The sequence below is a fragment of the Pristiophorus japonicus genome, chromosome 14 (assembly GCF_044704955.1).
Source record: "Pristiophorus japonicus isolate sPriJap1 chromosome 14, sPriJap1.hap1, whole genome shotgun sequence".
Taxonomy (NCBI): Eukaryota; Metazoa; Chordata; class Chondrichthyes; family Pristiophoridae; genus Pristiophorus; species Pristiophorus japonicus.
The window spans coordinates 778,638-922,816 of NC_091990.1; the positions used below are offsets into that span (position 1 = coordinate 778,638).

A 144,179-nucleotide genomic window follows, 5' to 3' on the forward strand; every position below is an offset into this window, starting at 1 on the left:
GATGTTGAGTTCCCAGCCCTGCTCATCCTGGAGCCACGTCTCCGTAATCCCAATCACATCATATTTGTTAACATCTATTTGCACAGTTAATTCATCCACCTTATTGCGGATACTCCTTGCATTAAGACACAAAGCCTTTAGGCTTGTTTTTTTAACACCCTCTGTCCTTTTAGAATTTTGCTGTACAATGGCCCTTTTTGTTCTTTGCCTTGGGTTTCTCTGCCCTCCACTTTTCCTCATCTCCTTTCTGTCTTTTGTTTTTGCCTCCTTTTTGTTTCCCTCTATCTCCCTGCATTGGTTCCCATCCCCCTGCCATATTAGTTTAACTCCTCCCCAACAGCACTAGCAAACACTCCCCCGAGGACATTGGTTCCGATTCTGCCCAGGTGCAGACCGTCCGGATTGTACTGGTCCCACCTCCCCCAGAACTGGTTCCAATGCCCCAGGAATTTGAATCCCTCCCTGCTGCACCATTGCTCAAGCCACGTATTCATCTGAGCTATCCTGCGATTCCTACTCTGACTAGCACGTGGCACTGGTAGCAATCCCGAGATTACTACTTTTGAGGTCCTACTTTTTAATTTAGAGGGTTGTAAATTTACCAAAGTCCAGAGAGTTTAGGTACAAATTGGCAGATCCAAGGTTTGCACAGAGGGTGCTGCTGGTGTTTAAGCAGCTAATCTGTGAAGCCTATCTGGCAAACAGCACAGATACGCTTGTTTATCCAGCCAGAATCACCCTATATGTTAAGGCGATAAGCTTGCACAGTTATCTGGAATCGACAGAGAAAATTCTCAACTGTCTAAAGTCAACCATCCAGGTTCCATTAGTGAGCCAGCTGGCTGATGGTCTACACTCTCCAGGAATACTGTGTACTTGACTGGATTAGCCACACAGTGCTGACTCATTTCCAAACTTCCATTGTTGGATTTTCATCTCAACAGAACCTTGACCCCAAAGAGACTCCATATAGCCCGAGAGAGTCACCTGCTTATAATTAGTGTGCATATTTTTCCAAATGAGTTCTTCACTGTTCTATTTTACCCTTCCCCCATGAAAAGCTTTTTGTAAAAGGCTGTGGAAAGATGGACTCATTTTCTTATCTATTCAGTGTTTGCTTATCCATATTCTGGTTCTCGGTTTGTAAATGTTTTTTAAACATTGTTAACTTCCTTCAGTGCAGGAACTTCAGACAAAGGCTTGACATCCACCACTACATAAAACAAATATTTTACTTACATATATATACCTATATATATTACACATTAGTATCTATAGAGTATAAAAGCAGGGAAATCCTGCTGCAACTGTACAGGGTATTGTTGAGGCCACACCTGGAGTACTGCATACAGTTTTGGTCTCCGTATTTAAGAAAGGATATACTTGCATTGGAGGCTGTTCAGAGAAGGTTCACTAGGTTAATTTGGGAGATGAGGAGATTGACTTATGAAGATAGGTTGAGTAGGTTGGGCCTATACTCACTGATGTTCAGAAGAATGAGAGGTGATCTTATTGAAACATATAAGATAATGAGGGGGCCCGACAAGGTGAATGCAGAGAGGATGTTTCCACTCATAGGGGAAACTAAAACTAGGGGACATAGTCTCAGAATAAGGGGCCGCCCATTTAAAACTGAGATGAGGAGGAATTTCTTCTCTCAGAGGGTTGTAAATCTGTGGAATTCTCTGCCCCAGAGAACTGTGGAGGCTGGGTCATTGAATATATTTAAGGCGGAGATAGACAAATTTTTGAGCGATAAGGGAATCAAGGGTTATGGGGAGCGGGCGGGGAAGTGGAGCTGAGTCCATGATCAGATCAGACATGATCTTATTAAATGGCGGAGCAGGCTCGAGGGGCCGAATGGCCTACTCCTGCTCCTATTTCTTATGTTCTTATGTTCACTCACTCACACACACACAACATTTACAGTAGTGATCACTAAATTTGCTACTTCAATGTGACAAATGGTTTTGGTTTTGTGATTCACTTGCATTCATTTAAATCCAATCAAGCTTAGAGCGGAAATGAAATGACCTTTATTTATTTTGTCTTTTAGTAACGTTTATACATAATTAAATAGATTTAGAAAGAAAGTATTGCATTTATATAGCGCCTTTCACGCCCACTGGTCGTCTCAAAGCACTTTGTAGCCAATGAAGTACTACATAATTATTTATCTGAATGAGACAATGTATGCAAAGAAAACAGAACTGTTTAGTAAACTCATTGACGCCGTCTTCCTGTTTAAGAGACTCCAAACCAAGTTATTGAGAAACCAACAGTGGTACAAATTCTGATTGTCCAATATGGAGTGTATACAGTTGTTTCGTAGGGACGCACGTCACTTACTAAAGTCTAGGACCTTAGGCACAAGTCGGCAGATCCAAGGGTTGGGGATGTTTATGTTTGCACAGGTGGTGCTGCTGGTCTTTAACCAGCCAAATATATGTCAGCTATCCAGCACTCCACACTAATACGCTTGACCAGCCAGAATCGCCCTACATGTTAAACCAATCAGCTTGCAGAGTTATGTGGAGTCGACTGGGAAGAAACTCAATTCTCTCAGCTCTGCAGGTTCCATCCACTCTGCACTGGAATATTGTGCATTGATGGGATCTTTTTAAAAAATTCATTCCTGGGATGTGGGCAATGCTGGCAAGGCCGACATTTATTGCCCATCACTATTTGTCTTCGAGAAGATGGTGGTGAACCGCCTTTTTGAACTGCTGTAATCCGTGTGGTAAAACATAGAAACATAGAAAATAGGTGCAGGAGTAGGCCATTCGGCCCTTCGAAACTGCACCACCATTCAATAAGATCATGGCTAATCATTCACCTTAATACCCCTTTCCTGCTTTCTCTCCATACCTCTTGATCCCTTTAGCCGCAAGGGCCACATCTAACTCCTTCTTGAATATATCCAATGAACTGGCATCAACAACTCTCTGCGGTAGAGAATTCCACAGGTTAACAACTCTCTGGGTGAAGAAGTTTCTTCTCATCTCAGTCCTAAATGGCTTACCCCTTATCCTTAGACTGTGTCCTTTGGTTCTGGACTTCCCCAACATCAGGAACATTCTTCCTGCATCTAACCTGTCCAGTCCCGTCAGAATTTTATATGTTTCTATGAGATCCCCTCTCATAGAAACATAGAAACATTGAAAATAGGTGCAGGAGTGGGCCATTCGGCCCTTCGAGCCTGCACCGCCATTCAATGAGTTCATGGCTGAACATGCAACTTCAGTACCCCACTCCTGCTTTCTCGCCATACCCCTTGATCCCCCTAGTAGTAAGGACTACTTCTAACTCCTTTTTGAATATATTTAGTGAATTGGCCTCAACAACTTTCTGTGGTAGAGAATTCCACAGGTTCACCACTCTCTGGGTGAAGAAGTTTCTCCTCATCTCGGTCCTAAATGGCTTACCCCTTATCCTCAGACTGTGACCCCTGGTTCTGGATTTCCCCAACATTGCGAACATTCTTCCTGCATCTAACCTGTCTAAACCCGTCAGAATTTTAAACGTTTCTATGAGATCCCCTCTCATTCTTCTGAACTCCAGTGAATACAAAGCCCAGTTGATCCAGTCTTTCTTGATATGTCAGTCCCGCCATCCCGGGAATCAGTCTCGTAAACGTTCGCTGCACTCCCTCAATAGCAAGAATGTCCTTCCTCAAGTTAGGTGACCAAAACTGTACACAATACTCCAGGTGTGGCCTCACCAAGACCCTGTACAACTGTAGTAACACCTCCCTGCCCCTGTACTCAAATCCCCTCGCTATGAAGGCCAACATGCCATTTGCTTTCTTAACCACCTGCTGTACCTGCATGCCAACCTTCAATGACTGATGTACCATGACACCCAGATCTCGTTGCACCTCCCCTTTTCCTAATCTGTCACCATTCAGATAATAGTCTGTCTCTCTGTTTTACAACCCAAGTGGATAACCTCACATTTATCCACATTATACTTCATCTGCCATGCATTTGCCCACTCACCTAACCTATCCAAGTCACTCTACAGCCTCATAGCATCCTCCTCGCAGCTCGCACTGCCACCCAACAAAGTGTCATCCGCAAATTTGGAGATACTACATTTAATCCCCTCGTCTAAATCATTAATGAACAATGTAAACAGCTGGGGCCCCAGCACAGAACCTTGCGGTACCCCACTAGTCACTGCCTGCCATTTTGAAAAGTACCCATTTACTCCTACTCTTTGCTTCCTGTCTGCCAACCAGTTCTCAATCCACGTCAGCACACTACCTCCAATCCCATGTGCTTTAACTTTGCACATTAATCTCTTGTGTGGGACCTTGTTGAAAGCCTTCTGAAAGTCCAAATACACCACATCAACTGGTTCTCCCTTGTCCACTCTACTGGAAACATCCTCAAAAAATTCCAGAAGATTTGTCAAGCATGATTTCCCTTTCACAAATCCATGCTGACTTGGACCTATCATGTCACCTCTTTCCAAATGCGCTGCTATGACATCCTTAATAATTGATTCCATCATTTTACCCACTACCGATGTCAGGCTGACTGGTCTATAATTCCCTGTTTTCTCTCTCCCTCCTTTTTTTAAAAAGTGGGGTTAAATTGGCTACCCTCCACTCCATAGGAACTGATCCAGAGTCAATGGAATGTTGGAAAATGACTGTCAATGCATCCGCTATTTCCAAGGCCACCTCAAGTACTCTGGGATGCAATCCATCAGGCCCTGGGGATTTATCGGCCTTCAATCCCATCAATTTCCCCAACACAATTTCCTGACTAATAAGGATTTCCCACAGTTCCTCCTTCTTACTAGACCCTCTGACCCCTTTTATATCCGGAAGGTTGTTTGTGTCCTCCTTAGTGAATACCGAACCAAAGTACTTGTTCAATTGGTCTGCCATTTCTTTGTTCCCAGTTATGACTTCCCCTGATTCTGACTGCAGAGGACCTACGTTTGTCTTTACTGACCTTTTTCTCTTTACATATCTATAGAAGCTTTTGCAGTCCATTTTAATGTTCCCTCCAAGCTTCCTCTTGTACTCTATTTTCCCTGCCCTAATCAAACCCTTTGTCCTCCTCTGCTGAGTTCTAAATTTCTCCCAGTCCCCGGGTTCACTGCTATTTCTGGCCAATTTGTATGCTACTTCCTTGGTTTTAATACTGTCTCTGATTTCCCTAGATAGCCACGGTTAAGCCACCTTCCCTTTTTTATTTTTACGCCAGACAGGGATGTACAATTGTTGTAGTTCATCCATGCGGTCTCTAAATGTCTGCCATTGCCCATCCACTGTCAAGCCCTTCAGTATCATTCGCCAATCTATCCTAGCCAATTCACGCCTCATACCTTCAAAGTTACTTTTCTTCAAGTTCTGGACCATGGTCTCTGAATTAACTGTTTCATTCTCCATCCTAATGTAGAATTCCACCATATTATTGTCACTCTTCCCCAAGGGTCCTCGCACAACGAGATTGCTAATTAATCCTCTCTCATTACACAACACCCAGTCCAAGATGGCCTCCCCGCTAGTTGGTTCCTCGACATATTGGTCTAGAAAACCATCCCTTGTGCACTCCAGGAAATCCTCCTCAACAGTATTGTTTCCAGTTTGGTTAGCCCAATCTATATGCATATTAAAGTCACCCATGATAACTGCTGCACCTTTATTGCATGCACCCCTAGTTTCCTGTTTGATGCCCACCCCAACATCACTACTACTGTTTGGAGGTCTGTACACAACTCCCACTAGCGTTTTCTGCCCTTTGGTATTCCGTAGCTCCACCCATTCCGATTCCACATCATCCAAGCCAATGTCTTTCCTTGCAATTGCATTAATTTCCTCTTTAACTAGCAACACCTTTTCCTTTCTGTCTATCCTTCCTAAAGGTTGAATACCCTTGGATGTTGAGTTCCCAGCCTTGGTCACCCTGGAGCCATGTCTCTGTGATGCCAACCACATCATATCTGTTAAGTGCTATCTGCACAGTTAATTCGTCCACCTTATTCCGAATACTCCTCGCATTGAGGCACAGAGCCTTCATGCTTGCCTTTTTAACACACTTTGACCCTTTAGAATTTTGCTGCAAAGTGGCCTCTCATCCTTCTAAACTCCAGTGAATAAAGGCCCAGTCAATCCAGTGTCTCCTCATATGTCAGTCCAGTTTGGTGAACCTACGCTGCACTCCCTCAATAGCAAGAACATCCTTCCTCAGATTAGGAGACCAAAACTGAACACAATATTCCAGGTGAGGCCTCACCAAGACCCTGTACAACTGCAGTAAGACCTCCCTGCTCCTATACTCAAATCCCCTAGCTATGAAGGCCAACATACCATTTGCCTTCTTCACTGCCTGATGTACCTGCATGCCAACTTTCAGTGACTGATGTACCATAACACCCAGGTCCCATTCGACAGGTGCTGTTGGGGACGGAGATCCAGGATTTTGACTTGGTGACGATGAAGGAACGGCCATCAAGACTGGTTCGATGAGAACAACCAGGAAATCCAGGAGCTGATGAGCCGCAAGCTCAAGGCATTCTTGAACTGGAAACAGCAACACGAGAGCAAGAAAGCAGCTCGATAGACGGTGGAAGGCCGAGGTGGAACATAAAACTCGCGACCTAAAGAACAGGTGCTGGGTGGAAAAACTCAGGAGATCCAGCAACTAGCCGATTAGCACGACGTGCGTGGATTCTTTTGTACAGTCCAAATCAACTGCGGTCCAAGCACCCAATGTCCTACCCCACTGAGGGTCAAGAACGGAGAGGTACTCATCAAGGACACTGTCATGTATTCAACTATCATTGTAACCCATGTATAAGCTGACCTAAGCTGTACACCTGGAGAACATTGACCACAAGGGGGTGAACTTGTGGGAGACACTCCTAACCTGGACTTTCAGCTATAAAAAAGGGGAAGCTCCACCCACCTTCATCACTTGAGGTCTTGGTATTAAAGGTAACTGGTCACAGAGTGACCTTCGCTTAAGTATGGGCCTCGTGTGCATTTATACTGTATAGTAAGGACATATCAGACACAGAGGCAGTCAGTACCCACTGGAAGTAACATTTCGAAGATCTCCTTAACCAAGACTCTGTCTTCGACGTGAGTGTCCTTGACTCATCCCGCAGCGTGCTACCCACACCACCTCAGCACGACACCAGCCCGGCCTGAGGTTGGAAAGGCCATCCGACAAGTGAAGAACAAGGCCTCAGGAGCAGATGGCACTAAAGCATGGCGGAGAAGCACTATTGGCGCGAATCTGTGAACTCATTTCTCTTATTTGGAAGGAGGTGAGCATGCCAGGTGATCTCAGAGACGCTGTAATCGTGACCATCTTCAAGAAAGGTGACAAGGCCGATTGCGGGTAAGTACAGAGAAGCTTCCCTGCTGTCTGCCACAGGGAAAGTCATCGTATGAATTCTCCTCAATCACCTTCTCCCAGTGGTTGAAGGGCTCCTTAAAGAGTCGCAATGCAGATTCCGCCCACTAAGGGGCACAATGGACATGATCTTCACCGCGAGTCAAATTCAAGAAAAATGCAGGGAGTAGCAACAGCCTCTGTACATGGCCTTTGACCTCGTTTCTACTTTTTAAGCCACAAATCCACCTTTCCGCTCGGCTTTGGATTTTACACACAGGTCAGAGAAATTCCTTCCAGTATATGTCCAGATGTCCATTTGAATCATGGAGGATGATTATTTGGATAAATTTTATCTGACACAAGCTGCACTTGCATTGTGACATTGCTGTCGGTGAATAAAGACCAAAGCCCTTCACTCCTTCTCAGCTGTGTCCTGGCTGTAGTCCATCTGGGCCCTCAGGTACAAATCTAGAGACGTACAACACAGAAAACTGCACTGTGGGTGTTATGTATGTATGCTTGGGTTTACTAGCCACCAGGTGGCGCCATTGTCGGAGGTCATTGGGATGTGCGCAGGTGTGTGTGGCCCAGGTATAAAAGACCAGCTATCTTGTAATGTAACCACTTTGGGCCTTCATAAAGTAGAGCCAGGTTTGTATCTGTTTGGAGTTTACAGTATTCAGTCCATTGAGTTATTGCATACACAACACTGGGGAACCCATCATTGTATCTCAGTGTTAGGTCATTGCTCAAGGGATGCATACATGCACCCTCTACACAATCATCTGAAAAACAAGCACCACAAACTTTTAAAGAAAGACTTGCATTTATATAGCACCTTTCACCACCTCAGCATGTCACAGACCGCTTTACAGCCAATGAAGTACTAGTCACTGTTGTAATGTGGGAAACGCGGCAACCAATTTGCACACAGCAAGCTCCCACAAATAGCAATGTGATAATGACCAGATAAATATTGGCCAGGACTCCAGGGATAACTCCCACGTTCTTCTTTGAAATAGAGTCATGGGATCTTCTACATGCTCCTCAGAGAGCAGACGGGGCCTCAGTTTAACATCTCATCAGAAAGACGGCGCCTCCGGTAGTGCAGCACTCCCTCAGTACTGCCCCTCCGGTAGTGCAGCATTCCCTCAGTACTGCCCCTCCGGTAGTGCAGCACTCCCTCAGTACTGCCCCTCCGGTAGTGCAGCATTCCCTCAGTACTGCCCCTCCGGTAGTGCAGCACTCCCTCAGTACTGCCCCTCCGGTAGTGCAGCACTCCCTCAGCACTGCAGTGGAGTATCAGCCGAGACTTTTGTGCTCGTCTCTGGAGTGGGCCTTGAACCCACAACTTTCTGACTCCGAGGCGAGAAACCAAGAGCTGCTGGAGCCACAAATGACACTTAGAAATACACTTCAAGGTCCTCCAGCACATACTTGATGAAGACAGTGAATATGATTGCATGCTAGTTGACAAGCTTACCTCACACCTCTTTGAAGATGGATGGGTTCAGTAAGCGATACACTATAGTAAAACAAGCTACAAGAATCTTTGTTACAGTGAAAATATGTTTCCAAAAAGTTGAATATAGTGGGCAAGTCTAAAACTTCCAGGGAGATTAAAAACTAAACACAGTGCTCATTATTGGGGACAAAGTTGTTGTGTATGGAGAAAGAGTCAGACTGAACACTGTGAGCTCAAAGTAAAGTGTGACCTTAGTCTTTAATTGCAGGTCTCCAGAGTGCCTCTCCAATCTGTGAAGCCTCCTTAAATACCAGTGCTCCCAAGGGATTATGGGATCCCTTGGAACTCCATGGAATGAGCCCTCTGGTGGCTGTACAGAGTAAATACAAGTTCACATATATAACAACATCCCCCCCCCCCCCAAAGTCAAGAGTGTAACTATTTACAGTGTGAGTCGATCTGGGGCCCTTCTTGCCCTGGTTGATCATCTCGGTGTGAAAGCTGGTGTTGTTGAATCATTTGTTGGGCCCTCGCTGGGCTGCTGTGCAGCTGGCCTTGCTGGGCTGCCTGGTGTGTTGGGCCCTGCTGGGCTGCTGTGGATGATGGGTTCTGCTTCGTGGTCAACTGTGGTGCCGGTTGCCACTGGTGTGTATGTTGGGGGATCAAAAAGGTAGGGTCCAAGGTGGGTTGCTCAGGATAGTCCGTGAATCTGAGTTTGATTTGGTCCAAGTGTTTTCGGTGAATGAGTCCATTTGAAAGTTTGACCCGAAACACCCTGCTCCCCTTTGGCCACGACAGTGCCGGGAAGCCACTTGGGACCTTGTCCATAATTTAATACAAATACAGGATCATTGATTTCAATCTCGCGTGACACATTTGCGCTATCATGGTCTGCACTTTGTTGAAACCGCCTGCTCTCTACCTGTTCGTGTAGATCAGGGTGAACTAACGAGAGCCTTGTCTTAAATGCTCTTTTCATGAGCAGTTCAGCAGGTGGGATCCCAGTGAGTGAGTGGGGTCTCGTGCAGTAGCTAAGCAGGACTCGGGATAGGCGAGTCTGCAGTAAGCCTTCAGTTACCCTCTTCAAGCCTTGCTTGATGGTTTGCACTGCTCTCGCTGCCTGACCATTGGACGCTGGTTTAAACGGGGCAGATGTGACATGTTTGATCCCATTACGGGTCATGAATTCTTTGAACTCAGCACCGGTGAAACATGACCCGTTGTCGCTCACCAGGACATTGGGTAGGCCATGTGTGGCAAACATGGCCCACAGGCTTTCAGTGGTGGCAGCGGATGTGCTAGCCGACATTATCTCACATTCAATCCACTTGGAGTACGTGTCTACAACCACAAGGAACATTTTACCCAACAATGGGCTTGCATAGTCGACGTGTACCCTAGACCACGGTTTGGAGGGCCAAGACCATAAACTTAACGGTGCCTCCCTGGGTACATTGCTTAACTGCGAGCATGTATTACATCTGTGAACGCAGGACTCTAAGTCCGCATCGATACCGGGCCACCACACGTGAGATCTGGCTATCGTTTTCATCATTACGATGCTTGGGTGGGTACTGTGGAGGTCACTGATGACTCTGTCTCTGCCTTTCTTGGGGACCACTACTCGATTGTCCCACAGAAGGCAGTCTGCCTGTATAGACATTTCATCTCTGCGCCACTGGAACAGCTTTATCCCTTCCTGCATTTCCACAGGGACACTGGACCAATTCTTGTGAAGCACATAGCTTTTGACTAGAGATAATAAGGGGCCCTGACTTGTCCAGGTTTTGATCTGCCGGGCAGTGACAGGTGATTGCTCACTCTTCACAGTGGAAGGCACAAAAACCATGCCAAAAAATGCTGGTCACGGGAATGTGGGAAGGGAGGACCTTGAGACAATCACTATCACTAGGGGGGTAGTGCTGGACAGGCTAATGGGACTCAAGGTAGACAAGTCCCCTGGTCCTGATGAAATGCATCCCAGGGTATTAAAAGAGATGGCGGAAGTTATAGCAGCTGCATTCGTTATAATCTACCAAAATTCTCTGGACTCTGGGAAGGTACCAGCAGATTGGAAAGCAGCTAATGTAACGCCTCTGTTTAAAAAAGAGGGCAGACAAAAGGCAGGTAACTATAGGCCGGTTAGTTTAACATCTGTAGTGGGGAAAATGCTTGAAACTATCATTAAGGAAGAACTAGCGGGACATCTAGATAGGAATAGTGCAATCAAGCAGACACAACATGGATTCATGAAGGGGAAATCATGTTTAACTAACTTACTGGAATTCTTTGAGGATATAACGAGCATGGTGGATAGAGGTGTACCGATGGATGTGGTGTATTTAGATTTCCAAAAGGCATTCGATAAGGTGCCACACAAAAGGTTACTGCAGAAGATAGAGGTACGTGGAGTCAGAGGAAATGTATTAGCATGGATAGAGAATTGGCTGGCGAACAGAAAGCAGAGAGTCGGGATAAATGGGTCCTTTTCGGGTTGGAAATCGGTGGTTAGTGGTGTGCCACAGGGATGGGTGCTGGGACCACAACTGTTTACAATATACATAGATGAGCTGGAAGAGGGGACGGAGTGTAGTGTAACAAAATTTGCAGATGACACAAAGATTAGTGGGAAAGCGGGTTGTGAAGAGGACACAGAGAGGCTGCAAAGAGATTTGGATAGGTTAAGCGAATGGGCTAAGGTTTGGCAGATGGAATACAATGTCGGAAAGTGTGAGGTCATCCACCTTGGGAAAAAAAACAGTAAAAGGGAATATTATTTGAATGGGGAGAAATTACAACATGCTGAGGTGCAGAGGGACCTGGGGGCCCTTGTGCATGAAACTCTTTTGAGTTCACCTGTAAAAACATAAAAACAATAAACGGTGCCACCCGACCTGGGTGACACTCCAGACATTTTCAAGGCCCTTTTTTTTCCCCCCTTTTTTTTTTGGGTTTTTTTTTTGTGTTTTTCTTTTTTTTTTTTGGTTTTTTTTTGGGCACTAAAATCACAATTTTCCCCAGTGCCCCCTATAAAAGGGAAGGGGGACCCTTGTGCATGAATCCCAAAAAGTTAGTTTGCAGGTGCAGCAGGTAATCAGGAAGGCGAATGGAATGTTGGCCTTCATTGCGAGAGGGATAGAGTACAAAAGCAGGGAGGTCCTGCTGCAACTGTACAGGGTATTGGTGAGGCCGCACCTGGAGTACTGCGTGCAGTTTTGGTCACCTTACTTAAGGAAGGATATACTAGCCTTGGAGGGGGTACAGAGACGATTCACTAGGCTGATTCCGGAGATGAGGGGGTTATCTTATGATGATAGATTGAATAGACTTGTTGGAGTTCAGAAGGATGAGGGGTGATCTTATAGAAACATTTAAAATCATGAAAGGGATAGACAGGATAGAGGCAGAGAGGTTGTTTCCACTGGTCGGGGAGACTAGAACTAGGGGGCACAGCCTCAAAATACGGGTGAGCCAATTTAAAACTGAGTCGAGAAGGAATTTCTTCTCCAGAGGGTTGTGAATCTGTGGAATTCTCTGCCCAAGGAAGCAGTTGAGGCTAGCTCATTGAATGTATTCAAGTCACAGATAGATAGATTTTTAACCAATAAGGGAATTAAGGGTTATGGGGAGCGGGCGGGTAAGTGGAGCTGAGTCCACGGCCAGATCAACCATGATCTTATTGAATGGCGGAGCAGGCTCGAGGGGCTAGATGGCCTACTCCTGTTCCTAATTCTTATGTTCTTATGTTCTCAAATGCTTCCATAACCATGGCTAGATCTGCAGGCTGCGCCATTTCCACCCCCGTGGTGGGAAATGGCAGCCTACCAAGAGCATCGGCGCAGTTTTCTGTGCCTGGCCTGTGGCGGATGGCGTAGTTGTATGCGGACAATGTGAGCGCCCATCTCTGGATGCGGGCCGATGCTTTGGTATTGATCCCTTTACTCTCCGAAAACAGGGATATAAGTGGCTTATGGTCAGTTTCCAATTCAAATTTTAGCCCAAACAGGTATTGATGCATTCTCTTTAGCCCATAGACACATGCTAACACTTTTTTTTCAATCATGCTGTAGACTCTCTCAGCCTTAGACAGACTCCTGGATGCATAAGCAACCGATTGCAGTTTCCCGAAATCATTAGCTTGTTGCAATACACACCTGACGCCATATGATGACGCATCACATGCTAGTACCAAACGCTTACATGGATCATACAACATAAGCAATTTGTTTGAGCATAACAATTTTCTTGCTTTTACAAAGGCATTTTCTTGGCTTTTGCCCCAAACCATGTGCCCCCTTTTCGTAGTAAGACATGTAGTGGTTCTAGCAGGGTGCTGAGACCCGGTAAGAAGTTACCAAAGTAGTTCAAGAGTCCCAGAAACGACCGCAGCTCCGTCACGTTCTGTGGCCTCGGTGCGTTCTCGATTGCCTCCGTCTTCGCATTGGTGGGCGTGATGATGTCTGCCGCAATCCTCCTTCCCAAGAACTCCACTTCAGGTGCCAGGAAAACGCACTTCGAGCTTTTTAACCCGAGTCCCATGCGGTTGAGTCGACTAAGAACCTCCTTCACGTTCTGCAGGTGCTCGACTGTGTTCCGACCTGTACCAAGATGTCATCCTGGAAGACCATGGTGTACGGGACCAACTTCAGTAAACTTTCCATGTTCCTTTGGAATATCGCCGCTGCTGATTGGATTACAAATGGGCATCTGTTATAAACAAAAAGACGTTTGTGCGTGTTGATGCAGGTGAGGGCCTTCGATAATTCCTCCAGTTCCTGCGTCACGTAGGCTGAAGTCAGATCCAGCTTCATGAACGTCTTTCCTTCTGCCAATGTTGCAAAGAGGTCATCGGCCTTTGGTAGTGGGTATTGGTTCTGCAGGGAGAAACGATTGATAGTTAGTTACTTTGTAATCGCCACAGATTCTGACGATGCCGTCTCCCGTAAGGAATGAGACAATAGGACTGGCCCACTCGCTGAATTCGATCGGTGAAATGATGCCCTCTCGTTGCAGCCGGTCTAGCTCAATCTCTACCCTTTCTCTCATCATGTACGGTACTGCTCTCGCCTTGTGATGGATGGGTTGTGCCCCCGGAATTAGGTGGATCTGCACTTTTGCTCCTTGGAATTTCCCTATGTCTGGTTCGAACAGCGAAGGGAACTTGTTTAAGACCTGGGCACACGAAGTGTCGTCAGCGGGCGATAGCACTCGGACGACGTCCCAGTTCCAGTGTATCTTTCCCAGCCAGCTCCTGCCGAGCAGCACGAGACCATCGCCCGGTACCACCCAGAGTGGTGGCTTGTACACCGCTCCATCGTAGGAGACCTTTACGGTAGCACTGCTGATTACAGGAATCAGTTCTTTCGTGTAAGTTCTTCGTTTCATGCGAACTGGAGTTAAGACTGGCCTTGAGGCCTTGTTGCACCACAACCTTTCGAAAGTCTTTTTGCCCATGATGGGCTGGCTCGCGCCTGTGTCCAGCTCCATTGACACCGGGAGTCCATTTAGTTCAACATTCAGCATTATCGGGGGACAATTCGTGGTGAATGTGTGCACCCCATATACCTCTCTCTGCCTCCTCGGTCTGAGGCTCCGGTTCATCGTGATCCTCCATGGATCTGTCCTCCTCTGCAACATGGTGGTTTGCAGGTTTAACAGGATTTGCAGCTCGCCTGCACATACATCGGAGGTGACCCTTTGTTCCCCGCCACTTGCAAATGTACCCTTTGAATCGGCATGAATGGAAACGATGATCACCCCCGCAGCGCCAACAAGGTGTTAATGGCCTTGCATTCATCACCCTTGATGGTGGACTCTGAGACATCTGCAGACGTGTAGCTGCAGGTATGTGTGACCTGCCCTGTACATTGCAATTCGAAAACAACATCACTTTGTAGCAGCACTTGTTTGCTGAGAGATTTGCTTTGTATTGTCATTGGTGGCAATGAATGCCTGGGCTATCGCTATGGTCTCTACAGTCAAAAGTTTACTAAGTATGGTTTCGTGACCAATGCCAAGTACGAAAAAGTCTCTGAGCATGTGCTCCAAATGTCCTTCAAATTCGCAATGCCCTGCAAGGCATCTTAGCTCGGCAACATAACTCACCACTTGCTGGCCTTCAGACCTTTTATAGGTGTAGAACCGGTACCTCGCTTTCCTTTGGGTTCAAATGCTCTCGGACCAGTGTGCACAAATCGTTGTATGATTTCTCCGTGGATTTTGCTGGATAGCAGATTCTTCATGAGGCCATACGTTGGTGCCCCACAAATGGTGAGGAGGATCGCCCTTCGTTTGGCAGCACTCTCTTCCCCATCTAGCTCGTTGGCCACGAAGTATTGGTCGAGTTGCTCCACAAAAGTTTCCCAATCATCTCCTTCCGAGAATTTTTCCAGGATGCCCACTGTTCTCTGCATCTTTGGGTTTGCTATCTGTATCTCGTCGCCAGTTGTTGTGTATGGAGAAAGAGTCAGACTGAACACTGTGAGCTCAAAGTAAAGTGTGACCTTAGTCTTTTATTGCAGGTCTCCAGAGTGCCTCTCCAACCTGTGAAGCCTCCTTAAATACATGTGCTCCCAAGGGATTATGGGATCCCTTGGAACTGCAGTGGATGAGCCCTCTGGTGGCTGTACAGAGTAAATACAAGTCCACATATATAACAAAAATTGCATTAAATATTGGTAATAGTACAGTGGATTTCGAACATTCTGTTACAGGCAAAGCAGGCAAGAACAAGGCCTGATTATTTTCAATCAATATAATTTTAAAAACAGATTATCGGGTCATTATCATGTTGTTGTTTGTGGGAGCTTGCTGTGCGCAAATTGGCTGCTGCGTTTCCCACATTACAACAGTGACTAGACTCCAAAAGAAAATGGGCTGTAAAGTGCTTTGGGACATCCGGTGGTCATGTAAGGCGCTATGTAAAAATGTAAGTCTTTCTTTAATTAAAATATCAACAGATCGATAATTAGGTTTGCCTTACGCTTTCTGATTACACATAATTGTTTTTATCCTGTGAAACGGCTTGGGACATTTCATTACATTAAAGGCACTATATAAATACAAGTTATTGTTATTTGAGAGCTGTGTAAACAGCATTACATTCACCAGCAATCTTCAATCATAAAATCCGACAGCACAGGAGCAGCCATTCGGGCCATCGAGTGTTAGACACGGACAGCATTAAGTTGGGCCAGTTGGGAGGTAACATAATTGTGACATGAATAAAGGACAATTGTGAGTTTGTGAGATTAATAGAGGACAATTGTGACATTACACACACCAACAGAGAAGCTTGAAGCAATGATTGCCATAGCTCCATGCAGAGAGCCAAGGTTAATCAGTCTGTTGTCAGTACCTGCACAGAAGCCGAGCCACGCAACAAACCACCTCCGCATCTCCCAGTTACTCCGCTCTCAGCTGACTGTCGGTTGTCACTCAAACCCGCGGTAGCCTTCCACCAATCAGCGCCCCAGCGGCGGGGGCCGCCCCTTTCAAAGAATGCCCAATCAGCGCCGAGCGGGGCGGGGCCACGCGTGTGAAAGGCACGTGACCTTGCAGGGGTGGTCCTAGTGAGCCCTTTGCAAAGGACTTGGTGGCAACACACACAACCCATTGCAACCCAAAGATTTGAGCACTCCAACTGCAGCTTTAGTTTAAATTGCAATAATAATTTACAGCAACAGCCATCTGTCAGTGGCTGAGTCAGAAGGTTGTGGGTTCAAGTCCCACTCCAGAGACTTAAGCACAAAAATCTAGGCTGACATTCCCAGTGCAGTGCTGAGGGAGTGCTGCACTGTCGGAGGTGCCGTCTTTCAGATGAGCCGTCAAACCGAGGCCCCGTTTGCCCTCTTGGGCGGACGTAAAAAATCCCAAGATACTTTTTCGAAGAAGAGCAGGGGAGTTATCCCCGGTGTCCTGGGCCAATATTTATCCCTCAATCAACATCACAGAAACAGATTATCTGGTCATTATCACATTGCTGTGTGTGGGAGCTTGCTGTGCACAAATTGGCTGCCGCGTTTCCCACATTACAATAGTGACCACACTTCAAAAGTACTTCATTGGCTGTAAAGCACTTTGGGATGTTGTGAAAGGTGCTATATAAATGCAAATCATTCTTACTTTAGGAGTGAGAGAGATTGCAGGATTTCCCCTTGAGGTTGGATGTGAGACCTCCGGGTTTTCCTCAGGGTGGGAGAAAGAGACGACTTTGTTCAATACGAAAGGGTGTTTTCTCGTTGGAGCGGTGCGCTAACATGCAGATGTATTGATTAGCAATCTGCCACATGTGAATGTCTGCACCGTCCCTCTGCTTGGTATCATCATGTGCAAGTTTGAGTTCTGTGGAAGGGCCTCACCTGTAATAACAACTTAGGTTTTCTCTACACCGATCCTGACTGATAGGCTGCACAGTTCCTCCATTTTCTGTTTCTGTCACCAGGTGGAGACAACACTCTCAGGTGCAGATTGTTGTGTCTGGGAAGTATTTTTTTGGCCACATTTAATTCTAGAACATGCTGCTTTCTAAGCTCCCCAGCACAACTGTTCCACTGACTAGCCCAAAACCTCGACCAGAAGAAAGAAGTTGATTTGAAACGCTTTGCACTACCTCAGGACATCCCAAGCACTTCACAGCCAATAAATACTTTGAGGTGAAGGTACTTCTGTGATGCAGGGAAACACAGCATCTAATTTGTGCACAGAAAGGTCCCACAAGCAGCAATGAGATAAATGACTGGATTTTTTTTCAGTGATGCTGGTTGAGGGATAAATGCCCTGGCAGTTATCAGCCATTTTGATGGGTGAGGCAGACTCTATAGCCGCTAGGATGATACTGGTGCTAAAAGGTTTAAATTATGAGGACAGGTTGTATAGACCAGACTTGTATTCCCACAAGTATAGACGATTAAGAGTGATATCATTGAGGTATTTAAGATGATTAAAGGATTTGATAGGGTAGAATTTCCACTGGTGAGGAAATCCTTAAAATTAAAATTTCCCACATTACAACCGTGACTACACTTCAAAAAGTATTTCATTGGCTGTAAAGCGCTATGAGATGCCCGGTGGTATATAAATGCAAGTCTTTCTTTCTTTCTAGCCATTCGGGGGTGATCTGTCAAGAAGCACCTCTTCACACAAAGGGCAGTGGAAATCTGAGAATCTCTTCCTTAAAAAGCTGTTGCGGCTTGGGGAGGGGGGCGGGGTCAATTGAAAATTTCAAAACTGAAACGGATACGATTTGTGTTGGGCAAGGGTATGAAGGGATATGGAACGAAGGTGGGTAACTGGAGTTAGGACACAGATCAGCCATGATCAAACTGAATGGCAGAACAGGCTCGGGGGGCTGAATGGCCTATTCTTGTGCCCGTGTATACATGCCGAACCTCACCAGCTTGTTACCATGGGAATGGGCCTTCACACATACAGTCAACTACATCTTCACATCTGCTGTAATCAAACCTTTTGGAATTATTCTCATTATTTGAACCATATTATTGGCTGCTGCGTTTCCTATATTACAACAGTGACTACACTCAAAAAAAAGTACTTCATTGGCTGTAACGCACTTTGAGCCGTCCGGTGGAAATGAAAGGCGCTATATAAATGCAAGTCTTTATTTTATTATGCCACATTGATAAAGCATTTCACAATCCTAAATAATTCACCCAAATCTACTACTTTAAAGGTGCTATATAAATACAAGTTGTTTGATTTTGATTCATGGGAACTTTGAAACTGAATCTCTTTGTTTTTAAACAGAAATGTATACACCAAAGGCGCTGGGTGAACTTTGGACCCAAACCCATGCACTCTGTTATGTATGTAAACTTTACTAGTGTGTAAGACTTGCCACCAGGGGGCGCACCTGTTGGAGACCCAAGGGTCACCTGCACACCCCGGGCCAGCAGGTATAAAAGGCAGTCTACCATGCTGCTTCCTCACTCTGGAGTTACATTAAAGAGACCAAGGTCACAACAGTTTGAGCTTACAGTGTACAGTCTTGTGGAGTTATTCTGAACAGAACACACTCTAACTCTGCTAATTCGATAGAGGAGCTGTGAGAAAAGGGTGAACCGAGTGTCACACGACTTGTCAGAATGTCTGACGGCAATGGGAGAGCATGGAAATGCACACACTTCCAGGTGCGACTCACTGCCTCTTGATAAATGTTGCCCAACAGAACTCACCTGCTCCTCAAATCGTGGCCTGGCATCCTTTGCATCTACCTAAGCTGGCAAATGGAGCCTGGGTTTAACACCTCATCCAAAAGATGCTGTCTCAGTACTGCACAGTACTGCCAGCTGAGATTTTATGAGTGCATAAATCTAGCCCGACACTCCCAGTGCAGTGTGAGGGAGCGCCGCACTGTCGGAGGTGCCGTCTTTTGGATGAGACGTTAAACTGAGGCCCCATCTGCTCGCTCAGGTGGATGTAAAAGATCCCATGGCACTATTTCAAAGAAGAGCAGGGGAGTTATCCCCGGTGTCCTGGATAATATTTATCCCTCAATCAACATCACAAAAACAGATTATCGGGTCATTACCACATTGCTGTTTGTGGGAGCTTGCTGTGCGCAAATTGGCTGCTGCGTTTCCCACATTACAACAGTGACTTAATTGGCTGTAAAGTGCTTTGAGACGTCCGGTGGTCGTGAAAAGCGCTACATAAATGCAAGTCTTCCCTCCCTCCCTTCCTTCCTTCATTCCTTCTCTCCCTCCTCCCCCCCCCCGGGGCGTGAATCTCTACATTCTGCCCGAGAGGCAAGAGTTCTTATCATGGAGTCAAAGCTGACACAGCAGCAGATTATATATTCCCTCAAACACAAAGTACTACAGTGTTGATTGTACGTGCCAATTCTATAAACAGACTTTTGAAAAGGTTTTTTAACACTTGCAGTAGCAGAAACGATGGGTGATGCAATGATTATTCACCTTAATGCACTGAAGTCCAAATAAGCAGAATACTAAAACTGTTCAAAGATACGAGTTTAGAGCGACACGTGTTCACTGTAAATGAGTCATTCCCAAATAATAACCCAGCTCACAGTAAAACGCTGATACCACAACACACTTCCATTTGCAAGCTTGGTAAAAATGGCCTTCAAGTCATTTGTTCAGTGTGCCGGTACCATAGAAACATAGAAATTTACAGCGCAGAAGTAGGCCATTTCGGCCCATCATGTCCGCACCGGCCGACAAAGAGCCACACGGCCCTCGGTCAGCAGCCCTGAAGGTTACATATAAACCTATGAACAATGAACAATGGTGGACAGGTAAAGAGTACCCAGCCCAACCAGTCCGCCCCACACAACTGCGATACCCCATGTATCGCAACATTTTACACTCCACCACACCCGGAGCCATGTGACCTCCTGGGAGAGGCAAAAAAAACTAGATAAAACCCAGGCCAATTGGGGGAAAAAAATCTGGGAAAATTCCTCTCCAACCCATCCAGATGATCGAAACTAGTCCAGCCAACAAGAGGTTATCCAGTCTAATCCCACTTTCCAGTTCTTGGGTCCGTAGCCCTGTAGGTGACAGCACGTCAGGTGCACATCCAAGCTCCTTTTAAATGTGGTGAGGGTTTCTACCTCTATCACCCTTCCAGGCAGCGAGTTCCAGACCCCCACAATCCTCTGCGTGAAGAAGCTTCCCCTCAAATCTTCCACCAACCACTTGAACCATATGCCCTCTTGCAATTGACCCCTTCACCAAGGGAAATAGGCCCTTACTATCCACTATATCCAGGCCTCTCAAAATTTTATACACCTCAATGAGTTCTCCCCTCAAACTCCTCTGTTCCAAGGAGCACAAACCCAGCCTACCTAATCTGTCCTCATAGCTAAGATTCTCCATTCCAGGCAGCACCCTCGTAAATCTCTCCACCCTCTCCAGTGCAATCACATTCTTCCTATAATACGGCGACCAGTACTGCACGTAGCTGTGGCCTATCCAGTGTTCAGTTTCCACACCTTAGGAACCCTTACAGGTGCTCCTTAAAACCTACCTCGCTTTTGGTCATCTGCCGTAATTTCTTCTTATGTGGCTCGGTGTCAAATTTATTTGTTTTGTCTTAAAATGCTCCTGTGAAGCGCCTTGGTATGTTTAACTACATTAAAGGTGCTATATAAATACAAGTTGTTGTAGTTGTTGAATTCCTTATTGGATTTATTAGTGACTATCTTATATTTCTGATGTAGGTAAATTAATGAATGGCATATTTTTGTTATGCTTTAAATCTGCATACGTGTTTTTTTTAATAACTGTTGTGTCAATTTTACAAAACCACATTTATAGATGAAAGAAAGGATCTGAACTCTGAGGAAAAATTCCACAATGATTTATTAGGGCAAAAATCTAACATCATAAAGCATAACAGAGATTATATCTGCTTAACCACACTGATTCTTTTAAGTGCCATTGTGTTTCTCCTTGATCACATATGAAAATATTTCCATAGAGGAACACCATCCACAGGCATGATGGTGTTTGTAATGTACGCCCCGGTGAGCATGCTCACAGGCTGGGAGAGTTGTGGCATTGTGAGTGGCTTAGCCAGTCATGTGATGTTCACAAGACTCAATAAAACCCCAGCCAATTGGGTTCGGGGGATCCACGATGGGGCAGATGGTTCTGAGCTTGGTGGATGAACTGGTAATGTGTCGTGTGATTGTTAAACCTTTGCTAATAAACCAACTAGTTCTTAATAGCAACGTGTTGCTATGAATTCTTAAGCAAAGAACCCATGAAGCAAATACATTACAGTGTTCAAGAGTCCATCAGTTAGGAAAAGCAAGAAAAGAAATTAAAGGTTAGACTTTATTAGTCCTAAGGCAATACCCTATTAGTTTTCATTCCATTATTAATTTTCATGTGGTGGTTTTCATGATGAGAAAAATTGTTGCAATAATCTGCACAAAAAAAATTGATTCTGACTAAACGTTTGAGTAAGCAACACAAATCAAACATTCGTATGTCTTAATATGCAGTTACTCCAGGGTGACATACGTTGCATCTGTAGCAACTCCACAGTTGTTGTCTTTCATGGACATCAGGACATATCCATTATTACCCCAGTATGTTGACCAGGAATTTTTAATGAGCCAGTACGACTGACCATCCAGGATTCCGTAACCAACAGCGAGCACAGCATGATCCAAATCGGTCAGCTTGTTTCCTAAAACAGAAACATAACATTAAAAGATTTCAAGCTGTGACTCTGTTCCCATCTATTTTACACAAGAATGGTTCCAGGGATGAGGGACTTCAGTGACGGGGAGAGACTGGAGAAGCTGGGGTTGTTCTCCTTGGAGCAGGGAAGGTTGAGAGGAGATTTGATTGAGGTGTTCAAAATCATGAGAGGTCTAGACAGAGTAGATCGGGAGAAACTGTTCCCATTGGTGGAAGGGTCGGGAACCAGAGGACACAGATTTAAGGCAATTGACAGAAGAACCAAAGGCGACATGAGGAAAAACGTTTTTACGCAGTGAGTGGTTAGGATCTGGAATGCGCTGCCTGAGAGGGTGGTGGAGGCAGACTCAATCATGGCTTTCAAAAGGGAGTTGGATAATTACCTGAAGGAAAATAATTGCAGGGCTCCGGGGAAAGGGCCGGGAAGGGGGACTGGCTGAGCTGCTCTTGCAGAGAGCCGGCACGGGCTCGACGGGCCGAATGGCCTCCTTCTGTGCTGTAACTGGTCTATGATTCTATGACATAAACCTGAGCTGAAGAATACAGACACAAAGTGTGTCTGTTTTTAGCAATGAATATAATTTCGTAGCACGAACAGAAAGCGCAACATTTTTCATACTCCGATTCCATGTCATTGGAGAAAACTGCCCTGGTTATGTTGATGGGAATACACAATATTAATAAGCTGGTGTTTTCCTTTGGTATAGGGGATGGAGGGGGATGGGGAAACAGCAGCTGGTCCATTGATAATGGAAAAAACTGCAGTTCGTGTCGGCACGTGAGTAAATAAAAGCCAGCACAAATGATCAAACCGTGCAAGTCTGAGAAATTGTATAGATTGAATCCAACTGCCACTGTTGCCTTTAATAACAATATAGTGCCTTTAATGTAGTAAAACCTCCCAAGGCACCCCACAGCAGTGTTATAGACAAAACAAATAAATTTGACACCGAGCCACATCAGAAGAAATTAGGGCAGGTGACCAAAAGCTTGGTCAAAGAGGTCGGTTTTAAGGAGCATCTTGAAGAAGGAAATAGAGGTAGAGAGACGGAGAGGTTTAGGGAGGGAGTTCCAGAGCTTGGGGCCCAGGCAACAGAAGGCACGGCCACCGATGGTGGAGCGATTATAATCAGGGATGCTCAAACCAGCAAAGGAGTGGTTTCTTAATCAATCCTTATTTCTTAGACTTTTATATCTTTTTCTGACTGAAATGACAGAGGGATGACCCAGTGCCCAGGAAGCTGCCAATGCCACTCGAATTCTTACTCCTGTTCCTACCCTGCTTGGACTCAAAAACTCAACAAGACTGCGAACAATTAATTTACATGTGTTCCCCGCCCTCGTACATCCAAGCTCAAAACCTCAAGTTCATGAAACCTATATTGGAATTATTTTGTGAAATTAGCACAAATTCAGCAGCAACAACAACAACTTGTATTTATATAGTGCCTTTAACATAGTAAAACATCCCAAGGCGCTTCACAGGAGTGTTACAGACAGAAAATCTGGTGCTGAGCCGCACAAGGCGAAATTAGGGCAGGTGACCAAAACAGTGATCAAAGAGATAGGTTTTAAGGAGCGTCTTTAGAAAGAAAAAAAGATTTGCATTTAAATTGCGCATTTCATGACCACCAGACATTTCAAAGTGCTTCCGGGATGGCGGGACTGACCTATCAAGAAAGACTGGATCAACTGGGCTTGTATTCACTGGAGTTCAGAAGAATGAGAGGGGACCTCATAGAAACATATAAAATTCTGACGGGGTTAGACAGGTTAGATGCAGGAAGAATGTTCCCAATGTTGGGGAAGTCCAGAACCAGGGGTCACAGTCTAAGGATAAGGGGTAAGCCATTTAGGACCGAGATGCGGAGGAACTTCTTCACCCAGAGAGTGGTGAACCTGTGGAATTCTCTACCACAGAAAGTTGTTGAGGCCAATTCACTAAATATATTCAAAAAGGAGTTAGATGAGGTCCTTACTGCTAGGGGGATCAAGGGGTATGGCGAGAAAGCAGGAATGGGGTACTGAAGTTGAATGTTCAGCCATGAACTCATTGAATGGCGGTGCAGGCTAGAAGGGCCGAATGGCCTACTCCTGCACCTATTTTCTATGTTTCTATGTTTCTATGTTTACTGCCAATGAATGTACAATGTAGTCACTGTGGTCATGTGGCAGCCAATTTGCGCACTCGCGACTCCCACAAACAGCAATGTGAGAATGATCAGCTAAACTGTTTTTGTTATGTTGATTGAGGGATAAATATTGGCGAGGACACCAATATTAAAGGAAGGTAGAGAGGTGGAGAGACTGAGCGAGGGAGTTCCAGAGCTTAGGGCTTAGGTAGCTGAAGGCACGACCACCAACGGTGGAGCGATTATAATCAGGGAAGCTCAAGAGGGCAGGATTAGAGGGGCGCAGACATCTCGGGACAGGGGGGGTGGTGAGGACTAGAGGAGATTACAGAGATAGGGAGGGGTGAGGCCCTGGAGGGATTTGCAAACAGCGAGCACAGGGGGTGATGGGTGAATGCAAAGCCTAAACCTAATTGGCTGAGGGCAAGTGAACTTGTTTGGTTGCTAGCACCTCCCACCGTGTTTGTTCAACCAACTGCAATTCTTTCTCATTTGACTTTCCTTTTGCATCATCAGATCTGACTGCCTCAATTTCTATCATTTGATTGGTTAGAAAAAAAATGGCTTTTGGGCCAAAGGCCAAGTCCTTTTGGAAGTTACTCTCACTCTGTAGTGTTTGCATCTGTGAGCATGCTCACCGGTTTGTTGAGCTGTTGAGCCTCCTCATAGGACTGCTCCTGGGCCTGGGTCTGGGTCTGGCCAAGGGGGCCATTAACCGGTGCAGGCAGTGGGTGGTCAAGGGAGTCGTTCAGCCCGAGTGCCTGCCTCTCTTCCGCGGATACGTTCGCGCCCGGGATTCCCTGGAGATGGAGCACGCGGTGTCCACCAGCACGCCCGCGGCCTTCCGTGAGAAGTGGGCGCCGGAGGGACTGGAGTGCATCATCACCCTAAGGTTCACAATGTTTTATTTGTTAATTTGTGCGTTCTAATGTCCCTTTAATAAGGGGGCACTCGGCTGTAAGTTCTCCTTGAAATAGTTGTTGAGTTGGAAGTGGTGTAGCCAGTCACGTGATGTTCACAAGACTCAATAAAACCCCAGCCAGTTGGGTTCGGGGGATCGATAATGGGGCAGGTGGTTGTGAGCCTGGTGGATGAACTAGTAATGTGTCGTGTGATTGTTAAACCTTTGTTAATAAACCAACTAGTTCTTAATAGCAATGTGTTGCTGTGAATTCTTAAACAAAGAACCCATGAAGCAAATACTTTACACACTCCAACTGGAACCAGATGGAAGAAGTGTTTATAACAAGTATTTTTAGGGGAAAAAAGAGTTTTATAGCAGATAGAATAAAGTAGATTAGATAGAAAAAAGTGAAATGCTGTAAAGTCAAATTCATGAGAATGAGGAACAAACAGAAATATATAATGTTTCAAAATGTTTGGTTCTAAATGATTATTATCTGTACTTGAGCACAGTAGAATAGGTACTCCTTAGATTTGAGTAACTATTTTATTATATTTCTGAGTCACAGTTAAGCAATACCTCAATTTTAAAATTCTATTAGGTTTAAATCCCACGCCCCTCCCTATCTCTGTAATCTCCTTCAGCCCCACAACCCCCCGAGATGTCTGCACTCCTCTAATTCTGGCCTTTTGACCATCCCTGATTATAATCGCTCCACCATCGTTGGCCGTGCCTTCTGTTGCCTGGGCCCCAAGCTCTAGAACTCCCTCCCTAAACCTCTCCGTCTCTCTACCTCTCTTTCCTCCTTCAAGATGCTCCTGAAAACCTCCCTCTTTGACCAAACTTTTGGTTGTCTGCCCTAATTTCTCCTTATGTGGCATGGTGTCAAATGTTGTTTGATAACGCTCCTCCTGTGCAGCGTCCTGAGAATGTTATTACACTAAAGGCGCTATATAAATACAAATCCTTGTTGTGGTCAAACATTTAAAATAGTTGGCCTGCAGGCATTGTCATTTCTCAGAATTGACGATTGTTTAAGGGTTGAGACTAACACACTATAATTCCAGCAGCAATGTGCAATACAACAATATTTAACCATATTCAAATGATAAAAGATGATACATTTATCCAAATATTCAGGTTTATTACTAAGAAAAGTTTATTCTATTTCCTTTTACCTGTAGAATATGAAAGTTAGAATACTGACCGCACTTTGGTTCATTGTAAACCCCACTGCTGTAAAATTGAAAGGACTTGTGTGCAGCATCAATCCCTACGGCCACAGGTCCATTTTTAAAGATGGCCATCTTTAGGGCCTCACTGTCTCCTGAAGTAACATTGGTGTAGCTCTTCAGCTTAGCTCTCAAGGTGGACTGATTATAGTGGCAGAATCCATTCTAAAAATAAATACCCAGATAAAATATGAAAATGAACTGCAAAGAAAATTGAAAGTGCAGGAATCACCATTAAAAACAAACCTCTTAGCCTCAAACATCTCATTTGACACAGACAACAAACCATTCCACGTCTAGTTCATTTACTGAAGTAAAATTACTTGCCTTAGATATGTGTTTCTCATTCGCTGCACACAGTTTATTCTCCATATCTTATGATGAAGAAGTTGTGCCTGTGTGAACTTAATCTTCCTGCTAGCTGTCTGATAGGTCTGTACTGATCATGTTGAATCGTCAGTCACGTAGTTGACAAACTATTCAATCTCTCTCTTAGATTACAGCTTGTAAGTCACTTGTTATAAAGTTCCAATGGAAGCTAATCCCGTGGTGTCAATAAGTAAAGGCCCATTGAGTTGAGCATGTATGTACTCTGAGCTCTTCAGGAATCATGCCACCATTCTCTTTTATTAAGAATCATTGAACAGTATAGCAACTGGATATATAACATAAGAACATAAGAAATAGGAGCAGGAGTAGGCCATACAGCCCCTCGAGCCTGCTCCACCATTTAATATGATCATGGCTGATCTGATCATGGACTCGGCTCCACTTCCCCGCCCGCTCCCCATAACCCCTTATTCCCTTATCAGTTCAGAAACTGTCTATTTCTGTCTTAAATTTATTCAATGTCCCAGCTTCCACAGCTCTCTGAGGCAGTGAATTCCAGAGATTTACAACCCTCAGAGAATAAATTTCTCCTCATCACAGTTTTAAATGGACCGCCCCTTATTCTAAGACCATGCCCTCTAGTTCTAGTCTCCCCTATCAGTGGAAACATCCTCTCTGCATCCACCTTGTCAAGCCCCCTCATAATCTTATACGTTTCGATAAGATCACCTCTCATTCTTCTGAATTCCAATGAGTAGAGGCCCAACCTACTCAATCTTTCTTCATAAGTCAACCCCTTCATCTCCGGAATCAACCTAGTGAACCTTCTCTGAACCTTCTCCAAAGCAAGTATATCCTTTCGTAAATATGGAAACCAAAACTGCACGCAGTATTCCAGGTGTGGCCTCACCAATACCCTGTATAACTGTAGCAAGACTTCCCTGCTTTTATACTCCATCCCCTTTGCAATAAAGGCCAAGATTCCATTGGCCTTCCTGATCACTTGCTGTACCTGCATACTAACCTTTTGTGTTTCATGCACAAGTACCCCCAGGTCCCACTGTACTGCAGCACTTTGCAATCTTTCGCCATTTAAATAATAACTTGCTCTTTGATTTTTTTCTGCTAAAGTGCATGACCTCACACTTTCCAATATTTTACTCCATTTGCCCACTCACTTAGCCTGTCTATGTCCTTTTGCAGATTTTTTGTGTCCTCCTCACACATTACTTTTCCTCCCATCTTTGTATCGTCAGAAAACCTGTCTACGTTACACTCGGTCCCTTCTTCCAAGTCGTTAATGTAGCTTATAAATAGTTGGGGTCCCAGCACTGATCCCTGCGGCACCCCACTAGTTACTGATTGCCAACCCGAGAATGAACCATTTATCCTGACTCTCTGTTTTCTGTTAGTTAGCCAATCCTCTATCCATTCTAATATATTACCCCCAACCCCGTGAACTTTTATCTTGTGCAGTAACCTTTTATGTGGCACCTTGTCAAATGCCTTCTGGAAATCCAAATACACCACATTCACTGGTTCCCCTTTATCCACCCTGTTCGTTACATCCTCAAAAAATTCCAGCAAATTTGTCAAACATGACTTCCCCTTCATAAATCCATGCTGACTCTGCCTGACCAAATTATGCTTTTCCAAATGTCCTGCTACTGCTTCTTTAATAATGGACTCCAACATTTTCTCAACCACAGATGTTAGGCTAACTGGTCTATAGTTTCCTGCTTTTTGTCTGCCTCCTTTTTTAAATAGGGGTGTTACATTTGCAGTTTTGCAATCTGCTGGGCCTCCCCAGAATCCAGGGAATTTTGGTAAATTACAACCAATGCATCCACTATCCCTGCCGCTATTTCTCTTAAGACCCGAGGATGCAAGCCATCAGGTCCAGGGGATTTATCTGCCTTTAGTCCCATTATCTTACTGAGCACCACCTCCTTAGTGATTGTGATTGTGTTAAGTTTCAACCCCTCTATAGCCCCTTGACTATCCACTGTTGGGATATTGTTAGTGTCCTCTACCGTAAAGACTGACACAAAATATTTGTTCAGAGTTTCTGCCATCTCCATCTTCGACCTTAACTTCACTTTCCCGCCCGATCTCCATATCCCTTGATTCCTTAATAACCAATGACTGAGCAGCCACAGTCCTATGGGGTAGAGAATTCCAAAGATTCATAACCCAACATTCTTCTAAATATAGCAGACAGTTAACTCTGAAGGTTTTGAACTTGGGCCTAATTTGGGGCCCCATGGTAATTAAATTGAAAGGACTCAGGGTCAGTTGCTGGAGGCTGACTGCAGAGCAGCTCTATTTAAGCTGCTTGAGCGCCTGCTCTAGAGTTGCACAATGAAACTCTGCACTGATCACCAGAATATCGTGGTGGAGTATTTTGGCCAACAACACAATCTCTGGACATAAATGCCGAGCCGGATGTTTGGGAACTCATGCAGTACGCAATGTGTCATAACCGAGATGTGAAAGATTATTGAATCCTGGGGCCAATATTTATCCCTCAATCAACATCACTAAAACTGATTGTCTGGTCATTATCACATTGCTGTTTGTGGGAGCTTGCTGTGCGCAAATTGACTGTCGTGTTTCCCACATTACAACAGTGACTACACTCCAAAAGTACTTCATTGGCTGTAAAGTGCTTTGGGACATGTGGTGGTCATAAAAGGAACTATATTAATGTAAATCTTGCTAGTTATGAATTAAACTTACTGAAAATCAGTATAGTACTTTCTTCTCAAATCACTTATCCACTTTCTTCTCAAACCACTTATCGTACAGATAAATTACATCAGAGTTGCACAAAAAGTGGGTAATTCAATGATTGGATCTCAAGACTAGCTTGAAATACTGATGCCAAATTGCACATCCTCCCTCGGAGACCGATCTAACTTTTTCGGATGGTCTGTCGAACAATCTAGCAAACAACTCGAGACAAGATCATGTCAGGCCTGCTTCCTTGATTCCTTTGAGGAAGTGACAACCCATAACAATTTTTTTAAGCAGCGAGTTGTTGTGATCTGTAATGTGCTGCCTGAAAGGGCGGTGGGAGCAGATTCAAACGTAACTTTCAAACGGGAATCCTACAAATACTTGAAGAGAAAATATTTGCATGGCTATGGGGAAAGAGCGGGGCGATGAGGAGGAATTTCTTCTCAGAGGGTTGTAAATCTGTGCAATTCTCTGCCCCAGAGAGCTGTGGAGGCTGGGTCATTGAATATATTTAAGGCGGAGATAGACAGATTTTTGAGCGATAAGGGAGTAAAGGGTTACGGGGAGCGGGCAGGGAAGTGGAGCTGAGTCCATGATCAGATCAGCCATGGTCGTATTAAATGGCGGAGCAGGCTCGAGGGGCCGTATGGCCGACTCCTGCTCCCATTGCTTATGTTCTTGTGAGAGGGACTAATTGTACTTACATTTGCCAATGGCGTTTAATAAAGCGTCACCTGAAACATTGGGCCAAAAATTGCGGTCGGAGGCTTCCCGCGGACGCAAGTCTCCGCCCAGCGAATAGACGTGTGCCGACCTGCAGTCCCGACACGCACCGGGCAGGGTCCTGGGCAGCGCATGACGTCACACCGCCAGGACCGCTGCACGCGAATCAGAAAATAGTCCCGCCCACAAGACATGTCAATCATGTCCACTTGAGTAGGCCACGCCCCCGATTGTTTCTAACTCCAGTCTTGTTGTATGGAGTTCCATTACTGTGAATGGGAATACCCCAAAAACAAAGAAAACACTTAACACAAATTTAAAAACAACCTCACTTATTTAAAATTAATATAAATTTAATTAAATTAAATGTTTTAGACAAAAAACATTTTTTGAATATTTTTTAATATGTTTTAATAGCGGTAAAAATAAACTTACCTTAATGGACAGCGTTTTTAATACAAAAATTAGTCATAACATTTACTTTTTCTATCTTTTAAAGCTATTACGCTGGTAAAAGCAGGTGTAAGAGTTTTAAGAGTGGAAGTACTATGCTGTGGTCTCAGAGAAATAAACACTCAAACACTGGAGCCAGTGTGGTGAAGAACAACAAAGCTGATCCCCAATGTAAAGGTATCTGTGTTATGAGGAAAAACTGAAGAGCCTTGAGCTCTTAGCATGGAAAGGAGCAATTAGAGAGATGCTCTTATAGAGGTCTATAACATTGTTACAGGTAGAGAATAGCTCAATCTGAATGTTACAAATTAAACAGTGGGGAAATAACAAGGTTCAAATTAGTAAAAGGTAATTTAAGGCCAGGAGGTTCTTCAAGCAGAAGCTTATCAACACTTGGAGTGGTGTTTGAAGCAGAATGATGGAGGAAATAGCCTGGGAATCATTTAGATACAGTAATGGAGGCGTGTAAGGTTGTCCCAGATTGATGCATTACGATGGCCTTCCTCATTCATAAGTTTGGAAATACTTGGATATGTTCCAAGTGGCTACTTTGCAGAGACACCAGAGAAAGTTAATATTAAACCTTTGAAGTGGTCATTGCATGAGTAGCGTGAGGTTTTAATTCTGCCACCTAGTTCTCAGCAAGTTAGCATGCAACAAACACAAAATATATTTTGGCATCCATTACACAATGTGCAGCTTAGAAATGTGATTAATTAATGGTTTACTTTCTAAAGAAATAGCTCTCTGGAATAATAGAGAATTTATCCACTTTTATGTAATATACGTGGTTAGTCTCCAGTATAGAAATCTTTTCGGCAGAGTTTACTTGCACTACAGTCTTTGGGCTGGATTTTCGGTTCTGCTCATTTCGTGGCAGTAATGGTGGCGGGGCGGTAAAGTTTGCACCCGGGAACAGTTTCCGCCACAGTCAGCAACATTGGGCAGCTGGGCCCCGAGTGTGGGGTGTGGGGCGGGGCCCCGAGTGTGGGGTGTGGGGCGGGGCCCCGAGGGCGGGGTATGGGGTGGGGCCCTGAGTGTAGGGCGGGGCCCTGAGTGTAGGGCGGGGCCCTGAGGGCGGGGTGTGGGGCGGGGCCCCGAGGGCGGGGTGTGGGGCGGGGCCCTGAGTGTAGGGCGGAGCCCTGAGGGCGGGGTGTGGGGCGGGGCCCTGAGTGTAGGGCGGAGCCCTGAGGGCGGGGTATGGGGTGGGGCCCTGAGGGCGGGGTGTGGGCGGGGCCCTGAGTGTAGGGCGGAGCCCTGGGGGCGGGGTATGGGGTGGGGCCTTGAGGGCGGGGTGTGGGGCGGGGCCCTGAGGGCGGGGTGTGGGGCGGGGCTCTGAGTGTAGGGCGGAGCCCTGAGGGCGGGGTGTGGGGCAGGGCCCTGAGGGCGGGGTGTGGGGCGGAGCCCTGAGGGCGGGGTGTGGGGCGGGGCCCTGAGGGCGGGGTGTGGGGCGGGGCCCCGAGGGCGGGGCTCTAAGTGTGGGGTGGGGCCCCGAGGGCGGAGCCCTGAGAGTGTTCGGCAGGGCTCTGTGGGGCGGGGCCCCGGGGGCGGGGTGTGGGGCGGGGCCCCAAGGGCGGGGTGTGGGGCGGGGCCCTGAGGGCGGGGTGTGGGGCGGGGCCCCGAGGGCGGGGCTCTAAGTGTGGGGTGGGGCCCCGAGGGCGGAGCCCTGAGAGTGTTCGGCAGGGCTCTGTGGGGCGGGGCCCCGGGGGCGGGGTGTGGGGCGGGGCCCCGAGGGCGGGGTGTGGGGCGGGGCCCCAGGGGCGGGGTGTGGGGCGGGGCTCTGAGCGTGTTTGGCAGGGCTCTGTGTGGGGTGGGGCCTGAGTGTGGGCGGGGCACTAGGGGAGGGGTTACACACCTCTCTCAGGGTGCTAGAACGACTGGGCATGGGACAATCCCGAGCTAAACAGCCGGCCTCGGAGCGCCCTGAGAGAGGTCTGGGAAGAAAAAAACCCTGAAAAATACCATCAAAAATATTTCCAATAAATAGGTCACATCACTACAACATAAATTGCAAAAAAAGAGGAGAAAATAACCACACTGACCCGAGGTGGACATCACTGACCTCACTGCGGCCACGACAGCTCGGCCCGCCCGCTTTCCCAGGCGGTCCCACCAGGGGGCGCTGCAGAGCGCTACGGGTCGGGCGGGAGCCGAATATCGATCCGGTGTCACAACCCGGGCGTTGTACACCGGCTCGCCTCCCGGGGGGTAACACTCCTCGCCCCACCGATACCGGCCCCGAAAACCCCGCGGGGCGCTGGGAGCTGGTCGCCCGCCTGGGAGTGCGCACCGCCGCCATTGCCCCTCCCCCTGGGGCACTAACAGAGCGGACAGGACGGGAAATCCCAGCCCTTTTGTGTCTCTCCTCAAACCATCCACTGCACATTCTGTTGTCTCCCCCACCAGTTTAGACTGTGTAATTGTAATTTTCTCTTGGGGGGGGATGGGATAAGCTGTGAAGGAACGAGGTCACATGGGGGGGTCCTCTGATGTCACAATGCCAGTACATCACAAGTTTCTTAAAGGGGAAATTGTTCCTTGAGGAACGTGTCCCAGTGTCATCTTATTCCAGTGATGTGTAGACAATGCTCCTCTAGAAGGTTGATCTTTAATTTATCACAGAGTTTTTAATTTTAAATCAAAAATTTCAAACGAGTTTTAAGGACTGCTCTCCCCAAAAACACTGTAATGAGCCTCGAATACTTTGAATAACCGACAGTGTTATCAGCTTAACATCCTTTAGGTGAATTTAGTGAACTTGAGTTGAAATCCTATCACTCATGCCTGAATCAAGCTCACATACCACAAATATAAATACTGTAGAACAATTAATTCAGCAAATTAATTCCTTCTCTATGCTTTAGGAAGCTGAATGTAGCAAATGCCTACATGATCCATGTCTCGATCGATCACTGTATCCACAGAGTAACTACTGGGCAACAATACAATGGATCACATTATTCACCATCTACAAGGCACAAGTCAGGAGTGTGAAGGAATACTCTCCACTTGCCTGGATGAGTGCAGCTCCAACAACACTCGAGAAACTCGACACCATCCAGGACAAAGCAGCCGCTTGATCAACACCCCATCCCCCACCTTCAACACTCACTCCCTCCAGCACCGGCGCACCGTGGCTGCAGTGTGTACCAGTGTACACATTGGTACCAACGACATAGGTAAAAAAAGGATGAGGTCCTATGAAACGAATTTAAAGAGCTAGGAGCTAAATTAAAAGGTAGGACCTCAAAAGTAGTAATCTCGGGATTGCTACCAGTGCCACGTGCTAGTCAGAGTAGGAATCGCAGGATAGCGCAGATGAATACGTGGCTTGAGCAGTGCTGCAGCAGGGAGGGATTCAAATTCCTGGGACATTGGAACCGGTTCTGGGGGAGGTGGGACCAGTACAAACCGGACGGTCTGCACCTGGGCAGGACCGGAACCAATGTCCTAGGGGGAGTGTTTGCTAATGCTGTTGGGGAGGAGTTAAACTAACATGGCAGAGGGATGGGAACCAATGCAGGGAGACAGAGGGAAACAAAAAGGAGACAAAAGCAAAAGACAGAAAGGAGATGAGGAAAAGTGGAGGGCAGAGAAACCGAAGACAAAGAACAAAAAGGACCACTGTACAGCAAAATTCTAAAAGGACAAAGGGTGTTAAAAAAACAAGCCTGAAGGCTTTGTGTCTTAATGCAAGGAGTATCCGTAATAAGGTGGATGAATTAACTATGCAAATAGATGTTAACAAATATGATGTGATTGGGATTACAGAGATGTGGCTCCAGGATGATCAGGGCTAGGAACTCAACATCCAGGGGTATTCAACATTCAGGAAGGATAGAATAAAAGGAAAAGTAGGTGCGGAATCGTTGCTGGTTAAAGAGGAGATTAATGCAATAGTTAGGAAAGACATCAGCTTGGATGATGTGGAATCTATATGGGTAGAGCTGCAGAACACCAAAGGGCAAAAAACGTTAGTGGGAGTTGTGTACAGACCTCCAAACAGTAGTAGTGATGTTGGGGAGGGCATCAAACAGGAAATTATGGGTGCATGCAATAAAGGTGCAGCAGTTATAATGGGTGACTTTAATATGCATATCGATTGGGCTAACCAAACTGGAAGCAATACGGTGGAGGAGGATTTCCTGGAGTGCATAAGGGATGGTTTTCTACACCAATATGTCGAAGAACCAACTAGGGGGGAGGCCATCTTAGACTGCGTGTTGTGTAATGAGAGAGGATTAATTAGCAATCTCGTTGTGCGAGGCCCCTTGGGGAAGAGTGACCATAATATGGTGGAATTCTGCATTAGGATGGAGAATGAAACAGTTAATTCAGAGACCATGGTCCAGAACTTAAAGAAGGGTAACTTTGAAGGTATGAGGCGTGAATTGGCTAGGATAGATTGGCGAATGATACTTAAGGGGTTGACTGTGGATGGGCAATGGCAGACATTTAGAGACAACAATTGTACATCCCTATCTGGCGTAAAAATAAAAAAGGGAAGGTGGCTCAACCGTGGCTATCAAGGGAAATCAGGGATAGTATTAAAGCCAAGGAAGTGGCATACAAATTGGCCAGAAATAGCAGCGAACCCGGGGACTGGGAGAAATTTAGAACTCAGCAGAGGAGGACAAAGGGTTTGATTAGGGTAGGGAAAATGGAGTACGAGAACATTAAGACGGATTGCAAATGCTTCTATAGATATGTAAAGAGAAAAAGGTTAGTAAAGACAAACGTAGGTCCCCTGCAGTCAGAATCAGGGGAAGTCATAACAGGGAACAAAGAAATGGCAGACCAATTGAACAAGTACTTTGGTTCGGTATTCACTAAGGAGGACACAAACAACCTTCCGGATATAAAAGGGGTCAGAGGGTCTAGTAAGGAGGAGGAACTGAGGGAAATCCTTATTAGTGGGGAAATTGTGTTGGGGAAATTGATGGGATTGAAGGCCGATAAATCCCCAGGTCCTGATGGACTGCATCCCAGAGTACTTAAGGAGATGGCCTTGGAAATAGCGGATGCATTGACAGTCATTTTCCAACATTCCATTGACTCTGGATCAGTTCATATCGAGTGGAGGGTAGCCAATGTAACCCCACTTTTTAAAAAAGGAGGGAGAGAGAAAACAGGGAATTATAGACCGGTCAGCCTGACATCGGTAGTGGGTAAAATGATGGAATCAATTATTAAGGATGTCATAGCAGCACATTTGGAAAGAGGTGACATGATAGGTCCAAGTCAGCATGGATTTGTGAAAGGGAAATCATGCTTGACAAATCTTCTGGAATTTTTTGAGGATGTTTCCAGTAGAGTGGACAAGGGAGAACCAGTTGATGTGGTGTATTTGGACTTTCAGAAGGCTTCCAACAAGGTCCCACACAAGAGATTAATGTGCAAAGTTAAAGCACATGGGATTGGGGGTAGTGTGCTGACGTGGATTGAGAACTGGTTGGCAGACAGGAAGCAAAGAGTAGGAGTAAATGGGTACTTTTCAGAATGGCAGGCAGTAACTAGTGGGGTACCGCAAGGTTCTGTGCTGGGGCCCCAACTGTTTACACTGTACATTAATGATTTAGACGAGGGGATTAAATGTAGTATCTCCAAATTTGCGGATGACACTAAGTTGGGTGGCAGTGTGAACTGCGAGTAGGATGCTATGAGGCTGCAGAGCGACTTGGATAGGTCAGGTGAGTGGGCAAATGAATGGCAGATGAAGTATAATGTGGATAAATGTGAGGTTATCCACTTTGGTGGTAAAAACAGAGAGACAGACTATTATCTGAATGGTGACAGATTAGGAAAAGGGGAGGTGCAACGAGACCTGGGTGTCATGGTACATCAGTCATTGAAGGTTGGCATGCAGGTACAGCAGGCGGTTAAGAAAGCAAATGGCATGTTGGCCTTCATAGCGAGGGGATTTGAGTACAGGGGCAGGGAGGTGTTGCTACAGTTGTACAGGGCCTTGGTGAGGCTACACCTGGAGTATTGTGTACAGTTTTGGTCTCCTAACCTGAGGAAGGACATTCTTGCTATTGAGGGAGTGCAGCGAAGGTTCACCAGACTGATTCTCGGGATGGCGGGACTGACCTATCAAGAAAGACTGGATCAACTGGGCTTGTATTCACTGGAGTTCAGAAGAATGAGAGGGGACCTCAAAGAAACGTTTAAAATTCTGATGGGTTTAGACAGGTTAGATGCAGGAAGAATGTTCCCAATGTTGGGGAAGTCCAGAACCAGGGGTCACAGTCTAAGGATAAGGGGTAAGCCATTTAGGACCGAGATGAGGAGAAACGTCTTCACCCAGAGAGTGGTGAACCTGTGGAATTCTCTACCACAGAAAGTTGTTGAGGCCAATTCACTAAATATATTCAAAAAGGAGTTCGATGAAGTCCTTACTATTAGGGGGATCAAGGGGTATGGCGCGAAAGCAGGAATGGGGTACTGAAGTTGCATGTTCAGCCATGAACTCATTGAATGGCGGTGTAGGCTAGAAGGGCCGAATGGCCTACTCCTGCACCTATTTTCTATGTTTCTATGTTTCTATCCACAAGATGCACTGCAGCAACTCGCCAAGGCTTCTTTGGCAGCATCTCCCAAACCCGCGACCTCTACCACCTAGAAGGACAAGGGCAGCAGGCGTATACGCACACCACCACCTCCACATTCCCCTCCCAGTCACACACCACCCTGACTTGGAAATATATCGGCCATTCCTTCATCGTCGCTGGGTCACAATCCTGGAACTGCCTAACAGCACTGTGGGAGCACCTTCACCACACGGACTGCAGCGGTTCAAGAAGGCGACTCACCACCACCTTCTCAAGGGGCAATTAGGGATGGGCAATAAATGCCGGCCTTGCCAGCGACGCCCACATCCCAGGAATGGATAAATAAAAACTCCCTTTTCTCAATCTATTCAGTGCTTCTCATTTACTCTGTTCTCATCTGCTGATTTGGATATAGATTGTGATTTGGCAAATCATTTGCTACATCTTCCATATACCACAGAGTATCACCAACAACCACATGCATTTATGTACATCCATAATGTAGAAAAATGCACCAATGCGTTGGAAGAGCAGCTCAGGGTCAATTGAAACATCAAGGTTGTGAATAGTAGGGTTGAGCCCGAGACAGCGGCTGGGGAGAGGGCTGGAATCAGTGGCCAGGTGACAATGCGAGGATAGGAAGACAAGCCATTGATGGAGATGCTCTGGCTACAATTGGATGAGTAACCGTGCGATCGAACGAGGGCAGGCTGACCAACCAGTGTAATGGAGGAAAGGCTTCAGAGGAAGATGGTATCGTCATCTCCTTGAATGCAGCAGAGAAGTCGAGGAGAACAAATAATAATAATAATGACTTTTATTTATATAGTGACCTTATCGTAGTAAAACCTCCCAAGCTGCTTCACGGCAGTGTTACAGACAAAACAGATAAATTTGGCACCGAGCCACAAAAGAAGAAATTACGGCAGATGACCAAAAGCTTGGTCAAAGAGGTAGGTTTTAAGGTACGTCTTAAAGGAGGAAAGAGAAGTAGAGAGGTTTAGGGAGGGAGTTCCAGAGCTTGGGGCCCAGGCAGCTGAAGGTACGGCCACCGATGGTGGAGCGATTATAATCAGGGATGTTCAAGAGGGCAGAATTTGAAAAGCGCAGATATCTAGTGGGGTTGTGAGGCTAAAAGAGATTACAGAGATGGAGAGGTTTGTAAACAAAGAATGATAATTCACAATGGTCACAGTACAGAGTATGTTGTACATGTTTGGATTGCTTCAGTGCTGTGGGGGGGATGGGAACCTGATGGAGGGATTCATTGGGAGGCAGCAACACATTTGTTTTTTGAGGAGGGAGTGATGACTGCATTTTTTAAAAGGCAAGGTTACAATGCCTGAGGAGATGGAATCGTTTACAATGTCAGCTAGCATAGGGGGCAAGAAAGGAAGTTGGGTCCTCTGGAGTTTAGGGAAAGTGGATAAGGGAGCAGGAAAGAGGTTTCAGGGTCACGGAGCTCGGTGCGGGCATGGAGAGATGGGAGAGAAAATAGAGAGAAATAGGGTGAGGGAGAGAAATGGGCTCAGAGGTAGGGTCGGGTTAAAGAGAGAAAGATTTGCATTTATATAGCGCCTTTCACGACCACCGGACGTCTCAAAGCATTTTACAGCCAAATAAGTCATTTTGGAGTGTAGGCACTGTTGTAATGTGGGAAATGTGGCAGGGAGTAAGATGTGAGTTGGTGGGCAAGGGGAAGGGAATCAGTGGCAGAGGCAGGTGAATGGATGGTCACGGTCTTTGTGACAAAGATGCTCATGAGTTCTTTATACTTGTTGTTGGAGGTGTGGGTGGGGGGCTTCGGGGAGAGGGTTTAAGGAAGCGGTTGTTGGTAGACAAACAAAGACTGGAGCTATCTTTAACCTCCTGGATAACTGTAGATTAGGGCCAAATTATGGGTCTGCTGGCCTGGGGCAAACTGATCCAAATGGGCCGATAGTCATATTTGTTCATGTTCATTACATTATGTACATGATTCTGATTCTGAGTATGAAAACATAGGCCGGTATATTCAACAGTGAAAGTATATATTCTGTATCAAGTAGGTATATATTCTGGTTCTGGTAACATCAGAGAAGGTTCACTCAGTTGATTCCGGAGATGAGGGGGTTGACTTATGAGAAAAGGTTGAGTAGGTTGGGCAGCCACTCATTGGAATTCAGAAGAATAGGCGATCTTATCGAAACGTATAAAATTATGAGGGGGCTTGACAAGGTGGATGCAGAGAGGATGTTTCCACTGATAGGGGAGACTAGAACTAGAGGGCTTGGTCTTAGAATAAGGGGCCACTCATTTAAAACTGAGATGAGGAGGAATTTCTTCTCTCAGAGGGTTGTAAATCTGTGGAATTCACTGCCTCAGAGAGCTGTGGAAGCTGGGACATTGAATAAATTTAAGACAGAGATAGACAGTTTCTTAACCGATAAGGGGATAAGGGGTTATGGGGAGCGGGCGGGGAAGTGGAGCTGAGTTCATGATTGGATCAGCCATGATCTTATTGAATGGTGGAGCGGGCTTGAGGGGCCGTATGGGCTACTCCTGTTCCTATTTCTTATGTTCTTATGCAATACTAGATTCCTATATATATATATATATATATATGCAGATTTCTCTCAATTTGGTGGGCTTATGTTCTTTGCTGGGCCTGGGGCTGCAGCTCCATCTGCCCCATGGTTAATCCGCCCCTCTGTGGTTAGTAGTTGGCTTTGACAGAGGAGAGTGAGGATCGGTCGAGCTTTGTGTGGCCCAGCCAGTTGTACACCATGTATACTCAAGTGTGCAGCATTAGACTTGAGAGAATGAAGGTGGATGGCGTCTCAGAGAGGAACAGCAGAAGACGCTCCTTATAACCTACCATATCTCCTTCTTTGACTCTGGATCAATTTCTTTGTCTGCTTATGCTCCTGTGAAGCACCTTGGGACATTTTACTACATTAACGGTGTTATGTAAATAAAATTGTTATTGGGTTTTTCTTTGGACAAAGGCGTGGAAGGTGGAGATGAGAGACTGGTCGAGAAAATCTGCTGCTGTGGAGGTATCATGGCCAATGAAGAGCCAAAGATTTGACAATTGAAAGTGTGAGAATGTAGTTGCAAGCAACATGGGGGATTGTTTTTTTCCAGGGGCGGGTGCAGGAAAAAGTGGGATTGAAAGGGGTTAGAAAGATGTGGATGGTGAGGGAGGGCAGGAAGTGGTCAGTGTTAGTCTTGGTGCTGATTGAGATCATGAGACTAGTGAGGTCACAGGAAGTGGTGAGGTCCAGGTCCATGAATATGCGTGGGAGATTTTTTATGGGAGGACATAAGGGTGATGAATTTGTGTGAGACTGTCAGGGTGCTGAGATTAAAATCACCAAGGATGAATGCAGAGGCTGAGAGAGGAAAGGAGGAGGACCTCTTGGTGACAAACTCAAGGTGAGGCTTGGGGAGGGGCAGGAAGGGAGGTGGGAGAAAGAACGAAATACTTTATTTCTATAGCGCCTTTCACATCCACCAAATGTCTCAAAGCACTTTGCAGCCAATGAAGTACTTTTGGAGTGTAGTCACTGTTGTAATGTGGGAAACGTAGCAGTTAATTTGCGCACAGCAAGCTCCCACAAACAGCAATGTGATAATGGCCAGATAATCTGTTTTTGTTAAATTGAGTGTTAAATATTGGCCCCAGGACACTGGGGATAACTCCCCTGCTCTTCTTCGAAATAGTGCCATGGGATCTTTTACATCCACCTGAGAGAGCAGACGGGTCCTCGGCTTAATGTCTCATTCAAAAGACGGCACCTCCGACAGTGCAGCGCTCCCCCAGCACTGCCGTGGAGCATCAGCCTAGATTTTTTGTGTGACAAGTCTCTGGAGTGGGACTTGAACCCACAATCTCCTGACGCAGAGGTGAGAGTGCTACCCACTGAGCCACAGCTGACAACAAAGTTTTTGAAAGAGGAGCAAGGAATGGAAGAGGGCGAGGTGCTCAGGAAGGTGCCAGGTAAGGGGGGAGAGGTCGAGGAGTGATTTGGTAATCGCGATCTTACTGCCACCATAGCAATTTGGGTGGGCACGTTGTGGAAAGTAGAGCCAGATGCTCAACAAAACAACTGAGGCGGGAAGCATCAGGAAGACCTCTCCCACGACTCGAGGTGGCTTCAGATGCTATAGAAAATGGTATAATGTAAGAAAATGATTCTCAAATCCCTTATGGAATGCATTTCACTTAGAACCCTCCCAGCTGGCCAATACAAAGTGGAAGGTGTAATGTTGTAGAGCTGTTGAGTTGTGAGTGGCTTAGCCAGTCACGTGATGTTCACAAGACTCAATAAAACCCCAGTCAGTTGGGTTCGGGGGATCCACGATGGGGCAGGTGGTTGTGAGCCTGGTGGGTGAACTGGTAATGTGTAGTGTGATTGTTAAACCTTTGTTATTAAGCCAATTAATTCGTAATAGCAATGTGTTGCAATGAATTCTAAAGCAAAGAACCCATGAAGCAAATACATTACAGATTAAGCACATGGATCTTCAGCACTGACCTCTCCCATGTAAGAACCATATGATTCTGCATCAGCAATTCCGCCATGTTTCATGATCCATTCAAATGTCTTCCACTCCAATCCTCCGTTACAAGCATAGTTTCCAAAGCCCCACGTACAATCTACCAACATTTGCTGTGAAAGAGGAATTAAATATCCTGTCTGAAATGAAAAAGAAAGGACAACTTAAGCAGTGAGTTTAGTTTGGCAGCAGCTGTTGTAGTGGCATTCAGGAAACATTCACTGAATCACTCTAGCTCCAGTATCAACATAAAAATGTTGTTTCAGGAAAACTACAGGAATATCAGCCGTGACACGTGAGGCATCAGCCGTGACACGTGAGGCAGCACCCTCACTTCTGAGTCAGAAGCTTGTGGGTTCAAGACCTACTCCAGGGAATTCAGCACCAAAATCTAGGCTGATACCCCAGTGCTGATACTCATTTTGGACGAGACGTTAAACTGAGGCCCTGTCTGCTCTCTCAGGTGGACGTAAAAAATCCCACTGCCACTATTTCGAAGAAGAGCAGGGGAGTTATCCCCGGTGTCCTGGGGCCAATATTTATCCCTCAATCAACATCACAAAAACAGATTATCTGGTCATTATCACATTGCTGTTTGTGGGAGCTTGCTGTGCACAAATTGGCTGCTGCGTTTCCCACATTACAACAGTGAGAAACCCCCAAAAAGTACTTCAATGGCTGTAAAGCGCTTTGGGACATCCGGTGGCGGTAAAGGCGCTGAATAAGAACATAATAATTAGGAGCAGGAGTCGGCCATTCGGCCCCTCGAGCCTGCTCCGCCATTCAAGAAGATCATGGCTGGTTTTCTACCCCAACTCCATTTGCCTGCACTATCCCCATATCCCTTGATTCCCTTAATATCCAGAAATCTATTGATCTCAGTCTTGAATATACTCAAAGACTGAGCCTCCACAGCCCTCTGGGACAGAGAATTCCAAAGATTCACCACCTTCTGAGCAAAGAAGTTTCTCCTCATCTCAGTCCTAAATGGCCGACCCCTTATCCTGAGACTGTGACCCCTGGTTCTAGACTCCCCAGCCAGAGGAAACATCCTCCCAGCATCTACCCTGTCAAGCCCTGTAATAATTTTGTATGTTTCAATGAAATCACACCTCATTCTTCTAAACGCTAGAGAATATCGGCCGAGTTTGTTCAATCTCTCCTCATAGGACAATCGCCCAGGAATCAGTCTGGTGAACCTTCGTTGCACTCCCTCTATGGCAAGTATATCCTTCCTTGGGTAAGGAGACCAAAACTCTCCACAATACTCCAGGTGTGGTCTCACCAGGGCCCGATATAATTGCAGTAAGAACTCTTTACTCTTATACTCAAATCCTCTTGTAATAAAGGCCAACATACCATTTGCTTTCTTAATTGCTTTGCTTTCTGAATGTCATTGCCCTAACGCTCATTGGCATTGTGCTGCAATAAAACTCATCCTATTAACGAACAATCTGCATCGCCAATCGTTTCCTCAACACATCATTCACCTTGAGAAAGAGCGCTCCTTCTAAAACACCAGTTGCCCCAAAACTCCAGCAGGAACCACAGACAGCTTGATCTTTGACAGGGGTCACTGCTCCTGAGACACACAAATGGTTCAAAATTAGGATCAATGTTCTTCGAATAATATGGGCCAGCTTGAATAGACAGAACTTGTCCCAGTGCATTTGTCAAAAGTATTTTTATTGCACAGAAGCTTCACAATTCTTACAACAACAACTTGTATTAATAGAGCACCTTTACATATTGAAATGTCCCAAGGTGAGACAAAAAATTTGATACATAAGAACAAAAGAAATAGGAGCAGGAGTCGGCCATTTGGCCCCTCGAGCCTGCTCCACCATTCAATAAGATCATGGCTGATCTGATCATGGACTCAGCTCCACTTCCCTGCCCGCTCCTCATAACCCTTGACCCCCTTATCATTCAAAAATCTGTCTATCTCCATCTTAAATATATTCAATGACCCAGCCTCCACAGCTCTCCGAGGTAGAGAATTACAAAGATTCACGACCCTCTGAGAGAAGAAATTCCTCCTCATTTCTGTTTTAAATGGGCGACCCCTTATGCTGAGACTATGGCCCCTAGTTCTAGTTTACCCCCTGTCAAACCCCCTCAGAATCTTATATGTTTCCATAAGATCACCTCTCATTCTTCTAAACTCCAATGAGTAGAGGCCCCACTTGCTCAACTTTTCTTCATATGACAACCCCTTTAATCTCAGGAATTAATCTCGTGAACCTTCTCTGCCTCCAATGCCGTACTTCAGGTGTGGTGCAGTTGCAGCAGGACTTCCCTACTTTTATACTCTATCCCCCTTGCAATAAAGACCAACATTCCATTGGCCTTCCTGATTACTTGCTGTACCTGCATGCTGATTTTTTGCGTTTCATGTTCAAGGACCCCCAGATCCCTCTGTACCGCAGCATTTTGTAATCGTTCTCCATTTAAATAATAATTTGCTTTTTTATTTTTTCTACCAAAGTGGATAACCTTACATTTTCCCACATTGTAGTCCATCTGCCAAATTTTTGCCCACTCACTTAGCCTGTCTATATCCCTTTGTAGATTCTTTATGTACTCCTCACAACTTGCTTTCCCACCTATCTTTGTATCCCCAGCAAATTGGGCTACATTACACTTGGTCTCTTCATCCAAGTCATTAATATAAGTTATAAATAGTTGAGGCCCCAGCACCGATCCCTGCGGCACCCCACTAGCCCCCCAACCCCGTGAGCTTTCATCTTTTGTGTGGCACCTTATCGAATGCTTTCTGGAAATCCAAATACATGACATCAACTGGTTCCCCTTTATCCACTCTTCTCAAAGAACTCCAGCAAATTTATCAAACATGATTTCCCTTTCATAAAACCATGCTGACTCTGCTTGACTGCATTTCTAAATGTCTTGCTACTACTTCCTTAATGATGGACTCCAGTATTTTCCCAATGACAGATGTTAGGCTAACTGGTCTATAGTTTCCTGCTGTCTGTCTGCCTCCTTTCTTACATTTGCGGTTTTCCAATCTGCTGGGACCTCTCCAGAATCCAGGGAATTTTGGTAGTTTATAACCAATGCATCCACTATCTCTGCAGCCACTTCTTTTAAGACCCTAGGATGCAGGCCATCAGGTCCAGGGTACTTATCCACCTTTAGTCCCATTAGTTTGCCTAGTATCTTATCTCAAGTGATAGTGATTGTTTAAAGTCCCCCCTGTCTGCCCCTCCCAATAGCTCCTTGATTATTCACTATTGGGATGTTTTTAGTGTCCTCTACTGTGAAGACTGATACAAAATATTTGTTCAAAGTCTCTGCCATTTCTGTTTCCTATTATTAATTCCCCAGTCTCATCCTCTAAGGGACCAACATTTACTTTAGCCACTCTTTTCCTTTTTATATATCTGCAGAAACTCTTACTGTCTGTTTTTATATTTCTTGCTAGTTTACTCTCATAATCTATCTTCTTTGTCTTTATAATTTTTTTAGTCGTCCTTTGCTGGTTTCTAAAATTTCCCAATCCTCTGGCCTTCGCAACATTGTATGTCTTTGTTTTCAATTTGATACCATCCTTTACTTCCTGAGTTAGCCACGGATGGTTCATCCTTCTCTTAGAGTCTTCTTTCTCACTGGAATATATCTTTGCTGAGAGTTATGAAATATCTCCTTAAATGTTTGCCACTGCTTTTCTACCGTCTTACCCTTTAATATTTTTTCCCAGTCCACTTTAACCAACTCTGCCTTCATACCTTTGTAATTACCTTTTTTTAAGTTCAGGACACTAGTTTGAGACCCAACTTTCTCACCCTCAAACTGAATGTGAAATTACACCATGCCATGATCACTCTTCCCAAGAGGATCCTTCACTACAAGATTATTAATTAATCGAGACTCGTTACACATTACCAGATCTAAAATAGTCTGCTCCCTGGTGGGTTCCACAGCATATTGTTCCAAGAAACCATCCCGCATACACCCTACAAACTCTTCCTCAAGGCTTCATTTGCCAATTTGATTTGTCCAATCAATATGAAGATTAAAATCGCCCGTGATTATTGCTGTACCTTTCTTACAAGCCTCCATTATTTCGATTTATACTCCATCCTACTGTGTGGCTACTGTTTGGGGGCCTATAGACCACTCCCACCAGTGACTTCTTTCCCTTATTACTTCTTATCTCCACCCAAACTGATTCTACATCTTGATCTTCTGAGCCAATATCATTTCTCACTACTGCACTGATCTCATCCTTTATTAACAGAGCTACCCCACCTCCTTTTCCCTTTCTGCCTATCCTTATGAAATGGCAAACACCACGGAATATTTAATTTCCAGCCTTGGTCACCTTGCAACCACGTCTCTGTAATGGCTATCAGATCATACCCAGTTATTTCTATTTGTGCTGCCATCTCATCTATCTTGTTATGAATGCTTTGTGCGTTCAGATATAGAGCTTTTTATTTTGTCTTATGTGTATACAGTCTGTTCCTTCCTGTCACACTCTGGTTATCATTATCCCTGGTGCTACCCTGCACTATTGCCTTCTCCTTTCTCTTTGACTTTTTGAATTTCCACTAACCGGATCCCTCCCCCCTATTATTTATTTTAAAGCCCTATCTACAGCCCGAGTTATTCAATTTACCAGGACACTGGCCCCACCCTGGTTCAAGTGAAATCCATCCCGACAGAATAGCTTCCTCCGATCCCAGTACTGGTGCCAGTGCCCCATGAATTGAAACCCATTCCTCCCACACCAATCTTTGAGCCACGCATTCATCTCTCTGATCTTATTTACACTATGCAAATGTGCTTATGGCTCAGGTAGTAATCCAGGGATTATTACCCTTGTGGTTCTGCTTTTTAATTTAGCCCCGAGCTGCTCATGCTCCCTTAGCAGAACCTCTTGCTTTGACCTACCTACATCATTGGTACCCACATGGACTACGACAACTGGATCTTCCCCCGCTCACTCCACGAAAAAACAAGCCTGAAGGCTTTGTGTCTTAATGCAAGGAGTATCCGTAATAAGGTGGATGAATTAACTGTGCAAATAGATGTTAACAGATATGATGTGATTGGGATTACGGAGACGTGGCTCCAGGATGATCAGTGCTGGGAACTCAACATCCAAGGGTATTCAACATTCAGGAAGGATAGAATAAAAGGAAAAGGAGGTGGGGTAGCATCGCTGGTTAAAGAGGAGATTAATGCAATAGTTAGGAAGGACATTAGCTTGGATGATGTGGAATCTATATGGGTAGAGCTGCAGAACACCAAAGGGCAAAAAACGTTAGTGGGAGTTGTGTACAGACCTCCAAACAGTAGTAGTGATGTTGGGGAGGGCATCAAACAGGAAATTATGGGTGCATGCAATAAAGGTGCAGCAGTTATAATGGGTGACTTTAATATGCATATCAATTGGGCTAACCAAACTGGAAGCAATACTGTTGAGGAGGATTTCCTGGAGTGCATAAGGGATGGTTTTCTAGACCAATATGTCGAGGAACCAACTAGGGGGGAGGCCATCTTAGACTGGGTGTTGTGTAATGAGTGAGGATTAATTAGCAATCTCATTGTGCGAGGCCCCTTGGGGAAGAGTGACCATAATATGGTGGAATTCTACATTAGGATGGAGAATGAAACAGTTCATTCAGAGACCATGGTCCAGAATTTAAAGAAGGCTAACTTTGAAGGTATGAGGCGTGAATTGGCTAGGATAGATTGGCAAATGATACTTAAGGGGTTGACAGTGGATGGGCAATGGCAGACATTTAGAGACCGCATGAATGAACTACAACAATTGTACATTCCTGTCTGGCGTAAAAATAAAAAAGGGAAGGTGGCTCAACCGTGGCTATCAAGGGAAATCAGAGATAGTAATAAAGCCAAGGAAGTGGCATACAAATTGGCCATAAATAGCAGCGAACCCAGGGACTGGGAGAAATTTAGAACTCATCAGAGGAGGACAAAGGGTTTGATTAGGGCAGGGAAAATAGAGTACGAGAGGAAGCTTGCAGGGAACATTAAGACGGACTACAAAAGCTTCTATAGATATGTAAAGAGAAAAAGGTTAGTAAAGACAAACGTAGGTCCCCTGCAGTCAGAATCAGGGGAAGTCATAACTGGGAACAAAGAAATGGCAGACCAATTGAACAAGTACTTTGGTTCGGTATTCACTAAGGAGAACACAAACAACCTTCCGGATATAAAAGGGGTCAGAGGGTCTAGTAAGAAGGAGGAACTGAGGGAAATCCTTATTAGTCAGGAAATTGTGTTGGGGAAATGATGGGATTGAAGGCCGATAAATCCCCAGGGCCTGATGGACTGCATCCCAGAGTACTTAAGGAGGTGGCCTTGGAAATAGCAGATGCATTGACAGCCATTTTCTAACATTCCATTGACTCTGGATCAGTTCCTATGGAGTGGAGGGTAGCCAATGTAACCCCACTTTTTAAAAAAGGAGGGAGAGAGAAAACAGGGAATTATAGACCGGTCAGCCTGACATCGGTAGTGGGTAAGATGATGGAATCAATTATTAAGGATGTCATAGCAGCGCATTTGGAAAGAGGTGACATGATAGGTCCAAGTCAGCATGGATTTGTGAAAGGGAAATCATGCTTGACAAATCTTCTGGATTTCTTTGAGGATGTTTCCAGTAGCGTGGACAAGGGAGAACCAGTTGATGTGGTGTATTTGGACTTTCAGAAGGCTTTCGACAAGGTCCCACACAAGAGATTACTGTGCAAAGTTAAAGCACATGGGATTGGTGGTAATGTGCTAATGTGGATTGAGAACTAGTTGGCAGACAGGAAGCAAAGATTAGGAGTAAATGGGTACTTTTCAGAATGGCAGGCAGTGACTAATGGGGTACCCAAGGTTCTGTGCTGGGGCCCCAGCTGTTTACATTGTACATTAATGATTTAGACGAGGGGATTAAATGTAGTATCTCCAAATTTGCAAATGACACTAAGTTGGGTGGCAGTGTGAGCTGTGAGGAGGATGCTATGAGGCTGCAGAGTGACTTGGATAGGTTAGGTGAGTGGGCAAATACATAGCAGATGAAGTATAATGTGGATAAATGTGAGGTTATCCACTTTGGTGGTAAAAACAGAGAGACAGACTATTATCTGAATGGTGACAGATTAGGAAAAGGGGAGATGCAACAAGACCTGGGTGTCATGGTACATCAGTCATTGAAGGTTGGCATGCAGGTACAGCAGGCGGTTAAGAAAGCAAATGGCATGTTGGCCTTCATAGCGAGGGGATTTGAGTACAGGGGCAGGGAGGTGTTACTACAGTTGTACAGGGCCTTGGTGAGGCCACACCTGGAGTATTGTGTACAGTTTTGGACTCCTAACTTGAGGAAGGACATTCTTGCTATTGAGGGAGTGCAGCGAAGATTCTCCAGACTGATTCCCGGGATGGCAGGACTGACCTATCAAGAAAGACTGGATCAACTGGGCTTGTATTCACGAGTTCAGAAGAATGAGAAAGTATCTCATAGAAACGTTTAAAATTCTGACGGGTTTAGACAGGTTAGATGCAGGAAGAATGTTCCCAATGTTGGGGAAGTCCAGAACCAGGGGTCACAGTCTAAGAATAAGGGGTAAGCCATTTAGGACCGAGATGAGGAGAAACTTCTTCACCCAGAGAGTGGTGAACCTGTGGAATTCTCTACCATAGAAAGTTGTTGAGGTCAATTCACTAAATATATTCAAAAAGGAGTTAGATGTAGTCCTTACTACTCGGGGGATCAAGGGGTATGGCGAGAAAGCAGGAATGGGGTACTGAAGTTGCATGTTCAGCTATGAACTCATTGAATGGTGGTGCAGGCTCGAAGGGCCGAATGGCCTACTCCTGCACCTATTTTCTATGTTTCTATGTTTCTATGTTTTCTCTCCAGCCCAGAGGAGATGTCCTTAACCCTGGCACCGGGCAGGCAACACAGGAACACAAGATCTCGGCTGCAGAGAACAGTATCTATCCCCCTAACTATACTGTCCCCTGCCAATACCACATTTCTTTTTACTCCCCCCACCGAGCCGCATAAGAAGAAATTAGCGCAGATGACCAAAAGCTTGGTCAAAGAGGTCAGTTTTAAGGAGCGTCTTGAAGAAGGAAAGAGAGGTGGAGAGGCGGAGAGGTTTAGGGAGGGAGTTCCAGAGCTTGGGGCCCAGGCAACAGAAGGCACGGCCGCCGATGGTGGAGCGATTATAATCAGGGATGGTCAGGAGGCAGAATTAGAGGAGCGCAGATATCTTGGGGGGTTGTGGGGCTGGAGGAGATTACAGCGATAGGGAGGGGCCAGGGCCATGTAAACAAGGATGAGTATCCACTTTAGAAGTATCATTGCTGTTGGTTTCTGTGACATCAGTGAATGAGAGATGATCTCAGTGAAACATATAAGTTTCTGAGGGGGATTGACAGGGTAGATGCAGGGAGGCTGTTTCCCCGGGCTGCAGTGTCTAGAACCAGTGGTCACAGTCTCAGGATAAGGGGTGAGCTGTTTCGGACTGAGATGAGGAGGAATTTCTTCACTCAGAGGGTGTTGAATCTATGGAATTCTCTGCCCCAGAGGGCTGTGGAGACTCAGTCTTTGAGTATATTCAAGGCTGGGATCGATAGATTTTTGGACTCTAGGGGAATCAAGGGATATGGAGATCGGGCGGGAAAGTGGAGTTGAGGTCGAAGATCAGCCCTGATCTCAGTGAATGGCGGAGCAGGCTCGAGGGGCCGAATGGCCTACTCCTGCTCCCAATTCTTATGTTCTTAAGTTCAAGAGTAGGGAGTTATCCCCGGTGTCCTCGTCAATATTTATCCCTCAATCAAAAAATAACAGATTATCTGGTCATTATTATACTGCTGTTTGTGGGAGCTTGCTGTGGAAATTGGCTGCCGCATTTACTACATGACAACAGTGACTGCACACAAGTACTTCATTGGCTTTAAATGCTTTGAGACGTCCGGTGGTCGTGAAAGGCGCTATATAAATGCAAGTCTTTCTTCTTTCAATAAAAGCAAACACTTCAAAATTGTATTGATGGACACATGAAGATTTGGCCAATTACACAAAATGCTTGTAGATGCTGATTTGATTTTATAGAAACATAGAAACATAGAAACATAGAAAATAGGTGCAGGAGTAGGCCATTCGGCCCTTCGAGCCTGCACCACCATTGAATAAGATCATGGCTGATCATTCCCTCAGTACCCCTTTCCTGCTTTCTCTCCATACCCCTTGATCCCTTTCGCCGTAAGGGCCATATCTAACTCCCTCTTGAATATATCCAATGAATTGGCATCAACAACTCTCTGCGGTAGGGAATTCCACAGGTTAACAACTCTCTGAGTGAAGAAGTTTCTCCTCATCTCAGTCCTAAATGGCCAACCCCTTATCCTAAGACTATGTCCCCTGGTTCTGGACTTCCCCAACATCGGGAACATTCTTCCTGCATCTAACCTGTCCAGTCCCGTCAGAATCTTATGCATTTCTATGAGATCACCTCTCATCCTTCTAAACTCCAGTGAATAAAGGCCCAGTTGATCCAGTGTCTCCTCCTATGACAGTCCAGCCATCCCTGGAATCAGTCTGGTGAACTTACGCTGCACTCCCTCAATAGCAAGAACGTACTTCCTCAGATTAGGAGACCAAAACTGAACACAATATTCCAGGTGAGGCCTCACCAAGGCCCTGTACAACTGCAGTAAGACCTCCCTGCTCCTATAGTCAAATCCCCTAGCTATGAAGGCCAACATGCCATTTGCCTTCTTCACCGTCTGCTGTACCTGCATGAAACCTGAATCCAGTAATCAAATTAACTCTTTCTCATTTTTTATTGCGTCAGATTCGCCCAACAAGAAATTTTAATTTGCTTTTACTTAAAATCTATGGCACCATATACAGTGAAATTTAGGAAGTTACGAGACAGCTACTGACTGTTAAGATCATATTGAACAACGAAAGTTAAAGACTTGTGATTGTGAACCAATAAGAATAATTTATCTTTCCGATCAAACTTCTGTCTGCAGGAGGTTGGGGACCCTTTCGATAAAGGAAAAAGTTAAAAGCACAGAAAGCCTCAAAAGGCCAAGTACTGCTGGTCTCCACTGGGGACCCATCGCAAAGCCAGCTTGGTTCACTTGTATCACACTTGTCTTGAGTCATAGAATCATAGAACGGTTACAGCACAGAAGGAGGCCATTCGGCCCATCGAGCCCGTGCCGGCTCTCTGCAAGAGCCCCTCAGCCAGTCCCCCTCCCCTGCCCTTTCCCCGGAGCCCTGCTTTCATTTCCCTTCAGGTACTTATCCAACTCCCTTTTGAAAGCCACGATTGAGTCTGCCTCCACCACCCTCTCAGGCAGCGCATTCCAGATTCTAACCACTCGCTGCGTAAAAAACGTTTTTCCTCATGTCGCCTTTGGTTCTTCTGACAATCGCCTTAAATCTGTGTCCTCTGGTTCCCGACCCTTCCACCAATGGGAACAGTCTCTCTCGATCTACTCTGTCCAGGCCCCTCATGAGTCTGGAAATTGTAGGTTCAAACACCACTCTAGGACTTCAGCACAATCTAGGCTGGAACTTCAGTGCAGTGCTGAAGGAGTGCAACATTGTCAGAGATGCCAGCTTTCGAAGGGCACATTAAAGCAGGGCCCTGTCCACATGCTATAGTGGATGTATAAGATGTTTTGGTGCATTTTGGAAGAGGATGATGTCGACCAATATTCATCCCTCAACCCACAGCTCCAGAACAGATTACCTCGTTGCTGTCCATTTTGCTTCATGCCCATTGGCTGCTACATTTGCCGACATAATAACAGTGACGACACTTCAAAGCAAATTCAGTGGTTGGGACGAGACAACGTATGCACCTGTGAGTATCTTATCGGTTTGATGTTGACAAGACTCAATAAAACCCCAGCCAGTTGGGTTCAGGGGATCCACGATGGGGCAGGTGGTTGTGAGTCTGGTGGATGAACTGGTAATGTGTTGTGTGATTGTTAAACCTTTGTTAATAAACCAACTCGTTCTTAATAGCAATGTGTTGCTATGGATTCTTAAGCAAAGAACCCATGAAGCAAATACATTACAGTGATGTTATAGAAATTCAATTCTTTCTCTCAGTGACTGATAGTAGTTCTATAGCACCACCAAAATACGCTTCTTGGTCTTACAACTGTTAGTAACATTAACGGATCACAACAGTGACCAATGTCACAACTTTCAAGACCTGCAAAAAGGGAGGGGCCTCCAGTGAGTTATTTACATTCAAATTGCATCAAATGCAGAATTAGCGAGCTGTCAAGCAACAGGCAGCAATCCCACCGTTTATCCAGGACTAGTCAGTTGAAGCAGGTTTGATTTTAACAGTGTATAACATTGACATTTATTTTATTGCACACGAGGTGGATACTCAATGTTGCATGGATGACCAGGTGTGCACTTCATGTTTTAGTATTCACAACGTACACAGTGCAGTACAAAGAGGATTCTTGTGGGCGGAGGGGCGGGTATGGTGAGAGGGTGAAATTAACTGCATTTGAAATTTGTACGCTGAAATGTTGTCCCTTTCTTCATTATAGAATAGGAAAAAAAGGATATTTAGTGAAACAACGTTGAATGGGTTGGTGTGTATGATAATGGCAAGCAGTGATCATCTCGGACTGACACGGCAGCAGTGCAGGGGAAACGTTCTGATTTGGAGAAATTGGCGGCACAAGTGTGTCAGCTGTGGCTCAGTGGGCCGCCCTCTCTGGGTGGGAAGGGCGAGGAGTGAGCACTCTCTGGGTGGGAGGGGCCAAAAGTGGGCACTCTCTGGGTGGGAGGGGCCAGGAGTGAGCACTCTCTGGGTGGGAGGGGCCAGGAGTGAGCACTCTCTGGGTGGGAGGGGCCAGGAGTGGGCACTCTCTGGGTGGGAGGGGCCAGGAGTGAGCACTCTCTGGGTGGGAGGGGCCAGGAGTGAGCACTCTCTGGGTGGGAGGGGCCAGGAGTGAGCACTCTCTGGGTGGGAGGGGCCAGAAGTGGGCACTCTCTGGGTGGGAGGGGCCAGGAGTGAGCACTCTCTGGGTGGGAGGGGCCAGGAGTGAGCACTCACTGGGTGGGAGGGGCCAGGAGTGAGCACTCACTGGGTGGGAGGGGCCAGGAGTGAGCACTCTCTGGGTGGGAGGGGCCAGGAGTGAGCACTCTCTGGGTGGGAGGGGCCAGGAGTGAGCACTCTCTGGGTGGGAGGGGCCAGGAGTGAGCACTCTCTGTGTGGGAGGGGCCAGGAGTGAGCACTCTCTGGGTGGGAGGGGCCAGGAGTGAGCACTCTCTTGGTGGGAGGGGCCAGAAGTGGCCACTCTCTTGGTGGGAGGGGCCAGGAGTGAGCACTCTCTGGGTGGGAGGGGCCAGGAGTGAGCACTCTCTGGGTGGGAGGGACCAGGAGTGAGTACTCTCTGGGTGGGAGGGACCAGGAGTGAGCAGGTGCTGCTGATTACCGCAGGAGTTGGAGTGAGTGTTGCTGGTGGGTTTTTGGGTTGTTTTTTTTTTTTAATTTTAGGGCCTTTTTGGCCCATAAACATCAGCCAGATTCTGCTGAGGGGCCTGGAGTGTTGGGCCCCGCCGAGGACAATGCTCCCAGTGTGAGTTTAACCAGGGGAGAGAATGTCTTGAGAAGGGAGAATAAAAGGCCCAATGATTTGGGCCGGGACCCCAGGAGGTTTGGAAAATAAAACACAGTAGTGGTTCACTGCCAGGATGAGGAGATGCGAGCTTGGGATATTATCCAGGCCGTACACAAGGACTGCGGGGAGGGAAGTTGCTTTGCCTGCCAACCAATGCCGAATGTTGGGTTCGAAGTGACGGTCAGTGGGCGAGAGGAGGTGGTAAGACTTTTACTGAGCCTGAAGGTTGGTGAGAAATACTTGGATGTATCTCTGCTGTATTCCGAAGCGCTGGTGGTCTCATTCTTAAACCTGTCGGTTTATGTTGAGGACGATATGCTGATAAAAAAGTTGGAGTCGTGGGACATTAAACTTTGCTCAGTGATAAAGAGGAGATACTATCCTGGAACACGGGTCGCTGATGGAACCCGTTATGTAACAGTGCGGTTCCCAGAGGGGGTGAAGTCATTACCCTACAGCATGAAATTTGAGCCAATGGAAGGAGTGCAGTACTTCCGGGTTCTGCATGATAACCAGGTGAAGGTTTGCTATTACTGTCTTGGACACGACCATTTAGTAAGAAGCTGTCCAGATCTGTACTGTTATCACTGTGGCAAGTCTGGACACATCGCTCGGAACTGCAAGGCAGAGAGCTATGGGGTGTGTCACAAAGGCCCCACCCGCTGTGAGTGTGAGGCAGAGGGAAGCTCCTTGAGTGACGAGGAGATGGGAGAAGGAGCAGGAGGTGTGAGTGGAGTGGCCGGAGGAGTGGAGCAGGCGGAGGACACAGTCGCCGAACGGAATGAGGAAAAAGTGCAAGAAGAGGCAGAAAATTGTGGAGCAGAGAACAGGATGGAGATGGTGGAAAACACACCAAGTATGGTGGAAAAGGATGAAGACAGCAGAGGTCAGCACGGGTCAGGGACAGAGTCGAGTCATAATATGTCTCGCCTTCAGGTGTCTGTGGGGGGAGCAGAGGTGGGTCGGGGTAAGTGTAAGAGAGAGAGACGGGGAGTTGTACATCTTGGGGAGTAGGAGGGGGAAGACCAGGAGAGGGTGCAAGAGGCAGGAGCCTTAAAGGGGCAGCAGGATGGGAGTGGGGAGACAATGACACCAAAAGTGGGCAAGATGGGTGGAGACACACCATTGTCCCAGCGAGAGAAGAAACGGGGAGCAAGGGTCAGCGGTGGAGGTGAGGCCGAAGGGAGTGGCACTGTTGGAGAAACCAGGTTAGCAGGAGGACTCTCTCAGGGAGATTCTGTATCTGACTGGGGACAGGGACGGGAGATTACAGAAGAGCTCGAGAGTGAGGAGTCAGAGGGGGATGGAGACATGGAATTGGGGGGTGGGGGGTATCATGGGGAAAGGGAAAGGTTAGTGAGGGGCAGTAGGAGGGAGAGGGGGCAGCTCCTCGGCCTAAATTTAATGTAAGGAAGAGGCTGAAACTGCCGGGAAGGTTCAAACAGGAAGTGAAAAAGAGCCGGAGGCTGCAGGAGAAAGCAACAGCTGCCCAACAGGTTGTGAAGGAGCCTGAGAGGAGGGAAGGGTCAGAGGTTAAATGATGGGGGGATTATCAGGGACACTTCCTTTATTAGGAGCAATGATTACATTGGTCTCGATCAATGTGAACGGACTGAGGGGGGAGAAGAAATTGCCGCAGCAGTTAGTGTCTTACAGACACGGGCCTGTTGTGTCTGCAAGAAACCTTTTGCGATGAGGAGATCCTAGAAAGGGTTCGGAAGATTCAGAAGGGAGATGTGTTTTCAAGTTGCGCAAATAATAACCGTGGAGGGGTGCATTTTAGTGAGTTCATCCATAAAAGAGAACGTTGCATTGGTGGACAAGGACACTGAGGGGAGATTTTTACAGCTACAGGTACAAATGGATGAATTGAATTGTGATCTCTTTAATATCTATGCAATCTTAATTGGGAACCGAAGGTTATGAAAATTAAAAAGATTTTGTGAAGATGGGAAAGAAGATGATTGAAAGTACAAGGAAGACCAACAGTGGTGGCAGCTCTCCTGTTGTCGACACCATGGTACATACTGATGGTGGGGGACATTCCTGAGTGGGTGGAAACGTCTATCCGAGAGGCTTGTGTAAAGTTGTTAGGGGAAGGGAACCCAGCCTTGGTTACAAATACCTTCATGGGACAGAGAAATCAGGGAGGACTCAATTTCCCAGATATTGATTTGAAGAAAAAATCCTTTAGAATTAAATGGGTGAAGAGATTTCTTCAGAAGACAAATACAAGTTTTTGGAAGAGTTGTTTCCAGCATTTTTTTTAATTAAGTAGGATAGGAGAACAAGGAATATTTTATATGGAATACAACAATATGTTTTTGAAATCGATTAAACCTCTCCCGAGGTTTTATAAGGGGGTTGTAGACACTTGGGCCCAGTTTTTAAAAAGTGTGCAGTTTATGCCCAAAGGTGCTGAGAGATTTTTAGAACAGCCCTTATGTTTGAACAGGTGGATCAACATTGAAGGAGAGGTGTTATTTAATCAGGCTTTTATAAAAGCTGGTATTAAATTTGTGAAAGATGTATTATATGAGGTAATTCCAGGTTGGTTGCCGGAAGCAGTAGTGAGGGACATGTTTGGGAGGAGGATCAGGAGATAGAGGAAAATGCAATTAAGATCATGCCTGAGAAGATTGTGAGGGCAATGCCACAGGCTTGGATGGAAGAAATAAATTTGCAAATCTCCAAAGGAGATATTAAGCGTCCCACTTTTCCAAGCTTTCTGTTGGAGAAAGGGGAAGAGTTGGTCCAAGTTGACAACTGTAATTCTCGAGATTTCTACGGGATATTTAGAGAATGGAGGTTTAACCTGCTTGTCAGGAGTTTTGGCAGAACACATACCCACAGCTGGACTGCAACAGGATTTGGAATGGAATATGGGCCAATTTTAAATGTCCAGAGTGGATTGAACTGGATTTCAAATTGGCTCATAACCAGATTTTTACCACGATGGTCTTATGTAAGATTGGGCGAGTAGAGGGGGCAACTTGCCCAGTGTGTGGGACGCGGGATGAGACTCTGTCCCATTTGTTGGTGTTATGTCCACAGTGAAAGGATTTTAATTACTATGTTCGACAGTGTGTGAGGTTTTCTTGCTGGATGAAGACCAAAGAGCAGGAATGGGAATCCCGTGGGATTGTAGGAGAGTCTGCCCGAGTCTAGTGCAGCGGCAATTAATATAATGTTCAGTTTGGCGAGATTTGTGATTGTGCAAAGAAGGAATGTTCTGTTTTTTAAGGGGAGGAGAATAAACCTACAAGAGTATTTTAAATATAAACTAAAAGATCATTATAAGGCTCTGTGGATGTTTTATTCAGAAAAGAATTTAAAGATAGTATTTTATGATCAATTTGTAAAGTACAATTGATTATTATTTTACAGGAGACAAATTAAACTTCAGGTTTTGATGTTAATATGTGTTGGAGGAACGGCTGTGCAGAGGGACAGAATTAATTTGTCTGATACAATGGAATGATCACAATGTTGTTAATGTTCAATAAATATTAATGAAAAAAAAGTAGGTAACACCCTGGCCTCTGAGTCAGAAGGTTGTGGGTTCAAGTCCCACTCCAGGGACTTGAGCACAAAAATCTAGGCTGACACTCCCAGTGCAGTGCTGAGGGAGTGCTGCACTGTCGGAGGGGCTGTCTTTCGGATGAGACGTTAAACCGAGGCCCCATCTGCTCTCTCAGGTGGACGTAAAATATCCCATGGCACTATTTCGAAGAAGAGCAAGTGTTCTGGTCAATATTTATCCCTCAATCAACATAACGAAAACAGATTATCTGGTCATTATCACATTGCTGTTTGTGGGAGCTTGCTGTGCGCAAATTGGCTGCCACATTCTACACTTGTGGCTACACCTCAAAAGTACTTCATTGGCTGTGAAGCGCTTTGAGACGTACAATGGTCATGGAAGACGCTATATAAATGCAAGTCTTTCCTTCCTTTATTGGATGGTAAAAGCTAAGTTTTAGGTTACAGTATTGGAACTGGAAGTTGTAATCGACGAGCACCTGACAGAGAGACTGTTGCTATGGTTTCATGTTAAAGAAAGGAGTTGCTGCTTAACAGTCACTTTTAATACAGATATAAGTTGAAAATAGAAGGTCCAGTTAAATAATAATTGTGCGTACAAAGGAGAGGCTTAATTCATTTATATTTCCTGCTGCCCCCTCAGTGCGTTATTCCGACTGTACATTACCATTTCTTCCTCTAAATAATAAAAATGTGGATAGCTTCAGATGAGGAAAGACGGGAGGAGGCTTGAGAGGATGTATAAATGGCGGCCTGGACTGGTTGGGCTGAATGGCCTGTTTCTGTGCGAATATCCTGTGTAATCCGATGTAAATGGTCAACATGCACGGGAATCACAGTAGTACAGGTATGACGTCCGAAATCCGGAAACTTCGGGACCGAGGCCATTCCGGATTCCGGGTATTTACGGATTTCAGAACGTCTTTGCCTGGGCCGAGGTTGTTAGTGTAGGGAAGGGAGGTCGGGCCGAGGTCAGGGGGCTGAGAGGAGGTCGAGGAGGAGGTCGGGCCGAGGTAGGGGGGAGGTCGGGCCGAGGGTAGGGGTCGGCGGGAGGTCAGGCCGAGGTTGGGGGGAGGTCGGGCCGAGGTCAGGGGGCTAGGGGGAGGTCGGGCCGAGGTCGGGGGGGCCAAGGCCGGGCGAGGTCAGGCTGAGCGTGGGGGTCAAGGGGTGGTCAGGTCAGGGCCGAGGGCCAGGAGGAGGTCGGGCCGAGGGTGGGGGTCTGAGGCGGGGGGCGAGGTCAGGCTGGTGGGGAGGTCGGACTGAGGGTGGGGAACCGAGGCGGGAGAGTCTGGAATTCGGGACATTTTCCGGTTTCCGGATGAACTGGCCACAGATCGGACCGGTGTCCGGATTCCGGAACATAGAAACATAGAAACATAGAAAATAGGTGCAGGAGTAGGCCATTCGGCCCTTCTAGCCTGCACCGCCATTCAATGAGTTCATGGCTGAACATTCAACTTCAGTACCCCATTCCTGCTTTCTCGCCATACCCCTTGATCCCCCTAGCAGTAAGGACCTCATCTAACTCCTTTTTGAATATATTTAGTGAATTGGCCTCAACAACTTTCTGTGGTAGAGAATTCCACAGGTTCACCACTCTCTGGGTGAAGAAGTTCCTCCGCATCTCGGTCCTAAATGGCTTACCCCTTATCCTTAGACTGTGACCCCTGGTTCTGGACTTCCCCAACATTGGGAACATTCTTCCTGCATCTAACCTGTCTAACCCCGTCAGAATTTTATATGTTTCTATGAGGTCCCCTCTCATTCTTCTGAACTCCAGTGAATACAAGCCCAGTTGATCCAGTCTTTCTTGATAGGTCAGTCCCGCCATCCCGGGAATCAGTCTGGTGAACCTTCGCTGCACTCCCTCAATAGCAAGAATGTCCTTCCTCAGGTTAGGAGACCAAAACTGTACACAATACTCCAGGTGTGGCCTCACCAATGCCCTGTACAACTGTAGCAACACCTCCCTGCCCCTGTACTCAAATCCCCTTGCTATGAAGGCCAACATGCCATTTTCTTTCTTAACCGCCTGCTGCACCTGCATGCCAACCTTCAATGACTGATGTACCATGACACCCAGGTCTCTTTGCACCTCCCCTTTTCCTAATCTGTCACCATTCAGATAATAGTCTGTCTCTCTGTTTTTACCACCAAAGTGGATAACCTCACATTTATCCACATTATACTTCATCTGCCATGCATTTGCCCACTCACCTAACCTATCCAAGTCGCTCTGCAGCCTCACAGCATCCTCCTCGCAGCTCACACTGCCACCCAACTTAGTGTCATCCGCAAATTTGGAGATACTACATTTAATCCCCTCATCTAAATCATTAATGTACAGTGTAAACAGCTGGGGCCCCAGCACAGAACCTTGCGGTACCCCACTAGTCACTGCCTGCCATTCTGAAAAGTACCCATTTACTCCTACTCTTTGCTTCCTGTCTGACAACCAGTTCTCAATCCATGTCAGTACACTACCCCCAATCCCATGTGCTCTAACTTTGCACATCAATCTCTTGTGTGGGACCTTGTCGAACGCCTTCTGAAAGTCCAAATATACCACATCAACTGGTTCTCCCTTATCCACTCTACTGGAAACATCCTCAAAAAATTCCAGAAGATTTGTCAAGCATGATTTCCCTTTCACAAATCCATGCTGACTTGGACCTATCATGTCACCTCTTTCCAAATGCACTGCTATGACATCCTTAATAATTGATTCCATCATTTTACCCACTACCGATGTCAGGCTGACCGGTCTATAATTCCCTGTTTTCTCTCTCCCTCCTTTTTTAAAAAGTGGGGTTACATTGGCTACCCTCCACTCCATAGGAACTGATCCAGAGTCAATGGAATGTTGGAAAATGACTGTCAACGCATCCACTATTTCCAAGGCCACCTCCTTAAGTACTCTGGGATGCAGTCCATCAGGCCCTGGGGATTTATCGGCCTTCAATCCCATCAATTTCCCCAACACAATTTCCCGGCTAATAAGGATTTCCCTCAGTTCCTCCTCCTTACTAGACCCCCCGACCCCTTTTATAACCGGAAGGTTGTTCGTGTCCTCCTTCGTGAATACCGAACCAAAGTACTTGTTCAATTGGTCCGCCATTTCTTTGTTCCCCGTTATGACTTCCCCTGATTCTGACTGCAGGGGACCTACGTTTGTCTTTACTAACCTTTTTCTCTTTACATATCTATAGAAACTTTTGCAATCCGTCTTAATGTTCCCTGCAAGCTTCTTCTCATACTCCATTTTCCCTGCCCTAATCAAACCCTTTGTCCTCCTCTGCTGAGTTCTAAATTTCTCCCAGTCCCCAGGTTCGCTGCTATTTCTGGCCAATTTGTATGCCACTTCCTTGGCTTTAATACTATCCCTGATTTCCCTTGATAGCCACGGTTGAGCCACCTTCCCTTTTTTATTTCTATGCCAGACAGGAATGTACAATTGTTGTAGTTCATCCATGCGGTCTCTAAATGTCTGCCATTGCCCATCCACAGTCAACCCCTTAAGTATCATTCGCCAATCCATCTCAGCCAATTCACGCCTCATACCTTCAAAGTTAGCCTTCTTTAAGTTCTGGACCATGGTCTCTGAATTAACTGTTTCATTCTCCATCCTAATGCAGAATTCCACCATATTATGGTCACTCTTCCCCAAGTGGCCTCGCACAACGAGATTGCTAATTAATCCTTTCTCATTACATAACACCCAGTCTAAGATGGCCTCCCCCCTAGTTGGTTCCTCGACATATTGGTCTAAAAAACCATCCCTTATGCACTCCAGAAAATCCTCCTCCACCGTATTGCTTCCAGTTTGGTTAGCCCAATCTATGTGCATATTAAAGTCACCCATTATAACTGCTGCACCTTTATTGCACGCACCCCTAATTTCCTGTTTGATGCCCTCCCCAACATCACTACTACTGTTTGGAGGTCTGTACACAACTCCCACTAACGTTTTTTGCCCTTTGGTGTTCTGCAGCTCTACCCATATAGATTCCACATCATCCAAGCTAATGTCCTTCCTAACTATTGCCTTAATCTCCTCCTTAACCAGCAATGCTACCCCACCTCCTTTTCCTTTTATTCTATCCTTCCTGAATGTTGAATACCCCTGGATGTTGAGTTCCCAGCCCTGCTCATCCTGGAGCCACGTCTCCGTAATCCCAATCACATCATATTTGTTAACATCTATTTGCACAGTTAATTCATCCACCTTATTGCGGATACTCCTTGCATTAAGACACAAAGCCTTTAGGCTTGTTTTTTTAACACCCTCTGTCCTTTTAGAATTTTGCTGTACAATGGCCCTTTTTGTTCTTTGCCTTGGGTTTCTCTGCCCTCCACTTTTCCTCATCTCCTTTCTGTCTTTTGTTTTTGCCTCCTTTTTGTTTCCCTCTATCTCCCTGCATTGGTTCCCATCCCCCTGCCATATTAGTTTAACTCCTCCCCAACAGCACTAGCAAACATTCCAGATTTTGAAAGTTGCACCTGTATAACTGGTAGGAAACGGAAGTATAATCAGTCATTTTGTACAATTAACTTTAAATACAGGCTGGACAAAACTCCTCAAGGGGAAATGCTCTGTACATTACAGTTATCCCACAGTCATGTACCTGTTGTATTGCTTCCCGATTTTAAAATACTCATCCTTGTTTTCAAATCCCTCCATGGCCCTCGCCCCTCCCTATCTCTGTAATCTCCTCCAGCCCCACAACCCCCCGAGATGTCTGCACTCCTCTAATTTTGCCCTCTTGATCATCCCTGATTATAATCGCTCCACCATCGGTGGCCGTGCCTTCTGTTGCCTGGGCCCCAAGCTCTGGAACTCCCTCCCTAAACCTCTCCGTCTCTCTACCTCTTTTTCCTGCTTTAAGATGCTCCTTAAAACTGACCTCTTTGACCAAGCTTTTGGTCACCTGTCCCAATATCTCTTTATGTGGCTCGGTGACAAACTCTGTTTGATAATCACCCCTGTGAAGCACCCTGGGGCGTTGTTGTTACTGTGATATTACCCTTGGGCTAAGTGGAAAGCATTGATCTTTTGCCTCAAGGTGTACAAAAAAGCTACTATATCGAGTTGTTTTGATTGTGTGGGGGGGCAGGGGGGAGGGGAGAGGAGAGGTAACACAAACCGGAGAGTTCCAGTAAAGCATCTCCCTATGTTGTACATTCCACAACCTCATTCATAACTTTTCCCTCGCCCCAAACAAAATGACATACCGTATAAGCGCCAGTCCATTCTGGGAGGCACAACCACTGCCATGTAACGCTCTGCAGGGAAAGGCTGACCATTGCTTGCCAGGGTTCGCTTCAGCCTGCCTCTCATCGCTGCTGTCTCGTCCACTGTGCGGTCAGCAAGATGGTTAACTTCCATTTTGTAGGTCAGGTCTGCCCGATTCATTGAATGGATGTATCTTAAAATAAAAAAGAAATATAGTTGTTGCCTTGTGGCTTCGACTGCTACACGATCAGGTGAAGTGATTGGAGTAGGAATTGAAATGTAAAAATGAAAGTTACGGACTTAACCTGCAGATGGTTTTATTAATGGTTCCACAGATTGAAACAAGGACATCAACAGTTCAATTGCATTTGTGCCACTGTTGTAAACTCAAATTAAGTCAACAGTAACTACTCAAAATTTCAGTTGTTAGTTTAAGAGATCCATTAAGTTTTCAGCCCAATTCGTTTCAAAATTCTCATTCTTATTTTCAAATCCCTCCATGCCCTCGCCCCTCCACATCTCTGTAATCTCCTCCAGCCCCACAACCCCCCAAGATGTCTGCACTCCTCTAATTCTGCCATCCTGACCATCCCTGATTATAATCGCTCCACCATCGGTGGCCGTGCCTTCTGTTGCCTGGGCCCCAAGCTCTGGAACTCCCTCTCTAAACCTCTCCACCTCTCTACCTCTCTTTCCTCCTTCAAGACGCTCCTTAAAACCTCCCTCTTGCGCTAACTTCTACTTATGTGGCTCCATGCCACATTTTTAGCGCAGAATACTCCTGTGAAGCACCTTGGAACGTGTCACTACATTACAGGCGCTATATAAACACAAGTTGTTGTTATATCCTTCTCAGGTGGGAAGGATGCATTTACGATGCTACATTGTGAAACATATGTGTATGTTAAGGTGTATTACATCGTTGACTCAGGCTAAACACCTAGGTGGGACACTATAGAAGGACCTATTAAACTCTGTCATCACTCTGCCTCGACATGTCAGCTTACTCAACGTTAGCACTTTTGCCTTTTTTTTACTATTTCCTGGGATGTGGGTGTTGCTGGCAGGCCAGTATTTATTGCCCATCCCATAAGTCAGTAGGTCATGGGTTCAGGCATCACGGTGGACCAATGTTCCCCCTTATTTATTGGGTGGGGGTGCACGATCCCTTTAAGTGGCTGTACGGCCCAATGAAATCTTCATGCATGCGCGTTTTCTCCCATAGAGACGCTGTGAATGGCCTGCCTGGACTCCAGGCTGTTGCATGACCGCTTGGCTCTGCGGCTTAACAAGATCGTTGCTGTGGCCTTGAGCTGACACCTCAGTGGAGTATTGGGCGAATGCTGTCGGGCTGCAAGTGCCGATTTTCAAGTATGAGTTGTGAAATCGAAGCTCCTTCTTCCTGCTGAGATGGCCTTTAAAAGATCCCATGGCACTATTTAAAGAAAAGCACACAAGTTTTTCTGGCCAAGGTTTCTCCCACAGCTACCACGACCAGAAACAAGTGATCTGGTCATTCATTTATTGATTGTTGGCGAGCTCCATCGGAGCAGGCCGGGGAGCGGGGGGAGCAGTGTGGCGGTGTACCACTCCAGGGAGCAGTGCGCGCTGGAGCAGGAGAGCAACAGCAGTGAAAAGGGACATCACCAAGGTCCAGGTCGGTGATTGGAGCGTGGGCAGGTACAGAGGAATGGTGAGGTCAGGGCGAAGGAGCGGCGAGAGATTGTAGAGGGATGTGATCGGGGCCCAGAAGAACCGAGGGCCCAGGGGCAGCACGGCCCAGCCCACACTGCGATATGTGTGCATTAGGCCCGTGCAACAGAGCTGGTCTCCAGTCGTCCTGGTTAACCCTTGCCACTGGACCAAGATCTCGCTCTGTCAAGCCCGTGTGGTGGCTGGTGTGCAACGGCCACCTCACGTTAAACAATCCACCCACAGGCATCTTCCACCCTTCAGGATGTAGTTCAGGATCTGGAATATTAGGTCCTTCATTGAAACACCTGTGAACTTTTTGACGTGGAAGCAAGTCATCCTCGACTCGAGGGACTGCCTCTGATGATGATGATGTTGGGGAGACCTGACTGTGTGCAACATTAACTCTGTGAGTGCCTGCGTAACAATTGTGACTGCACTTCAACAGTAACCTATTCAGCTGTGGCTCAGTGGGTAGCACCTGTGCCTCTGAGTCAGAAGGTTGACTCAGAGACTTGAGCACAAGAATCTAGGCTGGCACTCCCAGTGCAGTGCTGAGGGAGTGCTGCATTGTCGGAGATACCGTCTTTCGGATGAGAAGTTAAACCACTCAGGTGGACGTAAAAGATCCCACGGCACTATTGCAACGAAGAGCAGCGGAGTTATCCCCGGTGTCATGGAGCCAATATTCATCCCTCAATCAACATAACAAAACCCAGATTATCTGGTCATTATCACATTGCTGTTTGTGGGAGCTTGCTGTTCACAAATTGGCTGCCGCGTTTCCCACATTACAACAGTGACTACACTCCAAAATAAAGTACTTCATTGGCTGTAAAGCGCTTTGAGATATCTGGTGGTTGTGAAAGGTGCTATAGAAATGCAAGTCTTTCTTTTTATTGGTTGTAAAATGCTGTAGGATGTCATAAGAAGCTACATAAATGCAAGTCCTTTCTTTAACCCTGTGTTATGTTGGATCTCTGTTGGGGTAGATTAATAAATTGCTGCTCAGGGGAGATGCAGATCTTTGGATTATTTATTAATAGTTGATCAACCCTGAGGAATACAATATTTCTTCTTCAGAGCTGAGCTCAGAGATGAAATCAATAGGATCCTAGAATACTCATCATCATCGGCAATCCCTCAAATCGAGGGTGATTTGCTTCCACGCCAAAAAGGGATGTGTTCACAGGAGTTTCAATGATATTCCGGATCCCGAACTACAGGTTGAAGGGTGGAAGATGCCTGTGCGTGGATTGTTTTAACGTGGGGTGGCCATTGCACACCAGCCACCACACGGGCTTGACAGAGCTAGGTCTTAGTCCAGTGGCAAGGGTTGACATAGAAACATAGAAACATAGAAAATAGGTGCAGGAGTAGGCCATTCGGCCCTTCGAGCCTGCACCGCCATTCAATAAGATCATGGCTGATCATTCCCTCAGTACCCCTTTCCTGCTTTCTCTCCATACCCCTTGATCCCTTTAGCCGTAAGGGTCATATCTAACTTCTCTTGAATATATCCAATGAACTGGCATCAACAACTCTCTGCGGCAGGGAATTCCACAGGTTAACAACTCTCTGAGTGAAGAAGTTTCTCCTCATCTCAGTCCTAAATGGCCAACCCCTTATCCTAAGACTATGTCCCCTGGTTCTGGACTCCCCCAACATCGGGAACATTCTTCCGCATCTAACCTGTCCAGTCCCGTCAGAATCTTATATGTTTCTATGAGATCCCCTCTCATCCTTCTAAACTCCAGTGAATAAAGACCCAGTTGATCCAGTGTCTCCTCCTATGACAGTCCAGCCATCCCTGGAATCAGTCTGGTGAACCTTCGTTGCACTCCCTCAATAGCAAGAACGTACTTCCTCAGATTAGGAGACCAAAACTGAACACAATATTCCAGGTGAGGCCTCACCAAGGCCCTGTACAACTGCAGTAAGACCTCCCTGCTCCTATAGTCAAATCCCCTAGCTATGAAGGCCAACATGCCATTTGCCTTCTTCACCGTCTGCTGTACCTGCATGCCCACTTTCAGTGACTGCTGAACCATGACACCCAGGTCTCATTGTACCTCCCGTTTTCCTAAACTGCCGCCATTCAGATAATATTCTGCCTTCGTGTTTTTGCCCCCAAAATGGATAACCTCACATTTATCTACATTATACTGCATCTGCCATCCATTTGCCCACTCACCTAACCTGTCCCAGTCACCCTGCAGCCTCTTAGTGTCCTCCTCACAGCTCACACCGCCACCCAGTTTAGTGTCATCCGCAAACTTGGAGATATTACACTCAATTCCTTCATCTAAATCGTTAATGTATATTGTAAAGAGCTGGGGTCCCAGCACTGAGCCCTACGGCACCCCACTAGTCACTGCCTGCCATTCTGAAAAGAACCCGTTTATCCCGACTCTCTGCTTCCTGTCTGCCAACCAGTTCTCTATTCACGTCAGTACATTACCCCCAATACCATGCGCTTTGATTTTGCACACCAATCCCTTGTGTGAGACCTTGTCAAAAGCCTTTTGAAAGTCCAAATACACCACATCCACTGGTTCTCCCTTGTCCACTCTACTAGTTACAGCCTCAAAAAATTCCAGAAGATTCGTCAAGCATAAATCCATGCTGACTTGATCCGATCCTGTCACTGCTTTCCAAATGCGCTGCTATTTCATCCTTAATGATTGATTCCAACATTTTCCGCACTACTGATGTCAGGCGAACCGGTCTATAATTACCTGTTTTCTCTCTCCCTCCTTTTTTTAAAAAGTGGTAAATTAGCCAACCTCCAGTCCATAGGAACTGATCCAGAGTCGATTGACTATTGGAAAATGATCACCAATGCATACTATTTCTATGGCCACTTCCTTAAGTACTCTGGGATGCAGACTATCAGGCCCCGGGGATTTATTGGCCTTCAATCCCATCAATTTCCCGAACACAATTTCCCGCCAAATAAGGATATCCTTCAGTTCCTCCTTCTCACTAGACCTACTGTCCCCGAGTACTATCGGAAAGTTATTTGTGAAGACAGAACCAAAGTATTTGTTCAATTGGTCTGCCATTTCTTTATTCCCCATTATAAATTCACCTGAATCCGACTGCAAGGGACCTACGTTTGTCTTCACTAATCTTTTTCTCTTCACATATTTATAGAAGCTTTTGGCAGTCAGTTTTTATGTTCCCTGCAAGCTTCCTCTTGTACTCAATTTTCCCCCTCTTAATTAAACCCTTAGTCTTCCTCTGTTGAATTCTAAATTTCTCTCAGTCCTCAGGTTTGTTGCATTTTCTAGCTAAATTATATGCCTCCTCCTTGGCTTTAACACTATCCTTAATTTTCCTTGTTAGCCACGGTTGAGCCACCTTCCCCATTTTATTTTTACTCCAGACAGGGATGTATAATTGCTGAAGTTCATCCCTGTGATCTTTAAATGTTTGCCATTGCTTATCCACCATCAACCCTTTAAGCATCCTTTGCCAGTCTATTCTAGCCAATTCACACCTCATACCGTCGAAGTTACCTTTCCTTAAGTTTAGGACCCTAGTTTCTGAATTAACTGTGTCACTCTCCACCTTAATAAAGAATTCTACCATATTATGGTCACTCTTCCCAAGGGGCCTCACACAACAAGATTGCTAATTAGTCCCTTCTCATTACACATCACCTAGTCTAGGATGGCCAGCTCTCTAGTTGGTTCCTCGACATATTGGTCTAGAAACCCATCCCTAATACACTCCAGGAAGTCCTCCTCCTCCACCGCATTGCTACCAGTTTGGTTAGCCCAATCAATATGTAGATTAAAGTCGCCCATGATAACTGCTGCATCTTTATTGCACACATCCCTTATTTCTTGTTTGATGCTGTTCCCAGAATGACTGGAGACCTGCTCCATCACTACTAAGGCTTGTGTATATGTCATGCCTTTTATGCTTTAAGCACCACAAAGGATGTTTACACAATGGATTATTGTTTCATGTGCAGTGATGTTTAATGTCTAGTGTCAGTTGTGGCTCAGTGGGCAGCACCCTTGTCTCTGAGTCAGCAGGTTGTGGGTTCAAGTACCAATCCAGGCTGACACTCCCAATGCAGTGCTGAGGGAGTGCTGCACTGTTGGAGGTGCCGTCTTTCGGATGAGACGTTAAACCAAGGCCCCGTCTGCTCTCTCAAGGTGGATGTAAAAGATCCCACGGCGCTATTTCGAAGAAGAGCAGGGGAGTTATCCCCGGTGTCCTGGGGCCAATATTTATCCCTCAATCAACATCACTAAAACAGATTATCTGGTCATTATCACATTGCTGTGTGTGGGAGCTTGCTGTGCGCAAATTGGCTGCCGCGTTTCCCACATTACAACAGTGACTACACTCCAAAAGTACTTCATTGGCTGTAAGGCGCTTTGGGATGTTCAGTGGTCGTGAAATGCGCTATATAAATGCAAGTCTTTCCTTTTTTTTGATTGGTTTGATCCATTTTGAAAGTTAATTTAGAATGAGCAAAGCAGGTAGGCTCATTAACGGTGTCAAAACTCCCACTGCTCAATTTTGTTTTCCTGCTAGAACTTCTAAAGCTAGGTTTTTTGATGACTGCAGCAGGATATCAGAACTCAAGAAGGAGCTTAGCCAATATCCAAGAGAAAGAAAGTCACTGGACTGACTGTACTTGGCCCAGCAACACCTTCAAATGTAATGGCATTCGCAGGCACCATGGTCATCTTTACCTCATGTTCTGAGTGAAAGTCTTTCTTCGAAACTCATGTTCCTCATCATCATTGTCATAGTCCCTCTTAAACTTCTTCTTGTAATGCTGGAACAAATGGTGAGCCCTGTCTTCCTTGTCTGTGGTAACTAGATCCTGGATGGGATTGGCCAAAATTCTGTGTTCTACCTCAGGACCAGAGAAACCTTCACAAGACAAACCTGTAATAAACAGATGGGTAGATAAATAAATACCAACACAGGCTTCGAGCATCAGGATGAGTATGGCAAATGCCACATTAGAAAGTCGCGGATATATCCCTGTAAATTTAAATTTTATGGCTGTATAATTGTAGTCTCTTTGAGGGAGAAATTGGCCTCCTTTGTGCCTTCCGTTAACGCCTTCGGGGGGGGGAAGATAGTGGGGCGTTACTGGCTCTGCGACCAGGTGTGGCGAGAGTAACGACTCCCACAAAATTGCCGCGGAGGTTTGCGGCAGCGGTAACCCCGAGTGTCACGATCTCCTTCGCCTGGAGATTGTGACATCACCAGGGACGTGAAATTGTAGGCCCCAATCACGTATGTCAGTGATGGTATTACTTAGTGTCCGAGTTGTCTCTCAGCCAGAAGTGTTTGGTTCTCACACCATATGTCCAAAAGGGGAAACCATTCTCCGTGTCAAAACCAACATGTGACGGACTGGAATTTAGTCAGAAAGTGTCACCACCGGATTACCACCAAAAAACTGCTTATGATTAATTAAATAATCAACAAATGTAAAAAAAATCCACCCAGCGGGAAAAATCGGTGTTCCAGGTGGATTCTCGGCAGAAAACGCGATCCTGGTCAAATTCAGTCATGTTTTAGTAAAATTTAGTCCAAGGATGCGAGTTGGGCCTAGGGAGGGGGGAAAACACACAAAATATTTTTCAAAAAAATAAAACATTCGTAAAACATTCACAGGACCCTTTTCCACTGAATCGCTGCAAAAGAATTTAATAAAAAAAACTTTAACTCACCTTTTTTTGCCGGGTTTCATACCTACCGCCGATCGAAGGGTTGCTCCGGCTGGTTTTTCCCTGGGTGGTTTTTTTCTGCTCACCTACGGGTCACCACTACCACCAAACTCGGGCGGAAGCAGTTTCCCCAGTGTTGCATGCTGGCGGTCTGCTCTCCAGCGGTATTTTGAAACCACCGGTGGAACACTTGAATCCAACTCGCAACGGGTGGTGTAAGAGAAATTTGGCATTAGGGGTACCAGCGGGACAAGGGTCAAAGTGCTGTCCCTGCATAAGGAGATAAAGGCTTTTCTTCTCACGCCTTGTATCTCTTCTCACGCCTTGTATCTCTTCTCACGCCTTGTACATTCCAGCTCCAAGGCTCCAGAAGGTACTGTTATGGGTTGGGATACCAGATAGTATTCCAACATGGAATGTCAATAGGAGAGCACCTAAACAGACCGCTGATAAGGCGGTGAGAAGAGACCAGAGAGAGACTTCATGGCACCAAAGGAAATGTATAACAAATCCCAACGTAATGATACCATTCTGGGAACGGTCTAAGATGGTCACGAGATCATGGCCTGTCAGTCAGAGCTCATGACCTGTCAATCCGGAGTAGTACTGATAAGGTAGTCCAATTAGAGATCTAGGGAGGTCTTGTCCGGGAACAGAGGGGTTTTTGAAATGTATAAAAGTTGTATGATTGTGCTGTTCGGGGAGCGTCCCCACTCACAGGCGGCTGTGATGTGGGTTGTTCCCGGACGTTCGTAATAAAGATCGTTATACTTTGCCATCCGTCTCTGTCTGCTAACTTGGAGAATTGCTACGTGGGCTGGGGCGAGCGTCGACCCTCTATATCAGTGGGCCCGCTCGTGGGAAAAGAAGCCCTCCCTCTCTCCCCTAACAGGTGGTTCCCCACCGAAAGATACGGATACCACCGAGAAACCCAGCCAGAATGCTTCATGATCACCTGTAACAGTCCGTCAAGAAATGTACCTTCAGGAAGTTTGTAGATATTTGGGTCCACATCCTGGTGCACAGCCCCGTAATCTACTTCGTACTTGTCATAATGTGTGCCAAGCAACGTGTTATAACCCATCATTTGATAGTGGACAGGAGCGGGACCGTTTGCAGAATTAGCGATCCAAATGGTATAGGTGTTCTTCTTTTTACCCCCATAAATAATATTCTGCCATACGGTGCAATGTTGCTCATTATATTCCTCTTCCTTTATGAACTATAAAGAATTGACATTAAAATAGATTATCACACCAGAAATGCTTATGTCTGTAACTTTCAAAGCAGGATAATGAAAGTTAACTTCACACCTTCATAGTATAAAACAAGAAGCCATGGAATCCTACCCGCTGGGGAGTTCTCCCCAGTGTCCTGGCCAATATTTATCCCTCAATGGACACCAATAAAACAGATTATCTGGTCATATATCACGTTGCTGTGTGTGGGAACTTGCTGTGCGCAAATTGGCTGCCTCATTTCCTACATTACAACAGTGACTACACTTCAAAAAGTACTTTGTTGGCTGTAAAGCACTTTGAGACATCCGGTGGTCGTTAAAGGCGCTATAGAAATGCAAGTCTGTCTGTTAGTTTGGAGTCTGAAACATCTGTGCTCCCTCGTTAAATGCTATCGCTTATTTGAGATTTTTCACCAGAGGCTAAAGACAAGCTGGCCACACGGAAGAAAATAGTATTTACTGCCCAACTGGTTAGCCGTGATTGTTGGCAATCCAGAGACAATTGTTTCACCTATACTACTTTCAGCTGCGTTAAAATTAATCTGTCTACACTAGCACCAGGAGAGCTTAGCATGCCGCATATTTAATGTGCCAGTGTGCAGGGGTGGTTGCTGTATCAGTTGCCAACTTCCTCAAAGAACTGGGACTCAGGTGGCAATCCTTTAACTCACAGAGGCACACTGCAGCCCTTTGATCAAAATCATTCATTATTAGCAGCCCCTCAACCACACAGGTCATATGCAGCTATAGAAGTTAAACAATTTTTCCACTCAGGCTAATGGCAAACTTCATGGTCTGGAATTTGCGGTCAGCGGTGAAACGATATGCGTTCAACGCTGACCTCGAAGAGAGCTGCCTACAAAGATCCAGTGATCTCCACGGCGCCAATTTCAGCTCCCCCGATCTTTGTTTGAATCTGGTGCCACACCATGCGAATCTCCAGCCTCCAGCGACAGTGATGTCATCAAGCTGGCTAAGCAGCCAATCACATTGAAGAATTCTCACAGACAGCAAACCAGGAAGTAAAAAGCACAGATTCTAATTTTACTTTTCATAAATATTACAAAGAGCTAAATATAAATTGGGACATACGCATAAGATTGAGGTAGAAGCTGAAATATCTTAAACTTTTACAAAATATAGCATTTCAAAAACCTTGTAATTCTTAATCATATTAATGGAAAAATATGACATTCCACAACTATAAACTTAGTTTTTCAGGGTCAGACGATTGTTCAGCATTCAATACGCCATTAAAAACCCAGTTACACCTCTTTCAACAGGGCTCTACTTTTCCGGGGGTGGGGGTGGGGGGGTTAACAGCGATATTCCAATGTAATAGGGAAAATTTTCATCCTTCAATGCAATCCCGACTATGGGGAGCTCCTGCGGCGGAGCAGGGAATGACTGACCACAACTTCAGGATTTCCACGTTTATCCATGCACGCGCTAAATCCTGCACTTGCTATCAGTTTCAGAGGGCTAACGCTGACAGTTTCGCCGTCATTACTAGGAGTCTGGAACCAGGGGTCACAGTCTCAGGATAAGGGGTCGGCCATTTAGGACTGAGTCGAGGAGGAATTTCTTCACTCAGAGGGTGGTGAATCTTTGGAATTCTCTGCCCCAGAGGGCTCTGGAGGCTCAGTTTCTGAGTATATTCAAGGCTGAGATCGATAGATTTTTGGATAGCAAGGGAATCAAACGATCTGGGGATTGTGCAGGCAGGTGGAGTTGTGGTTGAAGATCATGATCTTATTGAATGGCGGAGTAGGCTCGAGGGGCTGAATGGCCTACTCCAAACTCTTATGTTTTTATTACCCGCCTCGAAATCCGGGCCCATGTGTTGCTAGAGCAGGCAGATTGACACTAGCACAGGTGAAGCGACTAAGGTTCTGCACCACTGAGACTCGAGAGTGAGTTCACTTCTGATGCGTCACTCAGCTAATGTGCAAAACACAGCATGCTGATCAAGGAGACGTGGAGCTTTCACGTGTGCGGCTCCTTACGTTTTGTTTCAAGAGATTTGAGAAGGAACCTAATGTTAAGGAAGCCTCATTATGTGTAAGAGGCTTTCCCTGATCAGTGTGCTCCTCATTCCTGTGGAACCCCAATAATTCAATTGATGCAATAGTCTCCACTTAATACAGGAACCAAGCCATACTGTGGGACAAGATGTAAACCGTGCTCTGATTCTAACTCATACAAGACTTGGCAGTCGAACATAATCGGATGCAGATGCTAGATACCAAAATAGGAAAATATTCCTTTCTCTGGCATTAACATCCTTTACCTGGGAGGAAGTGAATCACAGAATCATAGAACAGTACAGCACAGAAGGAGGCCATTCGGCCCATCGAGTCTGCGCCGACTCTTTCAAAGAGCAACCCAGTAAGTCCTCCTCCCCCGCTCTTTCCCTATATCCCTGAAATCTTTTCTCCTTTGAGCATTTATCCAAGTCCCTTTTGAAGGCTTCTATTGAATCTGTATCCACCGTTCTCTCAGGCAGAGCATTCCAAACCCTAACCACTCGCTGCGTAAAAACCTTTTCCCTCGTGTCGCCTCGGGTTCTTTCACCAAGTGAAAAGAAAAATATATTCATAAAAGTTAGAATCATGAACGATGCACCAATCTGTTACCTGTGATCTCTGGTGAACAAAAGGTCAGAGGTTTGAAGCAGGACTGGAACACGTACCAGAATTACCAAGAAAGAGAAGTTTTCGAGCAAAGGTTACATTATTTATTCAAGAAATTGAATCCTGATGGTTTGGTATAAAGATAAATAAACAGAACTTCAAGCACATAATAGTCTCAAGTGTTCACCCACACACACAATGCTGATCACAAAGCTGCAATAACATGAGTCACGTTATACAGTGTGAAATGTAATACCACACAAGCCACATGGAAAACGGCAGATAAAGGAAATAACAATGGTATTTAAATTCTGTTTTCAGTGTTACAAAGGAAACATTTCAGATGTGCTAACCAGAATAACGATACCATTTCCTGCAGAGAGCTGATGTCGATGAAGTTTATGTAGATAATAACCTCGCTATTATTTTTGGCCGACACTTAGTAACAGGAGTAAGCCATTCACGGCCTTCTGGGTTCGAGAATTCCAGATTTCCATTACCCTTTGTGTGAAAAAGTGCTCCCTGAATTTACTCCTGTCCGGCCTGGCTCGAATTTTAAGATTGTGCCCCTTGTTCTGGATTTCCCCCACCAGAGGAAATAGCTTCTCTGTATCTGCCCTATCGAAGCTTTCATCATTTCAAAGACCTCAATTAAGTCATCCCTCAACCTACTAAACACAAAGGCATACAAGCCATGTTTATTTAACCTATCCTCAGAATGTAACCCTTTAAGCCCCGGTATCACTCTGGTGAATCTGCGCGGTTTCCCCCCCCCTCCGAGGCCTAGATACCCTCCCTGAGGGGTGGGGCTGGACCCAGAACTGAAGGCAGTATTTGTGTACTTCACTGGATGTGGCAGTGAAAGGTGCGACATAAATGCAAGTCTTTCTTTCTTTCAGTGCTCCAGATGAGGTCTGACCAAGGCCCTGTACAGCTGAAGCCTCACTTCCTCACTCTGGTATTCCAACGTTCCATTATCCTTTCTGATTATTTTGTGTACCTGTGCACTAACGTTTAGTGAATTGTGTACATGGACACTTAAATCTCTCTGTTCATTCACAACTTCTAGGGGATGAAATTGATCACCTCACGGCCCACTGCCACCAACATTCCTCTGCAAGACCCTCCCAATGCGGCCTGGAGCGGAGCAAGGGGAGAGTCACCGGGAACTGTCCGCTGACATCAGCGGACGGCCGAGTGGCACAACTGAGCTCCTGCCCCCTCAGCTCCCATACTGATATCGGCGCCAGAACGGGCAGACCGCTGGCTGCAGGCCGGTCTGTCCCCAACGATGAGTATGAAGATCCCGAAAAAAAGGTTAGTGAACATTTTTTTCCCACAGCGACTTACCTGCATGCGGTCCCTGAAGGTCTTCCGGTAGTTTTTGTACTTTTTCCTGATGATTTTTATTTTCAGCTGTTCGACCCTCCATGGGCCCGACTCCATCCTCAGCGGCACTTGGGCGGCAAGCGCCTTTTTCCCGAGAATGGGAGCTCCCGCCCGCTGCCATCCAGATTGGTGGCATATGTCCCTCATTTGCTGCCCACCGGCCTTCGAGGGACCTCAGCGATGAAAACCCCGCCCAACATACCGTCCGGTATCTCGGCAGCCATCGGCAGCACTTTAGGCGGCACTTGATTAAATTCAGCCCCTAGTCACTCAACATTAAGAAAACCTTCCAACACGCCTTTCTTGGATCCAAAGTGGATGACCTCACAACCCTCCACATTGAACTCCATCTGCTTCTAAAACAGGTGCAACGCTCCTTGAAGGTCTAACTTAGGGGCCTAATGCCTGGTGAGGAACCCTTTTAGAAATGAAACTTTGATGAGCAGGACAGGGATGAGAGGGTTGTCCTATGAGGAGAGATTAAGCTGATTGGGCCAATACTCTCTGAAGTTTAGAAGAATGAGAGAAGATCTCATTGAAACATAAGATTCTGAAGGGGATTGACGGGGTAGATGCAGGGAGGATGGTTCCCCCGGGCTGGAACCAGGGGTCACAGTCTCAAGATAAGGGATCGGAGATTTAAGAACATAAGAACATAAGAACATAAGAACATAAGAACATAAGAAATAGGAGCAGGCCATATGGCCCCTCGAGCCTGCTCCGCCATTTCATACGATCATGGCTGATCTCCGACCTCAACTCCACTTTCCCGCCCGATCCCCATATTCCTCGATTCCCCTAGAGCCCAAAGATTGAGACGAGGAGGAATTCCCCCACTCAGAGGGTGGTGAATTTTTGGAATTCTCTACCACAAAGGGTGGTGGTTGCTGAAACACTTATATTCCAGGCTGAGATCGATAGATGTTTGGGCTCTAGGGGAATCAAGGGATATGGAGATTGGGTGGGAAAGTGGAGTTGAGGACAAAGATCAGCCATGATCTTATTGAATGGTGGAGCAGGGTCGAGGGGCCGAATGGCCGACTCCTGCTCCTAATTCTTATGTTCTTATGACAGACATCAGAGCCTGCCCCGCTCAAGCCATACATTCTCTCCTTATTTTTCTCTAGCCTTTCTAAAATCTTATGTGCCCATTTATAATGGAATGGTCCATTTTAACTTGCCACAATGTAGTTTCACCCTCCTGCCAGTGATGGGGCTGCAGTGACCCCACTTAGGGGATGGGTAATTATACCTGACCAGTTTAACAGCGGCAGTTTTCACTATAAAATATGGTCATGGCAATTTACAATGGGAAAGATTGACAGGAATTGCGTGCAGACATAAGGGGGCCAAAATTCAGGGTCTCAGAGACCCGTTTGCAGCGGCCATTCCTAAAAATCGAATGGCTGCCGCTTTGGGGTCAATTGGCCGACCCGACCTAAATTCAGTTCGGGCATTTTTCGGCAATGGAAAAATTTTTGCCAGCCAACTTGCCAATCGGCTGGCAAAATACTACCCCCGGGGTCGGCCAGACTGCCAACCCCTCTCTGGTGCCAGGCCATTGGCTCGGCCGAAACCCTCCCTGCTGGCTCAGTGGCCAAAGTTAAAAAATGATCGCATCTCTCTCCTTTAACGGAGGGGAGTGCGCGTGGTGACGCACACGCGTTATGACATCACCGTGACTCCACCGCTGATTAAGAGTGGCGGAGACCCATTTTCAGCCCCTCAGCATAAGGCCCGCCCCCATTATGATCCATTTCCTGTAGAACTTTGAAAAAGTTTCACAGACCTGAAAATGGATGAACTGACAATCCCAGGAGTTCCCACAGTGAGTACCACTCCAAAGCCCATAGATGCGGGAGCTTTCTGGTGCACCTGAATTTCGGCTCCAAGATTTTTAATATATTACCAGTTCTTCTCCTGTGGAATTGCATATGATAAGTTGAAGAATACAGGTCTCGAACTTGGTGGAAGCTAAGTTCTGCCCAAGTGCCGCTGAGTTACCGGACGGTACTTTGGGCGGGATATTCGTGGAAAAGTCTGGGAAAGACCGTCTGTCGGCAAAAAACCACTTACGCCATGAATCTGGGCAGCAGTGGGCGGGACCTCCCAATATCGGCGCCAAATGCGATCCTCAGCAAAGTACTGGGGCCAGGGAGGGGGCAGCATATAAAATTTTAAATAAAAAAAAACACTGCAAAACCTTCAGGGGACCCGGTCTACCTGAAGCGCAGGGAAAAAAAATAAAGGGAAGTTTACTAACCTTTTTTTGCAGGTCTTCTTACTTACCGTTGGGTTAGACCGGCCTCCACACGGTGTCCTTCCCCCTGCTGCAGCGGACTCCTGTCGGCGGGCGGGCCGTCAGTGGGTGGTCCCCAGCGGTCTTCCCTCCCCGCCGGCGGGAGGCCTCCTCCAAATTCGCTCGGAGGGGGGAGCACCCAGAAAACTCGGCGGCAGTCGGTGGCAGTGGGCGGTGAGTCCATCAAGTTCGGCCCCACAGTCTCTCCCTTACCTCCCTCTGCTGTCTTCATTTTGCTTCTCTCTCTCCCTCTTTCTCTTTTGTCCTTATTTTTCCCCTTCCCAACTCTTCTTTTTCCTTCGCTATCATTTTTAAAAATCTTTCCTTTTGGGTGAGGTGGTGGTTGGGATGGTGAAAATGTAGCCCTACGAGACCTTCCCATTTCCTTCCCCAATCTCCTTTCCCCCACCACCATGCTCCCTTCCTACCACATCCTCATGACCCCTACTTTCTCCTCTTTGACCTATTTGTTCAACCACCTACATTGCAACCGTGACTACACTTTCAAAAAGTACTTCATTAAAAACGCTTTGCTACGTCTGGTGGTCATGAAAGGCACAATGTAAATGCAAGTTTTTCTTTCTTTCTTATATCCGCCTTCCCCTACTTACGTTAGCTACATTTCAATCTGTGTTTTTCTTGGTACTATTCTCTAGCCTTTAATTATATTTATTTTGTTTCCTTTTTCAAATTTGAATTTCAATCTTCTCATGGTTTTCATCTTAATTCTCACCTAAATTTTAGAATTTAATAAGTGTTACAACATTCTTACCTGAAAGCCTTCCAAATTTGGAAAGACAGACTGTGGGAGGACGGGATTATCAATGGTTCCATTCACTTGGAAGCATTTGATGACGTTTATCTCAGTTTCTGTAGTCTCTGGAGAAATTTTGTAACTAACTCCAGCTGGCTCCTCAAATCCATGCTGCAGAGTTACAACCTGACCTGAGAGATTGGAAAGAATCTATTTATAACCATTTAATCTTTGAATCCGAAGAAATGACAGCAGTGAGCAGATGCCTATCAGCCTATCACATGCACATACTGAACACCTACCGAGAAACAGTATGGGGCTTGTGACTCTTACTAGCAGAATCTTGGGGAACTAGAATATAAGATTATAAAACAGTTTATACTTGAGATAAAATCAATGCTGAAATTGGGGAATTAAAACAACAGCTTGTATTTATATAGCTCGTTTAATTTAGTGAAACGCCTCAAGGCACTTCACAGGAGACAACATAATTACCACATTCGGTCAAAGAGGTCAGTTTTAAGGAGCGTCTTGAAGGAGGAAAGAGAGGTGGAGAGGTTTAGGGAGGGAGTTCCAGAGCCTGGGGCCCAGGCAGCAGAAGGCACGGCCTCCAATTGCATCATGGTTACTCATTGGCAATTGCAGGGTTTTAAAGAAATGCATTGAGTATAGTCTGACTGACACTGATTCTTAGCACAATATCTTATTCTTTTCCCCCAAATTCCCCATCTCCCGATGCCGATCATCGAGAAGCTGAGCTCCTGGCCCTCTGTCGATGCTGTTCTGGGAAACTGTGTAAGATTGGCCAAATTGACTTGCTCCTTAATTTACTCTTATCAGGAAGCAATACACTTCTTTTGACCTGATAGCTCCTGACAGCGAAGATTGTGGGAAACAGGATGCAAGGCGCTAGCTTATAATTATAAAATACCACTACTTGCTGATTCTGCAATATTTTTTCAACAATTTCACCCATTCACTGAGACAAACTGGTAGGTTTTAATGAAATAATTTTGAGACGGCCAACAACCTTGGCACAATCTGGCGTCAAGTTCAACAATTCCGCCGTTAACTAATTCCAGAATATAGCATCATTCCTAAATCTGTAAAATTAAAAACTTTGCCTTAATCAGGCAGTTACACATCTTTCTCATTATAAATCCGTTGATTGGAACTCAAGGGGAAACTAACTTTGTTGCAGAAACAACTGGCTGTAGGCAGGAGTTGAGTCCCATGAAAATCATAGGAAAAATCTAACTATGATAAATTTACTCGGAATTGACACATAAGCTTATGTCTCATTAACTCAAACAATATGTTAATCCGTCAGGATGGAACCTGTACCATGGTAATACTCAATGCGGCTGACATTCCCAGAGAGGTTGTACCAAGCTTCAAATGGTTCTTCAATCTCCGCGTAGGGCAACGACAGAACTCCTGTGAACAGATTATAAAAAGTTACTTTACTTTTACAGAAACAAAAATCTTCCTTGCAACGGGAAGGAATTCAATATCCCATACTGCTGAATGAACATTTAAGAAGGGGCATTTTAACATAGATAACTATCTTGCAAGACATTCTAGGACTAGAAAATGCATAGAGGGTATAACTTTTCAGGGAGTGCAAAAATATCGCTGGGTGGAAAAGATTTGCTTCTGCTGGGAACTTCTGCTTTAGCGCTCCAAGAGGGATGGGGGATTAGCACTTCCCTTAGAGCGCTAAAGGCAGTGAGAGGGGCAGAGTCGGCAGAGCACGAAGCAATGTTCGTGGCATTGCCGTCTTTACAGGCTCCTTCCCTCCTTTTCAGGGAAGGCCCAATGCTGGGGTGACTGAATTTTCAGGCTGTGTGTGTCAGGCCTCGGCACCTGCGCTATGTTTATAATGGCCCCAAGCGCTGTGCGAGAGCGCAGGACTGAGCAATGGTGGGGGCACAGAATGGGAAGATAAATAAATGCTGCCCTACCTGACGAGCACTGCCTTTAAATATCGCTCCCCAAGCGGCCAGCCGAGGTCTTGGCACCTCCTGCAGCTGCTGCTGTTACACCTGGCGATGCTGCAGGGGGTGGGAGCGAATGTTACATCCGGGGCAGTAACGGGACACTGCACACTGGATGATGTCACGATCTCCGGGGCACAAGAGAGCGAGGCGCTAAGTGTTAGCACCAGCGCAGAACCGCCAGGGAAGTTGGCAGGCGTTGGTGATTTGGCTGTGCCTGGTCGGTAATGCTAACGGGAGGCGCTAACCAGGACAATTGCTTCCCCTCTTTCTCTTTTTATGAGGGAAGACCTCATCTACTTTAAATATTAATTTTCTGGTCTCTGTAAGCCATTTGTCTCTTCCAAAATGTTGACTTGCTCCTGTGGCACTCTAAACTGGCTGTGAATTGACCCTCCTCCCCTGTGGCTGCTGCATAACCCATACCGACAGTGAGGAAGCTGAGATTAAGAATTCTGTGATTTGGCAGCTAAAGGCACACACTGATATCCAGCAATTATCCTTTGTTGCTCTGGGACATCGTACTACCATTATGTCTCAAGACATTTGACAAGGTTTGTATGAAATGGAGTGTCCAAAAACCCAATTGTTATTATTTGTTCTACCAATCCACTGGAATTAAAAATTAAATACAAGTAGGAGAACTGTATTGTCAAAGTTACACTGCAGGTGCAGCAACTATTGAACCACTGAGCACGCAGACAGTTGGTATTACAGAAACATGGTGTTGCAAAGTATAAACCTACTAATCAAGCACACTGCTGCCAGACCCCAACATTAGTTTCTAATTTCCTTTAAATTTATCAGCAGTTGATCATATTAGTGATACCATATGTTTTCCTGGTGTTGAATAAATATATGTTTTCATACAAGAACATAAGAATTAGGAGCAGGAGTCGGCCATTCGGCCCCTCGACCCTGCTCCGCCATTTAATATGATCCTGGCTGATCTTCGAACCCAACTCCACTTTCCGATCTCCACATTCCTCGATTCCCCTGGAGTCCAAAACTCTATTGATCTCAGCCTTGAATATACTCAACGATTCAGCCTCCACAGCCCTCGGGGGTAGAGGATGCTAAAGATTCATAATTCTCTGAGTGAAGAAATTCCTCCTCATCACAGTCTTAAATGGCCGCCCCTTATTTATTTTTATTTGTTCCTGGGATGTGGGTGTCGCTGGCAAGGCTGGCACTTATTGCCCATCCCTAATTTCCCCTTGAGAAGGTGGTGGTGAGCCGCCATCTTGAACCGCTGCAGTCCGTGTGGTGAAGGTGCTCCCACAGTGCTGTTAGGGAGGGAGTTCCAGGATTGTGACCCAGCGACGATGAAGGAACGGCCGATATATTTCCAAGTCAGGATGGTGTGTGACTGGGAGGGGAACGTGGAGGTGGTGGTGTTCCCATGCGCCTGCTGCCCTTGTCCTTCTAGGTGGTAGAGGTCGCGGGTTTGGGAGGTGCTGCCGAATAAGCCTAGCAATCGACCATTTAAGACTAAAACCATAATTGCAGCCCTGGAGCTATAGTGACCGAACACAAAGGCCTCTATACTATTAAAACAATTTTGCACTTTATCCCTTTTAGTTGCCCGTATGTCAGAGAGTAGAAACATATTGACGCCACCCTCAAGATTGATGCCGAAGTGAAAGTAGTACACCTTCCAGCAAGGGAAAGGTTTAAATATACACCACACTGGCACAATGGGCAGAAGACTAACTTCAATAAAAGTACATGATCAGTCCAGGGGCCACATAGAGCAAGAATATTAAAGACCCATTAAAATGTCTCTCTCTCTTTCAGCTGTGTCAGCCGGGGCTCAGTGGGCAGCACTCTCGCCTCTGAGGCAGAAGGTTGTGGGTTCAAGTCCCACTCCAGGGACTTGAGCACACAAATCTAGGCTGATGCTCCCAGTGCAAAGCTGAGGGAATGCTACACTGTCGGAGGTGCCGTCTTTCAGATGAGACGTTAAACCAAGGCCCCGTCTGCTCTCTCAGGTGGATGTAAAAGATTCCATGGCACTATTTCGAAGAAGAGCAGGGGACACTAAGATTAGTGGGGAAGCGGGTTGTGTAGAGGACACAGAGAGGCTGCAAGGAGATTTGGATAGGTTAAGCGAATGGGCTAAGGTTTGGCAGATGGAATACAATGTCGGAAAATGTGAGGTCATCCACCTTGGAAAAAAAAACAGTAAAAGGGAATATTATTTGAATGGGGAGAAATTACAACATGCTGCGGTGCAGAGGGACCTGGGGGTCCTTGTGCATGAATCCCAAAAAGTTAGTTTGCAGGTGCAGCAGGTAATCAGGAAGGCGAATGGAATGTTGGCCTTCATTGCATGAGGGATGGAGTACAAAAGCAGGGAGGTCCTGCTGCAACTGTATAGGGTATTGGTGAGGCCGCACCTGGAGTACTGCGTGCAGTTTTGGTCACCTTACTTAAGGAAGGATATACTAGCTTTGGAGGGGGCACAGAGACGATTCACTAGGCTGATTCCGGAGATGAGGGGGTTACCTTATGATGGTAGACTGGGTCTTTACTCGTTGGAGTTCAGAAGGATGAGGGGTGATCTTATAGAAACATTTAAAATAATGAAAGGGATAGACAAGATAGAGGCAGAGAGGTTGTTTCCACTAGTTGGGGAGACTAGAACTAGGGGGCACAGCCTCAAAATACGGGGGAGCCAATTTAAAACCGAGTTGAGAAGGAATTTCTTCTCCCAGAGGGTTGTGAATCTGTGGAATTCTCTGCCCAGGGAGGCAGTTGAGGCTAGCTCATTGAATGTATTCAAATCACAGATAGATAGATTTTTAACCAATAAGTGAATTAAGGGTTACGGGGAGCGGGCGGGTAAGTGGAGCTGAGTCCACGGCCAGATCAGCCATGATCTTGTTGAATGGCGGAGCAGGCTCGGGGGGCTAGATGGCCTACTCCTGTTCCTAATTCTTATGTTCTTATGTTCTTAGTAGTTATCCCCGGTGTCCTGGCCAATATTTATCCCTCAATCAACATAACAAAAAAAACAGATTATCTGGTCATTATCACATTGCTGTTTATGGGAGCTTGCTGTACATGAATTAGCTGCCACTTTTCCCACATTACAACAGCTTCAAAAGTACTTTATTGGCTGTAAAGCGCTTTGGGGTGGCTGTGAAAGGTGCTATATAAATGCAAGTCTTTCTTTCAAAAACATACTCACTTTTAAGAATTGTTAGGACTTAGAAAATTCAATCTATACACAATCCATAGTGTTGGGAAAATACAAAGAAAAAAATAACTCGTATGTGAAAATTAAACAGAAATGTTGGAAATATACAGCAGGTCCGTCAGCACCTGTCCCGAGACAAAGCCTCTCGTCAGACGGGCTGGATGAAGGAGTGGGGTCTGGATGTTAAGCCAGCTTCCTCCTTCCCAGATGCTGATGGCCCTGCGGTGAATTCCCACTGTTGTCAAGTTTGGAATATCAGTATCATACCTGTAACATGGTAAACATCTGGCAATGTGGGCGCTTTCATCCAAGGCTTGGCTTCAAAGACTGCTTCGGGAAATATATTGAACAAAAACAGTTACACAAAAATACGAGTTGCGTTTTACTGGTGAGCTGAATATGTTCTAATCAAGCTCAGTAACACGGACCTGGCACTGAATGAATTCCCATAAAGTGGTATATAAGCAGACAACTATCCTGATTTAAAATACAGGGTCACATTCCAACCACAGTACAATAGCGAGATTGTACGCTTTATTAAATATGTTGAAATATAGGAAGGTTAGGCGCTGGAATCCCCCTCCCGTCTGTAAAGCAACCTGTCGGTTCAAAACCACAAATACATGATAAAGTACAGCTTGCACATTGGGTAATTGTGGGTGACTGGATTTAGATACACAACACACACCGTCTCCTTCCCGATCGCAACAAGTCCCACAACATCACAAATGTAACTTTGCAAAGTTAGTCTTAAACGGAGCGCTGGACATGTTCCCCAACCCCCAGTGATACAGTCACTGTCTGCTCCTGCAGTACCTGAGATGGAGACAAGCAAGAAGATGCCGAGCCAGCGCCCCGCAAACCCCATGTCTCCGCTGCGCCCCCGTTCCGCTGTGTCTCCGCTGCGCCGCCGTTCCGCTGTGTCTCCGCTGGGTCCGAACTGGAGAGCAGGAATGAGCGTGCAGGCGCAGGGCGGCGCTTACACCAATATCAGAATCAGACTAGGACTGTGCCACTCCTGCAGTGGCTGGGGGAGGGCTCTGTCGCTGAAAGGCTGGCTGTGTGATGTGGGAGAGCTCCAGATCAAGGTCAACCACATTTAAAAAAAAATTCCTTCCTGGGATGTGGGCGTCGCTGGCAAGGCCGGCATTTATTGCCCATCCCTAACTGCCCCTGAGAAGGTTAAACCGCTGCAGTCCGTGTGGTGAAGGTGCTCCCACAGTGCTGTTAAGGAGGGAGTTCTGGGATTTTGACCCAGGAACAATGGGATATATTTCCAAGTCTGGATGGTGTGTGACTCGGAGGGGAACATGGAGGTGATGGTGTTCCCATGCGCCTGCTGCCCTTGATAGATAGATTTTTAACCAATAAGGGAATTAAGGGTTACGGGGAGCGGGCGGGTAAGTGGAGCTGAGTCCACGGCCAGATCAGCCATGATCTTATTGAATGGCGGAGCAGGCTCGAGGGGCTAGATGGCCTACTCCTGTTCCTAATTCTTATGTTCTTATGTTCTTATGTTCTTATGTTCTAGGTGGTAGAGGTCGCGGGTTTGGGAGGTGCTGCCGAAGAAGCCTTGGCGAGTTGCTGCAGTGCATCTTGTAGATGGTACACACTGCAGCTAATCTCACAACAAACATAAGTCCAAACACAAACACACACATGTGATCAGACTGATACAGCGTTAAAAAGTTGTTTCTCCAGTATTTCTGGCCTGATTTATTTTGCGTTAAAATCACTTTCTCACGTTGTCGCTTTACGGATCTTCAAATATTGGTGCACAGCCAGACTGGAACCTCTACCAACAAATAAAGTGACTGACCCTGTCATGTATGTATGCTTGGAGTTACTAGCCACCAGGTGGCGCCACTGTCGGAGGTCATTGGGCTGTACGCACGTGTGTGCAACCCAGGTATAAAAGGCAAGCCATCATGTAATGTAATCACTTTGGGCCCTAATAAAGCAGAGCCAGGTTTGTACCTGTGTTAGTTTACAGTATTCAGTCTATCGAGTTATTACATACATAACATTTGGCGACGAGGTAAATTAAGAACCTTTGCATGCAAAAATTAGCACAATTGGAATTCTGAAGAGATTCGTGGAGGGAGAGGACTGGGCAGATTTTGCAGCTCACCTGGACCAATACTTCGTGGCCAACAAACTGGAGGAACTCACTCTCGCAGTTAGGCGCAGGGCGGTCTTCCTCATGGTTTGCGGTCTGAAAATCTATGGACTCATAAAGAATCTTCTCTCGCCTACAAGTCCAACGGACAAGGACTATGAGGAATTGTGTGCTCTGATACGTGACCATCTCAAACCAGAAGAAGGCATCATCATCTCACGATATCGATTCTACACACACGTTCGCTCTGAGGGCCAGATGTGTCGGAATTTGTTGCCGACCTAAGCTGTCTAGCTGGACCGTGTAAGTTCGAAACGCATTGGGAGACATGCTGCGGGATTTCTTTGTAATCGGCATCAATCACGAGGTGATCCTGTGTAAGCTACTGGCGGCGGAGACGCTGGATTTGAGCAAGACCATCACAATTGCCCAGGCATGCATGACCACGGACAAAAATTTAAAGCAAATATCATCGGAAAATTGGAACTCGTCAAGTACTGTAAACAAGATTGTATCGTCGTTTGGCAGAGCTGCATATGACAGGGCCTACCCAACTGCGTACGCGAAACCTGTGGCTGCCCAAAGTCCGCCAGCGGGAATGAATCCGATTTCACGTGTTGGCGTTGTGGGGGCAATCATCAGCCTCATCAGTGTTGGGTTAAACAGTATAGTTGTAAAGGCTGTTCGAGAGTGGGGCATCTCCAGCGCATGTGTCCGCAACTGAGCAAGCGTGCTGCGACACACCATGTGGAGGATGATGACCAGTCTAGCGCAGATCCGGATATGCAATCCGAGATACCAGAGGAGGAAGTGTATGGACTGTATTCGTTCCTAACAAAGAGCCAACCGATAATGATTAATGTGAAACTTAACGGTGTGCCAGTACCGATGGAATTGGACATGGGTGTGAGTCATAGAAACATAGAAAATAGGTGCAGGAGTAGGCCATTCGGCCCTTTGAGCCTGCACCGCCATTCAATGAGTTCATGGCTGAACATGCAACTTCAGTACCCCATTCCTGCTTTCTCGCCATACCCCTTGATCCCCCGAGTAGTAAGGACTACATCTAACTCCTTTTTGAATATATTTAGTGAATTGGCCTCAACAACTTTCTGTGGTAGAGAATTCCACAGGTTCACCACTCTCTGGGTGAAGAAGTTTCTCCTCATCTCGGTCCTAAATGGCTTACCCCTTATCCTTAGATTGTGACCCCTGGTTCTGGACTTGCCCAACATTGGGAACATTCTTCCTGCATCTAACCTGTCTAAACCCGTCAGAATTTTAAACGTTTCTATGAGATCCCCTCTCATTCTTCTGAACTCCAATGAATACAAGCCCAGTTGATCCAGTCTTTCTTGATATGTCAGTCCCGCCATCCCGGGAATCAGTCTGGTCAATCAATAATGAGCCAGAGGACATTCGACAGGCTGTGCGATATTAAGGCTGTGAGGCCTAAGCTGAGTCCAGTCAATGCCAAGTTGCATACATACACTAAAGAACTCATAACGGTGATTGGCAGTGCAGTAGTCAAGGTGTCGTATGAAGGTGCGGTTCATGATTTACCATTATGGATTGTTCCAGGCAATGGTCCAACGCTGTTTGGCAGGAATGGCTAGAAAAAATCAAATGGAATTGGAACACTATCAAAGCGTTGTCGTTGGAGGATGATACTCCATGTGCTCACATGCTGAGCAAGTTCCCCTCGCTGGTTGAACCAGGCACGGCAATTTCACGGGAGCCAAGCTGCAGATCCACGTGGACTCAGATGCAAGACCCGTCCATCATAAAGCTCGGGCAGTTCCGTATATGGTGAGGCAGAAGGTCGAAATCAAACTGGACAGACTCCAGCGTGAAGGGATCATATCACCGGTCGAATTTAACGAATGGGCCAGCCCCATTGTTCCCGTGTTGAAGAGTAATGGCACTGTCAGGATTTGTGGTGACTACAAGGTTACAATCAACCGAGTTTCGAAACAGGATCAATATCCGTTACCGAAGGCTGATGGCCTGTTTTCAACGCTAGCCAGGGGGAAGTTGTTCACTAAACTGGGTCTGACGTCGGCCTACATGACACAGAAGCTGGTCGAGATATTGAAGAAACCTACGTGCATCAACACTCATAAAGGACTGTTTATCTACAACAGGTGTCCTTTTGAAATTCGCTCGGCTGCAGCCATATTTCAGAGGAATATGGAGTCTACTGACGTCCGTCCCTAGAACCGTCGTGTTCAAAGATGACATCCTGGTCACAGGTCGTGACATCGCTGAACATCTGAACAACCTGGAAGAGGTTCTACATCGTCTGGACAAAGTGGGGCTCAGACTGAAACGGTCGAAGTGCGTCTTCATGACACCGGAAGTTGAATTACTGTGGAGGAAAATTGCTGCTGATGGTATCAGGCCTACGGACTCGAAAACCAAGGCCATCAAAATGCATCCAAGCCTCAGAATGTGATGGAGCTGCGTTCGTTCCTTGGTCTACTCAATTACTTTGGTAATTTCCTACCTAGATTGAGCACTTCATTCGAGCCACTGTACATGCTGCGAAGAAAAGGCGACAACTGGGTTTGGGGTGCGTCTCAAGACAGAGCTTTTGAGAAAGCTACTAATCTGCTTTGCTCTAACAAGCTGCTGGTACATTATGATCCGTATAAATGTCTAGTATTGGCCTGTGGTGCTTCGTCATATGGAGTTGGTTGCATGCTCCAACAAGCTAACAAGTCAGCTTAACTATAACCTTTGCGTATGCTTCTAAAAGTTTGTCAAAAACTGCAGCATGGTAGAAAAAGAAACATTAGCCTGTGTGTATGGGGTTAAAAAGATGCATCCATACCTGTTTGGTCTTCAGTTTGAACTGGAAACAGATCACAAGCCACTCATTTCATTGTTTTCGGAAAACAAAGGTATCAATACCAATGCATCGTCCCGCATCCAGAGGTGGGCGCTGACATTATCTGCCTATGATTATGTTAATCACCATGGACCTGACACCGAGAATTGTGCCGATGCACTGAGCCATCTGCCGTTGCCCATACCGGAGGTGGAGATGCCACAACTTGCAGACCTACTGTTAGTTATGGATACTTTTGAAAGTGAAGGAACCCCTGTCACTGCTCAACAAGTTAAGACCTGGACCAGCCAGGACCCGATATTATCGGTTGTGAAACATTATGTCCTTAGTGGTGATTGGTCTGCCATACCCAAGAAAATGTGCGATGAGACCAAACCTTACAACCGTCGCAAAGACGAACTATCCATTCAGTCAAATTGTTTACTGTGGGGTAATCATGTTGTTATGCCTAAGAAAGGCAGAGAGAAATTTGTACATGATCTACACAGCACTCATCCGGTATTGTCATGATGAAAGCCATTGCCAGGTCTCATGTATGGTGGCCTGGAATTGACTCTGATCTGGAATTATGTGTGCATCAGTGCAACACTTGCATGCAGCTTAGTAAAGCACCAGCGGAATCGCTGCTGAGTCTGTGGTTGTGGCCATCTAAACCATGGTCCAGGATCCACATCGACTTTGCAGGTCCCTTCCTAGGAAAAATGTTTTTATTTGTGGTGGATGCATATTCCAAGTGGATAGAGTGTATAATCATGTCATCCAGCACATCCACAGCTACCATTGAGAGCCTTTGTGTCATGTTTGCCACTCATGGTCTGCCCAACATCGTTGTAAGTGACAACGGACAACTACTTGTATTTATAAACAGCTCAAAACGCTTCGAAGGAGTGCTATCAAACAAAAGTTGACACCAAGCCACATAAGATACTTACAAGATAATGAGGGGGTTTGACAAGGTGGATGTAGAGAGGATATTTCCACTGATGGGGGAGACTAGAACGAGGGGACATAGTCTCAGAATAAGGGGCCGGCCATTTAAAAGTGAGATGAGGAGAAATCTGTGGAATTCTCTGCTCCAGAGAGCTGTAGAGGCTGGGTCATTGAATATATTTAAAGTGGAGATAGACAGATTTTTGAGCAATAAGAGAATAAAGGGTTATGGGGAGCGGGCAGAAAGTGGAGCTGAGTCCATGATCAAATCAGCCATGATCTTATTAAATGGCGGAGCAGGCTCGAGGGGCCAAATGGCCGATTCCTGCTCCTATTTCTCATATTCTTAAGGAGATCTTAGGGCAGATGACCAAAAGCTTAGCCAAAGAGGTAGGTTTTTAGGAGCATGTTAAAGGAGGAAAGCGAGGTAGAGAGGTGGATAGGTTAGGGCCCAGGCAGCTGAAGGCTGGTGGAGCGATTATAATCAGGGATGCTCAAGAGGCCAGAATTAGAGGAGTGCAGATATCTCAGAGCGTCTGGAGGAGATTACTGAGATAGGGAGGGGCGAGGCCATGGAGGATTTTGAAAACAAGGATGAAAATGTTTTAATTGAGGCGTTTCTTAACCGGGAACCAATGTAGGTCAGCGAGCATAGGGGTGATAGGTGAGTGAGACTTGGTGCGAGTTAGGGCACGGGCTGCCCTTGTCTTAACTCACACCAAGTCTCACTCACCTATCATCCCTGTGCTCGCTGACCTACATTGGATGACCTTAAGTTTACGGAGGGTAGAATCCTTCACGTATGAGCCTTGGCAGTGAATGTCAGCTATGGGACATTACAGCCCAAACTGTCGTCACCTGCTAACCATACTCAACCACTTTCCAGCAGCAGTCGGTGTATAGCGAGTCGAAGCTACTATTCTGCTCCTTCACTCAGGGTGCTGAGGCCAGCTGAACCAACTCAACACAGGCCTACTCTGCATCCCTCCTCTGACTATCACAGCACTGTCCTTTGTACCCCTCTTCCTTAGATCATCCACCTTGCTGTAAATTCTCCCCTTTAATAGCCTCTTTACCCAACTAACTCATTTCCTTATTCTTGCATGGTGTATTTGCTTCATGGGTTCTTGATGAAGAGTTCATAGCAACACATTGCTATGTTGGTTTATTAGCAAAGGTTTAATAATCAGACGACACATTACCAGTTCATCCACTAGGCTCACAACTGCATACCTCATCGTGGATCCCTTGAACCCAACTGGCCGGGGTTTTATTGAGTCTTGTGAACATCATGTGACTGGCTAAGTCACTCCTAATGCAACAGATCTACAAACCCATGAGCATGCTCACAGGGGCATACATTACAGTTCACTATCCTTTGTGATGAGCCATATAAATGCGAATTGTTGATTCGGTTTTATCCTACGAGTTACCTTCCTGCTGTATGCAAAGATGCCCTTTCCTTGCTCACGTGACGAGATGTGTGAGGTGCCACAAGTGAATATCTCTTTACACAGCTGGAGAAATGAGCAGGGCTCCAGAAACTGAGGTGGAATCAGGTGGAGGAACACCAGCATGATTCGACAGCCCAGCTCACCTTGTACACGTATAAGTCATAGCGGCAGATACAAAATTCTTACATACAGAATTCTTATAGGGCTTGACAGGGTATATGCAGGGAGGATGTTTCCCCCAGGCTGGGGAGTCTAGAACCAGGAGTCACCATCTTAGAATAAAAGGTCGGACATTTAGAACTGAGATGAGGAGAAATTTCTTCACTCAGAGGGTGGTGAATCTTTGGAATTCTCTACCCCAGAGGACAATGGAGGCTCAGTCTTTGGATATTAAGGGAATCAAGGGATATGGGGACAGTGCAGGAAAGTGGAGTTGAGGTTGAAGATCAGCCATGAACTCATTGAATGGCAGAGCAGGCTCGAGGGGCCGAATGGCCAACTCCTGTTCCTATTTCTTATGTTATGTTCAATAGAAAAATGGCTGTGTAACTGCTGTGAATTTTCAATGGGAGAGCTGCACTGAATTTGGCAATGCAAACACTAATTCTGAGTTTGTTTTAAACACAGTTAATTCCTTCCTGTCTGGTAGAAGATTGTCCTCGACTGGTAAAGGAGTATTTGCTGAGTAAAACTGTTCTACAGCCTTCTGCTTTATGAACCACCTCTCTATGTTTCCTCTGACTGATCTACTTATGTTGCTGATTGCTTATCATTTCACCACTTTGAAATTTTCTATGTTCTTTTCACGAATTACATTCCATGTTCTCACCAGATAATTTTTGATAAAGTTCAGGGTCTTTTTATGCTTTGTCTAGAAAGACTAACCCTTTCTGCTCCCAAGAATAAAATTGTTAAGAGTTCTTCTACTGGGTAATAAGTGTAACCTCAAATAATTTGTCGAAATTGAAATGATATGAGCTGAAGCAAAACTCGGCTAACCTGTTTAGAGCTCTATCAAACCAAACCAAACTAAGAACATAGAAAATTTCAGGACAAGCAGGAGATTGATTGCCTTTGGCATTAAGAACATCAGCAGCAACTTGTATTTATACAGCACCTTTAACGTAGTGAAACGCCCCAAAGTGCATCACACGAGCAATACAAACAAAAATTGATACCGAACCACATAAGAAGAAATTAGGGCAGATGACTAAAAGCTTGGTCACAGAGGTAGGTTTTAAGGAGCGTCTTGAAGGAGGAAAGAGAGGTAGAGAGGTGGAGAGGTTTAGGGAGGGAGCTCCAGAGCTTGGGGCCCAGGCAACAGAAGGCACGGCCACCGATGGTGGAACGATTATAATCAGGGATGGTCAGGAGGGCAAAATTAGAGGAGCGCAGACATCTTGGAGGGTTGTGGGGCTAGGGGAGATTACAGAGATAGGGAGGGGTGAGGGCCATGGAGGGATTTGAAAACAAGGATGAGAATTTTGAAATCAAGACGTTGCTTAACTGAGAGCATCACAGCAAAGCAGCATTGAGATAGGACCATTCTTTTTTATAGGCTTGTTGGGCATCTCGAGGACCAGGGTGCAATTGACGGCACTCACACTGCTTTCCGAACTCCTGCAGAAAACCCCTTTCCGCTCCCTGAATGTATAGGTTGTGTATGACAATATGCAAGGAATCCTACACATCAACGTGTGATACTCTCGAAGTGTCACAAAGCATTCATACCTCAAAATTCGCCCTTCCCGTTCTCTTCGTGGATGAAATCATGTTAATGAATACCTGTGGGTGACAACGACTGTGCCCTGCTCCCATGGATGAAGACCCAAGTAAGAGGACCCAAAACACCATGAGACACACTCCTCCACAAGTGTAGTCATCGAGAGCACCACAAGGATCTTAAATGGATACATTTGTTGTCTAGACAGGTTGGGAGGGTCTCTCCAGTATGCTCCAGATCATGTGTCACGCATAGTTGTAGCCTGCTGTAAACTAAACAACTTTGCCAGATAAAAGCTCGGGACTTGGGGACCGTCAGGAGGCAGCCCTCGCTGCTTTGGAGGCAGAAATACATCGAGGAGTGCACATGGGCTTCATTCAATGAAAGAAAGATTTGCATTTATATAGCGCCTTTCATGTCCACTGGACATCTCAAAGTGCTTTACAGCCTATGAAGTACTTTTGGGAGTGTAGTCACTGTTGTAATGTGGGAAACGTGGCAGCCAAATTGCGCACAGCAAGCTCCCACAAACAGCAATGTGATAATTACTCAGAAAATCTGTGTTTTGTTATGTTGATTGAGGGATAACTATTGGCCCCAGGACACCGGGGATAACTCCCCTGTTCTTCTTTGAAATAGTGCTGTGGGATCTTTTACATCCACCTGAGAGAGCAGACGGGGCCTCGGTTTAACGTCTCATCCGAAAGACAGTACCTCCGACAGTGCAGCACTCCCTCAGCACTGCACTGGGAGTGTCAGCCTAGATTTTTGTGCTCAACCTCCTGGCTCAGAGGCGAGGGTGCTGCCCACTGAGTCACGGCTGACACCAAAGGACCTTTCAGTGACTGCTGTACGCAGAATCAGAGTATATCTAATCACTGAATTCTTATCTTCTGTTTAACACTGTCTGCCTTTGCCACTAGTGCCTTATCTCCTTCCAATGCAGGAACTATCCACTTCCCATCCTTGAACATGACAACGTGTCAGTGTGCTTTGGAAGTGTAGACACCGACTGGTCCCTGGCCACTGCTTAGGTTGCAGATTCACAAGCAGCTGACACACACTCCATTGATGTACCGTTGATGCACTGCGGCAACTCACCAAGGCATCTTCACCAGTACCTCCCGAACCCGGGACCTCTCCCACCTAGAAGGACAAGGGCAGCAGGCGCATGGGAACACCACCTCCACATTCCCCTCTGTAATGTATATAATGACTCAAATGACTTGTTACTGTAAACTCACTGAGGTGCAAACCTAGTTCAACTTTATTCACGCCCAAAGTGCACACATGACATGGTACTCGCTCTTATATACCAGCGCCCGTGCACACGTGCGTACAGCCCGATGACCTCTGACAGTGGTGCCCCCTGGTGTCTAGTGACCCCAAGCATCAATACATAACACCCTCCAAGTTACACACCATCCTGACTGGGAAATATATCGGCCGTTCCTTCATCGTCGCTGGGTCACAATCCTGGAACTCCCTCCCTAACAGCACTGTGGGAGCACCTTCACCACACGGACTGCAGCCGTTCAAGAAGGCGGCTCACCACCACCTTCTCAAGGGGCAATTAGGGATGGGCAATAAGTATCAGCCTTGCCAGTGACACCCACATCCCAGGAGCTAATCTAAAGTCTGCAACAAAGAAAATGCTTCCCTGACGTTGCCACAAATGAGAGCTACAGGGATGACAGCTGTCAGTTGCTGTACAGCCTCATAGGCACCTCAGAGACTACACGTAGATACGATATTTCTCGAGCAGTTTTCTTTTTAGGCAAGGACCTATGGGACCCAAAACTTTGAAGCCATAGGAAGCCTTCCACTCAGCCTTTGACAACAACAACGTGTATTTATATAGCACCTTTAACGCAGGAGTGTAATGAGACAAAAAATTTGACACCGAGCCGCATAGCGCAGGTGACCAAAAGCTTGGTGAAAGTGGTCGGTTTTAAGGAGCATCTTGAAGGAGGAAAGAGAGGCGGAGAGGTTCAGGGAGGGAGTTCCAGAGCTTGGGGCCCAGGCAACAGAAGGCACGGCCACTGATGGTGGAACGATTATAATCAGGGATGCTCAGGAGGGCAGAATTGGAGGAGCGCAGACATCTCGGGGTGGTGGGAGGGGGGTTGTGGGGCTGGAGGAGATTACAGAGATAGGGAGAGGCGAGGGCATGGAGGGATTTGAAAACAAGGATGAGAATTTTGACATCGAGGCGTTGCTTAACCGGGAGCTAATGTAGGTCAGCGAGCACAGAGGGTGATGGGTGATTGGGAATCGGTGCAAGTTAGGACACGGGTCAGCGAGCATAGGGGGTAATGGGTGATTGGGACTCGGTGCGAGTTAGGACACGGGGCAGCTGAGTTTTGACACATCCTCACCCAATTGCCATTCCTCCGGCTCCACCTGGAAGTACCTGAGCTGGTGTCGGGAATGAGAAAGCGAGTGGTGTCGGGGTGAGGTGGATGGTGTTAAGGCTGAGCAACACAGAAGCTCCAGACACTCCTTGTGGCCTTCCTTTATCATCCTCTTCCTTTTCATGACAGTCATCAACATAGTTGTTGAGGAAGAACTTTCTTCCATAATCGTCTTTCTCCTCTTCACCATCCTCTGCCCCCTGGTGCTTTTTGGCCCTGCAGAAAGGGATGTGTAAGGGTCGAAAATCCAGTGCTACACTATATAAAAAAAAAGGGCACCTGGTAACAAGAAAACAGAGCATGAGATCATCCTGTAATCGAACTTTGGCCAAGGCAAGCCACAGGAAGAAAGGCAGGCTGGGAAGGATGTCTGTGGCCAGACACTATGTGAATTCGAGGGCCACAGACAGGCTGAGAAGCCAGCCAATCCCGGGAAAGTGCATCCTGGGCCGACCAATCAGTGAATCGAGCCGGGCCAGAAGCAGGGAAATCCTCGACCAATAGGGAATACCCGGCCCATTTTGTAAAGAACAGCTTACCTGGATCTAATCAAGGAGACGGGCCGATTACCAGCCCATTACCCATGTACATAAAGACAATAGGAAAGCCTCACGCCTCAGTACATCCCAACCCTGACACAATAGCCAGCCAGACGATTAGGCACCGAGGTGCACATTTACATTTAACACCTCATCCCCACCTCGACCCAAACAATGAGACATTGATTCAGTTTGGGCGCAAAAGGGGCCGGAACCGAACCGGATATAAAGGCAAGAGCAAGAAGGACACAGGCGGAGAAGGAGACGCACACAAGAAGGACACACACTCGGAAGGAGACACACTCAGACAGAGACAGAGACCCGACGACACCTCGAAGGAAGAGAGAGGGACTCAGCCTCGCAGAAGATAAAACCTCCGAGGACGACTGGAGGAGCCCGATTTAAGGTGGGACCCACTATACCTGTCACAAGGGAAACTGTGAGTATCACCCTGGAGTCTTTTCCCAACTCTCAGCTTAGGCTAGTTGGGTGTAAAGGAAGGGGTGGGTGATAGAGTGGGTGCAAGGATTTTAAACTTGTGTAAAACTTTCAATGTGTCCGTTCCTCCCATAGACCTTTTCTTAGTTCAAGGTGGTTCAACAAGCCAGTGCGTCGACCTTGTATTTCACTTGGTCCACACTTTGGGGGCTCGTACCAAATATACATGTGTGTATTAGCCTTTGTGTTGTTTTAGCAATGTAACCTTGTTTAAATGCTCACCTGGGTTTTAATAAAGCAGGACTTACCTGAATTTTCCAGGAATATTTCTTGTCTTTTGCATCTCTGAGTGTTTTATTGTGGGAAGCTCACTATCCACCTAAATTCTGAGGTCAGAACCAGATAGGGGTACAGGACACCTCAAAAACTTTAAGGTTGCGATTGGATATAAGCGGCCTCAGGCATATTGGTGGTATCAAACATATCACTAAGCTGTAATTGGGTATAAGCAGGAAAAAAAAGGTCCACTGGTGATAGCAACTCAAATCACCATAGTCTGAAGGTTGCACCCGGTGACCAGCAACCGTAGAAGGAAAAACCCCTACAGGATGTTATAAGCTAAGGATGTGTGAACAATGCCCCCTTGCTATCAGTGAAACAGAAATGGGGCTTGTAGCTTATGGCTGTGTGGTGTTGCATGGCGATAGTGCTGTAAGTGACCTGCTGCCAGCAGTATTTGCCTGATCTCGCCAACTCCCATGGAAAGGGCAGAGGCCTTCCCCAGAAGCTCCAGGTCCATCTCTTGTAGACCATGTGGTATTTCCATATGACCACGTCAAATGTAATTTTTTGTCTTATAATACTCCTGTGAAAGGCCTTGGGACTTATTATTACATTAAAGGCACTATATTAATACAAGTTGTTGTTGTTGTTTCAGGATAAGGGGTACGGTAGCGTAGTGGTTATGTTACTGCACGAATAATCCAGAGACGTGAGTTCCAATCCCACCACGGCAGCTGGGGAATTTAAATTCAGTTAATTAAATAAATCTGGAATTAATAAGCATGAAACTACCGGATTGTCGTAAAAACCCATCGGGTTCACTAATGTCCTTTAGGGAAGGAAATCTGCCGCCCTTACCCGGTCTGGCCGATATGTGACTCCAGACCCACAGCAATGGGGTTAACTCTTAACTGCCCCTGAAATGGCCCAGCGAGACACTCAGTTGTACCAAACTTCAAAGTCAGCACTGTGGGAGCACCTTCACCACACGGACTGCAACGGTTCAAGAAGGCAGCTCACCACCACCTTCTCAAGGGGCAATTAGGGACGGGCAATAAATGCCGGCCTTGCCAGCGACGCCCACATCCTGTGAATGAATACATTTTTTAAAAGATGGAGTTGACATGGTACCATCAGTCGCTTGTCACTCATTGAGTGCCATTTTCTCCCACAATAAGATCATCTCACTGGGGGGCGGCTAGCAGTTATGTGTGTACCACATGACTCGGGAGAACAGAAGTCAGAGATGTGGTGGTATCACCAGTTAAATTGGAGGAAGGAGTTTTAGGTGCCTGCATGTGATTGCGGTGAGGGAAGATATGTAGCCACACCGTGGGATCCAGAGTTAGATCCACCCATTCCGTCCCCCACCTTGATCAGGCTGCATTGCGAAGGGTTACTTGTACCGCTGTTACTTTCTGAGAGTGAAAAGTGTGCTTGGATGTTTTGTGGCACTGGTCTGAAATGAGAAACGACAGCTTCGTGTTTCTGCTAGAGCGCTTCTGATAAATAAACTCTTCTAATCCAAGAGGCGATAAATATATTTTCTGCATTTCTTTAATTCTATTTATTAGTACCCAAAACAATGGGTAACCTTGATAGCACTGAGGGCCTCACAAAGTTACATAACTCAGGGTCAAGAGACTGCGGAGCATTTTGATAAGCCATTCGTCCTCCATTTAGCACAAAGTTCAATATAACAAATTGAGGTAGTTGGATATTGTTATAGCATATAACACCAACAAAAACTGCACTGAACAGGCACTCCTAGGCAGAAGGGTTGGCCTTCAGTGCAAGTATCCCCACCTTATACATGGCATGGGTGACCTTTGTAATAGGTTTCCTGCTCTGTTCCATAAAGGAGGGTTGGATGCTATGAAATTGTTGCATCTCCTTCTCTGCCTCTCTGCCCTGCTCGTGTCCCCTCTTTAACTACCTCTGTGTCAACCTTGCTCTCAGTGGTAGTACTCATGCCTTTGAGCCGAAAGGTCATGGGTTCAAGCACCCCTCCAGAAGTTTAAGCACATAATTAAAGCAAAGTCCCATCTGCCATCTCAGGCAGATGTTAAAGATCCCACCATGCTATTTGAAGAACAACAGGCGAGGTGACCTGAACAACATTTGTCTCCCAACCAACACCACGGAAACCGATTACCTGGCCATTTATCTCATTGCTATTTGTGGAATCTTGCGGTGGACAAATTGGCCGCCCTGTTTCTTACATTACATCAGTGACGACACTTCAAAAGTACTTCATTGGCTGTAAAGCGTTTTGGGACGTCCTTTCACGGGGGGCACTATGTCTCACCATTCACTGCAACTCATTAAGCCACTTCCAAAGGTGCACACAATCTAACCAAGAACAGAAAGAGTTGAAAATAAAGACTTCAATGTTTGACAGCACATTAACAGAAACTTTACATGAACATTGGATAAAACCCCAAGCCTACCCTTGTGTGTTGTTAGTTGGTATGATTGGACTAGGATGCGGGTGAGTGTGAGGGGTGGCTAGTTAAATGGGGATTTGATAATGTAGATTGAGAGAGAAGGATGGGTGCAGGTGCAAGGTAAGTTGTTGTGAGTAAGGATGTGCAGGAGTAGGGTAGGGAAGGCAGAGTGATGGGGATGTGATGAGAGGCACAGCAGGATGAGGTTGTGGGTTCAAGTCCCACTCCAGGAACTTGAGCACAAAATCTAGGCTCACACTCCAGGGCAGTGCTGAGGGAGCCTCACTGTCTGAGGCGCCATCTTTCGGATGAGACATTAAACCGAGGCCCCGTCTGCTCTCTCAGGTGAATGTAAAAGATCCCATGGCACTATTTCGAAGAAGAGCAGGGGATTTACCCCCGGTGTCCTGGGGCCAATATTTATGCCTCAATCAACACTAAAAAACAGGTTATTTAGTCATTATCACATTGCTGTTTGTGGAAGCTTGCTGTGCGCAAATTGTCTGCCGTATTTCCTACATTACAACAGCGACTATACTTCACAAAGTACTTCATTGGCTGTAAAGTGCTTCAAGACGTCCGGTGGCCGTGAAAGGTGCTATATAAATTCAAGTCTTTCTTTTAATGAATAATGAGTTTGTTGCATATGTTAAAATGCTCCTGTGTGCTGTGCCCGTTAAGTGCGGTTTGCCGAGTCACTGTGTACTATAATGCTACTCAATTATCTCAATTTGCTATCTTGAACTTTGGGCCAATTGGAAGGAGAATCACCCTGGCATGTTTTCCATGTTAAAGGTGCTATATCAATGCAGCATCAGAATGTAAACATTTGGCAAGAAAATCTCCCTGCCCAGATATCAATTCTCTGACTTACATTGTGTTCTCTTCATCAAGGCCAGAGAGAGTCTGAATGCATTTCCATCCGCAGACTACGTTGTTTAATTTTCTTAGACAAGTAATTAATTGAACTTTTTTTCCAATAGGTTTTGTTCAATTTTAGAAACATAGAAATTTACAGCGCAGAAGGAGGCCATCTCGGCCCATCGTGTCCGTGCCGGCCGACAAAGAGCCGCACGGCCCTCGGTCAGCAGCCCTGAAAGTTATATATAAACCTGTGAACAATGAACAATGGCGGAAAGATAAAGAGTACCCAGCCCAACCAGTCCGCCTCACACAACTGCGACACCCCATGTATCACAACATTTTACATCCCACCCAACCCGGAGTCATACGATCTCCTGGGAGAGGCAAAAAAACAGATAAAAACCAGGCCAATTGGGGAAAACAATCTGGGAAAATTCCTCTCCGACCCATCCAGGTGATCGAAACTAGTCGAGAAGATCACCCTGGCTGTATTAGATTCCATGATGTACCATCATATCTGCGCCAGCCAACAAGAGGTTATCCAGTCTAATCCCAATTACCAGCTCTGGGTCTGTAACCCTGCTGGTTACAGCACTTTAAGTGCCCATCCAAGCACCTTTTAAATGTGGTGAGGTTTCTTCCAGGCAGTGAGTTCCAGACCCCCACAACCCTCTGCGTGAAGAAGCCCCCCATCAAATCCCCTCTAAACCTTCCACCAACCATCTTAAACCTATGCCCATCGTAATTGACCCCTCCACCAAGGGAAATAGGCCCTTGCTATCCACTATAGCCAGGCTCCTCAAAATTTAATACACCTCAATTAGGTCTCCCCTCAGCCTCCTCTGTTCCAAGGAAAACAAACCCATCCAACCAATTTGTCCTCATAACTAAGATTCTCCATTCCAGGCAGCATGCATGTAAATCTCCTCTGCACCCTCTCCAGTGCAATCACGTCCTTCCTATAATACAGCGACCAGAACTGCATGCAGTATTCCAGCTGTGGTCTATCCAGTGTATTATACAATTTAAGCATAACCTCACTGCTCTTGTATTCTATGCCTCGGCCAATAAAGGCAAGCATTCCGTATGCCTTCTTAACCACCTTATCCACCTGGCTTGCTACTTTCAGGGATCTGTGGTCAAGCACCCCAAGGTCCCTTTGTTCATCTACACTTCTAAGTTTAATGTGTATACCCTTTCCTTATTAGCCCTCCCTGAGTGCATCACCTCACACTTCTCCAAATTAAATTCCATTTGCCACTGTTCTGCCCACCTGACCAGTAGATTGATATCCTCCTGCAGCCCATGACTTTCCTCTTCATTATCAACCACACAGCCAATTTTAGTGTTGTCTGTAAACTTCTTAATCATACTCCCGATATTCAAATCTAAATCGTTGATATATACCACAAAAAACAAGGGATCCAGTACTGAGCCCTGCGGAACCCCATTGGAAACATCCTTCCAGTCACAAAAACATCCATCAACCATTACCCTTTGCTTCCTACCTCCAAACCAATTTTGGATCCAAATTGCCACTTTGCCCTGGATCCCACGGGCTTTTACCTTCATGACAGTCTGCCATGTGGGACCTTACCCAAAGCTTTGCTGAAGTCCATATACACTACATCGTACGCACTACCCTCATTGACCTTCCTGGTTACCTCCTCAAAAAATTCAATTAGGTTAGTCAAACATGATCTTCCCTTAACAAATCCGTGCTGACAGTCCCTGATTAATCTTTGCCTTTCTAAATGTAGATTTATCCTGTCCTTCAGGATTTTTCCAATAATTTTCCCACCTCTGAGGTTAGGCTGACAGGCCTGTAATTACTTGGCCTATCCCTTTCTCCTTTCTTAAACAAGGGTACCACTGGAATTCTTTCAGGATATAACGAGCATGGTGGATAGAGGTGTACCGATGGATGTGGTGTATTTAGATTTCCAAAAGGCATTCGATAAGGTGCCACACAAAAGGTTACTGCAGAAGATAGAGGTACGTGGAGTCAGAGGAAATGTATTAGCATGGATAGAGAATTGGCTGGCTAACAGAAAGCAGAGAGTCAGGATAAATGGGTCCTTTTCGGGTTGGAAATCAGTGGTTAGTGGTGTGCCACAGGGATCGGTGCTGGGACCACAACTGTTTACAATATACATAGATGACCTGGAAGAGGGGACAGAGTGTAGTGTAACAAAATTTGCAGATGACACAAAGAGTAGTAGGAAAGCGGGTTGTGTAGAGGACACAGAGAGGCTGCAAAGAGATTTAGATAGGTTAAGCAAATGGGCTGAGGTTTGGCAGATGGAATACAATGTCGGAAAATGTGAGGTCATCCACCTTGGAAAAGAAAACAGTAAAAGGGAATATTATTTGAATGGGGAGAAATTACAACATGCTGTGGTGCAGAGGGACCTGGGGGTCCTTGTGCATGAATCCCAAAAAGTGAGTTTGCAGGTGCAGCAGGTAATCAGGAAGGCGAATGGAATGTTGGCCTTCATTGCGAGAGTGATGGAGTACAAAAGCAGGGAGGTCCTGCTGCAACTGTACAGGGTATTGGTGAGGCCGCACCTGGAATACTGTGTGCAGTTTTGGTCACCTTACTTAAGGAAGGATATACTAGCTTTGGAGGGGGTACAGAGACGATTCACTGGGCTGATACCGGAGGTGAGGGGGTTACCTTATGATGATAGATTGAGTAGACTGGGTCTTTACTCGTTGGAGTTCAGAAGAATGAGGGGTGATCTTATAAAAACATTTACAATAATGAAAGGGATAGACAAGATAGAGGCAGAGAGGTTGTTTCCACTGGTCGGGGAGACTAGAACTAGGGGGCACAGCCTCAAAATACGAGGGAGCCAATTTAAAACCGAGTTGAGAAGGAATTTCTTCTCCCAGAGGGTTGTGAATCTGTGGAATTCTCTGCCCAAGGAAGCAGTTGAGGCTAGCTCATTGAATGTATTCAAATCATAGATAGATAGATTTTTAACCAATAAGGGAATTAAGGGTTATAGGGAGTGGGCGGATAAGTGGAGCTGAGTCCACGGCCAGATCAGCCATGATCTTGAGGAACGTGTGACTAAGTCATTCAAACCTGCAGATCCAACTTTCAGTTTCTAGTCTCTGCTGAACCAACTAATCTCAGGCATGGAAGTAAAAGAAAGACTTGCATTTATATAGCCCCTTCCACGACTACCGGACATCGCAAAGCACTTTACAGCCAATCAAGTACTTCTAAAGTATTGTCACTGTTGTAACGCGGCAACCAATTTGCGCACAGCAAGCTCCCACAAACAGCAATGTGATAATGACCAGATAATCTGTTTTTTTGTTATGTCGATTGAGAGATAAATATTGGTATTGTCAGAAAGGTTCTGATGAAAGGTCATCGACCTGAAATGTTAACTCTGTTTCTCTCTCCACAGACGTTGCCCGACCTGTCGAATATTTCTAGCATTTTCAGTTTTTATTTCAGATTTCCAGCATCCACAGTATTTTACGACTGTCTAAATGTAAGTTCTTTCTTAGTGTCATTAGTTGTTATTCATTACTGGGAAACAAATATTGGCTCATCATATGGGATAAAGAAAGATAGGGATTAGCTGTCGGAGCACTGCTGTAAAGGAACCATGAAACAACACCAGTTGGATGTGGTGTGACTGGAGATATCAAAATTGAAAGCGCAAATTTAAGCCAAAAAAACACCCAACAGGGGTCAGTATAATACTATTTTACCATGTACTATCATGACTTGATGTGGTTTCAAACCATCTCAATTCTCAGAACAACCAAAACCATTTGTTGTAAAACACTATTAAACGCCGTCATGTTGATTGAAGAAGTAGATTTATGTTGCATTAGAATTAAAACTAACAATGGAATTACACGAACAATAGTACTGGTGTTAATCCTTTTTATTTCTGAGGCGAGCAGTGTTTGTGCTGAATGGGCTAAATTAATGATGCAGATCTCAGCTCTGTGTCTTTGGTGTCAGCTGTGGCTCAGTGGGCCTCTGAGTCAGAAGGTTGTGGGTTCAAGTCCCACTCCAGGGACTTGAGTGCAAAAATCTAGGTTGACACTCCCAGTGCAGTGCTGAGGGAGTGCTGCACTGTCGGAGGTGCTGTCTTTCAGATGAGATGTTAAACCGAGGCCCCGTCTGCTCTCTCAGGTGGATGTAAAAGATCCCATGGCACTATTTTGAAGAAGAGCAGTGGAGTTATCCCCAGTGTCCTGGTCGTTATCTGATCATTATCACATTGCTGTGTGTGGGAGCTTGCTGTGCACAAATTGGCTGCTGCATTTCCCACAGTACAACAGTGACTACACTTCAAAAGTGCTTCATTGACTGTAAAGTGCGTTGGGATATCCAGAGGTCATGAAGGGCGCTATATAAATGCAAATCTTTCTTTTTTATTTTTAGATGATCCAGTGTGTAACACTGTGCGGGAGGTGACAGATGACCCAGTGTGCTGCAATACCTGCATTCTCCACCAGAGTGCAGTGTGTAGCTCTCGCTGTGTCCTTTCACCTCCTCACTGCACCCTCTCAGAGTACACGGAGGGCATTATTGGTGAACCTTGCCTTTTCCTGCTTCCCATTACCCTCCATTCCGAGCCTAAGTTCCACAATCTCCCACAACGCGATCCCATTTAATTACTTCAGAGCTGGTTAACAGAGCGAGCGATGGATTGGGAAGGTGTGCTTCTCGGGCATCTGCAAAGTTTCGTGAAACTTAAAGACTATCCAGACAAAAGATAGAAAGACTTGCATTTATATAGCGCCTTCACACGACCACCGGACGTCCCAAAGTGCTTTACAGCCAATGAAGTACTTTTTGAAGTGTAGTCACTGTTGTAATGTGGGAAACGCGGCAGCCAATTTGCGCACAGCAAGCTCCCACACACAGCAATGTGGTAATGACCAGATAATCTGTTTTAGTAATGTTGATTGAGGGATAAATATTGGCCCCAGGACACCGGGGATAACTCCACTGCTCTTCTTCAAAATAGTGCCATGGGATCTTTTACATCCACCTGAGAGAGCAGACAGGGCCTCGTTTTAACATCTCATCTGAAAGACGGCACCTCCGACAGTGCAGCACTCCCTCAGCACTGCACTGGGAGTGTCAACCTAGATTTTTGCACTCGAGTCCCTGGAGTGGGACTTGAACCCACAACCTTCTGACTCAGAGGCCCACTGAGCCACAGCTGACACCAAAGACACAGAGCTGAAATCTGCATCATTAATTTAGCCCATTCAGCACAAACACTGCTCGCCTCAGAAATAAAAAGGATTAACACCAGTACTATTGTTCGTGTAATTCCATTGTTAGTTTTAATTCTATTGCAACATAAATCTACTTCTTCAATCAACATGACGGCGTTTAATAGTGTTTTACAACAAATGGTTTTGGTTGTTCTGAGAATTGAGATGGTTTGAAACCACATCAAGTCATGATAGTACATGGTAAAATAGTATTATACTGACCCCTGTTGGGTGTTTTTTTGGCTTAAATTTGCGCTTTCAATTTTGATATCTCCAGTCACACCACATCCAACTGGTGTTGTTTCATGGTTCCTTTACAGCAGTGCTCCGACAGCTAATCCCTATCTTTCTTTATCCCATATGATGAGCCAATATTTGTTTCCCAGTAATGAATAACAACTAATGACACTAAGAAAGAACTTACATTTAGACAGTCGTAAAATACTGTGGATGCTGGAAATCTGAAATAAAAACTGAAAATGCTAGAAATATTCGACAGGTCGGGCAACGTCTGTGGAGAGAGAAACAGAGTTAACATTTCAGGTCGATGACCTTTCATCAGAACCTTTCTGACAATACCAATATTTATCTCTCAATCGACATAACAAAAAAACAGATTATCTGGTCATTATCACATTGCTGTTTGTGGGAGCTTGCTGTGCGCAAATTGGTTGCTGCGTTACAACAGTGACAATACTTTAGAAGTACTTGATTGGCTGTAAAGTGCTTTGCGATGTCCGGTAGTCATGAAAGGGGCTATATAAATGCAAGTCTTTCTTTTACTTCCATGCCTGAGATTAGTTGGTTCAGCAGAGACTAGAAACTGAAAGTTGGATCTGCAGGTTTGAATGACTTAGTCACACGTTCCTCAAGATCATGGCTGATCTGGCCGTGGACTCAGCTCCACTTATCCGCCCGCTCCCTATAACCCTTAATTCCCTTATTGGTTAAAAATCTATCTATCTATGATTTGAATACATTCAATGAGCTAGCGTCAACATTACTAAAACAGATTATCGGGTCATTACCACATTGCTGTGTGTGGGAGCTTGCTGTGCGCAAATTGGCTGCCGCGTTTCCCACATTACAACAGTGACTACACTTCAAAAAGTACTTCATTGGCTGTAAAGCACTTTGGGACGTCCGGTGGTCGTGTGAAGGCGCTATATAAATGCAAGTCTTTCTATCTTTTGTCTGGATAGTCTTTAAGTTTCACGAAACTTTGCAGATGCCCGAGAAGCACACCTTCCCAATTCATCGCTCGCTCTGTTAACCAGCTCTGAAGTAATTAAATGGGATCGCGTTGTGGGAGATTGTGGAACTTAGGCCCGGAATGGAGGGTAATGGGAAGCAGGAAAAGGCAAGGTTCACCAATAATGCCCTCCGTGTACTCTGAGAGGGTGCAGTGAGGAGGTGAAAGGACACAGCGAGAGCTACACACTGCACTCTGGTGGAGAATGCAGGTATTGCAGCACACTGGGTCATCTGTCACCTCCAGCACAGTGTTACACACTGGATCATCTAAAAATAAAAAAGAAAGATTTGCATTTATATAGCGCCCTTCATGACCTCTGGATATCCCAACGCACTTTACAGTCTTTTTTTTTTGAAATTCGTAGCCAATCGTTCCAATTCTTTGTCAAATCACAAACGCCAGAGGTCACCTTGCACACGCCAAGGATCACTCTGCGCCAATGCTCTTAGCCAAAAGGCCTAGAGCCACTGCACCGTTCCTGGAAGTACTGCAATACCAGGTTCGTGCCATGGAGGTGGATGGGTTAGGTCCCCCACACACCTCCGTGGAGGTGGATGGGTCAAGCCACCCCACCCATTACAGTCAATGAAGCACTTTTGAAGTGTAGTCACTGTTGTAATGTGGGAAACACAGCAGCCAATTTGTGCACAGCAAGCTCCCACACACAGCAATGTGATAATGACCAGATAATCTGTTTTGTGATGTTGATTGAGGGATAAATATTGGCCCCAGGACACCGGGGTAACTCCCCTGCTCTTCTTCAAAATAGTGCCATGGGATCTTTTACATCCACCTGAGAGAGCAGACAGAGCCTCGGTTTAACATCTCATCCGAAAGACGGCACCTCCCTCAGCACTACACTGGAGTGTCAGCCTAGATTTTTGTGCTCAAGTCCCTGGAGTGGGATTTGAACCCTCAACTATTAAGAAGGTAATACAGTGTTTGATCCCTTTCACCAATCTTCTAGATATAGGCAATTGAAGTTCCAGCTTGCTTCCAACTTATTTCAATTGAACAGATCTGATAAAGGTTTTCAAGCCATGATCAAAAACCACCCTTACAAACACAATTTAAAACAAATTCCTTTCTCTTGCCTTTTTTAGACGTGCACATTTTCAGCTGACTTTTCACATATTTTATTCCTGTTCCTGAGATGGAAGAAACACAACCCAGTTTTGTAATCACACAGAGCTTGAGACTAAAACCTTTTGCAGAAGTATATGTTAGAAATTGTCGAGTTGCTAAGAAATCATTTGCATGCACAGAAAACAGACACTAATATTATACAGAAAAGGGAAATGATTATTTAGAAACATAGAAAATAGGAGCAGTAGTTGGCCAAGACGTTTCACAGGAGTATTATGCGATAAAAATTTGACACCGAGCCGCAAAAGTAGAAATTAGAGCAGGTGACCAAAAGCTTGGTCACAGAGGTAGGTTTTAAGGAGAGTCTGAAGGAGGAAAGAGAAGTAGAGAGAAGGAGAGGTTTAGGGAGGGAGATCCAGAGCTTGGGGGCCCAGGCAGCTGAAGGCACGGCCACCGATAGTGGAGCGATTATAATCAGGGATGCTCAAGAGGGCAGAATTAGAGGAGCGCAGAGATCTCGGGCGGGGTGGGGGGGGGCCTGGAGGAGATTACAGAGATAGGGAGGGGCGAGGCCATGGAGGGATTTGTAAACAAGGATAGGAATTTTGAAATGGAGGCAATCAGCAGCAAGTGGCATAGCTGGTATTTCTCTGCCCAGCCCAGGGCCGTTAAGGCACCTTGTTTGACTCTGAGCTGAGTTTCCTACCTCGGATCCTCACCATCACAAACACTTCCACCTCCCTTAGCCCATCTCTCTCGACCAGGCCCATTTACAGCACTTTGCATCAGCCCTTCAGCTAAGATCAGGTAGCACAGCAAACACCAGGGATAAATCAGACCTTGTTGATGTGTGAGGCTCAGTACCACACAGGCAGTTCCTTTACCCACAGCTACGGAGGGAGATGAGTTGTTAATTACTCTTTAATTGTAGCTTTCATATTGAATCATCCATCATTTTATACTTCACAGTTTTAGATTAAGGGACAGTCTATGAAAAAGAAGTTGAGGAATCTTTGCTTGAGGAGAGAGGGAAGAATTGAACCATTTGATCACAATCACAGGGGATACGATGATGGCATGTGTTTGTAACAACATTGATTTGTGAACACCTTTTCTCATGCAGCTGCTGTCCCTTCACAGTGTCAGCCATGGCTCAGTGGGCAGCACCCTCGCCTCTGAGTCAGAAGGTTGTGGGTTTAAGTCCCACTCCAGGGACTTGAGGACAAAAGTCTGGGCTGACACTCCAGTGCAGTGCTAAGGGAGTGCTGCATTGTTGGAGGCGCCATCTTTCGGGTGAGACGTTAAGCCAAGGCCCCAGACGTAAAATATCCCGCGGCACTATTTTGAAGAAGAGCAGGGGAGTTATCCCCGGTGTCCTGGGGCCAATATTTATCCCTCAATCAACATCACTAAAACAGACTGTGCTCATTATCACATTGCTGTTTGTGGGAGCTTGCTGTGTTCAAAATGGCTGCTGCGTTTCCTACATTACAACAGTGACTGCACTTCAGAAAGTACTTAATTGGCTGTAAATCGCTTTGGGATATCTGTAGGCCATGAAAGGCGCTATATAAATGCAGGTCTTCCTTTCTCTTTTCAAACAAACAAAAGAAAGTTTCAGCACAGACAAAGAAAGGACTCTAAAAACAGCAGGTTTTTTAGTAAGATATTTATTATATACATTTTTTATTCATTCTCAGGATCTGGATGTCGCTGGCAAGGCCGACATTTATTGCCCATCCCTAACTGCCCCAAGAAGGTGGTGGTGAGCTGCCTTCTTGAACCGCTGCAGTCCGTGTGGTGAAAGTGCTCCCACAGTGCTGTTAGGGAGGGAGTTCCAGAATTTTGATCCGGAGACGATAAATGGTGATTTATGTCCAAGTCGGGATGGTGTGTGACTGGGAGGGGAACGTGGAGGTGGTGGTGTTCCCATGTGCCTGCTGCCTTTGTCCTTCTGGGTGGTGTGGCTCGCGGGTTTATAAGGCACTGTCGGAGAAGCCTTGGCGAGTTGGAGGTGGTGGAGGGAGTGAATGTTTAAGGTGGGGGAACGAGGGTCCGATCAAGCGGCTGCTTTGTCCTGGATAGTGTCGAGTGTTGCTGCAGCTGTAACCAACCAGGGAAGTGGAGAGTATTCAATCACACTCCTGACTTGTGCCTTGTAGGTGGTGGAACGGCTTTGGGGAGTCAGGAGGTGAGACCTTTGACCTGCTCCACTCGCCACAGCATTTATGTGGCTGGTCCAGTTGATTTTCTGATCAAAAGTATTTTCTTCAACAGATGTTTATAATCGTTGAATGTTTAATGCATCTATGACCAGTTTATCACCCTGTGCAAGCGATCCATCAGCACATAGGACTTAGTATTTGCTAGGTCCTTCCATTATGCCAAGCTGTAGTTGGTAATTCATGGGGAGCAGTGCAACTTGAGCATCTGAATTTTGACAGTGTGATGATGAAACCACCCCACTTGAGCCATTATTTTTCCCACAAAACTGACACCAGTTATTGTGCTAAAGTCATGCAGAGGAGATGCTACATCTGCATCTGATTTGGCTGGACTGCCTCCATGGAGATGCAGCAGTAGCTGCAGTCCGGCAGTGGAATAACACAATGCTGGTGCTTGGAGCTGATACCAGGCAGCAGGAACCACCACACAAACCTCCTTGGTGAGAAAAAAATCTGAATTCAATTCTCAAACCTGCTGATGGAACAGCCTCACCCGAGCAATGTTTCCTCCAAGAGTTATCAGCAGCCCAGATGCATTCCCTGATACTGACAATTAATGGTTAGTAACTTGGCATATTCCTGTGTAAGCTGCACTGCACAGAGGCGTCTTTTCTTATTCATTCCTGGGATGTGGGTGTCGCTGGCAAGGCCGGCATTTATTGCCCATCCCTAATTGCCCCTTGAGAAGGTGGTGGTGAGCCGCCTTCTTGAACCGCTGCACTCCGTGTGGTGAAGGTGCTCCCACAGTGCTGTTAGGGAGGGAGTTCCAGGATTGTGACCCAGCGACGATGAAGGAACGGCCGATATATTTCCCAGTCAGGATGGTGTGTGACTTGGAGGGGAACGTGGATGTGGTGGTGTTCCCATGCGCCTGCTGCCCTTGTCCTTCTAGGGGGTAGAGGTCGCGGGTTTGGGAGGTGCTGCCGAAGAAGCCTTGATGAGTTCTTTCCAACCTAACAACATGTTCTGAAGGGAACAATGGTAGAACCTATTGAAGAGCCAGCAGACTTTCTCGGGCAGTTGTGTATTTTTAGTATTTTCCCTCTGTGTTAGAAATTCCTTTCCTAGTATTGTTTCACTGGTAAATATACCTACAATGTGCGAATACAATTGGAAATGAATTGTCAGCACGGTCTATAGAATTAGAACCTGTGCCCTGACTGTTATTTTTAAAGAGCATTTATCTCATTCTGCTCGAATGCAATGACTGAGCTGAGGAACTGGGCATTTATAACAGGACAGAGCTTGCCCTACTTGACACCGTTGGCAACAGGTGTGTTCTACAGAATATAAATGCACCCATTCAGGAACCTTGCACATGAAACACAAAAAGTGAGTATGCAGGTACAGCAAGTAATCAAGAAGGCAAATGGAATGCTGGCCTTTATTGCAAGGGGGATGGAGTATAAAAGCAGAGAAGTCCTGCTCCAACTATACAGAGTATTGGTGAGACCACACCTGGAGTACTGCGTACAGTTTTAGACTGCTTATTTAAGAAGGGATATATTTGCATTGGGGGCAGTTCAGAGAAGGTTGATGCCTGAGATGAAGGGGTTGTCTTATGAAGAAAGATTGAGCAGGTTGGGACTACACTTGTCATGTATGTAACCTTTATGTAACAACACTGCAATCCTGTATACACTTAAGAAATGCACACCTTGACCACAGGGGGTGAACTTGTAGGAGACACTCCTCACCTGGTCACCCAGGTATATAAAGGGAGGTCCCACGCAGGGTCATTACTGCTGGGTCCTGTGAATAAAGGTTCAGGTCATGGAGTGACCTTGTCCATAGAATGTGCCTCGTGTGGATTTGTGGTATTGTGTAAGGACTTTACATTGGCGACGAGAAACGGGAATCAACGACCCACGAGAATAGCCACCAGCAGCACAGATGAACGGTACTGTGGGATGATTTCATTGAGAGGCTCCAGCAGAGTTTTGTCACGAGGGACTGGCTGGGAGACGCAGCGGCCGACAAGCGAAGGGCTCATCTGCTGACCAGCTGTGGACCTAAGACTTACGCGCTCATGAAAGACCTGTTAGCATCCGAGAAGCCGGCGGACAAAACCTTTGAAAAGCTCCGCAAACTAATCGGTGAGCACCTCAAACTGGCGAGCAGCGTACACATGACCCGACACAGATTCTATACACACCGACGTCGGGAAGGACAGAGCAAACCGGATTTCATTGCGGACCTCCGGCGTTTGGCCAGCCTCTGTAAGTTCACAGACGCCTGCAGGGGGGAGATGCTAAGGGATTTCTTTATTGAGGACATCGGTCATGCTGGGATTTTCAGAAAGCGAATTGAGACCAAGGACTTGATCTTGGAAGCGGCGGCGTTGATGGCTCAGACTTTTATGGCAGGGGAGGAGGAAACCAAGATAATATACGTGCGCAACCCTGACTCCAACGTGGCGATGGATCAGGGAGTCAATATCATAAACGCGACACAGAGCCCCGCAGGCAGGCAAGGCCAGTTCGACATACCCCAGGCAGCAATAGACCCAATAGTAAGTCTCCAACAGAGACAATGGCAGGCTGAACGGACATTTACGCCATCCCAGTGGACAATGCGGCCTGGGATGGGGCCATTGACACCCACTAACAGGGTGCACAAGGGCAGTCAAAGGGACAATCAGCGAGGAATGCCGGGTAACAGCTCTTTTGTTCACAACAATGGGAATCTCAGTTCATGCTGGAGGTGTGGGGGCAGACATGCTGTCAGGATTTGCAGGTTTCAACAGTTCATCTGCAGAAATTGTAACCTCAGTGGCCATTTAGCCAGAATGTGCAGAAAGCCTGTAACCAGGCTAATATACGAGGTGGATGAACCAGATGAGGGGCCTGCGAGGCAGGATGATGCTTGGGACAAATCAATGGACGCTGAAGTTCAGCGGGTTCATGTGGCAAACATTCACAGCTCATATACCAAAACGCCACCTATGATGATGAAGGTCCTATTAAACGGCATCCCTGTGCACATGGAGCTGGACACGGGGGCCAGCCAGTCACTCATGAGTGTTCAACAATTCGAAAAGCTGTGGCCACTCAAAGCCAGCAGTTCCAAACTAGAACGCATTGAGACACAATTACGGACGTACACCAAAGAAATCATGCCAGTGCTAGGCAGTGCAATGTTGGTGGTCACACACAAAGGATCAGTGAACCGGCTGCCGCTCTGGATTGTCCCGGGCAATGGTCCCGCACTGTTGGGGAGGAGCTGGTTAGCTGAGATGAACTGGAAATGGGGGGATGTGCATGCCATGTCATCTGTGGAGCGAAGTTCATGCTCACAGGTCCTACAGCAATTTGAGTCACTATTTCAACCTGGCGTCGGGCCGTTCAAAGATACCAAAGTAGTGATACGCATCACCCCGGACGCCAGACCAGTGCATCATAAAGCCAGAGCTGTGCCGTATGTGATGCGGGAGAAAATTGAGAGCGAGTTGGTCCGGTTGCTGAGAGAGGGCATCATCTCGCCCGTTGAGTTCAGTGACTGGGCGAGCCCCATCATTCCCCTCCTAAAAGCGGATGGCTCGGTCAGGATCTGTGGCGACTACAAGGCCACTATCAACCGGGTGTCCCTACAAGACCAATACCCGCTCCCGAGTGTGGAGGATCTTTTTGCAAAGCTGGCAGGAGGCAAGCTGTTCACCAAGTTGGACCTCACTTCAGCCTAATGACCCAAGAACTGGCCGACGAATCTAAACTACTGACCACCATCACTACGCACAAGGGACCGTTTGTTTACGATAGGTGCCCGTTTAGCATTCGATCAGCGGCCGCGATTTTTCAAAAAAACACGGAAAGCCTGCTCAAATCCATTCCTGGAACAATCGTATTTCAGGACGACATCCTCATCACGGGTCGTGACACCGAGGAACACCTCCACAACCTGGAGGAGGTGCTACACCGACTGGACCGGGTAGGTCTGCGACTCAAGAAGTCTAAATGTGTGTTTTTGGCTCCCGAGGTCGAGTTTCTGGGCAGGAGGGTTGCTGCAGACGGGATTCGGCCCACCGAATCCAAAACAGAGGCGATTCAACGCACGCCCAGGCCCGGCAACACATCGGAGTTGCGTTCATTCCTGGGACTCTTGAACTATTTCGGGAACTTTCTGCCGAACTTAAGCACATTGTTGGAGCCGCTACACATGCTCCTGTGTAAGGGTTGCGATTGGTTTTGGGGGGACTGTCAGGAATGGGCTTTCAATCGGGCGCGGAACCTACTTTGTTCAAATAAGTTGTTGACCCTGTACGACCCCCGTAAGAAATTGGTTCTGACATGTGATGCATTGTCCTATGGGGTTGGGTGCATGTTGCAGCAGGGTAACACTGAGGGCCAACTACAACCTGTGGCTTATGCCTCCAGGTCGCTCTCTCTCAAGCTGAACAGGGATATGGGATGGTTGAGAAGGAAGCACTCGCATGTGTCTATGGGGTGAAAAAGATGCACCAGTAGCTTTTTGGCAGGAGGTTCAAATTAGAAGTGGACCACAAGCTGATAACATCCCTGATGTCAGACAGCAAGGCTGTCAATGCCAATGCGTCAGCTCGCATACAGCGATGGGCTCTCACGCTCGCTGCGTATGACTACACCATACGGCACCGGCCCGGCACCGAAAACTGCGCTGACGTGCTCAGCAGGCTTCCACTGGCCACCACCGAGGGGGCAGCGGAGCAAAGTGCTGAGATGGTCATGGCTGTCGATGCCTTTGACAGCGCAGGCTCCCCCATCACAGCCCGCCAGATCAAAATCTGGACCAACAGAGATCCCCTCCTATCTCTGATTAAGAAATGTGTCCTGACTGGGGATTGGGCGCCCGCACACGGAGCATGCCCTGAGAAGGTCAGACCGTTTAACAGATGGATGGATGAGCTCTCCATCCAAGCCGACTGCCTATTATGGGGCAGCCGGGTAGTCATGCCCCAGAGGGGCAGGGAAGCATTCATCAGGGAACTCCACAGCGAGCACCCAGGCATCGTGCTGATGATGGCCATTGCCCGGTCACATGTGTGGTGGCCGGGAATTGATTCAGCCCTGGAACACTGTGTTCGCAGGTGCACGACGTGTGTCCAGCTAGGTAATGCCTCCTGGGGGGCCCCGCTCAGCCCGTGGCCCTGGCCCACCAGGCCATGGTCACGTATTCACGTAGACTACGCGGGCCCGTTCATGGGAAAGATGTTTCTCATTGTGGTTGATGCGTATTCGAAGTGGATCAAGTGCATCATTTTGAATTTGTGCACGACATCCACCACTGTGGAGAGTCTGCGTGCGGTCTTTGCGACCCAAGGCTTGCCGGACATTCTTGTTAGCGATAATTGCCCATGTTTCACAAGCTACGAATTCCGGGAGTTCATGTCGGGTAATGGCATTAACCATGTCAGGACAGCAACGTTCAAGCCGGCCTTCAATGGCCAGGCAGAACATGCGGCCCAAATCATAAAACAAGGCATGCTCAGGATTCAAGGACCCTCCCTTCAATGCCACTTCACGCGCCTCCTGCTGGCCTATAGGTCCCAACCGCATTCGCTCTCAGGGGTCCCGCACGCGGAGCTACTCATGAAACGAACACTCAAAACTCATTCATCCAGTCCTGTCCGACATTGTTGAGGGCAAGCGCCAGTCCCAAAACAAGTACCATGACCGAACTTCAAAGGGGAGATGTATAGAAATTGATGACCCCGTATTTGTTCTCATCACGCTTTGGGGCCCAAATGGCTTGAGGGTACTGTAATATACAAAGAGGGGAATAGGGTCATCGTGGTTAAACTTAACAATGGGCAGATATGCTGCAAGCATCTGGACCAAGTAAAAAAAAGGTTCGGCATGGACACTGAGGAACCTGAGGAAGACCATGAGATGGTATTCACACCACCGCCAGTGAACGAGCAACAAGAACATTCAGCAGCATGCACAGTCCCTGTGGTCAGCCCGGACAGGCCGGAATCACCACAGGTGACAGACACGCATACCAAGGCTCAACAACCAGAGCCCCAACTGCGGCGCTCCACGAGAGAGCGCAGACCACATGAGAGACTTAACCTATGATCCCAATAAGATGTTGAGGGGGAGATGATGTCATGTATGTAACCTTTATGTAACAACACTGCAATATTGTATATACGTAAGAAATGCACACATTGACTACAGGGAGTGAACTTGTGGGAGACACTCCTCACCTGGTCATCCAGGTATATAAAGGGAGGTCCCACGCAGGGTCATCACTTCTTGGTCCTGTGAATAAAGGTTCAGGTCACAGAGTGACCTTGTCCATAGAATGTGCCTGGTGTGGGTTTGTGGTATTGTGTAAGGACTTTACAACACTCATTGGAGTTTAGAAGAAGTTTAGAGATGTGATCTTGTTGAAACATGTAAGATTTTGAGCGGGTTTGACAAGATAGATGCAGAGAGGATGTTTCCCTTCATCGGGGAATCTAAAACTAGGGGGCATAGTTTCAGAATAAGGGGTCGCCCATTTAAGAAGGAATTTCTTCTCTGAGGGTTGTGAATCTGTGGGAATCTCTGCCCCAGAGAGCTCTGGAGGCTGGGTCATTGAATATATTTAAGGCGGAGATAGACAGATTTTTGAACGATAAGGGAATAAAGGGTTATGGGGAGAGGGCAGTATTAGATCAGCCATGATCTTATTGAATGGTGGAGCAGGCTCGAGGGGCCGATGGCCGACTCCTGCTCCTATTTCTGATGTTGTTATATTTGGCAGGGTGGAGAGAGAAATAATCTCCAGCTGCCAGCTTTATATAATCCAAGGCCTTTAATATACAATCCAAGGCCTTTAATATACAATCCAAGGCCTTTAATATACAATCCAAGGCCTTTAATATACAATCCAAGGCCTTTAATGCCTTAATTGGATTTTCCTGTCCAACTTACACCAAGGGCCCGAACTTGGTCAAAGCCAAGGCACGCCCAAAAGACTGCCGATGGCCGCCAAGAGACTGGCCGGTACTTTACCAGGAAGATTCCTCTAAAAGATCTGCCAGTACCGCCCGGTGACTTACGCTGTGAACCTGGGCAGCAGCGAGCGGGAGCTCCCAATCTCGGCGGCAAATGCAATCGTTACCAAAGTGCTGCCGAGGATTGAGTCGGGCCCAGAGAGAGGGGAACACATAAAAATAAAAATTTATACCCCAAAAAAATCGAGTGGAAAACCTTCAGGGGACCCCGCCCACATAAATCACTGAAAAAAAATTAATTGAAGAAGTTCACCAACCTTTTTTTTGCAGGTCTTTGCACTTACCATCGGGGCTAGACCCGCTTCTACACGGCGGTCCTTCCCCCCGGGGCTGCCGACTCCCGCCCGGAGCAATTGCCAGCTCGGCGGGCGGGAAGTCACTTGCGTGCGTTGCGCGCTGGCAGCCGTCAGCAGGCGGTTCCCAACGGTCGCGCCCTCTCCCATCGGCGGGAGGCTGAGAGGAAACTGGCATTGAGGGGAGACCACCCAAAACACTCGGCAGCAGTGGGCAGTAAGTGTTCGGGCCCTGTGAGTATAGAGAATTGACCGTGTTCGGGCCCTGTGAGTATAGAGAATTGACCGTGTTCGGGCCCTGTGAGTATAGAGAATTGACCGTGTTCGGGCCCTGTGAGTATGGAGAATTGACCGTGCTCGGGCCCTGTGAGTATAGAGAATTGACCGTGTTCGGGCCCTGTGAGTATAGAGAATTGACCGTGTTCGGGCCCTGTGAGTATGGAGAATTGACCGTGTTCGGGCCCTGTGAGTATGGAGAATTGACCGTGTTCGGGCCCTGTGAGTGTAGAGAATTGACCGTACTCGGGCCCTGTGAGTATAGAGAATTGACCGTGTTCGGGCCCTGTGAGTATGGAGAATTGACCGTGTTCGGGCCCTGTGAGTATAGAGAATTGACCGTGTTCGGGCCCTGTGAGTATAGAGAATTGACCGTGTTCGGGCCCTGTGAGTGTAGAGAATTGACCGTGTTCGGGCCCTGTGAGTATAGAGAATTGACCGTGTTCGGGCCCTGTGAGTATAGAGAATTGACCGTGTTCGGGCCCTGTGAGTATGGAGAATTGACCGTGCTCGGGCCCTGTGAGTATAGAGAATTGATCGTGTTCGGGCCCTGTGAGTATAGAGAATTGACCGTGTTCGGGCCCTGTGAGTATAGAGAATTGACCGTGCTCGGGCCCTGTGAGTATAGAGAATTGACCGTGTTCGGGCCCTGTGAGTATAGAGAATTGACCGTGTTCGGGCCCTGTGAGTATAGAGAATTGACCGTGTTCAGGCCCTGTGAGTATGGAGAATTGACCGTGCTCGGGCCCTGTGAGTATAGAGAATTGACCGTGTTTGGGCCCTGTGAGTATAGAGAATTGACCGTGTTCGGGCCCTGTGAGTATAGAGAATTGACCGTGCTCGGGCCCTGTGAGTATAGAGAATTGACCGTGTTCGGGCCCTGTGAGTATAGAGAATTGACCGTGTTCGGGCCCTGTGAGTATAGAGAATTGACCGTGTTCGGGCCCTGTGAGTGTAGAGAATTGACCGTGTTCGGGCCCTGTGAGTATAGAGAATTGACCGTGTTCGGGCCCTGTGAGTATAGAGAATTGACCATGTTCGGGCCCTGTGAGTGTAGAGAATTGACCGTGTTCGGGCCCTGTGAGTATAGAGAATTGACCGTGTTCGGGCCCTGTGAGTATAGAGAATTGCTCCAACTGCGTTGCAATTTGGCTGCTAAAGTCCGCTAAATAGGTGCTAGATGAACATGGGCTCTGGCACTGAGCTTTTAGAGGAACATAAAGTGTCCCTGTGTGGGGTACATTTTGCACTTGCGCACATACAACAACAAGAACTTTTATTTATAGAGCGCCTTTAACGTAGTAAAACGTCCCAAGACGCTTCACAGCAGCGTTATAAGATAAAACAAATACATACCAAGCAACATAAGAAGAAATTACGGCAGATGACCAAAAGCTTGGTCAAAGAGGTAGGTTTTAAGGAGCAACTTAAAGGAGTCAACGTTATCTCTGCTTCCTCTCCACAGATGCTGCCTGACCGGCTGAGATTTCCAGCATTTTCTGTTTTCATTCCTTGTATTTACGTTGGCGCTGCATGGCCCCTTTAAGGGTCTGCGCGGGCCATTCACAATATCGCGTATGCGCGTTTCTCCTCGTGGGGAAAGCCAGCCGCGCGGGGTCCCTGGAACATGGCTCCACAGGTCACAGGGAACGTTGTCATGGAGGTGCTGAATCTGTACATGTCGGGTACTGTTTGCAAACTCTCCAGGGTGGGAAATTCCTCGCGACTGCTCCTGGTGCGCCGGCCTTACTTTGCCGGAAGTACGGTAGACCTCCAGTGTAAACTTCCGGCAATGTAACGGCGGCGGAGTTGGAGCGTCTCCCGGTCTCAGTATCGGAAAAAAAAAGCTCGAATGTTGAGCGGACTAGGTGGTGCAAACTGATCATTATCTTGGCCAGGCAGTGCACAAGCAACATCTATCTTCGTCCATTAGCTGTCAAGATTATCCAAACAACTCACATCCAGTTTCTCTTCTTCTTCTTAGGCATGTGAGTTCTCAGGTGACTGATGAGCCCAGTGTGGGACCTCCAGTCTCTGTCACAGGTGGGGCAGACGGTGGTTGGAGGGACGGGTGGGTGGGGGGCTTGGGTTGTCGTGCGCTCCTTCCGCTGTTTGTACTTGGCCTCCGCGTGCTCCCGGCGAGGAGACTCAAGGTGCTCGGGGACTTCCCGGATACTTCTCCTCCACTTTGAGCGGTCTTTGGCCGGGGATTCCCAGGTGTCGGTGGGGATGTTGCACTTTTTCAAGCAGGATTTGAGGGTGTCCTTGAAGCGTTTCCTCTGCCCACCTGGGGCTCACTTGCCGTGTCGGAGCTCCGAGTAGAGCACTTGCTTTGGGAGTCTAGTATCGGGCATGTGGACAATGCTACGATGCTGGGGATGTTGGCCTGAGCAAGAACACTGCGTCTATCCTGCTAATGGATTTGCAGGATCCTGCGGAGGCAGCGTTGGTGGTACTTCTCCAGTGCTTTGAGATGCCTGACATATAGTTCCTCTATATTTTGTCACATTGCATGTACTCAATGTCCTTTTTAAGAAACAGATCACAGGAATTTTCGGTCTTGCCAATAATATTACCAGCTCACACCTTTCTCGAGATCAGCTGATTTTCACCTTGAAGCTGAATTAATTTCTCGTTCCACTATTAGCTCCTAAATGCTGTACTTTTCTTGCTGTTGTGCATATTATCATCCAGCAGGTTGTGCTGAATACATTGCTCAATATGTACTGAACACAACCTTTTGATATGAAACTGACAGTCCCTTAATGTCATCTACATTTATTTCACATGCATCTTAACTATGTTTAATTTAAAATAAATGATCAAATGCAGAGCACATAAAATATCTTTAATTTATAAAATGCTTAGCATGTGAGCAAAGGGTTTTGAGCTTGTTCTGTTGACTACACATTAAAAAGAAAGAATGAAAGACTTGCATTTATATAGCGCCTTTCATGACCACCGGATGTCCCAAAGCGCTTTACAGCCAATGAAGTACTTTTCGGGATGTAGTCACTGTTGTAATGTGGGAAACACGGCAGCCAACTTGTGCACAGCAAGCTCCCACACACAGCAATGTAATAATGACCAGATAATCTGTTTTATGATGTTGATTGAGGAATAAATATTGGCCCCAGGACACTGGGGATAACTCCCCTGCTCTTCTTCAAAATAGTGCCATGGGATCTTTTACTTCCACACAGAGAGCAGACAGGGCCTCAGTTTAACATCTCATCTGAAAGACTGCCCTGGGAGTGTCAGCCTAGATTTTTGTCCTAAAATCTGTACTGGGGGATAGCGACCTCTGGGTGCCACTTCCTCAATGTGTGACCTTTGACCGTCAGTGTAAGCAGGCTGTTCACCCACGTGGGCATCACACCAGACCTAGTCCTGTCCCCACAGAACATTCATGAATGTAAAACTCATGTGGCAATTGCACAATAATAATCTGGAGTGGGAACCCTGACTGATTTTCTGCTGTGAGGCGAGCTGAAATGCCCTTAGCTCTGGCGTGGCTGAAATCAGTGCACAACAAAGACTGATGGCAGCTGTGGCTCAATGGGCAGCACTCTTGCCTCTAAATCAGAAGGTTGTGGGTTCAAGTCCCACTCCAGGGACTTAAACATAAAAATCTAGGTTGACACTCGCAGTGCTGAGGGAGTTCGGCACTGTCGGAGGTGCTGTCTTTTGGATGAAATGTTAAACCGAGGCCCCGTCTGCTCTCTCAGATGGACGTAAAAGATCCCATGGCACTATTTTGAAGATGAGCAGAGGAGTTATCCCCGGTGTCCTGGGGCAATATTTATCCTTTAATCAACATCACTAAAACAGATTATCGGGTCATTTTCACATTGCTGTGTGTGGGAGCTTGCTGTGCGCAAATAGGCTGCTGCGTTTCCCACATTACAACAGTGACTACACTCCAAAAAGTACTTCATTGGCTGTAAAGCACTTTGGGACGTCCGATGGTCATGAAAGGCGCTATATAAATGCAAGTCTTTCTTAAAGACAGAACCAACGGCAGATTGCTGATCCTTGCATTTGCTGTCGACACAGGTTGGGAATCCTTGATGGTGCAGGCACTTACACTGGAGAACTGTGTGGGATGAGGATCGGAGAAGTGTGAGCTGCTGAACTTGCTTGCTTTCTGCCCAGGCTGACAGGAATGCCTGAAATCCTTGCACTGCCTCTTTGGTTCATTGCAGAGAATGTTCCGTTCTTTCACCCTCAGTTCAAATCTACCAACAAATACCTCTTCTTGGGGGGGTCCTGCAATTTTCCTGTTTTCTTACACTGCATACACATTCAAAATGGAGTGTTAAAGGCCAGGTGGATTATTTCATGTCAGGAACTTATTTCTTTCGCTGCCAGCCACTTCTGTGTGCTTCTCTCTTTGGATTTAATGGAAAGAGATGTTGAGAAACCAAGGAGTGATACCGGGGTGCCACAATACACCAGGCGTGCTTTGCCCACATCCACCATAATGCCACCCAGTGTATTGAGGGGCCCAGGCATAGCTGTACATCAACTGCTTTACGGAAAGTGCAGTCAACCTCCACCATAAATTGACTATGCTGTTGGCAGTCAAAGTGACTGCAGCTCCCAACTTTTAACCTTTCGCTGTAATGTATGGACCTGTGAGTATGGTCACAGTTTGAAGAGCTGTTGAGCTTTGGTCGTAATAGTCTGAAAACACCTGTTCTTGTCTGATCTCAGAAACTAAGCAGAGTGAGGCCTGGTTAGTACTTGGATGGGGGAATACCAGGGGCTTTATGGTTGAGGAGGGTCTTTCTGCCTGTCGCTCCATGTTCATGCCAGGGTGTCCCTGGAGATGGAGCACGCAGTGTCCAACAGTAAGCTTGTGGCCTTCTGTGAGAGATGGGCACCGGAGTGCATTACATCATCACCCATGGAAACCAAATTTTAAGTTTTCTTTGAAATCTTGTTTGGAAATGTGTGGGTTCTCGTGCCCTTGCCAAATTTACGGTTCTACTTAAAATATTTGTAGAGCTGTTGCATTGTGAGTGGCTTATCTAGTCATGTGATGTTCACAAGACTCAATAAAACCCCAGCCAGTTGGGTTCGGGGGATCCACGATTGGGCAGGTGGTTGTGAGCCTGGTGGATGAACTGGTAATGTGTCATGTGATTGTTAAACCTTTGTTAATAAACCAACTAGTTCTTAATAGCAATGTGTTGCTATGAGTTCTTAAGCAAAGAACCCATGAAGCAAATACATTACATTCCCCTTGCAAGCTAGCCACCACCTGCCAGTATTAGCCAATTGGAGGCCCATGGATGTAACAAAGAGGTAACTGATGATTGCTTTGCAACAGAACTAACATCTGCATCTCTTTTCCCAAGGACTATCAACGGCCGTATAACCGAGCAGCTCAATCCCACCATACACCCGCATCTCCGAAGATATAGGGGGCTCCTTTGTGACCATGTGGTGAGCCAGGCCCCTCAGCACAATGCTTCCAGTACATGAGGCCTGCAATCACTGCCATTGGTGCGAGGAGGGGCGCAGAATGACTCATAGAATCATAGAACCGTTACAGCTGTCGGCCCGTCGAGCCCATGCCGGCTCTCTGCAAGAGCAGCTCAGCCAGTCCCCCTCCCTTTACCCTTTGTCCTGCAGATTTTGCTCCTTCAGGTACTTCTCCAATTTCCTTTTGAAAGCCACGATTGAGTCTGCCTCCACCACCCCCTCAGGCAGCGCATTCCAGATCCTAACCACTCGCTGCGTAAAAATGTTTTTCCTCATGTCGCCTTTGGTTCTGCTTCACATCCTTCCTAAAGTGCGCCACCCAGAATTGGGCGCGGTACTCCAGTTATGGTCGGACCAGTGTTTTATAAAGGTTCATCATAGCTTCCTTGCTCTTGTACTCTGTGCCTCTATTTATGAAGCCCAGGATCCCGTAAGCTTTTTTAACTGCTTTCTCAAGCTGCCCTGCCACCTTCAACGATTTGTGCTCACATACCCCCAGGTCTCTGTTCCTTCACCCCCTTTTCAATTGTCCCCGTTAGTTTATGTGGGCTTTAGTTCAGGCTGTGGAGGCTCAGTTTTTGTGTATATTTAAGACAGAGATCGATAGATTTTTGAATATTAAGGGAACCAAGGGATATGGGGACTGTGCAGGAAAGTGGAGTTGAGGACGAAGATCAGCCGTGATCTTATTGATCATATTTGGCTCAAGGGGCTGAATGGCCTACTCCTGCTCCTGATTATTATGTTCTTATATTAACTCTGTGATGAAAAAGGGATCCAGTCTGGTGAATTAGCAGCTAGACTCAGGTCAGGGCAGGATAGCACGGGCATGCAAGTGAAGTGATGGAAAATGCTCACAGTGCACTGTTGCCCCTCCCTATCTCTGTAACATCCTCCAGCTCCACAACCCCCCGAGATGTCTGCACTCCTCTAATTCTGCCCTCCTGAGTATCTCTGACTATAATCGCTCCACCATCGGTGGCTGTGCCTTCAGCTGCCTGGGCTCCAGGCTCTGGAACTCCCTCCCTAAACCTCTCCGCCTCTCTACCCCTCTTTCCTCCTTCAAGCTGCTCCTTAAAACCTCCCTCTTTGACCAAGCCTGTGGTCAGCTGCGGTAATTTCTACCTGTGCGACTCGGGGTCAAATTTTTAATCTCATAATACTCCTGTGAAGCGCCTTGGGATGTTTCACGTTAAAGGCGCTGTATAAATGCAAGTTGTTGTTGCAGTAAAACATCACAAGTAATGTTCGTTGTGAGTTGTGCAGCTGTGCAGTGCTCCAGGGTTCCATGTAGCACTCCAGGGGTCCCGTATAGCCGTGCAGTGCCCCAGGGGCCCCATGCAGCCGTGCAGTGCTCCAGGGGCCCCGTGCAGCAGTGCAACGTTCCAGGGCCCCGTGCAACCATGCAGTGCTCCAGGCATCCCATGCAGCGCTCCAGGGTCCCATGCAACCGTGCAGTGCTCCAGGGTCCCATGAAGCTGTGCAGAACTCCGGGGTCCCATGCAGCCACGCAGTGCTCCAGGGTCCCATGCAACCGTGCAGTGCTCCAGGGGCCCCGTGCAGCCGTGCAGCACTCCAGGGTCCCATGCAGCGTTCCAAGGGCCCCATGCAGCGCTCCAGCATCCCATGCAGCTGTGCAGTGCTCTAGAGGTCAGCTGTGCAGTGCTCCAGGGGGTCCCATGCAGCCGTGCAGCGCTCCAGTGCCCTGTGCAGCACTCCGGGGTCCCATGCAGCTTTCCAGGGGCCCCATGCAGTGTGCAGCCGTGCAGCACTCCAGGGTCCCATGCAGCGTTCCAAGGGCCCCATGCAGCGCTCCAGCATCCCATGCAGCTGTGCAGTGCTCTAGGGGTCAGCTGTGCAGTGCTCCAGGGGTCCCATGCAGCCGTGCAGTGCTCCAGTGCCCCGTGCAGCGTTCCAGGGGCCTTGTGCAGCGATCCAGCATCCCATGCAGCTGTGCAGTGCTCCAGGGGTCCCGTGCAGTTGTGCAGTGATGCAGGGGTCCCGTGCAGCCGGCTTGCCGGCTGTTCAATCGGAAAACCAATGGGCTGCGCAGCCTCTTAAAGGAGCCGTGCGGCTCAAAATAAAATCACGGTGTTCCAACGGCATCACAGAAGCGTTATCAAAACCAACACAACATTTCCATAGGACTGAATCTCAAAACCTGGGCAAAAAAATGAATGGCTCTAAAAAAACACCAAATAATTCCCCGAAATGGCAATAGATGCCAATGAGCCATCTCATTGATCTTCGATCTAATTTTTAAGAGTCATTACAAATTGCCCTCAAAGGTACATTGCCTAATGTATTGTCCTTCTGTGCTACATTATTAGAGCAGCTAATGATGATAAATGACATAAAATGATCATTACAAAATACAGCTTTTTCGTCAGTTACTGTGAAACACTTAGGACCCGTGTTACTTCCCAAATCGCCAGCGAGGTTTGATTTGAACAGATATGTAGTGCTGGCTACAAAAAGAAACAGACCATAAAAGAGTAGTGAAAAGGTACTTGATGTGAGGACGGATCGAGTTATTAATATGAGGCCATGAACAAGTGGCGAAGAGGATGGCAATGTCTGCCTTGGCTCAGTGGGCAGCATACTCTCAGTGGGAGGGGCCAGGAGTGAGCACTCCCTCGGTGGGAGGGGCAAGGAGTAAGCACTCCCTCGGTGGGAGGGGCCAGGAGTGAGCACTCTCTGGGTGGGAGGGGCCAGGAGTGAGCACTCTCTGGGTGGGAGGGGCCAGGAGTAAGCATTCTCTGGGTGGGAGGGGCCAGGAGTGAGCACTCTCTTGGTGGGAGGGGCCAGGAGTGAGCACTCTCTGGGTGGGAGGGGCCAGGAGTGAGCACTCTCTGGGTGGGAGGGGCCAGGAGTGAGCACTCTCTGGGTGGAAAGGGCTAGGAGTGAGCACTCTCTGGGTGGGAGGGGCCAGGAGTGAGGACTCTCTGGGTGGGAGGGGCCAGGAGTGAGGACTCTTTGGGTGGGAGGGGCCAGGAGTGAGCACTCTCTGGGTGGGAGGGACCAGGAGTGAGGACTCTCTGGGTGGGAGGGGCCAGGAGTGAGCACTCTCTGGGTGGGAGGGGCCAGGAGTGAGCATTCTCTGGGTGGGAAGGGCCAGGAGTGAGTACTCTCTGGGTGGGAGGGGCCAGGAGTGAGCATTCTCTGGGTGGGAAGGGCCAGGAGTGAGCACTCTCTGGGTGGGAAGGGCCAGGAGTGAGCATTCTCTGGGTGGGAGGGGCCAGGAGTGAGGACTCTCTTGGTGGGAGGGGCCAGGAGTGAGCAGGTGCTGCTGATTACTGCAGGAGTTGGGAAGAGTTTGTAAAACGTTGGTGGTGGGTATTTGGATTGTGTTTTAAAAAAAATGTAGGGCCTTTTTGGCCCATAAACATCAGCCAGATGCTGCCGAGGACAATGCTCCCAGTGTGAGTTTAACCAGGGGAGAGAGTGTCTTGAGAAGGGAGAATAAAAGGCCCAATGATTTGGGCCGGGACCCCAGGAGGTTTGGAAAATAAAACACAGTAGTGGTTCAGTGCCAGGATGAGGAGATGCGAGCTTGGGATATTATCCAGGCCGTACACAAGGACTGCGGGGAGGGAAGTTGCTTTGCCTGCCAACCAAGGCCGAATGTTGGGTTCGAAGTGACGGTCAGTGGGCGAGAGGAGTGGTAAGACTTTTACTGAGCCTGAAGGTTGGTGAGAAATACTTGGATATATCTCTGCTGTATTCCGAAGCGCTGGCGGTCTCATTCTTAAACCTGTCGGTTTATGTTGAAGACGATATGCTGATAAAAAAGTTGGAGTCGTGGGACATTAAACTTTGCTCAGTGATAAAGAGGAGATACTATCCTGGAACACGGGTCGCCGATGGAACCCGTTATGTAACAGTGCGGTTCCCAGAGGGGGTGAAGTCATTGCCCTACAGCATGAAATTCGAGCCAATGGAAGGAGTGCAGTACTTCCGGGTTCTGCATGATAACCAGGTGAAGGTTTGCTATTACTGTCTTGGACACGACCATTTAGTAAGAAGCTGTCCAGATCTGTGCTGTTATAACTGTGGCAAGTCTGGACACATCGCTCGGAACTGCAAGGCAGAGAGCTGTGGGGTGTGTCACAAAGGCCCCACCCGCTGTGAGTGTGAGGCAGAGGGAAGCTCCTTGAGTGACGAGGAGATGGGAGAAGGAGCAGGAGGTGTGAGTGGAGTGGCCGGAGGAGTGGAGCAGGCGGAGGACACAGCCGCCGAACGGAATGAGGAAAAAGTGCAAGAAGAGGCAGAAAATTGTGGAGCAGAGAACAGGATGGAGATGGTGGAAAACACACCAAGTATGGTGGAAAAGGATGAAGACAGCAGAGGTCAGCACGGGTCAGGGACAGAGTCGAGTCATAATATGTCTCGCCTTCAGGTGTCTGTGGGGGGAGCAGAGGTGGGTCGGGGTAAGTGTAAGAGAGAGAGACGGGGAGTTGTACATCTTGGGGAGTAGGAGGGGGAAGACCAGGAGAGGGTGCAAGAGGCAGGAGCCTTAAAGGGGCAGCAGGATGGGAGTGGGGAGACAATGACACCAAAAGTGGGCAAGATGGGTGGAGACGCACCATTGTCCCAGCGAGAGAAGAAACGGGGAGCAAGGGTCAGCGGTGGAGGTGAGGCCGAAGGGAGTGGCACTGTTGGAGAAACCAGGTTAGCAGGAGGACTCTCTCAGGGAGATTCTGTATCTGACGGGGAACAGGGACGGGAGATTACAGAAGAGCTCGAGAGTGAGGAGTCAGAGGGGGATGGAGACATGGAATTGGGGGGTGGGGGGTATCATGGGGAAAGGGAAAGGTTAGTGAGGGGCAGTAGGAGGCAGAGGGGGCAGCTCCTCGGCCTAAATTTAATGCAAGGAAGAGGCTGAAACTGCCGGGAAGGTTCAAACAGGAAGTGAAAAAGAGCCGGAGGCTGCAGGAGAAAGCCCCAGCTACCCAACAGGTTGTGAAGGAGCCTGAGAGGAGGGAAGGGTCAGAGATTCAATGATGGGGGGATTATCAGGCACACTTCCTTTATTAGGAGCAATGATTACATTGGTCTCGATCAATGTGAACGGACTGAGGGGGGAGAAGAAATTGCAGCAGTTGTTACAGTGTCTTACAGACACGGGCCTGTTGTGTCTGCAAGAAACCTTTTGCGATGAGGAGATCCTAGAAAGGGTTCGGAAGATTCAGAAGGGAGAAGTGTTTGCAAGTTGCGCAAATAATAACCGTAGAGGGGTGTGTTTTAGTGAGTTCATCCATAAAAGAGAACGTTGCATTGGTGGACAAGGACACTGAGGGGAGATTTTTACAGCTACAGGTACAAATGGATGAATTGAATTGTGATCTCTTTAATATCTGTTTGTATGCAATACCTGTTAGACTGAGTACTGTTTAACTCCAAGAGGTATGACCTTGGCTCTGCTTTATTAAGGTCCAAAAGGACTAGTATACAAAATGGCTGGCCTTTTATACTTGGGCTGCACACCCAATGGCCTCCAACAGTGACGCCATCTAGTGGCTAGTGATCCCAAAAGTACATACATGACAATACCCGCCTGTGAGATATTAACACAGTCTTTTACAAATTGAGACGGTCCGGTGTTTTACACTCCTGGGTTGACCGTCTCAGTTTAACTCCAGCCTTGGGTGAGTGTTCAGAGTCTGTTGTGACTGGTGGCTGGGTGGCTGACCTGGTGGGAGTGGCAATGGCCATGTCAGGGATTAAAAGTCCATTTTCATTGAACATGTTAGTGATTGAAAGTCCCGATTCACTGATGACCACTGAGTCCTCTGATGACTGGGGGTAGGTTGGTTGGTTGTCGATTGTCTCTTCCTCCGACTGTTCCGGTTCGTCTGTGAGCCGCAGCTTTGTCTGATCCATATGTTTCCTGCATGTTTGCCCATTTTTTGAGCTTGACAATAAATACTCTGTTGCCCTCCTTGGCCATGACAGTACCAGCAATCCACTTGGGACCCTGACCATAATTTAGAACATATACAGGATCATTTACAGAAATATCGCGCGACACAGCTGCGCAGTCGTGATACCCTTGCTGACTTTGTCTTCTATATTCAACATGATTATTCAAGAGATAGCTTGATCTTAAGACCTCTCCATCATTAGTTCAGCAGGCGAGACGCGGTAAGCGTGTGTAGTCTTGTCCTGTAACTAAGTAATATGCATGACAGGCGGGTCTGCAGTGACCCTTGGGTTACTCGCTTCATACTTTGCTTTATGATTTCGACAGCACGTTCTGCTTGCCCATTGGATGCAAGGTTTGAATGGTGCTGACCTTACATGTTTGATACCATTGAGTTTCATGAACTTTTGAAACTCCTGACTGGTGAAGCACGATCCATTGTCACTAACAACAATGTCAGGCAGACCATGTGTTGCGAACATGACACTGAGATTCTCAATGGTAGCTGTAGATGTGCTGGATGACGTGATTATACACTCTATCCACTTCGAAAATGCATCCACCATAACTAAAAACATCTTCCCCGGGAAGGGACCTGCAAAGTCGATGTGGATCCTGGACCATGGTTTGAATGGCCATGACCACAGACTCCGAGGCGATTCCACTGGTGCTTTGCTGAGCTGCATGCAAGTTTGTCCTGATGCACACAGAGTCAATTCCCGGCCACCATATATGAGACCTGGTGATGGCTTTCATCATTACAATGCCGGGATGTGTGCTATGTAGCTCACGTACAAATTTCTCTCTCCCTTTCTTGGGCATAACAACACGATTGCCTCACAGTATACAATGCGACTGAATAGACAGTTTGTCTTTGCGATGAATGTAAGGTTTGGTCTCCTCGCACATTTGCTTGAGTATGGCAGACCAATCACCTTTAAGGATGCAACTCTTCACCACCGATAAAATCGGGTCCTGGCTGGTCCAGGTCTTAACTTGTTGAGCTGTGACGGGTTCCTTCACTCTCAAAAGCATCCATGACCAACAGTAGGTCTGCCGGTTGTGGTGTTTCCACCTCCGGTGTGGACGGCTGAAAGCATCGGCACAATTCTCAGTGCCAGGTCCATGGAGAATGACATAATCATAAGCGGATAATGTCAGCGCCCACCTCTGGATGCGGGATGAAGCATTGATACCTTTGTTTTCAGAGAACGGTGAAATGAGCGGCTTGTGATCTGTCTCCAGTTCAAACCGAAGACCAATCAGGTACTGATGCATCTTTTTAACCCCAGACACACAGGCTAGTGCTTCTTTCTCTACCATGCTGTAGGCTCTTTCGTTTTAGGCAAACTTTTTGAAGCATACGCGGCTGGTTGAAGTTTACCCGACTCATTAGCTTGTTGGAGTATGCAACCAATTCCATATGACGAAGCATCACAGGCCAATACTAAACGTTTACATGGGTCATAATGTACCAGCAGCTTGTTAAAGCAAAGCAGATTAGTGGCTTTCTCAAAAGCTCTGTCTTGAGACGCACTCCACACCCAGTTGTTGCCTTTTCTTAGCAGCTTGTGCAGTGGTTCTAATAAGGTGCTCAATTTAAGTAGGAAGTTACCGAAGTAGTTGAGTAGACCCTGGAACAAATGCAGCTCCGTCACATTCTGCGGCTTGGGTGCATTCTTGGTGGTCTTGGTTTTCGCGTCCGTGGGCCTGATGCCGTCAGCAGCAATTTTCCTCCCCAGGAATTCGACCTCTGGTGCCATGAAGACGCACTTCGAGTGTTTCAGTCTGAGTCCCACTTTGTCCAGACGATGTAGAACCTCTTCCAGGTTGTTCAGATGTTCCTCGGAGTCTCCAACAGTGACGCCATCTAGTGGCTAGTGATACCAAAAGTACATACATGACAATATCTATACACCGAATGACCATTGCAAGCGGCGTGAGTTTTTTCGGTGGTTTTTCACAGAAGTGGCAGAGATGGAAAACCCTTGTATAGTGGCCGATTTTAATGTATTTTTATCTCGGATGGTCAGATGACCTTTAAGGATGACAACTCCAGAGAGATGATTGTAAAAATGATGGCAAATTTAAATTTGATAGACTTATGGAGGGATCGGAACCCCAGAAGGGGTTGCGTGAGTGATGTTTTAAAACAGAGCCGAATAGATTTGTGTTAATGCGGGAAGGGTTAAGTTCTGAGGTGAGGGAGATTTATTATAAAAAAGTATATCTTAGTGACCACTCGGCTTTGGTTCTTAAAACTAGGAACAGCAGAGTTAAAATCGGTTCAGGGGCGTGGCTTTTAAACAGTCAGTACCTGAAAGAAAATTTCTGTTTTTAAAGAAGGGATTTAAAATATAATAAAGAATGCTCAGAAGGAACCTTTATTCTTGAAAGAAAAAACAGTTTGCTGGGACAATTTCAAATATGAGGTAAAAGTTTTTCCGGTACGTTATGGGAAAGAAAGAGCAACAGCTAACCAGCGTCAAGAAGAGAATATAAACAGAAGGTTTACAGATATCTGTAAAGCAGTTGACGGAGGGGATAAGGGAGCAGAGACTAAAAGGAAGGTTTTAAAGGAAGAGAGGGAATTATTGCAAGCTGAAAAATGGAAGGGGGCCATTTTCTGCGCAAAGGCTAAAGATGCATTGGAGGGAGAAAGATGCACGAAATATTTGGAAAGCAGTGACAGGATTGGTCCAAGTCAGCATGGATTTATGAAAGTGAAATCATGCTTGACAAATCTTCTAGGATTTTTTGAGGATGTAACTAGCAGAGTAGACAAGGGGGATCCAATCGATGTGGTGTATTTAGACTTTCAAAAGGCTTTTGACAAAGAGATTAGTGTGCAAAATTAAAGCACATGGTTTGGGGGATAATATACTAACATGGATAGAGAACTGGTTGGCAGACAGGAAGCAGAGATTAGGAATAAATGGGTCCTTTTCAGAATGGCAGCCAGTGGCTACTGGGGTGCCGCAAGTTTCAGTGCTGGGATCCCAGCTCTTTACAATATACATTAATGATTTAGACAAAGGAATTGAATGTAATATCTCCAAGTTTGCAGATGACGCTAAGCTGGGTGGCAGTGTGAGCTGTAAGGAGGATGCTAAGAGGCTGTAGGGTGACTTGGACAGGTTAGGTGAGTGGGCAAATGCATGGCAGATGTGATATAATGTGGATAAATGTGAGGTTATCCATTTTGGTGGTAAAAACAGGAGGGCTGATTATTATCTGAATGGTAAATTGGTAAAGGGGGAGGTGCAACAAGACCTGGGTGTCATGGTACATCAGTCACTGAAAGTGGGCATGCAGGTACAGCAGGCGGTGAAGAAGGCAAATGGCATGTTGGCCTTCATAGCGAGAGGATTCAAGTATAGGAGCAGGGAGGTCGTACTGCAATTGTACAGGGCCTTGGTGAGGCCACGTCTTGAATATTGTGAACAGTTTTGGTCTCCTAATCTGAGGAAGGACGTTCTTGCTATTGAGGGGGTGCAGCGAAGGTTTACCAGACTGATTCCCGGGATGACAGGACTGACATATGAAGAAAGACTGGATCGACTAGGCTTGTATTCAATGGAATTTAGAAGAATGAGAGGGGATCTCATAGAAACATATACAATTCTGATGGGATTGGACAGATTAGATGCAGAAAGAATGTTCCCAATGTTGGGGAAGTCCAGAACCAGGGGTCACAGTCTAAGGATAAGGATAAGTTATTTAGGACTGAGATGAGAAGAAACAGTTAATTCAGAGACCATGGTCCAGAACTTAAAGAAGGATAACTTTGAAAGTATGAGGCGTGAATTGGCTAGGATAGATTGGCGAATGATACTTAAGGGGTTGACTGTGGATGGGCAATGGCAGACATTTAGAGACCACATGGATGAACGACAACAATTGTACATCCCTGTCTGTTGTAAAAATAAAAAAAGGAAGGTGGCTCAACCGTGGCTATCAAGGGAAATCAGGGATAGTATTAAAGCCAAGGAAGTGGCATACAAATTGGCCAGAAATAGCAGTGAACCTGGGGACTGGGAGAAATTTAGAACTCAGCAGAGGAGGACAAAGGGTTTGATTAGGGCAGGGAAAATAGAGTACGAGAGGAAGCTTGCAGGGAACATTAAGACGGACTGCAAAAGTTTCTATAGATATGTAAAGAGAAAAAGGTTAGTAAAGACAAACGTAGGTCCCCTGCAGTCAGAATCAGGGGAAGTCATAACGGGGAACAAAGAAATGGCAGACCAATTGAACAAGTACTTTGGTTCAGTATTCACTAAGGAGGACACAAACAACCTTCCGGAGATAAAAGGGGTCAGAGGGTCTAGTAAGAAGGAGGAACTGAGGGAAATCCTTATCAGTCGGGAAATTGTATTGGGGAAATTGATGGGATTGAAGGCCGATAAATCCCCAGGGCCTGATGGACTGCATCCCAGAGTATTAAGGAAGTGGCCTTGGAAAGAGCGGATGCATTGACAGTCATTTTCCAACATTCCATAGACTCTGGATCAGTTCCTATGAAGTGGAGGGTAGCCAATGTAACCCCACTTTTTTTAAAAAAGGAGGGAGAGAGAAAACAGGGAATTATAGACTGGTCAGCTTGACATCAGTAGTGGGTAAAATGATGGAATCAATTATTAAGGATGTCATAGCAGCGCATTTGGAAAGAGGTGACATGATAGGTCCAAGTCAGCATGGATTTGTGAAAGGGAAATCATGCTTGACAAATTTTCTGGAATTTTTTGAGGATGTTTCCAGTAGAGTGGACAAGGGAGAACCAGTTGATGTGGTATATTTGGACTTTCAGAAGGCTTTCGACAAGGTCCCAAACAAGAGATTAATGTGCAAAGTTAAAGCACATGGGATTGGGGGAAGTGTGCTGACATGGATTGAGAACTGGTTGTCAGACAGGAAGCAAAGAGTAGGAGTAAATGGGTACTTTTCAGAATGGCAGGCAGTGACTAGTGAGGTACCGCAAGGTTCTGTGCTGGGGCCCCAGCTGTTTACATTGTACATTAATGATTTGGACGAGGGGATTAAATGTAATATCTCCAAATTTGCGGATGACACTAAGTTGGGTGGCAGTGTGAGCTGCGAGGAGGATGCTATGAGGCTGCAGAGTGACTTGGATAGGTTAGGTGAGTGGGCAAATGCATGGCAGATGAAGTATAATGTGGATAAATGTGAGGTTATCCACTTTGGTGGTAAAAACAGAGAGACAGACTATTATCTGAATGATGACAGATTAGGAAAAGGGGAGGTGCAACGAGACCTGGATGTCATGGTACATCAGTCATTGAAGGTTGGCATGCAGGTACAGCAGGCGGTTAAGAAAGCAAATGGCATGTTGGCCTTCGTAGCGAGGAGATTTGAGTACAGGGGCAGGGAGGTGTTGCTACAATTATACAGGGCATTGGTGAGGCCACACCTGGAGTATTGTGTACAGTTTTGGTCTCCTAACCTGAGGAAGGACATTCTTGCTATTGAGGGAGTGCAGCGAAGGTTCACCAGACTGATTCCTGGGATGGCGGGAATGACATATCAAGAAAGACTGGATCAACTGGGCTTGTATTCACTGGAGTTCAGAAGAATGAGAGGGGATCTCATAGAAACGTTTAAAATTCTGACAGGTTTAGACAGGTTAGATGCAGGAAGAATGTTCCCAATGTTGGGGAAGTGCAGAACCAGGGGTCACAGTGTAAGGATAAGGGGTAAGCCATTAGGACCGAGATGAGGAGAAACTTCTTCACCCAGAAAGTGGTGAACCTGTGGAATTCTCTACCACAGAAAGTTGTTGAGGCCAATTCACTAAATATATTCAAAAAGGAGTTAGATGTAGTCCTTACTACTAGGGGGATCAAGGGGTATGGCGAGAAAGCAGGAATGGGGTACTGAAGTTGCATGTTCAGCCATGAACTCATTGAATGGCGGTGCAGGCTAGAAGGGCCGAATGGCCTACTCCTGCACCTATTTTCTATGTTTCTATCTATTCTAAACTTCTTCACCCAGAGAATTGTGGGCATGTGTAATTCTCTACCACAGAAAGTTGTTGAGGCCAGTTCATTAGACATATTCAAAAGGGAGTTAGATGTGGCCCTTACGGCTAAAGGAATGAAGGGTTATGGAGAGAAAGCAGGAATGGGGTACTGAAGTTGCATGATCAGCCATGATCATATTGTATGGTGGTGCAGGCTCGAAGGGCCGAATGGCCTACTTCTGCACCTATTTTCTATGTTTCTAGAGCAAGAGAAGTTGCGAAAAAGGTTATCATTAATTGGAGAGTTGAAGGTTGGGGAAAAGATCATAAATGAAAGTGGGGAGATTATGGAGGCGGCTGGTAGCTTTTATCAAGCGTTATATAGAAAAGAAGACATTTCCAAATTGGCGATGGAGAAGGTTACAGCTTTTATTGAAGAGGGTTTAAAGGAGGATGAGAGAAGCATATGACAAAGTAGGATTGGCGGAAATAAAAATAGCAATAAGTGGAATGTGGGCGGGGGGGTGGAGCTCAGGGTCTGATGGACTAAATGCAGAATTTTATAAAGAATTTTTAGAGATTTTAAGTCGATTGGTCTTCGAGGTTTTTAAGGAAATTTAAACTGAGGGAAGCCTGGCCCCATCTATGAGGAGAGGTATCATAAGCTTAGCTTATAAAAATAAAATAAAGGGGATAGAAGAGATCTGAAGAATTGGATGCACATCACATTATTAAATGTGGATTATAAGACCTTGGCGAGGGTTATGGCAAATTGTATGAAGGAGGTGATGCCACAGTTTCGCCCTCTAAGTCCCATGGAGTCACAGGCCGCGACATCACCATCTCTGGTCTCAATCTGAGAGGCGATAGAACTCATGGAAGAGAGTGGCAGGGAAGCTTATGTGCTAATGATGGATCAAGAGAAAGCCTTTGATAGAGTCTCTCGTGATGGTTTTGGAAGCATTTGGTTTTGGGAAAGATTTCATTGAGTGGATAAGGATGTTTTATTCAAACACATTTAGCTGTGTTAAATGCAATGGTTTTTTATCCAAGTATTTTCCAATCCAGAGATCAGTGAGACAGCGTTGTCCCCTGTCCCATTGTTGTACACATTGGTAGCAGAACTATTAGGTTACATGATGCGAAAGGAACAAGGTACAGTCAGGATTGCAGTTCCCAGTTCCGGGCAGGTGTCGGTGATACACCAATATGCAGATGACACGGTGGGGAGTCAGTGAGGAAAGCTATGGGAGTAGTGGAGGAGTATTGTAGAGCTTCAGGGGCCAGAGTAAATGATAGTAAGTCCCAATGTCTGGTTGTGGGAAGGAGTTGGGGGCAGTGGTTGGAGAAAAGCCCTTTTAAGATGGTGGAGGTTTTAGAAGTTCTGGGGGTGCATTTGAGGTGCAAGAAGGATAGGGATGAAGTGGATTGACTAAATTGGGAACCGAAGGTTATGAAAATTAAAAAGATTTTGTGAAGATGGGAAAGAAGATGATTGAAAGTGCAAGGAAGACCAACAGTGGTGGCAGCTCTCCTGTTGTCGACACCATGGTACATACTGATGGTGGGGGATATTCCTGAGTGGGTGGAAACGTCTATCCGAGAGGCTTGTGTAAAGTTTTTAGGGGAAGGGAACCCAACCTTGGTTACAAATACCATTATTGGACAGAGAAATCAGGGAGGACTCAATTTCCCAGATATTGATTTGAAGAAAAAATCCTTTAGAATTAAATGGGTGAAGAGATTTCTTCAGAAGTCAAATACAAGTTTTTGGAAGAGTTGTTTCCAGCATTTTTTTTAATTAAGTAGGATAGGAGAACAAGTAATATTTTATATGGAATACAACAATATGTTTTTGAAATCGATTAAACCTCTCCCGAGGTTTTATAAGGGGGTTGTAGACACTTGGGCCCAGTTTTTAAAAAGTGTGCAGTTTATGCCCAAAGGTGCTGAGAGATTTTTAGAACAGCCCTTATGTTTGAACAGGTGGATCAACATTGAAGGAGAGGTGTTATTTAATCAAGCTTTTATAAAAGCTGGTATTAAATTTGTGAAAGATGTATTATATGAGGTAATTCCAGGTTGGTTGCCGGAAGCAGTAGTGAGGGACATGGTATCGGAGGAGGATCAGGAGATAGAGGAAAAAGCAATTAAGATCATGTCTGAGAAGATTGTGAGGGCAATGCCACAGGCTTGGATGAAAGAAATAAATTCGCAAATCTCCAAAGGAGATATTAAGCGTCCCACTTTTCCAAGCTTTCTGTTGGAGAAAGGGGAGGAGTTGGTCCAAGTTGACAACTGTAATTCCCGAGATTTCTGCGGGATATTTAGAGAATGGAGGTTTAAGACACCTGCTGGTCAGGAGTTTTGGCAGAACACATACCCACAGCTGGACTGCAACAAGATTTGGAATGGAATGTGGGCCAATTTTAAATGTCCAGAGTGGATTAAACAGGATTTCAAATTGGCTCATAACCAGATTTTTACCATGATGGTCGTATGTAAGATTGGGCGAGTAGAGGGGGCAACTTGCCCAGTGTGTGGGACGCGGGATGAGACTCTGTCCCATTTGTTGGTGTTATGTCCACAGTTAAAGGATTTTAATTACTATGTTTGACAGTGTGTGAGGTTTTCTTGCTGGATGAAGACCGAAGAGCAGGAATGGGAATCCGTGGGATTGCAGGAGAGTCTGCCCGAGTCTAGTGCAGCGGCAATTAATGTAATGTTCAGTTTGGCGAGATTTGTGATTGTGCAAAGAAGGAATATTCTGTTTTTTAAGGGGAGGAGAATAAACCTAAAAGAATATTTTAAATATAAACTAAAAGATCATTATAAGGCTCTGCGGATGTTTTATTCAGAAAAGAATTTAAAGATAGTATTTTATGATCAATTTGTAAAGTACAATAGATTATTATATTACAGGAGACAAATTAAACTTCAGGTTTTGATATGTGTTGGAGGAACAGCTGTGCAGAGGGGCAGAATGGATTTGTCTGATACAATGGAATGATCACAATGTTGTAAATGTTCTTAATGTTCAATAAATATTTATAAGCATCCTCACCTCTGAGTCAGAAGGTTGTGTGTTCAAGTCCCACTCCAGAGACTTGAGCACAAAACTCAAGGCTGACACTCCCAGTGCAGTACTGAGGGAGTGCTGCACTGTCGGAGGTGCCGTCTTTTGGATGAGATGTAAAGCATTTTGAGATGCCCGGTGGTCGTGAAAGGCGCTATATAAATGCAAGTCTTATTTCTTTAATCGGGAACAAGTCCCATATTGTAAGGCTAAAAGGCAGTTAAATAGTTCTGTTAAGGAGTGGAGTTTGGAGAGGAGGGAGCTGAGAGTACGAAGATATAGGCTGGAATGTGATCCATGTTACTGTCTTATTCAGCGCTGCACTAACAGACACAACTGTCAAGATTGAATAACCCTGACTTGTTTTAAGCTCCAGTCTGCATGTCTAGTTGCCAACTAGATTCTGGGCCTGTTTCAGCTTGTCACATGTGATTTGCTGGTTCATTTTGGGCACGCAAAACTTCCTTTATTTCAGTAAGTCAAACTGTAAAAGCTTAGAATTGAGTTTTTTCAAAGTACTGCGCAGTGATATTTGAAACTCCATTTCGGATTAGTTGTTTGTGTCGAGCGTACAGACAAAGCACAGTCATATTGTTTCTATTTTTCGGTGAAACTTTGGGGGAAGGACTCCTTTTGAGGATTAGAATGATAAATTGCAATACCTACTCTGAAGATGGCCAAGGCAACTCTTTCTTTTATGTAATAATATCATGTTTAAAGTATATTTGTCAGTGTGGCTCAGTGGGTAGGACACGTGCCTGCACATCAGGAGGTTGTGGGTTCAAGATCCAGTCCTGAAATTGAGCACATAATCTAGACTGACAACAACAACAACTTGCATTTATATAGCGCCTTTAACGTAGTGAAAGGTCCCGAGATGCTTCACAGGAGTATTATGAGATTAAAATTTGACACCGAGCGCATAAGTAGAAATTAGCGCAGGCTTGGTCAAAGAGGTAGATTTTAAGGAATGTCTTGAAGGAGGAAAGGGAGGTCGAGAGGCAGAGAGGTTTAAGAAGGGAGTTCCAAAGCTTGAGGCGGAGGCAACAGAAGGCGGGGGGTGGGGGGGGTCGCAGTATTGATTAATGAAACAATTACAGCTGTGAGGAGGGATGATATGTTAGAGGGGTCATCAAATGAGGCCATATGGGTTGAACTAAAGAACAAAAAGGGGTGATCACACTGCTGGGAGTGTACTGTAGACCCATAAACAGTCCATGGGAGATAGAAGAGCAAATATGCAGGCAAATTGCTGACAAGTGCAAAAACAGTAGTAATAGTGGGAGATTTCAATTACCCTATCAGTTTAATAGGTACAGAGGGCACAGAATTCCTAAATTGCATTCTGGAGAACTTTTTTAGCCAATACGTAGCAAGGCCAACAAGAGGGGGGGGCAGTTCTCGATTTGGTTCGGGAATGAAGCTGGTCAGGTGGAAGGTGTAGCAGTTGGGAAAGCATGTTTGTAGTTGTGATCATAACTGAGTTAGTTTTAGCATAATTATGGATAAGGTCAAAGAAAGAAACAGGAGTAAGGGTCCTAATTGGGGGAAGGCCAATGTTACTACGCTGCGAAGTGATTTAGCAAAAGTGGATTGGAAATAGTTACTTGAGTGAGGCATTCAAGAGGAAGGTACATGGAGTTCAGGGTAAACATGTTTCCACAAAGAAAAAGGGGAGAACTGCCAAAAGTAGAGCCCCCTGGATGACAAGGTGCAATCAGGGTAAGATAAGGCAAAAAAGGGAAGTTTATATCCGATATCGTGAACTCAATACTGCAGAAAGCCTGCTAGAGTATGGAAAGCGCAGGGGTGAAATTAAGAAGGAAATTAGGAAAGCAAAAAGAGGGCATGAAAAAATACTGGCAAGTAGAATCAAAGAAAACGCAAAGATGTTTTACAATTACATAAAGAGCAAGAGGATAACTAAGGAAAGAGTTGGGCCTATTAGAGGCCAAAATGTGATCTATGTGTGGAGGCGAAGGATGTGGGTAATGTACTAAATTATACTTTGTGGCTGTCTTCACCAAAGAGGGGACAATGTCGATGTTTGAAGTTCAGGAGGAAGAGAGTGAAATATTGGTTGGGATAAACATAGTAAGAGAGTAAGTTTTAAAGGGTTTAACATCCTTAAAAGTAGATAAATCGCCAGGACTGGATGAAATATATCCGAGGTTACTAAAAGCAAGGGATGAAATTGCGGAGGCGCTGACCATAATTTTCCAATCCTCCCTGGCTTCAGGAGTGGTGCCAGAGGATTGGGGAACTGCTAACGTTGCACCGTTGTTCAAAAAGGGAGGACGGGATAAACTGAGCAATTACAGGCCAGTTAGTGTAACCTCGGTGGTGGGCAAATTACTGTAATCAATTCTGAGGGATAGGATAGACCTACATTTAGAAAGACACAGATTAATTAAGGTCAGTCAGCGTGGATTTGTTAAGGGAAGGTTGTGTCTGACTAACTTGATTGAGTTCTTTGAGGTGGTAACAAGGAGGGTTGATGAGGGCAGTGTGTTTGATGTATTTACATAGATTTTAGCAAGGTTTTTGACAAGGTCCCACATGGTAGTCTGATCCAAAACGTAAAAGCCCATGGGATTCAAGGGAGAGTGGCAAATTGGATCCAAAATTGGCTCAGTGGCAGGAAGCAAAGGGTAATGGTTGAGGGAAGATTTTGTGACCAGTGGGGTTCCACAGGGCTCAGTACTCAGTCCCTTACTTTTTGTAGTATATATTAATGATTTAGACTTAAATGATAAAGAAATTTGCAGATTGGCGGTGAGGAGGAAAGCTCCAGACTGCAGGAAGATATCGATGAACTGGTCAGTTGGGTGGAAAAATGGCAAATGGAATTCAATCCGGAAAAGTGTGAGGTAATGCATTTGGGGAGGGGCAACAAGGCATGGGAGTACACAATGAATGGGAGGGTACTGAGAGGCATTGAGGAACAGAGGGACCTGGGAGTGTATGTCCACAGATCCTTAAAGGTAGCAGGACAGGTTGATAAGGTAGTTAAAAATGAATATGGAATGCTTTCCTTTATTAGCCAAGGCAAGAATACAAGAACAGGGAAGTTACGCTAGAAATGTATATGACACGAGTTAGGCCACAGCTAGAGAACTGTGTGCAGTTCTGGTCACCACATTACAGGAAGGATGTGATTGCACTAGAGAGGGTGCAGAGGAGATTTATGAGGATGTTGCCAGGACTGGAAAAAATTAACTATGAGGAAAGATTGGATAGGCTGGGGTTGTTTTCTTTGGAACAGAGGAGGCTGAGGGGAGATTTAATGGTGTTGTAAAAAATTATGAGGGGCCTGGATAGAGTGGAAAGGAAGGACCTATTTCCCTTAGCAGAGGGGTCAACAACCAGGGGGCATAAATTTAAAGTAATTGGTAGGGGGATTAGAGGGGAGTTGAGGAAATATTTCTTCACCCAGAGGGGGGGTGGGGGTCTGGAACTCACTGCCTGAAAGGGTGGTAGAGGCAGAAACCCTCACCACATTTAAAAAGTACTTGGATGTGCACTTGAAGTGCCGTAACCTACAGGGCTACAGACCGAGAGCTGGAAAGTGGGATTAGGCTGGGTAGCTCTTTGTCGGCCGGCGCGGACATGATGGGCCAAATTACCTCCTTCCGTGCTGTAAATTTCGATGATTCTAAGGCATGGCCACCAATGGTGGAGCGATTATAATCAGGGATGCTCGAGGGCAGAATTAGAGGAGCACAGATATCTCTGGGGGAGGGGGAGGGGGTTTGTGGGGCTGGAGGAGATTACAGAGATAGGGAGGGGCGAGGCCATGGAGGGATTTGTAAACAAGGATGAGAATTTTTAAATCGAGGCTTAACCGGAAGCCAATGTAGGTCAGCGAGCTCAGGGGTGATGGGTGAACGGGACTTGATGCGAGTTAGGACACGGGGAGCCGAGTTTTGTATCACCTCTAGTTTACGTTGGGTAGAATGTGGGAGGCCAGCCAGGAGTGCGTTGGAATAGTCGAGTCTGGATATAACAAAGGCATGGATGAGGGCTTCAGCACCGGATAATGTGATGTTACGGAGGTGGAAATCGGTGGGCTTAGTTATGCTGCCGATATACTTCCTTCTCAGTGCCTGTGCTGTTAATTTCACCATGATTCTGATTGGTGAAGGAGATGCACAGTTGGTTACCCTAGTCCCTCGAGTCCCAGATGCCCAGGTTCACCCTCGTTGCACCCTTAGCCTGTATTTTCAGCAACTTGAAATGCAAAAAAAAATGTTTAATCCTAAACATGCCTAAAGGTGCCATAAGATGCCCTGCAAATTATGGACCAATCAGTTTTTGTGGCCAACATTGTGTTTCCTGTTTTTTCCTGTCTGTATTTCATAAAGGTCATCCAGATGTTTTCTCGGTTGAAGCTGGTATCTGAGTGAACTGCTTGGCCCTTCCTGGATCCCAGCAATAAATTGAGCAATGTATAAAAAAGGCTTGAAACTAACCATCTCGAGTGAATTGTGTCAATTTCTTGGAGTAAATAATGGTATTATCTCGACTTTAACGACGTCTCATCGTTCTCTGAAGGGTCCCCTGTTACTTCTGTCCTGCTGCAGCTCCATAGGAAAGCCTTGCTACTTTTCAAAGTGTCCTGTGCTGGGCGACTGAAACTCACAAATAAACATTCATTTCATTGGACCGAGAGCTCGCACTGATCACCAACTTGTTTCAACGTAGATTGCTTTGTCCTGGAAATGTCTGTATTGTGAGGGAGGGGGAGAGCGAGAGACGCAGCCTGCAACTATTTTAGTATCACTTTAAATCAAGTGCCCCCTTTTGTAAGGGCACAAAATTCTACAAATTAACCAATTAAAGGGAACTGTGACAGACAAATGGCATTAAAATGTTGTTGTGTGTTGAAGTGAGAAGCAGTGTGCATTATTTGGAAACACTGCAGCGATGTTGCTTGGGTCGGCGATTGCAGAAGAGTCGATGGTGTGAGAGTGGCGGGGGTGGTGTGAGTTAAGGCTGGTTACTGCTTCCCCTGTGTTCAGTGAGTCACAGCAACTCAGTGAGGGCTGCTGCAAAGCTCGGAGCTTCTGGAGGGAAGATTCATCGGGAGAGAGAAAGAGAGGGAGACTGAAACCACCACCTCTCGCCAAAACACAGTGCCGGGGAGCTGGGGGCTGCTCACAGGTAAGCGCTATGTTCTCACGGAGAGCAGGGTTTTGTTGCTGGACTCAGCAGGGGCATTTTCAGTTTGGGAGCGCTGCATCAGCCGGGCTGGTCAAAGCCTCCAGCATTTGTGACCGGGTTAAAGCCGCCTTGTTTAAGGTTGAGAAACTTGTGGTGGTTCTCAGCCAACGATGGAAGCTGCCTGTATTGTAGCCACCAGTCTCCTGCCCTGGTCCTGGAGGGCCATTTAAACACACATCCTACAAACTTTACATGTAAAGCAGGAAGATAAGTTGGGTATAATCACTAAAAACATCTAAGGGACAGTCCGTGACCATCGCGGTGGTACATTCTGTTTACATTCATTGCAAAAATGACGCCGCCGGCTGGTGTTAGACATCCCTGGTGGCCAATCCTCACTGCACAATTCTCCTGGGTTCGCCACATCTCTGTACAGGGGATTATTGCTGCCTTTACCCTCCCTCTAATCTCTCTCCCACAGCCAGGGTTATTCAACAGCAGCATTTCAGTGATGTGCAGAGACAGAGAGGGGACTATCCTTCAGCCAGCCGGTGCCCGGCGCTGAGGAAATCCCGTGCACAGAGCAGATTGCATTGGAATTATTCCAATGTATTGAGTGTCTCTCCAGCAGTGTCGCCCAATCTGCCATATTCCAGGAGATGCACTCGCTAGCAATCCTACATTCTCATTTGTTCCTTAACAATCGCGAGCATCCTGAGATATATCTACATTAGCAGCTTAGTATATCACTGCCCAAAGCACCTCCCATTGTTCACTGCAGCATTGACCCTCACCATGGACAGGCTGTAACTGTGGCCAACATAAAAACCGATCAGGAAAAGGCCCCTTGCTGCGCATCATGACCAGGTGCTGGGCACAGATCCTGCAGAGTGAACGATGCTCTTGTGTGTCTGGCCCTTCCTGTCACGTGCTCTAACCCAGCAGAAGACATTCTGCCAAACTCTTGTGCTCACTTTTCTTGTGTGAAATAAAAGCGGCCACAGACTTCAGAAAGCAGGGTGTTGGGAGTCCATTGGCTCGACACTACTTGTAGGTGTCTGTATCGTGATGACTTAGTTGGGCTGGTGTCTGTTTGGTTTCCAATGAATGACAGGAAATGTCAGCATCCTGTTGTAGG

The 144,179-nt window shown here is 46.4% G+C and overlaps 2 protein-coding genes across 3 annotated transcripts in view; one reads left to right on the forward strand and one right to left on the reverse strand.

Moving 5' to 3' along the window:
• Window positions 1-21,153: 21,153 nt before the first annotated feature.
• Window positions 21,154-84,977, reverse strand: LOC139279670 (digestive cysteine proteinase 2-like). 2 transcript variants are annotated; one of them, XM_070898774.1, is made up of 11 exons: window positions 84,792-84,977; window positions 84,243-84,302; window positions 80,121-80,213; window positions 78,795-78,967; window positions 71,443-71,683; window positions 69,469-69,667; window positions 63,061-63,254; window positions 43,116-43,207; window positions 41,604-41,765; window positions 26,263-26,452; window positions 21,154-22,005 (listed from the first exon to the last, which is right to left on the reverse strand). In XM_070898774.1, exons 1-11 carry the CDS (start codon window positions 84,841-84,843, stop codon window positions 21,818-21,820), a joined length of 1,644 nt encoding a protein of 547 aa, XP_070754875.1. In that variant the 5' UTR covers window positions 84,844-84,977; the 3' UTR covers window positions 21,154-21,817. The 2 variants fall into 2 exon arrangements, with proteins under 2 accessions (XP_070754875.1, XP_070754874.1); XM_070898773.1 differs by having other exon boundaries at window positions 84,243-84,305.
• Window positions 84,978-142,628: 57,651 nt separating this feature from the next.
• The window catches only part of LOC139279671 (tyrosine-protein kinase Fyn-like), a 351,315-nt gene continuing 349,764 nt past the window's right edge, over window positions 142,629-144,179 (forward strand). Inside the window, exon 1 of the mRNA XM_070898777.1 lies at window positions 142,629-143,041. The gene's annotated coding sequence lies outside the window, so the exon portion shown is untranslated. The remainder of the gene's footprint in view (window positions 143,042-144,179) is intronic.

Excerpts from the sequence above, each read along its gene's own strand:
- LOC139279670 (XM_070898773.1), bottom strand. The coding sequence starts at position 84,843 with ATGGGGTTTGCGGGGCGCTGGCTCGGCATCTTCTTGCTTGTCTCCATC. Across the intron at positions 78,968-80,120 it reads CCGCATTGAGTATTACCATG|GTCAGGTTGTAACTCTGCAG; the intron begins GTACAGGTTCCA and ends CCAATCTCTCAG. Across the intron at positions 69,668-71,442 it reads TATCTACAAACTTCCTGAAG|GTTTGTCTTGTGAAGGTTTC; the intron begins GTACATTTCTTG and ends TGTTTATTACAG.